At 38.0% G+C, this 135,564-nt stretch overlaps 1 protein-coding gene across 1 annotated transcript; it reads left to right on the forward strand.

The window, feature by feature from the left end:
• Window positions 1-265: 265 nt before the first annotated feature.
• SCAF8 (SR-related CTD associated factor 8) lies at window positions 266-84,824 on the forward strand. Its single transcript, XM_038393724.2, is given in 21 exon segments — window positions 266-370; window positions 373-849; window positions 25,261-25,344; window positions 27,756-27,800; window positions 38,120-38,281; window positions 40,141-40,297; window positions 44,571-44,701; window positions 48,231-48,407; window positions 55,169-55,248; window positions 56,965-57,082; window positions 60,288-60,419; window positions 60,558-60,670; window positions 62,890-63,083; window positions 66,297-66,397; window positions 70,177-70,290; window positions 71,551-71,707; window positions 73,144-73,274; window positions 79,049-79,193; window positions 79,653-79,730; window positions 81,479-81,700; window positions 82,390-84,824. Coding segments are annotated over 21 exon segments (4,656 nt in total). The 5' UTR covers window positions 266-280; the 3' UTR covers window positions 84,138-84,824.
• Window positions 84,825-135,564: the final 50,740 nt, after the last annotated feature.

Raw genomic sequence — 135,564 nt, forward strand, 5'->3', positions numbered from 1 at the left:
TGCTCGGTTGTTCCTGCTCAAAATTCGCCCCTTCTCTCGGGGTTAGGTAGTTTGTTCCCCTCCCCGAGGAGCGTGCAGGGGTGTGGTGCGGAGAATGCAGCCGAGGGATGGGGAGCCTGCCCTAGGAGATGTTAAGGGGTCGGGGGAGAAGTTAAGCTTCTCCTCACACGAAATAATCCGGTCTCTGTCTCCTTCCCTTTACCCCCAGTCCCCCCCCCCCCCGCGCTTTCCCATCACACCCGCGGGGCTGCAGAACGAGTTGCCTGGGCAGCAACATGAGATGACGGACGCTCCTCTTTCTGGCCGCTGCCTGCAGTACTCAGCCTCCCCCGGCAGGAGGCGCACACCCCTCAGAGAGCAGACGCTCTTGCCAGAGCGGATCCAGAGCGACGTTCTGGACGCCACCTCTATGGTCGTTGCTCTGCGAGGGCCTGGCTGGCGCGCGCGCGACCGCCAGGGGCCGCTCTGGCCGCCGCCTCCGCTGCTCTCGGCTCCCCCGAGCTGCGCTGCCTGGAGCCCGTGTGTCCGCCATATTGGTGTCCGCGCTGCCTGCCTCTGCAGCTGCTGCGCCTTGTCCCTCCATCTCGTCCCGGCCAGGCCGAGCCCGGGAAGCCGGCGCCGCAGGGCGGGAAGCGGCGCGAGGCGGCCGAGCGGAGCAGGGAGGAGACGGCAACGAGCGGGCCCCGGGTCCCGCGGCCCCTGCGCCACCCGCCATGGCGAGGAGGCCCGGCGGACCCTGAGAGACACCAGCCCCCTCCCCGGCCCAGCCCAGCCGCCATCAGCGGAGACGAGCCGCCCGGCCCCCGCCTCTGCCTCAACATGGAGGCCGTGAAAGCCTTTAACAGCGAGGTCAGTAGCCGCTGCCGGGGATGGGCGCGGCGGGAGCGAGCGAGCGAGCGAGAGGCGCCCCTGGGCCTGGTCCCCTCCGCTGCGTGCGCGACTCGCCCGGCCGCCACCCCGTGGGGCTGTGCCTGGGGGAGCGCGGGGAGGAATCGTCCCTCCCCGGTTTCGGGTGGGCTAAGAGCTTCCCGCGCGGCGGCGGCGGCGGCGGGGGGGGAAATCTCTCTGCCTCGGGGGAGGAAGGACGGGGCTTCTCTCCCTGTCTGACGGCAGGGGCGTGCCACTGCCAGGGAGAGGGCGCAGCGCGGAAATCCCGTCCTTGCCTACGGGGCTTGGGGAGATGGACAGGGAGGGTCTGTGCGCAGGTGGGATGGGGAGAATGGAAGGGGGATTTCTCTTCTGGGGGTGCGGTGGGTGGCGTCTAACAGCACACCACAACACGAAGTTAAGCGGGTTGTACTAAGAGGGAAGGAAATCCACTGGTTTCTCCAGGCCATGCAGGTCTCTCTCCTCCATTGAAGCTCTCATGTTTCCTACCGCTCTTTCTTTCCGTTGTTACACACACATCCGCACACCTCAACACCTCTTAGATCAGGGGTAGTCAATTATTTTTTGTCCAGGTCCAAATTTCAGGGTCAAGGTCTAATCAAGGTCCAGACTCCAGAGACAATAATAATTAAAAAAACCCCTAACAATAACAATAATAAGTAAATAAAAAGATTTCGTAATCCATTCAAAAGTGTCTGGTGATCTGGATTTGGCCCACAGGCTACCTATCGACTACCCCTGCCTTAGACACTTTAATGGATTCAATTTTTAATCAGGGAATAATCTGAAGATTCAGAGGGTTTTCTTGGTAGCTGAAAGTGGTATTTCTGCTGCACTTAAACCAAGAACATATTTTCCCATCTTCATTTCATAGGTCTTATGTGGGATATCAAGACATCATCTACATTCGAAATGGTAGAAAAGGTCTCTAAATTTGCACCTGCCAGTCAAGATGCTGAAGCAGTATCTCAGTTTTTCTTTGAGGCCAGTAACCAAATGTGCTGTTAAAGTGCAGGATCAGAGTCTGGGTCACCTTATTTTGCTCTTGGCCATTGCAGGAATAGATAGTCAAGTTAAAAAGTTACGTTTGTAATGAGGAAGGAGATTTGATTTCCTGTTGTGATGCCAACAGGAGATTTGATTATTCATATTTGAAAGCTGATATGTGGTAAATGAAAACTAGTAAAGGTAGGTAAACAGCTGTAATTTCCCATACCTGTTTATGTACATGTAAGAAAAAAATGTGTGTATGTAATGGTCTTTTAAATCAGTGGCTCTCAACCTTTCCAGACTATTGTACCTCTTTCAGGAGTCTGATCTCTCTTGCCCCCCAAGTTTCACCTCACTTAAAAACTATTTACAAAATCATATATAAAAATAGTCTCACAGCACACCGTTATTGAAAAATTGTTGACTTCCTAATTTTTACCATATAATTATAAAATAAATAGATTGGAATATAAATATTGTACTTACATTTCTGTGTATAGTATATAGAGCAGTATAAACGAGTCATTGTCTGCATGAAATTTTAGTTTGTACTGACTTTGTTAGTGCTTTTTATGTAGCCTGTTGTAAAAATTAAGCAAATACTTAGGTGAGCTGATGTACTCTGTGGAAGACCTCTGCGTACCCCCAGAGGTACTCATATCCGTGTTCGAGAACCACTGTTTTAAATTGTTCAGAGTGGTGTGATTTGCAAAGAAAACTACATATTAGAGCAGGAATAGTCAATTTTTTGTGAAAGTTCAGACTCCAAATAAAATAAATAAATGAATGAATGATAATAAGTAAATAAAAAGATTTTGGGGTCCATTCAAATGCTCTGGTGGTACAGATTTGGCCAGGATCTGTCTATTGATTACCCTTGTATTAGAGCCTGGAGGCTGTCTTCTTTTTCTGGTGTATGGATAAGGTATGGGTTTACTTAGTGAAGTAATTTGATACTTTTTAAATACAAGTAACAATTAACTTTGGTTTATAGTAGAGTGGAGTGCCCAGCATATTATTGCTACCAACCAAAATTAGAATATAGATATTTTGAAAAGTAGTTATATCAGTAGTTCTCAACCAAGGGTATGTGTACCCTTGGGGGTGCTCAGAGGTCTTCCAGGGGGTACCTCTGCTCATCTAGATATTTGCCTAGTTTTGTAACAGGCTACATAAAAAGCACTAGTGAAGTCAGTACAAACTAAAATTTCGTACAATGACTTGTTTATACTGCTCTATATACTATACACTGAAATGTAAATACAGTATTTATATTCCAATTGATTTATTTTATAATTATATGATAAAAATGTTAAAGTAAGCAATTTTTCAATAATAGTGTGCTTTGACACTTTTGTATTTTCATATCTGGTTTTTAAGCAAGGTGAAACTTGGGGATACGCAAGACAAGTGAGATTCCTGAAAGGGGTACAGTAGTCCGGAAAAGTTGAGACAACTGAGTTAGAGAATATGGGAAAAAATAGTGAGAAACAGTCAAACAAAATACATCTGATCTATGTGTATATTCCCCATTACGTAATTTAATGAACTTTAAGTGGAGGAAATAGTAGTTTGACAATTAGCGTTGGAGAGAAATTTAAATCAGATACTAGAAATTGATTTCCAACTCAATTTTTAGTCAGACTATGTGTGTGTTTTGTAGGATGGGGAAAAGAGCATTGTTGCCATAAGAACAGCATCATGTAAGAACATATTGATTTGGAATCTCTGCTCAAACACCCTTGGGACATATGAGCAAAAGTTTTCAATTTCATATTGAAAAACACAGAAGCTCTACACAGCCAGTCAAATGAATACTCAAATATGGAGACTTCGCTTCACAAAGCTTCTGTCTATACTTATAAAGATTTAAATTGAGAGCTCTTTTAGAAAAGAAAGGCATGAGACTCCTGTGGGCTTTAAATTTAAAACCTTTGATGTAAAACGGAATTTTGGGTGGCCAAGAAATGATCAAGTCACAACATTTTAAATCAGTTGCCTCCCTCTGTTGTGAGCAGATACTGGTATTGGGGGTTGCTCAGTGGTTTTTTCCTGTTACATTTTAAATATGTTTTATTTAACCTGAACCTTGGAATGAACTATAGATGGGTGCAAAGCACTTTGCATGATTGAGGCCTTGAACATAACCAATGCCAAAATCTATGGCAATATCTGTGCCTTTGGCCCCCCTCTCCTCTGCAGAATTTAGCACTGACTTCCTGTGCCTAAAGATCATACACTTTATAACTGGTTTTGAAGACACTTTTGGGAGGACTAATAAGGAATATCTAAAATTGAACTTTGAATCTGTGAGCAGTGCTGCATTACTTTCAACACCTAACTCCTTAATATTTGTGTTAATATGCTAGTTAAATTTATTATACTTCACATTTAAAAAGTGCATTTTACTTATGTTTATATTTTAAGGTCACATTTATTTATTTTCCAGTCATTCTGGTATATATTTCTATTTTGGTTACATTAACTTAAAGTAGAGGCAAATTGGCAGCTGATGCTGTGGGCTAAATTTGTAGAAGGATCTCAGAAATGCTTTCACTTCTGAAGTTTGTATTCAGTTAATAACTTTACATATGTTTATGTAACTTATTGGTTAAATTCAGGTGACAGCTCAGAAATAGCATTTAAACAAATGTAAAATATTAGGTCCACTGATCTAACACTTTTTAGTTGTGTGTTCGTTTTTTTTTCTCACAGAGGAGGGCGTTGTATTTGGGTCTCAAATCAAAACCAAAATGAAAAGCGGCTGTGCAAGCTTATAGTTCCACATGAATACAATACATAAAGTGGACAAGGTCTTATATTGCATGGATCTGGTTTTTCATTCAGCATTGAAGTGGTTAACAATGACATTTGATTTGATTCAAGAGAAATTTTTCTTTGGGTTTCATTTGTTGTCCCTTTTGTTTGTTTTTAAGGGTGAAGGCCTTTTTCTGCAAACATTTCCTAGTGGGAGTAATTCCTACTATTGAGTAGTTGGATTATTGTTAAAGGGGCTACTCATGATAATAAATGCACCATCTAGTAGTAAGTGTTCGCAGGCTCTAAAATCCCAAATCTTCATTAGAATACATGTGTAGATTTAAATGAAGAGTACACTTTTGTATCACAGTTATTTAAAATGACTTTGCAAAATCCTAGAAGTTTACCGATTTACATAAAAAACATGCTCATCTACCCTTGATATGATGAAATAGCTAATGAGATTTTTACTTTCCAAACAAAGTTATTTTTCATAGCTTATGTCAATGGAAAAATAACATTTTGCAAGGTTAGTTTAAAATCAGTTTGCCTCTCTTGCTGAGTTTCATATTTTCAATAATCTGTGTCCTCTACCTCATTTGACATCACTACCGCTTAAAGGATTGTTCTCCTTTGGATGTCAGTTGTGGCACTGATGTTTCTTCTGGGACACACAAGTCTCAGAGCTAGAACTTTTGGAAGAAAAAAAAGCTTTTAGTTTATTTTTAAAGTATTCTCATTTATAATTTAAAGTTTAGGAAAGTATTTTGTTAGTCAAGATTTGAGATATACTCGAGGCAAGCACACATACAAGGTTCCTGCACCAAAAGGGATAATAATCAGAAACTGATTTATACATTTATTTAAAAATATTATTTCAGTTCAACTTTAAAGAGACTCCATCAACTGAAATCCTAGTCACTCTCCGACTATTAGAGGAAAGTAGTTTCAGGTACTATACTTGTTCCTGAGTTCCTCTGCAATTTTTGTGCTTTTACAATAACATACTCCTACTTTTAAAATGTCTTTCTCCTCTATTGTTGAGTAAAAAAATCTATAGGAATGTGGGGGAGCAGATGGGGAACTGACTAAGCAAGCATGTGGTTAATTTTTCCCAAGTTAATAGTCCTAATAAGTCAATAGGACTAACATGAATAAACTTCTGCATGTGTGTCTATATTTGCAAGATTGGGGTCTAACTTACATAGAAAAATGAAAATGGATATTCACAAATTACTGTTAAATGTGAATATAAATAAACTGGAGAAGTATAATTTTTTCTCTATTTTTTTGATAATACCTTAAGTATTACTTGTAAAAATAATTTCAGAGAGAAGTATGATTTTTTTAAGTTGGTTGTGTCCCATTAAATATCAATTAACTTTAAAGTCTATATCCACAAAACCCTAACCCAAAAAAAGAGGGTTCTGCCCCACTCTGTTTTGTTCTACAACCAAGCCTGGAATCTTTGTACTTAACATTTGTAAACATCTCTAACTTAAGGTGCACACAAAGAAGCATGGCTATGACTTTATCTCTTTCTACTCCCTTTTATAAAATCTCATTGTGTGTTTTGTTGGCTTGTTTGTTTTTCTTTATATTAAAAATAATCCCCAAAGCTTGTCTGTTTAATGTGGGAAAATCATTAAAAGTTGCTTACCCTTTCTCAGCACTTTTTTTTTTTAAAAATAGGATAAGTAATTTGAATTTACAAGCTCTCACCCTGCTCCTTTAAGGTGGCTGTAGTACTGAAACTGTGTAAAAGGGTAGCTATAGCAAAACCAAAAACTATTGGTGTTGAATGTTTGATGCTTTGGAAAATTAATTCTAAAAACGTCTTGTCCTTTATGATGATTGGCCTTCCACTTGTTGCACTGGCAATTTGTGGGATGGTTAACTTCTAATCGTAAAGTGTGGTTGATTGTAACACTTGGTCTACTATCGTATTGTACTGCTTATTTGAGGAGCTAATGTGAAAAGTACACTGTTAACTTAAAAACTACACTCGTTTGAATTGTTTTAAGTACTGGCACTACAAGTACACCTAAGATTGCGAAAACTGAAAAATATTAATTTTTTTTCAGAACTGTTTTTTTCATCTGTCAATGCTTTGTGTAGATAGTATCACTGTTTTTCCCTGTTGTTTTTTTCCCCCATACAGCTAAAGGGGAGAAAAATGTACAACAGGAAACCATAAATATTGTCAATGACTCAGTGGTAGGAATGAGACCTGAAGATAGTTCTAATTCATTTATCTTAAACTGTTTCAAGCTAATGGTGCATTTAAAGCAAAGTATAATGAGATTAAGGAATCATAACCTATCGTTTGGTTGCATCATGGCATGGACTCTGTTCTGTCTTTTTGATGATCTTTACCTAAAAATATATTTTCAATAACAATTGATCCTACACTCCCAAGTATAGAAGTGTGTTTGACCCACACATGCTTTGGATAATTTAGATGCTGTGCATCGAAATCCCTTCATATGTACCTCCTGGTCTCTAATAGAGCTTTTGGAAAAAAATCATGATTATGATCATGTAAAAGACCTCAATTTTGAGGGTCCAGTACTTATTAACAATAAAAATGATAGTCCTTATGTAGTTCATCATCTTAAGATGAAGTCTTGACCAGCCTTTGGTTTGGCCAAAGGGAGCACTAAGTAAGATGCTGGGGGATGGTGAAGGAAATGCAGTTATCACACCATAATGATTATTTTTCAAATTCATCAACAAAATGCACACAGTAAATTAATTGTTAATTACTGGCTAATCAGTTGCCTGTATATAGCATTTTTGGTTCAGTAACTGTTGATAAATCTCTGGGCATATTTCTTTAAACAGGTATTTTCTTAGCTTTTTTTGTTTTTTGCGATGCAATGCTTTCTCCATGCTTTAGTTGGAGATGTTAAGAACCCCTGCTTTTGCCATAAATTTTATCACATGATGCAGTCTTTCTTCTGTCATCACCTGCACTGCCCCCTGGACTAGTCACGTGTTTTCTGCAGTGCTATTGTAATTTAAAAAAAAAGAAAATCAGACCCCTCCCCCCCGCCAGAATTTTAGAAAGATAAAAATCACGTCCCAGCTTGACCTATGGAAGTAAGCAGCCGTCAGATTATTTTTGGATGGTCTTTTAACTATAGTACACTAGAAAACTGAATGAATGCACATAAAACTATGGAAACTTAAATCATGAATTGAACTTTTCTGTACATTTAATGCTGAAGTCTAGAAAGCACTGAAGTAGCTTGTTTACAAATGGAAGCCAAGTGATAGTGAAGAAGCTTAACAGTTAGAGCTTGAAAAATGCACTAAGTAGGGAATGATACAATTTATTGGGGAAGGGGAGCCAGTGGTGCCCATGGGCAGAGATAAACCCAGAGCCTTTTGAGAAATGGTTTTATGTGTGGGGAGGGAACAGATTTGCTTCCCACCAAGACATTATCCTTAGACCCTCCTGGAGAGTTTCATCTTTTGACTTGATGTATCAGACACATCTGGAGAATACTTCCTTGGCTGCTGAGAAAGCAGGGAGTTCCACATTTCTCCCCTCAATCTGCCTACTGTGAAAAGATGAATTTACCACTCTTCTACATCCTCTGCTTTCTAGAAAGAGGAACTCTACTTTCTTCTCCAAACTGTGGTGTGTTTTGAGCTTTTTTTGTCTTGTCTTCCTTGCCTCCCTCCTTTTGCTTTCCTCTGCTGCTGCTGCTCAGTTTTTTGTAGCAAAATGAGATTAAAGCTTTTGATCATTTTAGCTACTGCTCCATAATCAGTAGGAAGAGTGAAACCAATTAAATTCTTGTATATTTCATTATTGAAAGATTGTGTGTCTGTTGTTTAGAGTTTCATCAGTCTCAGTCCTCTGCTGGTTGTAGTGGGTGTGGAAAAGGAACATCTTTTATCTCTCTCACCACATTGCAGAGTGCCCTTTCAGTAGACAAGGACAGTCTAGCTCTCTGCTGTTCATAACTTTCATCTGAGGTGAATTGAAATGTAAAGAATCTGATCAGTTTCACTCTTGCTGCTCGGAGTACTAGGGGTAGCAGTAGCTACACAGATCAGATTCTTGGAAATGTCATTTTGCTGCCTCCGCAGCAGCAGCAGAGGTGCATTAGCACTTGACCACTTTCCAGATAAACTTCCCAGGTTGTCACAGGGGGATGAGAGAGGAAAGCTATTTTTTCTTCAAGGTATAGTAAATGTTCAGTTCTTCCACTCTCAGACCTGGTCTTGGTCTGCCGTCTCTTGGTACTACCCATGATTACCTCAGGAGGTCTGATTTGTGTTCAGGACCTGCTGTTTTTCTCTGAGAACAATGGCAGTGGTATCACATCCAGTAATCAAAAAACCCATATAAAGCAAAGTATTATTTATTTAGAACAAACGCATTTCAGAGAAAACAGTTCCAAAAATGCAGTGCATAGTATGCAAGGTCCTGGAAAAAATTTTGAAGGAGAAAATAGTTAAGGACATTGAAGTCAATGGTAAATGGGGCAAAATACAACATGGTTTTTACAAAAGGTAGATCGTGCCAAACCAACCTGATCTTCTTCTTTGAGAAAGTAACAGATTTTTTTAGACAAAGGAAACGCAGTGGATCTAATTTACCTAGATTTCAGTAAGGCATTTGATACCGTGCCACATGGGGAATTATTAGTTAAATTGGAGAAGATGGGGATCAATATCAACATCAAAAGGTGAATAAGGAATTGGTTAAAGGGGAGACTGCAACGGGTCCTACTGAAAGGCGAACTGTCAGGCTGGAGGGAGGTTACTAGTGGAGTTCCTCAGGGATCAGTTTTGGGACCAATCTTATTTAATCTTTTTATTACTGATCTCGGCACAAAAAGTGGGAGTGTGCTAATAAAGTTTGCAGATGATACAAAGCTGGGAGGTATTGCCAATTCAGAGAAGGATCGGGATATCATACAGGAGGATCTGGATGACCTTGTAAACTGGAGTAATAGTAATAGGATGAAATTTATAGTGAGAAGTGTAAGGTTATGCATTTAGGGATTAATAACAAGAATGTTAGTTATAAGCTGGGGACGCATCAATTAGAAGTAACAGAAGAGGAGAAGGACCTTGGAGTATTGGTTGATCATAGGATGACTATGAGCTGCCAATGTGATATGGCTGTGAAAAAAGCTAATGCGGTTTTGGGATGCATCAGGAGAGGCATTTCCAGTAGGGATAAGGAAGTTTTAGTACCCTTATACAAGGCACTAGTGAGACCTCACCTAGAATACTGTGTGCAGTTCTGGTCTCCCATGTTTAAAAAGGATGAATTCAAACTGGAGCAGGTACAGAGAAGGGCTACTAGGATGATCCGAGGAATGGAAAACTTGTCTTATGAAAGGAGACTCAAGGAGCTTGACTTATTTAGTCTAACTAAAAGAAGGTTGAGGGGAGATATGATTGCTCTCTATAATTAGTCAGAGGGATAAATACCGGAGAGGAAGAGGAATTATTTAAGCTCAGTACCAATGTGGACACAAGAACAAATGGGTATAAACTGGCCACCAGGAAGTTTAGACTTGAAATTAGACGAAGATTTCTAACCATCAGAGGAGTGAAGTTTTGGAATAGTCTTCCAAGGGAAGCAGTGGGGGCAAAAGATCTATCTGGCTTTAAGATTCTACTTGATAAGTTTATGGAGGAGATGGTATGATGGGATAATGGGATTTTGGTAATTAATTGATCTTTAAATATTCATGGTAAATAGGCCTAATCTCTTGAGATTGGATATTAGATGGATGGGATCTGAGTTACCCAGGAAAGAATTTTCTGTAGTATCTGGCTGGTGAATCTTGCCCATATGCTCAGGGTTTAGCTGATCGCCATATTTGGGGTCGGGAAGGAATTTTCCTCCAGGGCAGATTGGAAGAGGCCCTGGAGGTTTTTCACCTTCCTCTGTAGCATGGGGCACGGGTCACTTGAGGGAGGATTCTCGGCTCCTTGAAGTCTTCAAACCACGATTTGAGGACTTCAATAGCTCAGACATGGGTGAGGTTTTTCGTGGGAGTGGGTGGGTGAAATTCTGTGACCTGCACTGTGCAGTAGGTCGGACTAGATGATCAGAATGTTCCCTTCTGACCTTAATATCTATGAATCTATGAAGTGCATGTGTGTGCAAAGTCCTGAACTTTGATAGTAATTATATGTGCGTTATCTCCTTTTGCTCTGTGTATTTCTTCCCCATTTCTTTCCCTTACTCCTGAATTGCTTCTGTGCTGTTTTTTTCTGCGTGCAATGCTTCCCCAGTAGCACACGCAGGACAGCAGAGTTAATCTGATATAATTCTACAGTTTTATTTAACAGCTTCTGCTGCACCAGACAAAGTATCCTGTGCATGAACAGTATGGGCCTCAGCTGCTGCTGAATTAGTTCTGATGTTCAGGAGAAGATATGTACTTGGTCCTTGCTAGTGTGGCTGACCAAGGAAGAAAAAGTTCTAATAGAAGAACTTATAAAATGTGGAGGAGATGAAAAGAGGAAAGAATTGCAGTATTCCCATGATACTACATCAGAATTAACACCCTGTAAAATGTTGCCCGTTACCTATCCACCTCATTGTGTTTGGTTTTCATACTCTTTGTTTATTTTTAAATCTTTATGGACATAAATATCAACAAAATATTGGATATATTTGTTTTTTCCTAATTGGATATTTAATACATTCCTAATTTTAATAAAACTTGAGATAGTCACCATATCAAGATCTTAGGAAATCTGAACTTCACTTTTTTTTCCTGTTAAGTATTGTATTTGTGATGTCATTCACTTTAACAAAAACCAAGAAGTATAAAATTCAGATTTCTGGGCCCCCAGGGAGGAGATGTTAAAAATGCATTATTAATTAGTTTTTAAAATAGCATCAATATATTATACCATTTCCTGTCTTGGAAACTAACAGCCATTTTTAACTAGAAGTTCAAAATGTGTAAATCTCTAACTTTGGCTTTTTCTTGGCCTTTTAAAAAAAATCTGTTTGCCATTTACTGGGTCCTTCCATAAAGAGTATGTTTGTGATGCTAAATCAGAAGGAAGCAGTTTTGATGTTTGCTATTGTCAAGTAATTAAAAATAATATATTTAACTGGCTTGGGCAATGTATGTACAGGATATTTCAGTCATTTATGACCATACAGTGATGTAGCTGCACTAGTGAAAACTCTTACTGTAGACTGACAACACCACTATAAATATTGATTAAAATTAGTCTTTTAAATTGTTGATTTAAATTGGGATCCTCCATTTGTAATGCAATGAGGATGTCAAACAGCATCTAGTAGGGATAAACATTTTAAAATCAGCAGGCATGGGTAACTTGCACCCAGGAGCCCTAAAAGAGTTGGGTGGGGAGATATCTGGCCTGCTAATAATTTTTAATAAATCTTGGAATACAAAGTAAATTCCAGAAGATTAGAAGAGTGCTTAATATGCCAGTATTCAAAAGGGCACATGGGATGACCCAGGCAATTATAGGGCAATTAACTAGACATCAATCCCATGCAAAATAATGGAAAAGCCGATATAGGATTCAGTCTATAAAGAATGAAAAGATGAGTACAAAAAATGCTAGCTAACATGATTTTTGGAAAGTAGATTTTGTCAAATAAACCTGACTTCATTTTTTGATGAGATTATCAGTTAGATGTAATATACTTAGACTATTGTAAAGAGTTTGGCTTAGAACCACATAACTTTATGATTAAAAATGAACACTATATAATATTAAAGCACAGGTTCAAAGGATTGAGAACTAGCTAACAGAGACCTCAGAGAGTTATCAATTAATAGGGATTAATAACAGACCAGATGCTACTCAACATTTTTATCAATGGTATTTTTTATTTTAATAAAAAAACTACGGATAATAAATTCTGAATTTGGATGAATCAAAGATAGTGATACAAAATAATGAGGAAAAGGCTGTCGGAGTGATTTGGATCACTTGATAAGCTTGGCTCATTCAAACAATGTTTTTTAACACAGACAAATACAAGAACAACATCTAGGACAGAACTGTCAAACTATTAAAAAAAATTGCAATTGTGAGATTTAAAAAATTGTGATTAATCACAGTTTTAATTGCGTTGTTAAACAATGATAAAATACCAGTTTAAATTTATTGTAAGTATTTTGGATGTTTTTCAACATTTTCAAATATATTGATTTCAGTTACAGCACAGAATACGAAGTGGTATGTTCACTATATTATTTTTAATTACAAATATTTGTACTGTAAAAAGGATAAAAGAAATAGTATTTTTCAGTTCACCACATACACTTAGCGTAGTGGAATCTCTTTATTGTGAAAGTGCAACTTAGAAATGAAGAATTTTTTTTACATAATTGCACTCAAAAACTAAACAATATGAAACTTTAGAGCCTACAAGTCGAAGCATGAAGGGGCATAGGAATGTTTAGCACATTTGGAACATAAATACCTTGCAACGCTGGCTACAACAGTACCCTGCAAGCGCCTGTTCTCACTATCAGGTGATGTAAATAAGATGCAGGCAGCATTATCTCCCATAAATGTGAACAAACTAGTTTGCTTTAATGATTGGTTGAACAAAAAGTAGGACTAAGTGGACTTGTAGCTTCTAGAGTTTACTCCTGGGGGAATTCTGCGCCAAAAAAATTAAAATTCTGCACGCAGTATTTTCAGATTCTGCATATTTTGTCAATATAATCACACCAGTTTCAATTTTTTGATCATTTATTTCAAAATACCTGTCAGCAAGTATGTCTGTAACAATACAGACAACAAAAGAGATTCAGGAAATATTTTTTGACAGATTCCTTACTAGGCGTATTAATACAGAACTCTGAGTAATACATTATTATTATTATTTATTATTATAATACATTATAACTACAAAACTGTATTTCCCGCATCCCTCAGAAGCAGTACAAAGGTTTGGGGGAGTCAGGGGTAACAGAGGAGCTGTGGGAGAGGGAAGTAATTGCTGGGAAGGAGCCGGGGTGTGAACTTGTAGGGTTGGGTAGGAAAAGTATATGGAAAAGGTTTTTTGGCGGCGGAAAGGGATTATTAAGGAGTTTTCCTGGCTGACCCCTAGCCTCTCACATTCAGTCAGGCACATCTGCCCCGTCTCCATGTGTTCTTGCACCCTCATGTGTCCTTGCACCTCCTGTCCACATGTGTCCTGCACCCTTCCCTCTGTCCCCATGTGTGTCTCTGCCCCCACTCAGCCACCCCCTATCCTTATGTAGCCCTGCACCTCCTCCCCTGTTCCAGTGTGACCCTGCACCTCCACTCCCATTCAGACCCTGCCCAAGTCTGTCCTTCCCCACTAGCCCTTATGAAACCTCTGTCTGACACCCCCCCCCCCCAACAGCCCCATGCTATCTCTCTCTTCCCTAGCTGGCCAGGAGCTGCTGCTCTGTTCTATCACCACAGTACCCTCCGGTGGGCAAAAGGCGGAACTGCAGCAACTTTCTGGCAGAATCTTTTTTCCTGTGCAAAAAATTTAAGATATGCACTGCTCATTAATTATGCAGGCACACAATGGCACAGAATTCCCCTGAGAGTAAGAGTTTTACATTGTTTTGTTTTTGAGTGCAGGTATGAAAAAAATAATTCTACATTTGTAAGTTGAACTTTTAAAATAGAGATTGCACTATAGTACTTGTATGACGTGAATTAAAAAATAACATTTATTTTATCTTTTTTCCAGTGCAAATATTTAATAAAAATAATATAAAGTGAGCACCATACACTTTGTATTCTGTGTTGTAATTGAAATCAACATATCTGAAAACGCAAAAAAAAATCCAAAAATATTTATAATAAATGTAAATTGGTATTCTGTTTCACAGCGCAATTAAAACTGCGATTAGTCATGACTATTTTTTAACCAAGTTAATTTGTTTTGCATTAATTGTTTGCGTTAACTGTGTTTAATTGACAGTCCTAATCTAGGAACAAAGACTGTAGACTGTCCCTACAGAATGGGGGGACCGTATCCTAGAAAACAGTAACTCTGAAAAGGATTTAGGAGTCATAGTGAGAAAGCAACTCATTTTGAGCATGAACTGAACATGAGTTCCTGGTGCAATGCTGTAGCAAAAAAGGTTTAATGCGAGCCTTGGATGTATAAACAGCGGAGTAGGGAGATTATTTTCCCGCTATATATGGCATTGGTGAGACTGATGATAGAATACTGTACATAGTTCTCATGTCCACATTTTGAAATTTATGTTGAAAAATTGGAGAGGATGCAGAAATGAGCCACGAAAACTATTTGAGGGCTGGGATAAATGCCTTACAGTAAAAGAGTTGAGCTTAATCTATTTAGTTTATCAAAAAGGGAGATTGAGCGGTGACTTGATTACAGTGTGTACCTTCATGTGGAGAAATTACTAACGTGGTCTGAAATCTAACAGAGAAAGGTATAACAAAAGCCAATGGCTGCAAATTGAAGCCAAGCAAATCCTGTTAGAAATCAGGCATTCATTTTCAAAAGTGAGTTTGATTAACCATTGAACCAAACTACCAAGGAAATAGTGTGTTCTGCTGCCTTTTTGGAAGATATTCTTTAGCCAAACACAAGTTATTGAGCTCAATATAGAAGTAACTGGGTAAAAATCTGTGGCCTGTGAGATATAGGAGGTCAGATTAGATGATCTAATGGTCCTTTCTGGCCTTAAAAATCTATCAATGATTAAAATCGATCATTTAAATTGCCTTGATTTTGATCAGAGCACCCTGAACTGTCCTGGTGCAGTTAATATGAACATGTAATCACTGAGTTGCACATTCAAATAAAAAGTCCACACTCTTTGAAGCTGTGTGAACCAGAGTTCATGCTATTTCTTAAAAAAATATGGCATTAGAAATGCGTGGTCAAAAAGATCCAGCGGGGAACTTGCCAAACCACCTTGATCTCTTTCCATGCTGTCTGAAAGGTTGGAGAGTGGGTTACAAGCTCTACATCAGAGGTTCCCAAACTTTTCTTATTGGGTACTCCTTTGCAGATCTTCAGCTGCCTACGTACCCCTACCCTTCTCATCACTGATACGTTGTGTCTTGTTCTTAACACTACCTGTCTTTAGCCATCTCTCCACATTTCACTGTTTATGTATAGATAAAGTTATAGTGAGACATATACAACTGAAAAAAACCCTTGACTAAATTCTGAGCTCAGTTAGATTGGACAGTTACTGGACAACTGAACCCATGCTATACGGAGATTGGAGGTGAGGGCTCTGTATGTCAATGTCTCTGTTTATCTGTGGTCTTACTGATACATCTTTAAGTAAAATAGCTGCTGTATTTTATATAACAAATTCCCGCAGAGTTCTAAAGCTTTGTCCGAGTAGCCTATTATGAAAATGCAATAAATAAAATAATAAGCAAATCCACTGTTACACAATTTCTACCACGTATCCCTGAGAGATATCTCGCGTACCACTGTTTGGGAACCTCTGCTCTATATCTTATCTGTCCTATTCCACATTCCACACACACTCAGTTAAAATGTGGATTCTGATCTTACATTTAAAAAGAAAAGTATAAAATAAGATAAAAGTAGGGGTGGGCTGAAATGCAAGGAGTATATATGAGACATGTTTCTCAGTTTTTCAATGCATGTATTTTCAGATGGAATTAAACGCACGGCTAAAAAGGAAAATATCTACTTAATATTCAGTATATAGTGTTTGACACGGATTTTATATCAAATTATGAACATAATTTACCATGCTTATGAAAGTATTTTTTCATTGAGGGTTACATATCTGCTGTGTTTGAAGGCAGCTACTGGGAGGATAGAGGGTGTTGGAATGTAGTCCCTGGGTGCTGCTCTCATGCCCTTTTTTTTGTTTTGTGTGGGTTTTTTTGTTTATATCAGGCATTTACTAGCAGGCCTGTGGTACACTTGAAACTTCCCTTCCTTTGCCCCTCTATGGCTGATGGAAAATTGTACCTCTTTCTCTCCATCCCAAACCCAGAACAGAAGAAACATGAGGGGAAGGGGCATCTGCTACATTATTCCCTTTCAGCTCCTAACATGCAGATTTTTGTGGATCTGTACTTTAACATTTGAATGGTGCGTACAGCAATGAGGTCCTGGTCCATGACTGGAATCCTTGGGGCCATCCCCACTGCAAATAAATAATTCCACCAGCCTTTGTGCAGATGGGGAAATAGTTCTCATCTGCAAATGGCTCCAGTTTCTGGGTGTTGCTTATTATATTCTCAAACAGCAGCAGCAGAATGAAATTAACATGACTTAAAATTTCACTGCCGCGCGCACACAAATCCGAACAAAAACAGATAATTGGTGTCTTGTTAATTTCACTCTGCTGCTGATAGTAACAGAGGCACTGGTGCTGTCTGAAGACTTGAGAATACATCACTTCATTGTTTCATATTTGGAAGGTTATCTTTGCAGCCATAATGACTTGGCACTTTTTTTTTAAAAAATGAAAGCTTTAATTCTTCAGGCATTAATGGTCTAATCCCCACCAATCACTAGGGAGTAGATGAGTGGACTTTTCAAGACATGTTTGGCAACTTATTCTTTTCTAGGGGGGGAAAGAATCTCTGCACATATTTGCAGTGTTACACTTAGTAGAAGTTTGCTAGAAAAATATTAAAAAGCACTGACTGACAATGAGGTTTCTTGGCTCCATTCATATTTCTTACCAACTACATGTGTGTTGAAAGACCAGAGAAGAAGTGATTTTTTCATCTGTTCATATAACTGGATGTGATTTTTCCAGGAGTGTTGAAATATGTAAGAAATTAATCCTTTTAGCGGCCTAGTGCCATACAACATATGCCTAACAAGTGCTAATTTGGCCTTCTGCACATAAACTTTTTAAATATGATATGTAATTTAAAATAAGTTGTAGGAATTGCCATAGTGGATCAATGATCAACACCAGATAACTTCAGAGGAATATGTAAGAACCGTGAAGTAGGCAGATGTGGGATAATCTACACCAGACGTGAGGTTTCGTGCTTAAGCCCTGAAGCATATGCCTTCCAAAAATTTTATTCCTGTTAACTATAACTTTGGGTATTCTTGTTTTCCATATAAATGTCTAATCGCTTTTTGAATATTTCTAAATTCTTTGTATTAATGACTTCCTGTGGAGGTGAGTTCTTTAAATACACATTGTGTGTATTCTTTGAATTAGTTTGAATTTGAAACTGTTATTTCTCATCTTCAAGGCTACCACTCAAACTCTGTCCATTGTCATACGTCCCAACAAATGCATAAAAGAGTGTAAGGGCTTGAGTATCCTGGCCTAGGGTTTAGTGTCAGGTGGGGGCTGAGGTTCCAGGAGCCAATTACCAGGAATCCAGCTGGGTTGGTTATATATGGTGGGGGGGTTCCCATTATTCTACTCCTCCTTCATGTTCCATTTTGAGTCCTACGCAGTGAACGTGCTCATTGCTTGCCTGTGCTGCTTTCTCAAGAAACACCTAAACTAAAATTGATCCGATTCTTGTCAGTTTTGTGGAAGCCACAAAAATTGAAAAGATTTTCAGCATGACATCTAAAAAGCTTGAGTCAAAATGGATAAACCAAAATTTTCACACGTAGCCTCTATTTTGTATTCTCTGTTTTGACATGAAAAAGCTATGATTTTAATGACACGTAAATATCATCATATAGAAAAATAAGATTAACTTATTTGCCTATTAAGTAAAATACAACATAGAATAGGTAACAATTTGTCTGTTGTCAGTAAAGTCAAAGGCAGTTGACCAGAGTTATGGGGAGGGTGGATTTGATTTAAATCAAATTGATTTAAATTACTAGTCAGGAAGACTCTATTTAATCATGGATTTCTACATAAAAGTGCATTCTCGTTGGTTGTTATAACCTTAATTCATATTCTTCCAACTCAGAGATAGCGGTAGGTTTCATTTTTAGAAGGTACACACTATACATTTTTGAAGTGATTTATTGTGAAAACTTTTCAGATTAGTTTTACAGCTATATCAGAAAATGAATGATTGTTTGGTTATTTAATTTACCAAAGGTAATTTGAAGCGGATATTTATGAAGTCATTGGCAGGTGAACTATCTCCAATTCAACAGATTAATCATTAATATTTAGAGGATTTTCTTGCCATCCTGTATTAGGAGGAGAACATCACCAGACAGACATTTAAATTGTTTTATTTAACTAAAACAATGTTATGTATTCTGGATTTTTTTCTTCAACAGCAAGCATATAATATTTTAACAAAACAAGCATATGAATTTTTTAATTTAATTAAATATTCAAGTTTTTTAAAATCAGGTTTGTTTTTGTTAATTGTTTTTAACTAAAATAGTTAAATGAAATATTAAAAACAAAAATTAAATCGACTGTGTCAGCCAGGTCAACATGATAAACTTAAAATATTGGCTTCTGAAGCTAACTCAGTCATCTTCACCTTCATTTTCCTGTGTGTTCATAATCTGGAAAAGAAAAACAAGTTTTCCTGCTTTTTCAGGTCCCAAACGATTTCTCAATTTGGAATGAATTGGTCCAAAGGAAGACATTATTCTTTCTAAACCGGCAGAAGAAGCTACTGCTGTTAAAAGTGAGGTTATCACTTCAACAATCTCTGAATCCAAGTGCTTAAGTGACTTCTACCAGTTCACTGGTGTGACTTTCTTTAAATTAAAACATCATCAGCAAACATATTTCTTGAATGGTTCACCCTTAGCTCTGAAGTTTATTATAGTTGGCATTATGGAGGGATGATTGCTGCATGTCCATGTCATTGCCAAATCCTCTTCTTCAGCAGTTAAGGTTTGACCCTGGTACCGAGTATTGAGAATATTTGCAAGAAAATGAGCTGGAGATAGTGCTTGTCCCATTCAGTTTTTTAATGCTTGTAATTTAACACTGTCATTGCATATTTCTCTTTTTAAGATCTCACTCAGTTCCTTCCAAATTTCAACAGAGTCGGCAATAAAACAGTTATTTCCCTGTGTTTTGTTCAAGGCTACAGAAATAGGCTTCAGGGTAATCAGCATGTGTTCAGCATTTCTCTTAAGCCCAATGTTGAGAATGTTGGCTGTGACAGGGTCATCTATTTTTTCACGATTTTGTTCACAAACTCTCATCAGATTAGGCCAGTTTTTGATATAGTGCTCAAAACAGTCCATTTTGAGTTCCATTGCACAACTTGTGGGAGAGTTAGCTTGGTTCCTCCCACTTTTTTCAGAGCAGCTGCTGCAAAGTGGTTGTTACGGAAGTATTTTGCAATTTCAACAACATTAGGCTTTATTTCTGGAACACTGAAGTCTTTGGCTAGGAGGTGCATGAAATGAGCACTGCAACTGTATGTTATTAGCTTGGGAATCTTTTCTAAATTTTCTTCTCATCTTGGATACATTTGCAATATTGTCTGTGACCAAGCTGTGTACTAGAGAATTGAATTTTTTTTTCACAGTTTGTTATAGCTTTTTACCGCTACTTCCTGTAAGTATTCTGCTGTGTGTGCATTTCCTGATGTATCAATTGTTTCTCTAAGGAAGACATTCCCTTCTTCTGTTTTCTCACAAGCGCATACAATAGGATCATTGTGGACATTGCTCCACCCATCAAGACTCAGGTTAACAATTTCACCCTCTAGACCTTCTGCACACTGCTCAATTTCTCTTTCATACACTTTATCCAGTAATTTGCCTGCGACATTTGTTCTGTTGGGTGGACTGTATCCTGGTCTTAATGACTGAACCATGTTAATGAAGTGTGGGTTCTCAATCATATGGAAAGGAGAGTTTGTTGCATAAACAAACCGGGCAGTTTTTTCATCAGTTACCTCTTTTTGTAATTTGCTAGTTCTTATCACAAATGTATCTATGGTTGTTTCTGAATAATAGAGGTTTTTTTTTTTCTTTTTGCAACAGGTGATATACTGTGGCTATGTGACATACATGATGTGACTGAAACACTATCATTGGCAGGTTTCAGAGTGGTAGTCGTGTTAGTGTCTATCAGAAAAAAAAAAGTAATTGTGGCACTTTAGAGACTAACAAATTTATTATGCCCAAATAAATTCGTTAGTCTCTAAGGTTATCATTGGCAGATAATTCTAGAAACTATAGAAAATGATAGTGATCTTGAAGATGGATAGTCTTCAGAATCCTGTGTGTTGAGGATGGATTCTCCTAAACAAAATAAGTCAATGCAGTCATTTTAATTATTATTACCATACTGCTCATTTAGTATTACTCATTGCATTCACTGACACTCTGTACTACTTTAAAGGTGAAATTGTAAAAGGAAGATCTGCCTATTTCAGCTATTTATTTTTTATCAAAACTGCATCTAAAATGATAGTACCATAGAGTAACAACTATATTTTTTGCTCAAACATGAGAATTCAAGAATAGTCTAGAAGGAAGACAGGCAGTCCTTAAGAAAGAAGTATGAAATAAAAAAGTTTACCAACCTGAAGATCCTGCTAGTTCAGACATGTTCCTTTCATCATCTTCAGTGCAGCTTCCTCCTGTGCAGGAACACTTCTCATGATGTTTTTTCATTCAGGCAACCCAGGCCTTGCATTTCTTTGTTGCACTGTTTATGTTTTGCACATATGCCTGTCTTACCCACAGGTAGAGGAACTTCATTAAAATATTCCCAAACTGGGTCTCTCTTACGGCCTGCTACCATTATAGGTTTTCCTTTCTAGTGAGAGAATGGTATGGTAGATCTCAAATAAATGAAGGCTACACTCAGAAAGACCTCAAGACTTCTGGCATATGCCACTCAAACAGTTGCACTATTGTTTCTACTGCCTGTACCTCCCTGCTCATATTTATCTCCAGACTTGTCCAGATCTATTCCACCCCCAACAATCTTCTATTCATCGAACTTTTTTGAAACTTTGCACTTTTAGAGGGAGGTAAGGGATTGACTCTATGTACACAAATTTGCAGAGGGACAATAGGGTAGAGGTCTGTTATTTCTCACTTCTATATGTTATTTATTTATTTATAAACATGTTTGCGGTTAATAAGTATGTTATCTCTGGAGACACAAATCCACAGTTTGAGAACTTCAAAACTAAGCTTCTCTGATGGTATCTTCTAAACTGAGCACTGAGTCCCTTTGGGTAGCTAAAAAGATTAACCTAAATCTATACAGAAGCCACTGGAACCCCATAAGATTGGGTCCTTAATCTGTGAACTGTTGGAACGCATGTACAAAACTTTTCTTAAACATTACTTGAATATATTGTCTCATACTATAGAATTATAATTTATAATCCCTGTTCCATTATGAGATACATTATAGCTCAAAGATATCTTAATTACAACTATTTTTAGATCGGTTTTTCCTCAAAAAAGCATTTTATAAAAAAAACCTGATTTTAAATTTAAAAAAATCCGATTTTTTTTTTAAATCATTGATATTTTTATCCACCCTGGTTATGGGTATGTATTCAAGAGAGAGAAGTTGTAAAATGTATTGTTTCTAAGGAAAAGACTGATTCTCAGAGGTTATCAGAATAGAAGACATCCACAAGACTTGGAAGTAAAGATAACTAATAATTTTTTTCTATTAAGATAAGTATTTTTCCTTCTAATAATACTATAGTTCAGTAGACTATAATTTGTTGGCAGCCAAATATTTGACATCAATGCATTTTAACCTTTTAGCCAAGAACAACTAAACTTTGACCAATGAAGTACCACACTGGAGACTTGCCAAGAGTCTTAGGACTGAACCTACATCCAAGCAGGGCAGTTAGAGCAACATAACAGAGAATTGTGCTGTCTGAGTAGAACAGTTAGAGCAGCATTCCCAGTTGTGTGTTGATGGCATAATATCTCAGCTTGGCATAAATATAACTAAGATCACACATGCTGCCAACAACCATTTAGGAAGGCTGCTATGTAAGTTAAGACACTTCTGTAGTAAAGATTAAAGTGGCGCTGGTTACATTATCCCTCTTTTATTTGAATAATACTGGGCTGCTGACTCTTGTGAAATACTCCTAGTTGAATGGAATATAAAGCTTAGTTTTCAAGTCGTTTATAAAGAATAGAACAGAACATATTAAACAACAAACAATTGCTACCTTAATTAATCTTGGTAAAATTGTATCATGGGGCTGTGTGCGTCCCTTGTGCTGAACTACACAGAGAGGAAAATAATTTTCTTGCTCCAGAAGACTTGCAATCTGTTAGACAGTACATTGGGGACATAATACACCAGTTGTCTAAATTATAGTCTATTATCAAAACAAAGTGTGTTTTAAAGTGCAGACTTAAACTTTATATAAGTATTTAAGGAAAAATAGTTCAAAATCCTTTTTTCCTTATCTGGAAAGAATTGAGTTCAGGATTTGTGGGGGTTTTTTGTGTGGAACAGCTGGTGTTAATAACGGCTAGAACAGCATAACAAATGCAGCTGCAGATGCATTTGTTGACAACGCACCCAACTATCGCAAGAGAGATACAACTTTGAATTTGGCTGTTGGCATGAGAGAAGCACTTTTCAGGGCACCTTTTCATTTCTCTGATGTTACATAATCTAAAACAGAAAATATGAACTGTATCAAACTTTGGGTACAATTGTATGAATTTATGGCTTTAGTGAATTGAGTGGGGGGTTGGAAGGAGCCAAGGGAGAGACACCAGTAGGGTGGGATGGGCAGGAGTTGAGTGAGAACAGAAGGGGACAGGGAGAGGCATGAGGGAGACATGGACACAAGGGTCTAACCACTAGAGAACTCTCTTCCCTTTAGAACCTTGAGTTGAATCCAAGATTCTTGAGTCTCTAAATTCCTTTGCTGTCCAGTAAATAGCTATGAAACCTACCAGCAGTGTGTCTCTATTCTTTTCTAGTGGTAGGGCCACATAGACACTCTTCCTGTTATTACTCCGATTTTTTCTCCAGTAGCTCAAGGAGGAGAGGACTTTTCTTGGGTCTAAAGATTCCAGTCTTTCTGATGACCTCTGTGGGGGGAATCGGTATGATTCCACATGATGGAATTTTTGTTTTTGAATTTTAAAGTTATTAAAGAAACGTAGAAAGTTACATCCAAAAGAAATAAGAAATGATCGTGCAACTGAAGACCACAATGCATATGTACAAAGGGAGCAAATTAAGTTTGCACAGGCAACTTTGATGCAGCCATTTCTTGGCTTTTGAGTGCTAGACTTTGCAACCTTAACATTCTTTAAATTATTTTTTTCATATAAAACATTGAGGCAGGCTGACTAACTGTAAATAGATGTGTAAATTGAAAGAAGAGCTGATATATTGTAGATTGATTCTAGGTCACAGTTTAAGCCAGTTGTAAAGCATTCTGGTTTGGCATTCTATTTCTGGCTTGGCTCCGGATCTGCTAGTACAAGTATAAAAAAATCACAATGTCTGACTAGCTTACATCTGGTAGCACAGAGAGTATGGGAAAAAGAAGAAAAGAAAATGAATGTAGAGACAGTTAACTATGAATAGCTTGAGGCTTTCACAGCAAGTAAATGGCTTTGGAGTGTGGATGTCCAACTTGTTCAGGGGAGAGGGATGAATTATATTTTTAATTATGGTCCGTCAGTCATGACTACAAAATTAGGATTACATACTGACCTCAATCCACAGCAAACCTCTGATGAGCCCTGTTTTGTTGGATCACTACCAACAATGTTCTAATTATTAAAGTTACTATTGAATATAGTATCACTCAGTGAAGCATGATTCACTGTATATGTAGTTACCTGATTAAATTGTGTAACTGCATGCTCAAATGAGGCATACAATTGCATGCCTAAATTATTTGAAATTTAACTCTGATATTTTTTTAAGGGGCTTTAACTGGATGCTTTACTCGATGGCACGTCCTGCTGGGTGGCACGTCCTTCTGGCTGCTCTGGGGATTAGCTCTTTCAGCCTGATGCTCCCTTCTTGTGGTTCCTCTCTTGCTCCTCAGGAGCTGTTTTGCCTCAGCTTCATGGTTTAGCCCTCCAGCCAAGTCACAGTAGTCCTCTCCTTACAGTGTACTATCAGCGTCTTCCTCACCGTCCCAGGTGGTCCTTAAATTGTCTGTCCTGGCTGGGCCACTCCCTCCATGGGTAGAATGCATGGTCCCAGACAGCCTCCAAGTTCTCTGCCCAGATTGTACCAATCATTGAGTGAGTGGCACAAAGTGAACCCAGGCCTGCCCTCTACTCAGGGTTCCGATCCAGGGCTCTGTATTCAGCAGCGAGGATCTGGACAGCCACAAACCTTCCTGCCACTCCCCTGGACTAGTTTCTACCTTGCCTATCCCAGGTTCGTATTATCCATTCTTCTAGCCAAAGCCCTCTTTTTGGTTCCAAATTCCTTCCTCTTCTTCCTCCCAGAGAAAGTGACTTTCTGCTACCAGCTCCCTCGCTTTATAGATGAGCTGTCTGCTCCTGCACAGGTGAGCCTCCCTTGATTAGGTCTTTCCTCTCAGCCTAAATGTCTCCCTCCTCATCCCTTTGCAGCCTAGTAGGCCAATTAACCTATCTGGCCTATGTTATCCCCTTCAGGGTGAGTGTGGAATGCACACAGGCATAAATGTTCAACATTAACTTCCCATTGAGATTGGTGAAATCTTTCCTTTCTTCTTACAAAGCTCTTGCCTTTTTTTCCCCAGTTGTACTCGCTAAATGAATACAAACCACCTATTTCTAAGGCTAAAATGACACAGATCACTAAGGCAGCAATCAAGGCTATAAAGGTAAGGAATTGACTGTTTTTTATTTCCCTTCAGTTACTGCTATTTTTACTTCTTAAATAACCTGATAAAATGCAGAATTTGCTAATAACTTTTTTTCGTTCTGTATGTCTTCTCCAAGTTATGGGCAGGTATGATAAGTAATGGGATTTTACAGGTTTAGCTGTCAGTTTTGGCTTAAAATTTTTTGTTACTGGTGGTGATATGTGAGAAAGAAAGACCTTAGCTTGACTCTTAGGGCAGGTCTACACTACGGGGCTAAGTTGACCTAAGTTATGCAACTCCAGCTATGAGAATAACTTAGCTGGAGTTGACATACCTCAGTTCGACTTACTGCGGTGTCTACACTGTGCTGGGTCGACTTACCTTATGCTTGTCGGTCCGGAGGAGTACCGGAGTTGACGGGAGAATGATCGGTGATGAATTTAGTGGGTCTTCACTGGAGCCGCTAAATTGATCCCTGGTGGATTGATTGCTGCAGTGTCGATCCGCGGTAAGGGGAGACAAGCCCTTAGAGCCTAACATGAGTGTGCAGGTCTAGAAGTTAAAGATTTTTTTTCTACTTTTTAATTGCAAATTTGCTCTGGGATGTGTGAAATACAATAAAGATCAAAACCCACAAAGCCACCTTTATATTTTCAGAATAGAAGCATAGGTGCTGCACCACCTGGCTTGAAGTAGTTTCCATTATATACAAAGTTTACAGTTTGGTTCAATGGATCTCAGCACCTCCACTACATAAATTGTTCCAGCACCCCTGAATAGAAGTGCACTTTAAGGTTGTGTAATAGTCACAATTATACCCTCTTTTTTATGGCTATAGAATTCTAAAATACTTTGTGGTGTGGACACCGCACAGTGTATACACCACAGTAAGTCGAACTAAGGTATGTCAACTCCAGCTAAGTTATTCTCATAGCTGGAGTTGCATAACTTAGGTCGACTTAGCCCTGTAGTGTAGACCTGCCCTAAGAGTCAAGCTAAGGTCTTTCTTTCTCACATATTCAGTATTCAGCATTTGTGGGGTTTTATTTTTCATGTTAATTGAATACAAATTATAGAACTGTTAGTATATGAGTAAGATTTTACATCCCTAAATGAAAAAAAAATTAGATAACAGCGTTGAAAAATGGAGGAAAAGACGCAGGTTATGCAGTTAAGAATGGAAAATGGGAGGAAAAAAAAATGGAGAGTATAAAACCAAGGAAGACATTAAGCCTTGGCACCTAAATTTTTACTCTGGAGTATTCCGAGGTGTTTTGGTGTCAGGGAAAGTACTGGCACCTGAACTAGGGAGTTAGGCAATAAGAGGGAGGTAGTGGCATGACAGCAGGGGAATGGAACGAACAGGTGGAGATTGAGGAAGAAGTAAGAGCGCTATGTAAAGTATGGTTTGCAGTGTACCAGAAATGCTGCAAAATTTGATCAAACAGCAGTTTGTGTGATGCACCACATAATAGCTGCTGAACTAAGTAATAACAATACTTGATAGGTTAGATAGCATCTTTTTTTGGACCAACTTCTATTGGTCAGAGAGACAAGCTTTCCAGCTTACACAGAGCTCTTCTTCAGGTCTTGGAAATGTGACTTTTCGCTGAGTGCGTTTCCTACACCTGAAGAAGAGCACATAATTAATGCCAAATGATATAATAAAAAGTAATGTTATAATTAAAAAACAACACAACAATAGCAACCCACTGTCGGTGTTTGTGTTATACCACATGGAAATCCATATTTTGTAATGGACTTAGAACTCTTTTATAACTCTAAGTATGATCAGAGGGGGAATCTCTGTCACACACTGAGCATTACAGAGTTCTTGGTTGCTCCGGGCTGCAGAGCTGCCTGTGTACAAAAGTCAGGAGGCAGCCATAAATTAGAGAAACTGCCGCCTTTCCCCCCCCCCCCCCCCCCCGCCCCGAGCAGTGCATTCTGGATTGCAACCCCTGGAGGTGTAACACAGAAATTCACCATATGTTTCTGAGTTTGCAATGTGATTTGGATAGAAATGTTCACTGGTATAGGATGTTCTAACAAGTGCAATGAACTACGGCAACTTTTTCTGAATAATTTATTTTGAAGAAAATGGACACTTGATAAGATCCTCGTTTACTCATTTTCTCTCTTAGATTGGGAAATGCAAATTTTAAAGTGTTTATAAAATATAGATCAATGGCATGATATTAGTGCATGAATTATATGCAATAGGTCTAACTTTTCCTTTAGGTCCTTACAACAAAATAACAGTAGCTTTTCAGGAATTTTGCCTTTCTCCTACTTCTGTAGCAATAAACATTTACAGTAGAAATTAAGTCAAGTTGACAGAACTGTATATTCAAATAATATTGGAGGTCAGATATGTATAAGCATTTTTTTCTGATTCCCTACTCTAAAAATATCTCCTTATTTTTTAGTTCTACAAACATGTTGTACAGAGTGTTGAGAAATTCATTCAAAAGGTATGTAACTTGAGCATATTGTATTAACATACAGATATAAGCCAGGACTTAATATTCTACTATTTGAAATATAAATGAGAAGAGATTTTTTTGTGATGTGTGTGTATATAAACAGATAAATATTTTGTGTGCATTATAAAATTCAGTGGAATATCAGTCATGCAAAAATTCTGGATAAATAAGATAGTCCTCTTGACTGGAAAATAAGTTGGTGGTATATGTAAGATGAAATTGTTGCCTGAATGAGTACAGAGATAAGATTATTAAAGTATTACTCTTCTTTTCTAGATCAGTTATCTTCAGAATTTGGATTAATTTTGTTTGTGTGTTTATGTAGAGTTAAAGGGATGCTGTCAACTTGAAAATTAGTCAGTTTAAACAAAGAAGAGTTTCATGTATTACAGCTTCCCATGATTTCCTGCTAATATTTTCCATAGATTATAAAGTTTAGAAGGGGACAGCTGTCATCATCTAGTTTGGCTTGTATAACACAGGCCATAGAACTTCACTCAATGATTCCTGCATTGAACTCAGTAATTTGTGTTTGAACTGGAGCTTTTAGAAAGACATACAATCTTGATTTAAAGGTTCCAAGTGCTGGAGAATTTACTACATCATTTGGTAAACTTTTCCAATGGTTAATTACCCTAGTGTTAAAAATTTTCATCTTAGTCCCAGGTTGAATTTTTCTGTATTCAGGTTTCTGTCGTTGGATCTTGTTATGCCTTTGTCTAAATCATGAGAACTTTGTAGTATAAGATATCTTCTGCCTGATAGATATGCATTGTGATCAAATTACCTCTTAACCTTCTCTAATAAGTATATTAAGCTCCTAAAGTCTTTCATTATAAGGCATGTTTTCCAGAGCACAAGTCATTCTTGTGGACTATACTAAATTTAACAATGGTACTTTAGTGTAGTATTAGAGCAGGGATAGGCAACCTGTGGCACGCTTGCCAAAGGCGTGGGCACGCGAGCTGATTTTCAGTGGCACTCTCACTGCCCAGGTCCTGACCACCGTTCCGGTGGGCTCTGCATTTTAATTTAATTTTAAATGATGCTTCTTAAACATTTTAAAAACCCTATTTACTTTACATACAACAATAGTTTAGTTATATATTAAAGACTTATAGAAAGAGACCTTCTAAAAACGTTAAAATGTATTACTGGCACATGAAACCTTAAATTAAAGTGAATAAATGAAGACTCGGCACATCGCTTCTGAAAGGTTGCCGATCCCTGTATTAGAGCGTCATGTGTGGAGTTAGTGTGGTATAGCTATTGGGCTTTAAATTCAAAGTCCACCTCATAGTGCATTCACGTCCTCATGTAGACAGTCCCTTAGATGTATAAGACCTTACATTGGCTGTGTTAAAATGTTTATTTTTTCATTATGTTCAGTTTACAAAGCAATCCATTTCTCTCCTTGTATCAGTGAACTGTCCTTGTCATTCCTTACAACCCTACCTTATATTTCATTTGCAGACTTTATCAGTGCTGATTTAATATTTTCTTCCAGGTCATTAATAGGTTATTGAATAACATTGCACTGAGAACCACCACTGCCAGTGTTCCAGTTGAAATAACTCCCTTGATGATTCCCCATTAACAATTGCATTTTGAGCTCCATCTCTGTTTTTATTTAATTTCATATGTGCCATATTGATTTTGCATAGTACTAAATTTTAAATCAGAATATTGTGCACTACTAAGTCATACATCTTATAGAAGTTTAAAGTATATCACATCAGCAATTACCAGATGTGTAATCTTATCAACAAATTATGTTAAATTCATTTGAGGAGACTTATTTTGATTAAAGTCGTCAGCCCTTCCATTATTTTGCCTGAAATCCATGTCAGGCTAATTGTCCTATATTTACCCAGGAGATTCAGTTTACCTTTATTTAAACACTGGCACAACTTTGGCTTTCTTCCAGTTCTCTGACTCTTCTCCACTTTTCCAAGATTTAATAAAAATGTATTCAAATGTTCCAAAAGGTGCTCAGCCAACTCTTTTAAAATTCTTGGATGCAAGTTACCCAGACCTGAAAACTTTAAAAAAAAAAAAAAAAAGTGTTTTTTTTTTTTTAAATTGATGCTTTTTAGCATCCTCCTTAGTTACTGTTTAAAAAGAGACTCTTTTGTAATTGTATGACATGAATTAGTAGTAGTAGTAGTAATTTATTTGTGGCAGTAGCCACTATATGCCAGGTACTTTCCAGCTATAAGGGTGGTCTCTACTCCAGGGAACTCAGAGTCTAAGGAACGTAATAGATACACTGTCCAGCTTTATTTCAAATACATAAATATTTATTGAACACTTCTGCCTCTATTGCATCATTATTAAAAATGTTACAGTCTTCATCTAGTAAGGGTCATATACCATTTCTAGGATTCCTTTTGTTCCTGATATATTTAAAAATTCCTTCTTATTGTCCTTAACCCTATTAGTCATAGGTATTTTTTGGATACCTTAGTTTCCTTTACTAATTGCATGCATTTCTTAATTTCTAATTCACTGTTAAAAATGAGTTAAATTTATTTTAGGGGTTTGCAGCAATAATTCCATTCAGTTAAAATGTTTACTTCCTTTTTCATTTATAAAAGAGGTGGAGTTGGTTTTAAACATGGTGATTGTTCAGTGTGGCTGTTAATATACAGATTAGAAACAGGACCAGAAGGCGAGAAGCAACAGAGACTGGGACCAAGTGTGGGCAATAAGAGTTAAGGCTTATTCTACTCAAATCCTGAACAACTGATATACAGCCTCAGACTGGTAAACATAATGCACCAATGTGCACATACGTCAATTTCAAATCTGTAATTCTTATAAAGTAATTAATTTAAAAAAAACTGATGAAAGTTTTCATAAACATTACAGAAAAACCTCTCATAGCCATAGTTAACAGTGTGACACTAAATGTCACTTGATTATATACAGTATTATAAAACCACAAACAGAATTATGCATGGTATAATTTATGAAAGCGATACTAACCTTGTATCAAATGCAGAAACATGTACTTATCGGTAAATGTAGTTGGAAGTTAAGGATACCTGATGTTTGTTCAGGATAAGGATGGAAATATGTGGGATCTAGGTAGTGGAAGAGAGGTAATTGAGGTGAGAAGCGGGAATTAATGGATGTAGTGTACATTGGATGTTTGGATGACTTTTACCTTATTTCCTTGCTTTTTATGATTTGCATTGTTGACAGATACACCTATTTGTTCACCTGAATTTATTCACCTAAATGCTAAGCTAATGATATTTTAATGGGAATATTTTGAAATACGTATGGTACTTCTTCGAATGATAGCACATGTGCATTCTATTTCGGTTGTGCGCACACACCCAGTGAACTGTTGCTGGAGAATTTTACCTCAGCGGTACCCATCAAGGCACCGCATGTGTTCTCTGCTGCCTCATGCTGCTGTTCGATGGTGTGTAGGGCAGAGCCTCCCCTTGGACCCTTTCTCTGTTTCTTCTTACCGCCCACAATGGCTGTTGGAACATTCTTCCTTGTTTCTGCAAGTTATTCCTTGAATAGATGCAGATGTGAATTCCACTTAGGTGTGTGTACACCCAGCACACTAGAGCTGGAAATTTTGCCAAGCAGTAACGTAGAGAGGCGGCACTCCCCCCTCGTGGCTATGGCTCCTCTGCTGGCTATGTGAGGCAGCGCCACTCAAATCCCTCTCAGTTCCATCTTTTTGACCATGGCTGGAGTCAGAGATCTGTGTGGTTGTCACCTCACAAATAGACTTAGTCTAGTTCTTTTTGTATGTAGTTAGTAGTTAATGTTAGTGTTAGTTGTAGGGCTGTCAAGCTATTAAAAAAATTAATCGCGCAATTAATCGCACAGTTAAACAATACCAGAATACCATTTATTTAAATATTTTTGAATGTTTTCTACTTTTTCAAATATATTGATTTCAGTTATAACAGAGTACAAAGTGTACAGAGCTCACTTTATATTTATTTTTGATTACAAATATTTGCACTGTAAAAAAACAGTGAAATAGTATTTTTCAGTTCACTTAATACATACTGTAGTGCAATTCTTTATTATGAAAGTTGAACATACAAATGTAGAATTATGTACCAATAAAACCTGCATTCAAAAATAAAACGATGTAAAACTTTAGAGCCTATAAGTGCACTTAGTCTTACTTCTTGTTCAGACGGTTGCTCAGGCAAACAAGTTTGTTTACATTTGCAGGAGCTGATGCTGCCTGCTTCTTGTTTACAGTGTCACCTGAAAGCGAGAACAGGCATTTGCATGCCATTATTGTAGCTGGGGTTGCAAGATATTTACGTGCGAGATGCGCTAAAGATTCATATGTTCTTTCATGCTTCAACCACCATTCCATAGGACATGTGTCCATGCTGATGACTGATTCTGCTTGATAACAATCCAAAGTAGTGTGGACAGATGCATTTTCATTTTTGTCATCTGAGTCAGATGCCACCAACAGAAGTTGATTTTCTTTTTTAGTGGTTCGGGTTCTGTAGTTTCTGCGTCAGAGTGTTGCTCTTTTAAGACTTCTGAAAGCATTCTCCACGCTCTGTCCCTCTCAGATTTTGGAGGGCACTTCAGATTCTTAAACTTTGGGTCTAGTGTTGCGACTATCTTTAGAAATCTGATATTGGAACCTTCTTTGTGTTTCGTCATATCTGCAGTGAAAGTGTTCTTAAATCAAACAATATATGTGAGGTTGTCATTTGAGACTACCATAACACAAAATATATGGCAGAATGCAGTAAAACCATGGAGCAGGAGACATACAATTCTCCTCCAAGGAGTTCAGTCACAAATTTAATTAACGCAATTTTTTTAATGAACATTATCAGCATGGAAGCATGTCCTCTGGAATGCTGGTCGAAGCATGAAGCGGCATACGAATGTTGAGCATATTTGGCACATAAATACCTTGCAACGCCAGCTACAAAAGTGTCATGAAAATGTCTGTTCTCACTTTCAGGTGACATTGTAAATAAGCAGGCAGCATTATCTCCCATAAATGTAAACAAACTTGTTTCTCTTACTGATTGGCTGCACAAGAAGTAGGACAGAATGGAGTAGTAGGCTCTAAAGTTTTACATGTTGTTTTTGAGTGCAGTTATGTAAAAATAACAAAATCTACATTTGTATGTTGTACTTTTAGATAAAGAGATTACACAACAGTGCTAATAAGTGAATTGAAAAATACTATTTCTTTTGTTATATATACAGTACAAATATTTGGAATCAAAAGTAATATAAGTGAGCACTGTACACTTTGTATTCTGTGTTGTAATTGAAATCAATAAATTTGGTAATGTAGAAAAACATCAAAAATATTTAATACATTTCAATTGGTATTCTGTTTAACAGTGCGATTAAAACGGCGATTCATGTGATTAATTTTTTTTGAATTAATCACATGGGTTAATTGTGATTAATCGACAGCCCTAGTTAGTTGTAGTGGTCTGTTCCCCCAATGGTGCCCACACTGGGGTTTAAACATTGTCTTCTGTGCAGAGAAGCAATCCCTATACACTGTACCTGCTTTGTCGTAACAAGAGCCACCACAAAAAGCATTGTTCGATCTTCAGATTGCTCAAGAAAAGAACACTGGTGGTTCAGGACCTTCGCCTTAAGCAGCACCTGCTTGAACAGGCCATGTGGCCTGGTCTGCTACTGAGGCCCTCATCATGTCGAAGATCACACTTGGGTTCTCTCAGGAGTCATATCACTCCTCCCCTTCTCTTTAGCTGGTTCTATTGATGTATGAGAAGGAAGAACCAGAACCAGTTCTGACAGGAGCTTCCTCATCATCCCCAGACCACCACCAATAGAAGGAGTTGTTGCAGGGGGTTGCTGTTGATTTATAAATCTTGCTAGAGGAGGTCCAGGACCCTTAGCTTCGACTCCTGGCATTTTACAACCACAGGGACTGGTCAGGGTGGCCCTCCCAATCACTTACGCCATATTAGAACCAGTCAGAGCAGTTTGTGTCCCTAAACCAAAAAGAGCCAACAGATGCTATTTTGTGCTGGCCAAGGGTGTGGACCTCTTGTTTTCCCATCCTGCCCCTAATTAGTTAGTGGTACAAGAGGCTATGGAGAGAGCTTGGTCACACTACCAAAAATTTACTGCAGCAGTTAAAGAATCAAGGAGAATGGACCTCCTGGATAGGAAGGTTTTCTCCTCTGCAGACCTCAAATTTCATATTGCTAATTACCAGGCCTTTATTTTAACCATTTTAACATCTGTGCTAGGCTTTTGACATTTAAAGATAAGCTACCTATGGAAGACTCAGTCCAGTTCCAGTCCTCTCTGGATGAGGGGAGTTTGATAGCAAAGGTGGCTCTCCAGGCTGCGATAGATACCGCAGATACAGCATCCAAACCTTTAGCCACAGGACTGGACATGCGAGCAGCTTGTGGCTTCAATCATTGGGCTTCCCTAGAGAGGTCCTCAATACTATCCAAGACCTCCCCTTCGATGAATCCAACCTTTTTAATGAAAAGACAGACAAGTCTCTCTATTCTCTAAAGGACTCAAGATCCACCCTGCATCCCTGGGAATTTACACTCCAGTCCCGTTCCCATTCATGCTTCTTTTCTTAAGACTGAACATGCCAAGTTTTTTTTAAAACTGTTCTTCATAGATCGGGTTTTCTAAACCTTTAATTGTTTTTGTTGCTCTTCTCTGGATATACCCACATATTTCCTGAAGTGTAATGCTAAATTTGGACACAGCACTCCAGCTGATACCTCACTTGTATAGAGTAGAGCAGGACAGTTACCTCTTGACTTGTCTACACTTAAAACGCTGCAGCGGCACTGCTTCAGTGAAGACGCTACCTATGCTGAGGGGAGTGCTTTTTCTGTCAGCATAGGTAATCCTCCCCAGGAGGCAGTAGCTAGGTCAGTAGGAGAATTCTCCTGTTGACTTATCGCTTTCTGTACCAGGAGTTAGATCAGTTTAATTGCATTATTCGGGGTGTGGATTTTTCAGGTCCCCAAGCAACATAGTTATACCAATCTAATTTTCTAGTGTAGACGAGCCCTTGTATACAACACTCCTGTAAATACATCCCCAGAATGATATCATCCTTTTTTGCCACTATATCACATTATTGAACCATTCAATTTGTGATCCTCTATAATCCGCCAGATCCTTTTTAGCAGTGCTGCCACTTAGCTAGTTATCCCTCATGTTGTAGTTATGTGTTTAATTTTTACTTCCTAAGTGTAGTCCTTTGCTTGTCTTTACTAAATTTCATCTTGTTGATTTCAGTCCAATTCTCTTAGTTTATGAAGGTCATTGTGAATTCTAATCCTGTCCTCCGAAGTGCTTGCAACCCCTCCCAGCTTGCTGTCATCCGCAGGCTTTATAATCTTACTCTCCACTCCATTATCCAAGTCATTAATGAAAATATTGAATACTGTTGGACCCAGGACTGACCCCAGCGGGATTCCCCTACATATATCCTCCCAATTTGATAGCAAACCATTGATAACTACTATTTCAGTCCAGTCTTTAACCAGTTGTACACCCATCTTACAGTAATTTCATCTAGATCATGTTTATGAGAATGTTATGTGGGACTATGTCAAAAGCCTTACTAAAACCAAGATATATCACTTCTGCTTCCTCCCCTATCCACTAGGCTAGAAACCCTGTCCGAGAAGGAAATTAGGTTGGTTTGGCATGATTTGTTCTTGACCAATACATGTTGATTATTCATTGTAATCCTGTTATCCTCTAGGTGTTTACAAATTAACTGTTTTTAATGATTTGTTCCAGTATCTTTTCAGGTGTTGAAGTTAGGCTGATTGGTTTATAATTCCCTGGGTCCTCTCTGTTCCCCTTTCAAAAGATAGGTACTGTGAGTGTCCCTTTTCCAATTTTCTGGGACCTCACCAACGCTTCTTGAGTTCTCAAAGATAATTGCTCACCGTTCTGAAATGACTTCAACTAGTCCCATAAGTACCCTCGGATGAATTTCACTCACTTAAATACATCTAATTTACCAATATATTCTTTAACCTGTTCTTCCGATGTTTTGGCTTGTGGTCCTTCCCCCTTGTTAATTAATTTTGTTGAGTATCTGGTTACTATTAATGTTTTTTAGTGAAGATTGAAGAAAAATAGGCATTAAACATCTCAGCCTTCTTGATGTCATCAATTTAGTGCTCTTTCCCCACTAACTATACCAACGCTTTCCTTCTTCATCATACTCCTAACATACTTATAGAACCTGTTCTTATTGCCTTTTATGTCCCTTGCTAAGTGTAACTCATTTCGTGTCTTAGCCTTTCTGATTTTGTCCCTACATGCTTGTGCATGCTGTTCTTTTGTACTCCTTAGCAATTCGTCCATGTTTCTATTTTTCGTAGGATTCCATTTTGTTTTTCAGATCACTAAGAGCTCATGATGAAGTCATGTTGACTTATTACTCTTTCTATCTTTCTGTCGCATTGGGATAATTTGCAGTATTGCCTTTAATATTGTCTCCTTGAGAAACTGCCAGCTCTCCTGAACTCCTTTATCCCTTAGATAATTAGTACAAGTGAGAAACCAGGTAAGAGATAATGCTGAAAGACTTAGCGCTGAGACTGGGCAGCATATTAGACACACATTAGTGCCATAAATATGTTTATGGACTGCATGAGCCAAGAAGGTAACCATACCTATCCATACAGTTTCTGGGCAAACACTCCTGAAATATTGCTTATGGGCATCATGTTGCTGACAGATTAGAGGGATTCCAGAGAAGAACCACAAAAGTGATAGCAGGCTGCAGGAGTTGAGATTTAAGGAAAGATTAGAAAATTTAAATATATAGAACTGGTTTAAGCAATGACTGAAGAACAAAACAAAGATCTTGGTATTCAAGATAAGTATTCAAGGCTGTAAACACCAAGGAGAGGAAGGAATTAATTACATGATGTTATATACTGGGTTATAAATGGGAGAAGACGAATGGAAAAATTAAGGTGAATATCCAGAAAAATGTCTTGGTGATGAGTACTATTAGGTTGTGGAGCACTTTTCCTGGGGAAATAGTGGGATCAGCAATAACTTGGGACTTTTAAAACTGGACTGTCCAAATTGCTAGGAAATGTAGAGATACAGACTAGAAGATGCTTTCTGTCTCTTATTTCTGTGACTCTAATGATAGGAAAGTTGCACTACTGTGTTTAAGATTCTAATTGCAACCAATACAAAATATAATTGAGAATATTTTATGAACTATCTTAGGTTTCATTTATTTTTTAGGCTTGATCTGTGCATATAGTTGCACAAGTTTAAAGTTGTTTATTTAAACTGATTTAGCTAAACAAGCATAAATGCCTGTGAGACTCTCTTAAATCAAGTTAGAATCTGTTTTAGGTTGGATCAGTAAATGTACAGTTGCAAGATGTACTGATATAAGAGTGGCTGCACAAAGGTTTGCACCAGTTTAACTAAATCTGTCTTTAAACTGATTTTAGTTACAGTGGTTCAGCTTTGTGCATTCACAAGACCTTGGGAGTAATTTCTCCTGTGTAAAGTTTCCTTTGTAACTAGGATTGTATTTTATGCATTAGTGATCTTATAGGTACTAGACCATTTGTATATAATATAAATTTCAAATTTTCCCAAAGTTTTAAAATGGATACAATTGGTGTCATCTCAAGTAAATAAGCGTATTAGGGACAGAAATAGTTAATAATCTGCTATTTCGGATGAAGATTTGTCTTATTGCTTACGGGGACTTAAAATGAGCCAATGTTTTGAGTGAGTGATTGTTAAGAAAGAAAAAAAAATATAGAGAAACTTACTAACACTAAGCCCCCAACTCCCTTTGTTGACATTCTTTCTGCCTGATCATTAGCGCAGTGCTTGTTATCTGACCAAGGTACAGGAGCATTACAAGTCCAGTTTTTTGGAATGATGTGAAATTTGATATTCAGCATGCTGCATATAAGTATTATGAGCTGAAAATTTGAACGAGGCTATAATAATTGAGATGGCTTCACATTTATCATGTATGTATACAGTGCAGACTTATTAGATATAAAATGCCTTTTTAAAAAATAGTATATATATTTAAAGTCTAATAGTTATGAGATTGATATCCATAGAACTTTGACTAATTAAAAATTATTGTGCACCTCACAAGCATTTACTTGTACTGGTAAGTCAATTTATAAAATATAAGGAGTGGAAAAATCTAGTCATTTGAGATTTTGTTGATATTTTCTGTCCTTGGGCTCTTAACTATGTGATTTTGTTCTTTTTCAATTATACATTATTTTTAAACTATCTTCTTTGTGTAGTGCAAACCAGAATACAAGGTGCCTGGTCTCTATGTCATTGACTCTATTGTGCGACAGTCCCGGCATCAGTTTGGGCAAGAGAAGGATGTGTTTGCTCCTAGATTCAGCAATAATATCATCAGCACTTTCCAGAATTTATACCGTTGTCCTGGTGATGACAAGGTATGTCCTATTTCTTCTAAAACTAACACAATTATTAGAATTTCATCTTTTTAAAAAAAATTAAAAAGCTTTGACGACATTAGTGTTTTATTTTAGCAGACCTAATTGTAACCCTTATAACTCTTCTTAAGGAAATTTTTAAAAAAATCTGAAAGTATATCTGGTCTGAGGGAGAACGGTCTCCAGTAGATCCAGGGGCACCTCTACCTAAGGTGCTTGTGAAGAGAAACGGTTGAAATGAGGTATCTATATGAGAAGAGAGAGCAAGATCTATGTAGAAGTGTACTGCAAAGGAATGTCCCCTCGCCTATTGTGAGGACAGTAGATGGGAAGTTTCTACAAAGTGCATCGGAGGAGGTGATTGGATATGTATTCTCAGGATGAGCCAACACATTTTGGTTCAGAATTGTAAGAGAGAGCAGCAGCAATGCAGAACACTTTGCAAATTTATCGTATCCAGTATGAAAAAATTGTATTGGTAAAATTAGTGTAGTCTTGAATTGTGAATTATATGAAATACCTTGGAAAGAAAGTACAACTTTTATTTGTGGCGGAATCCTTATGTTGATTTTATGTTTGGCAGAGCTGACGGGGAGATGGTAAAGTTGTTTTAAACTACCTTTCCACTCCTTTGATTGTGAGGATAGCCAGGGACTGAACAGTTCTAACTTTCACTATATGGAACAGTTCTTTTGGGGCCTTTCCAGTGAGCCAAGGTCACTGCCAGAACGTCCCTATGCCAGTGGGAGGTAGGGAAGACTAACAGGAGGCACAGCCAGCTCTACACCAGCCAAGGAATCTTCCACTCTCATGTAGATGTTGATTAAAAATACACTTTTTGTGTATGCTCAATAGAATGTTGACAAATCAAAAGCAGTTTTCCCGGGAACACACAAAAGCATTCAAGGAACGCTATTTCTGTACCATATTAAACTTTCTATCTCCTGAAATTTCTGTGCTAGAGTTGTTCAATAGAAGGCTGTGAGAACATGGTTTTATAACATGGAAAATTAATCTTTTCTCCTCTTTCCTTGCTCCCAACTCCAAGTCACTTTGTTTTTTAAAAATTGCTAAATGTAGTTTTGTTCAAACTTTCAAAAATAAATCACCTTGGGCAGAGTTAAAACACAGAAAATTTCAGTGTGATAATTGAAGGTTTTGGAGAGCTAAGAGCAACTCAAAACAGGTTAGGATGGAAGCACCTTTTGTAAGCTTAAATTGATTTAAAATGAGCTAGTTAAATTGACATCACAATTCTCTTTATGAAATTGCTGAGACTATGGTTTCACAGTTTCTTGCAGAGTGTTAAAGAAAACTGACATCTAAGTCCAAAGTTCATCTATATTACTGCAATACTATATAATTATTATTATTTGGTGTCAAAGCTCTTCCAGATTAATACTTTAAAATACACTACTTCATCAACAAAATTACATTTTAAAAATAGTCTCTAGCAAGACTTACACACAGTTTTGGGCTCCTTCTGCTGTTTCAGCAGCAGTAGGTAACTGTAAGTATTCTGAGTTGTGCACATTTCAGTGGACAAAAATGATGCTCGTGCTCAGAGGTAGATACATTTGAGCCATGTTTAATATGTGCTTGTATTAAAATGCTAGGAGGGGAGGCAAGATTTCTTCTTTTTAAGTGTCAATAACTCTTAAATTATTCCCTTAAGATAATTTTCTAGTGTTATCCCCCAAGAATAAAAATACAGAATTTGGAGAAGCCAAACTAATACTTTTCTAGTATCCTTCTAAATATACAAGACTTTCTACCTTCGTAAATTGACAGTATCAAACAAGATAGTTGTCATATAGTTTTCTAGCTTTAATCCTTTTGTTGTCCTATTTTTTCTTTAGAGTAAAATTGTTAGAGTGCTAAACTTGTGGCAGAAGAATAATGTATTCAAGAGTGAAATTATTCAGCCTCTCCTGGATATGGCAGCAGGAATTCCTCCTCCAGTTGTGACTCCAGTCTTGCCCAGTACAACAGCTGCTATGAGCAACAATACACCAGGTAAACGAAAATGGAATACAAGTCTCTCAGTGAATTAGAAAGCTTGCTTCAACATTTGGAACAGAATTTTCTGTTCGGCTATCAACATTTGCCAACTTGACATGCTTGAAATCGGACCAAAATTGTCACTAACCTTCAGGAAAGTATTAAAACTAAATTGAATGGTTTGAAGGACGAAAGTTGATCTACTAATGTCTAACCAGCATGTAGGTCAGGGAAGTACCATAAATAGAAAGTGGCCATGCCAGTTACATTTACTTCCCAAATACACATGCTTTCTTTAATTGTAATATGCAGTTTATCCAAGGGTGCATTGGTTTAAATCAGAGCAATTTAAATTACTGATTTTAGTCGTGTTTTAAATTATCAATTTAAATCTTGTTTTGCATTTGTACTTTTTAAGTTATTTTCCTAGAGTAGATTCTCATTAAAATGTTGAATTGCAATATAGACCAGGGATCGGCAACCTTTGGCACGTGGCACTCCAGGGACAGTTTGTTTACCTGCATATCCGCAGGTTCAGCCGATTGCAGCTCCCAGTGGCTGCGGTTCACTGTCCCAGGCCAATGGAGGCCGTGCAAAGCGGCGCGGGCCGAGGGATGTTTCTGTTCATAGATTGGAAGAGGAAAGCAAGCTTTCCTGTTTTTTCAACTTCCATTCTGTTTCTTAACTTTGAACAAACTAGTCATTGAACTGAACTAGTTGAATAAACTGAAATGAAGAAAATATTCTCTCTTCACCTGCAAAAGAGGCTTCTGCTGTCAAAATTTGGTTTAGCACTTCTTCAAACTCTAATTGCAGGTACTTAGCCAGTGACTTCCACTTTAGTATTTGACTTTCTTAAAAACTTTGGCAACAAACATGTACTGCTTAGTATTAATTTTGTAATATGATTTAAATTATTGTAATAGATTATTGTAAATTTAGGTTTTATCACGTCATTTCAAATTTAATTTTAAATAAGTTTATTGAAAAAATCTATTAAAATTTAAGAAATCCAATTTAAATTAAAAAAAATACATTTTTTTTCCAACAAACTTCTGTTTTTTTTATCCAGTGTTTCATCCAATAAAAAAGGATGCTTACAAATGCAAATGATGAGTCAGTGAAAAATCGTGGGGGGGGGACATCTTATAAAATATTCGTGTCATAAGAATCTCTTATTGAGGATCATTGTCTTGCATTTACTTCAAGCAAAATTTGTATTTCTCTTTGCTGTATATATGATCATACTTAACTGATAAGCAATGTCAGGACAAGGCCTTAGATTGTTGTCGGGGAGTTTGATTTCTTCTGTTTGTGTAGACTTAATCAGATTAATATACATGAAATAATTTAAACATGCACTATTTATGTAGAAAATCCAAAATATAAACTTGTTTATACACATGAAACGGTTGTATTTTTCATTTGTGTGTGTGTGTGTGTATGTATATAGTTTATCATGTGAACTAGGTAAGCACTTTGCTTGAGCTTCATGTCTCTTGTGTGCATTTTTTTTATATTTGTACTCTTTTTTTACTGTATTAAACTGCTGGTATCATCACTTTTTTACCATACTAACACTTTTGGAAATTTGATGTGGATTATTTTTTAAAACATTATTGCAGTAGTTTGGATTTGGCATTGTTCAGCACTTGCCTTCACTTCTGAGTTACAGGAAGGAGGGGATGTTGCTCTGACATCTGGAGCAGAATTCATCAGACCTACAGCATGGAACTAATCAGCAAAATCCCAGCCTGGGAGCTCTACCTTTTGTGTCAGAAATGTTCATCTCCAAAGGAATTTGGATGGGAGAAAGACAAAACAGAGGAGATTATCACCCCTGAATCTGACAGCTGTGGGTGGAAATTATAAGTAAAGTAGGCAGACCCAGCCTGGAGATGAGCTGGGAGAGTGCAGCAAGGTTGCAGGTTACTGGACATCTTTATTATAGTTACCTGTGGAGCAAGTTTATCTCTTCCCTGAAGTTTTATCTGGCAGCAGGCCAGAAGCTAACATCTCTCCAAAGCTACAGTTGTTCACCTGTTTCCTCTTCTAGCATTTGCTCTACAGTAATTCCTCACTTAAAGTTGTCTCGTTTAACATTGTTACGTTGCTGATCAATTAGAGAACATGCTTGTTTAAAGTTGTGGAATGCTCCCTAATAATGTTGTTTGGCAGCCACCTGCTTTTTTCCACTGCTTGCAGAAAGAGCAGCTGGTGCGGGGGCTTGGAACCAGGGTGGACCGGCAGCCCCACTATCAGCTCCCTTAAGTTTCCTGTGCAGCAGCTGCCCAGCAAGCTATCAATTGATGGGCAGTTCAGCTGTCCCTCCCCCCACTGCCGTGTGCTGCTCCTGCCCTCTGCCTTGGAGCTGATCCCGGGAGCCTCCTGCTTGCTGTGTGTGGGGAGAGGGAGAAGGGTGTTAATGTCAGAGTGTCCCCCTCCCCTCGCTCCTGCTCCTTTACGCCATCTCCATAGAGCTGTGGGGGCGGGGGAACATGACAGAGCTCAGGATGGAGGGAGCTTGCTGGCAGCAGCTGCTGTCTCAACTTGCTGATTAACTTAAAAAGGCAGTGTACTTAGAGTGGAGTCAGGGTACTTAAAGGGGCAATGCACGTCTCTTTCACACACATGATGTGTGACTCTGTCTCTCTCTCTGCCATGCTGTCTCTCCTCCCTCCATTCCTGCTACCTTGTAGAGTGTGAGACTGCATTAACAACAATCTGTTAACCCTTGAGGGCTCAGCGGAGTGCTAGTTCATCATTTAGCATTAAGGCATTCCCTGGGAAATATCCCACCCTCTTCCATCCTCTGACTTCACCATCTCAACCAAGCTTCACAATCATCATTGCTGTGTACAGTATTAAATTGTTAGTTTAAAACTTCTACTGTGTGTGTGCGTGTGTGTGTGTGTGTGCGTGTGCGTGTGTGTGTGTAGTCTTTTGTCTGGCGAAAAAAATTTCCCTAGAACTTAATCCCCCCATTTACATTAATTCTTATGGGGAAATTGGATTCGCTTAACATCGTTTCGCTTAAAGTAGCATTTTTTTCAGGACCATAACTACAACATTAAGCGAGGAGTTACTGTATTTTTATGAATATTTTAAATATTTTTAAACTTATCTACAATGAAGACTACTGAGTCTTTTGGGTAGCTGAATACTTGCCCAAGTGTGAAACCTACCTCTTTTGTGATGTCACAGATCACTATCTTATGATATTGGTTTGGCCAATAGTGACATGTGATTTCTACTTTTCTGGTTAACTCTTTTATTTTATTGCTGCTTTATCCCCTCAACCCACCCTTACCACATTTGTCTATTTTTGTTCACTTGCTATGTCTTGTCTGAAATGTTGATTGTGAGCTCTCTTTCTTAGGTTGGGATTTTCTCTTTTGTTATGTGTCTGCTCAGCACCTAGAAAAATGGGGCTTTTAATCTTTGATAATACAAATAAGAGCATTTCTATAGAAAAAACATTTAAAACTACCGTTCTATAATTTATACTACGTCTTTAAAATGACTTAGCCCAAGGCAATTTGTAACTTCAAAATTGACTGTGTTCCTCATCTTACCTGATTACATCCATTTTGTAATGCTGCTAAGCTTAAAATAATATTAAGGATTGTTCATTGGTTCAATAGTATTTTGGGGCATGATAGTGGTTGAGCATTTTCATCTGTATTTTCAAACATGGCCATCTCAATAGTTACCAGAAGTCATTACCATCTGATGATTAAAAATGAATTTGAAACCAGTTCAGATCTCCCTCATTTCCCCTTAAAACTCAAGAGAAGTGATCCGTAATAGGGGAGACTCCCTCCAAATTTCAGCTCACAATGAACACTACTACATTTTGCATTCAGAAGCAGACAGGCCAAGAGTAGAATTTGTCATGAGACTCACTTACAAGTAGTTCCACCAATTGAGGCACATTGGTAGGGAAATTTGCATTACTACTGCCGTGCTGTGCTGTTCTGTGTATAAAGGAATTGATGGTTTCTGTGGATGTCAATGTGGCACTTATCCAGACCATTACATTTAGTAGAAAAACATTTTTTTTTTAAATTACAAACCCATCTTTCATTTCAGACATTTAAAAATTGCTATGTAGGTGTGTAACCTTTGTGCCTTCTTACAGTTCAAAAAGTGTTTTTATGCAATTAGTCCATAATGTAAAATAAACTGCCATATTCAGTGTGACTCTGAATTTCAGTTTTAATTTTTACTGCTGTACTTTATGTGTATGGAAAATGGTATGTTAACAACGTTGCTTTCCCTCTTTCAGGAACTCCTGTGACACCTGTTACTCCAGCCAATGTGGTACAAAGTTTACCTGATCCTTGGGTGTCTCAAATTGCTAATACAGACACACTTGCTGCTGTTGCACAAATCTTACAGAGTCCCCAAGGCCAACAGGTAAACACTTTTTGTAGGTAATTAGACTTTTGTACTGTATGTAGTCTATAGTGTTTGTGTATGACAGATACACATGAAAGTATTTATCAGTGGTGTTAATTTATTTTTAAAAATTTGTCCTCAGTGTAACCAGTTCAGAGAGATTGTTCTCCAGAGATAAGTTTGAAACAACATTTAACAATTCTTTTTATCCTTTTGAAATTCTCTTGGTTCACTGAATGTATCCAAGAAGGTGACATCAAAACCAGAAAAAGATTCATTGCAGCCTATACAATGCATGGTATTTACAATGTTACAGAGGGAGCCTTCTAAGATATCTTCAGTGAATCAGGAAGTAACAAAATATTTTCAATGTGAAGGGTGCTTTAAATGATAGTTAAAACTTATTTCTATGCTGAATACATCCTGTATGTTAAAACGCGTCTCTGGGTGTAGTGGGGGATATCAACATAGAAGTCTGTGATTAACTCAATTCTGATTTTTCTTTTGAAGTTCACCTTTAAATATTCCACTTATTTTCATTCTATTCAGGATATTCAGGAAGTTATCAGTATCCTTAATATGACTCTTGGCTTACATTTTCAAAAGTGACTGAATTTGGGTACCTCAGTGTATGAATGCCCAGCTTGATACATCTTAGATACCTGATGCTGAGAAAATGCTGAGCATCTGTTCTCTGAAAATCAGGCCATGTCAACATTCCATAAGTTGGACACTGAAAATCAGTAGCCCTTTTGAAAATGTAGACCCTCATCTTCAAGTAATAATGGCATATACTGCTATTCTGGCAGTCCCTACTATCCCAATTTGAGTGGGCTGCAGTGGTGGCCCTGGATGTAGGAGATGTTCAATGGCTGCTGTGTTGGAGCACTGAAAATATGCCACCCAAATTAGTGAGTAGGGACTACCACAGTATCAAGCACCAGTCCTGATGCTGCCATCTCAAGAGCTAAAAGTACAACAGTTTTGCTGTGTTCTGATAAGCAGTGCCATCTGTAACTGGCCAAAAGCCTGAGGCAGGAAGATTTTTAGTCTGGTCATGACTCAGGGAAATTGACAATGGGAACTTGAGTGAGAGGGTACCAGAGTGAGGTGGAGAGCCTGTCAGGAGAGGTGGGGTAAAAAGGTAACATGGAATAGAGGATGGTAGGATTTGGTAGGGGTGGTGTCTTAGAGAAGGAGAGATGTAAAATGAGAATGGGGAGATGTGGGGTAGGAATTGTATGAGAGCGTGAAGATTGCTGGCCAGAGGATATTTTTAAAAAAGAAGAAGAAGAAGAAACAACAAAGGAGAAAAGCTAAAGACTGTGTGGACCGGAAGGGAGTTACAGAGTCTTTAAAAGATGGCAGAAGGTACAGAAATAGCTTGTGGATCAAAAGATAAGAGAAGGGAAAGATGGGACGCAGTAGGAGTATGGCAATATATATTGAAGATAACATTAATATATAAAGGAAGAGAAAATGAGGTCTTTGGTAGTTAGATGATTCCCTCCTTCACATTTTAGGACTATATTTTGTGGGTAAGAGAGAAGAATCTGTGACTCAGTTTGTGGTGGTACATATGGGTAAGATGAGAGTGTAGAGATAAGTAAAAGGAGAGAGAGATGGGACCCAGCAGGAGTATAGAGAAGGGCAGGATGGTGACCAATCATCCAAGATTTTCCCATTCTAGGGCTTTCTCCTCAGCTTCTTCAGTTTGATTCCTGCCTCACTCAGAACAACATACAAGAAGGTGACTTCTAATGGTGGCTAGACATGACCATAATCTCTTAAGAACACACATGCAGAAAAGAGAATTCCTCAGGAGTAAGATCTTTGACAAAAACCTTTTGAAAGAAGTCTAAGATAGTTGGAATTCCAGTTCATCCAGCTGGGAAAAAAAAAAAACTAACTGTCCTGCATTATGTAGAAAAAAATTCCTGCATCAGAATTAAGGTGAGAGAAATTGAAAAGGGGTACTCTGGCCTCCTGAGGGCAGCATGGGCTGGACCACCTAAACAGAGATGCCCAACCCCATCAACAGTGCAGAACAAGGTCCAGAGACTTAGGGTAGTGGGGTCTTCTCTCATGAAAGTATTGAAGCACCTACTCCTCCTAGTCCGAGGTTACCTTGGGGAGAGCCTCTTTCCATATGGGTGAGCTTCTTTCCCCTTTGCACTAGCAAGGTTGGTAGGTACTATCTGAGGGGAGCTTCTTCACTTGGTAGATTTGTAGTTCTATGCCCTGAAGGCACTTTTCAGGTAGTAATAATTTTATTTCAGAAGACTCTTCACATTTTCCTGTAGTCGTCCATATTTATAATTCCATAGTGGTACATCTATCATAGATTTTTTTCAAAAGTCACAGCTTCTTTTCACCTAAATAGGACACCTCCCTTTAGAGTTTGTCCCAATCTTAAACCAGGAACAGAAATTTTTGACACACCTTGGATCCCAGGAAGGGCCTCATAGTGTACTTAGCCTAGACACTTTCAGAGAAACAGAACCCCACGTATCATTCTTTTTTACAGCTCAAGGTATCTTGTTATGTTATGGCCAAATGATTCAAGTCCAGTTTCAAAGAGATTTATAAAACTGTAATAGTTCCTTGTACATTGAGATTTGTACCCATCCCAGCAGTTGTGTACATCTGGGAAGGCATCAATAGAAAAGATTTGCAAATTTTCCTGTACTACTTGTTTTTTAAACTGCTCATTCTCTGCTTAATGTGCAGATGCCACCCTTAGCTGCTGAGTGCTTGGACCACTCCATTCAAGAGAGTTGATGGAGGCCTTTGGGGTTCTTGTTCCTCTTATTACCCATCTTGTGCCTTCAGGCTCCCTCTTCTGATTCAACCATGAATCTCCTGTTCTCCCTTCCTAGAGTGTTTTCTCATAAAATACTGCTGTACAGTATCTGTTCTGTCACAAGATGAGTCACAAAAAGGCAAATTATATTCCCATTTATTGGCTAATTTGCTTTTTCTGGCTTGGTTGAGACAGTGCAAATTCCCACTGTTAGACTTGCAAAGCCCAAGCTTCAACATGAGACTTGCCTTGTAGGCAGTATAGATACACAAGTGCAAAGCCTTGATGTAGACATGCTGCACCAGCATAAAATGGAGCTTGTACCAATGTAATTTACTCTGCATCAGTGTAACTACACTGGTACAACTTTTCCTAATCTAGATGGGTTCTTAAGAGGGTAGAGCAGGCTAACAGATTATTTTACAGATCAGAAGGAATCAAACTGGAGAAGCAGAAGAGGGAACCCTAGAAAGCAGAACAATCCTGGATTGTGATTGGTCGTCATCTACCTGTCAGCGAATTAGGAGGTGGAACCTCATGTCTACAGTATCTTGTCTGAGCTGCAGAAAGCAAATTAGCCAGTAAGTGGGAATATAATTTGCTGTAACTACCAACAGACTAAACTGAAATTATAACCCTGAGATAGATATACTGCACTGGTGAGATCTTTATTCATGAGAAGGGCAAAAAGCTAGGTGAGTTTTATTTTTTTTGTTAATGTAGTTACTGCTCTCTTTCTTCCAGCTTCAGCAGTTAATACAGACACTTCAAATACAACAACAGAAGCCACAGCCTTCACTACTTCAAGCACTGGATGCTGGTCTTGTCGTTCAGTTACAGGCCCTCACAGCACAACTTACAGCTGCAGCTGCTGCTGCCAACACACTTAATCCACTGGAACAGAATGTCTCTTTTAACAAGGTAGAAGTTGGAGGACCAAGTTTGAAGAAATGCATTTACTATTTATATTTAAAGTCTTCACATGGGTTGTCTCTCTATCTTTAGTGACTTGTTAAGAAGTGCATGACTAAGCTACAGAAAAGGTTTTTGCACACAGGCTTTTCCAAATACAAAAATTATTTTCTTTAAGAGAGTTATACAAATACACAAATGATGTATTTTATATAATTTAAGGGTAAAAGATGTTTTTCAGAAGGCTAGAGTTAATTTCCATTAGTAAAGCAAAGTCATATTTCCTTCTATAATTGTGTAGAAGGAGGATCTGAATTAACGAGTTTGAAGATTATCTGCACAAGAAGAAAGGTTGGGCTTGTATCTTTTTGCCTTCTCACCTCACCCTTCCTTTATGGCATACAAAGAAAATCTGAAAGGTTTTCTCAGGGTAAAAATTCTCTAGAAATTCAGGTCTTATGTACCCTAGTTTTCCAGTAAGACTATAGATGACTGGTGAATCGGTAGGTTTGTTACATCATAAATACCCAAGGAAATAACTGTAATTGAACTTCAAAGTAATAGTGACCACAAATATAATCAAGTTTACATTCTTAGCAGGAGGATCATATGAAAGCTAGTACTGTAACACGTAAACTTTAGAGAGGGATTTTATTTTTTAAGGGACAAACCTAATCAAAAAGACCCCAAAAGTGAGGAAATTAAAATCCTTAGACATAGTATGAAGGTTATGTAAGTATGCTTAATAAAGCACAGAAAGCATGCATACCTTTTTTATTTTTTTTTTTAAGGGAAGAGAGAAGCCAAGAAGAAAACAAATAGAGTTGAATGGCAAGGTAGATGAGCGTACCGTAAACTATGGCAATGGTAAAATATAATGTTGGAAAGGTTTGGAGGAAATTTGAAGATGAAATAACCAAAGCCATAAAAACAAGTTATTTCAGTATATAAAAAGCAGGAAGTCTGTGAAAGAGTAGTCTCTACTCAATTATTAGGGAGGATAAGGATGTTGTAGAGAAGCTAAATTATCTTTTCATCGGTCTTCACTACCGAGGATGTTGGGAGCTACCTATCCCAGACCATTTCTTTTCAAATAATTAGCAGAAGGAATCCCCAGACAAGTGTGAAGCGTTGGTAATATCTTACAAGTCTGTGTTAGTGTGGAGTAGGGTAAGTGTTTGACTGTAGGCAGCTATGACCTAAACCAGACTTGACTATGGCTGACCTAAACCAGAGTTTTGCCTTAGCAAAGAGGTGTTAGGCTTTGTCAGTCATTGCTCTAGTGCTCTGTTCCTAGAGTATCTACAGCATCTGTAAGAATAGAATGGTAGTAGGTGTGGTGTTGGGACTTTGGAGTTTAGTTTGCATTGCAGAGATGGTGTATACCGTAACTCTGTAATTCCTGTTTTCTGAAGTGGGTTGTGTTACCTTAACTCTTCATTTCCTAATTTTCAGAGGTTTGAGTCTAGCTGAAATACATTCAGGACAGGCATGAGACACCACTGGGCAACCTTAAATTTGTGTATCATTTAAACCCTTGAACAAATGACCAAAATGGTTGAGTATGAGTCATGCCCTAACTGCTTACTAGAGTCTTTTAATCTTCCCTCTAATTACCGTTAATTTCCTTGACAATACTTTAAAAGTGAAATCAGTCTGACTCTTAAATTCTTTTTGTTCTGTGTTGGTAAAGTACCTAGCACAGTGTGGACCTGGTCCATGACTGGGGTTCTTAGGTGCTACAATAATGCACAATACAATAATACAATAATTAATTAGTAAATCCCAAGTGGCTGAGATTAGTTTGGAAAGGATCGCACCAAAATGTCATAAGAAAGGGTGATTTTTGTAAACAGATTATTTGTGTATGGGGAGGGACCTGTATCTCTGGAACAGCTTGCTCAAGTGACCCAAATTTAGACCACCCTCCCTGCATCCCCATGAGGTGCATCAAATTTCAAGACAAAACTGAATTGTGCATTTTAAAGCACTCCTAGAATAATGATCTTTTAATAGTGATTTTCAACCTGAACCAAGATGAGGCACTGTCAGAAATCTTTGTGTCAAAAAAGTAGGTACTGGAACAAAAACATTAAATTAAACAGTGACAAATCATCATCACCAGATGGTATTCTTCCAAAAGTTGTTAATAAAATATTCAATCTCTTAGTCTCTGCAGAGGATTGGAGGGTAACATATTGTTATAGCTATCTTTAAAAATAAAAAAGTTGCCTAATGGTAATTATAGCAATTATAGACCCATAATCTTTAGTTTAACAAGAAAAATAAAAAATGAAGGTGAATGTAAGATAGGCTCAAACTACACAGCTTCTGTGTAGTAAACTGTGCTGGTAGAATTTTTTTGAGGGTCAACAAAACAGTAATGAATGAGAACTACATGAAATATTTATCTGGACTTTCAGAAAACCTACTGCTATTACTTTGAGTAACATCCCTGTGGGTACTCCACTTTAGGTGTGCATGCGCCTTTGATCAGAGAATTTTGGTGGTAGTACCAGTTAATCCTGCACATGTGCCTATCCATCCTTGTGCCCTATAAGAGCTATATATAGGGCTGCATGGGTGAACCGCCCTCAATTCCTTCTCAACCGCCTTCAGTCTCAGATGCCTGTTTGCTCCATATTTGTTTGCCTCTTTTATTAATGTTTAGCTGTATAGTTAGCTAGTAGAGTACAATTTAGTGCCTTATATTTAGAATGTTTGTTCCTTTTTTTCCTTTTCCGGGTGAAAATTTGTTTTTTCTTCTTTTTCTTTTTCCTTTTCCTTTCCCTTTTCCTTTCCCTTTTCCCTTTTCCCTTTTCTTTCAGGATTTGAATAATGTTTTTCTTCTGTCAGAGATGCAGGGCTCCCTGAGTTTTTAAAGGTGCCTCTTGTGTCGAAGAGCAGTCCCAGTTTGTACAGATATTCCCACTGCATTCGTTGTTTGGGAGACTCTCACATTCCTAACAAGTATAAAATCTGCTCATCTTTGAAGGAAGAGCCTATAAAATCAGGGAAATGAAGTATAGACTTTTAATGATGGAGCAAGTCTTTAGACCGACTTCAGATCCCTGTTAAGGGAAACCCCCTGTACAGGGACCTTCTGTGTCTGTCAGTGCCCTGTCATCATTGAGACCTTGGTCACCAAAAGCTTCCAAGGGGTACGATGACACTGGCACCCAGGTCTCCAACATTCTCCATGATTGAGATACTGATAACTGTTCCACTTGTGTGGAGAGCTTACCACTCTTAAGTATAAGGAAGGGGATAAGAGGAGCAAAACATCAGAGTAGTGTTCTTCAAAGAAAATACGCTCACTGGAGACATCAGTCCCTGAAAGGAATGCTAGTGAGGCTCTGGGTACTTCGAGTACTGTGAAGCACACTAACACTTCATCTGAGCCCCATACCTCAGAGATAAAGAGTTCGGTACTGAAGATTACTATTTCCTAGAGATCAGCTTCAGTGCAGCCCTTGACATCCTCAGTACCAGCGTCAGTGCCTCATATGACCTCTGCAATGTCATCGGCACTAGTAGTGAGTTCTCTTGTATTTCCAGTACTGCAGGAATTCTGGTACCCAAGGAAGCTAGCGGTACCAAATGAGCCTGAGTCTCCGCTCCTTGCAATGTCTGGATGCCTCTGAGTACCAGGGTCTGCTGGGTCACCAACTGCTCATGTTTCTGGGAGACCTTCTTCTTCTTCTTCTTCTTCTTCTTCAACTATCCACTGGGTTGGGGGAAGGGGATCATCTCCTTTACCATATATGAGGATCATTCCAACTCAGACTCTGAACTTTTGATTCAAGGATCTCCAGTTTATTCTAGCAGAAGTTGTTAGGCCAGTTAGGGATTCTGAGTTTTTATTCTTTCACCCAGCACCAAACTCTCTGGTCATGGACACAGCGAAAGGGGCAGGCAGCATATCCAAAAGACCACCCATTGTAATAAAGACCAGAAACATCTGGTCATAAGAGAGAGAATCAGTTGTAGAAGATTTACTTTTCAACAGTCAGAAGCCTTTCGCAGATTCCAGAGACGTTTCACACCCTAAAAGACTCTAGGGCAACACTTAAGTCTTTAGGGTTATATACACCTGCGAATAAGAGAGAATTTAGCGAGTCTCAGTTGGCAGAAAGATCCCACCCTTCTCAATTTTCCACCTTTCATAGAACACCAGAGGTCAAGATTTTCAAAGAAAAAGCCTGCATCAACCTTGGTTTTGTCATCTCAACTTTCAATGTCGTTCAAATGCCAATTTTGATGTTCAGACTACCCATTGACCAGGTTCTCTCAGCTGCATGACACAACGCCCCTTTTTCAATTTTGATGCCGCTTCTCTCTCTTTTATGAAGCATGGGCAGCTATAACATTAGACAGATGGGTATTGGAGGCCATTTTGGTTATGCTGTCCATTTTACCTCCATCCAACCCCCTTTCCCTGTCTCCTCAGAAACGCCTCTCATGATCTATTGCTTACACAGAAGATCTCATCCCTTCTAAGTCTAGGAGCCATAGATACCTGAGATTTGCCACTTGGACTAGTACCAATATCTATGACATCTCATTCCCTCTGTTGGCAGGTATTCTTGACTACATGTCTGATTTAGAGGAGGATGACTGTCTATAGGCGGCAATCCTCTCTTGACTAGCAAGAGGAATTGCATCTTTCTCAGCTTCTCTTGAGGATTTGATCATCTCACTTGTTTCACCATCTGATGATTTCATATTGTTCCAAAAGTTGCTCGGACATATGGAGGCAACTCTGCAAATGAAAATGAAAACTGTCCAAGAAAAGATTCACTTGCAGTTACAACACCCAGGAATCCAAGAATACAGTGACATTCCTTATTTTGTTAATGATGGGCTACTGGAGTTTACCAAACATTATCCTTGCCCAGGGTAAGCTAGATTCCATATCTTAGATGTTAAGAAGGCATGACGTTTTATTTGGTAGAAACGATGGCCTGATCCTCATTACAATAAGTCTCTTTTACGCTGCATTGACACCCAAGCAAACTTAGTGCAAATGAGAACACTAGATGGGGAGGGCTCTGAGTTACTACAGAGAGTATCTGCCTAGGAGGTCTTGCCCACATGGTCAGGGTCTAACTGATCGCCATATTTGGGGTTGGGAAGGAATTTTCCACCATGTCAAGATGGGCAGAGACCCGGGTTTTTTTTCCTTCCTCAGCAGCATGGGGCCCGGGGTCACTTTCAGGTTTAAACGAGTGTAAATGGTGAATTCTCTGTAACTTGAAGTCTTTAAACCGTGATTTGAGGACTTCGGTAACTCAGCTAGAGTGGGTTTTCGCGAGTGTGCAGGAGGTCAGACTATGTTCCTTCTGATCTTAAAGCCTATGAGTCTAAGAGAATCAGGACCGTAGGCATTTAGGAAATGAGCAAGACTACTTGTAGCCTTTGGAGATCAATATAAAGGGAATGCCATTTAAATTAAGTGCCTGCCTTAAGTGGATTAGGCTGTGCACCAAGACAGATATGTTATACCTTACCTAGGATGTCAGTTGCTCAGGGTCTTAGGCCTGGTCTACACTTGGGGGAGGCAGAATAACATAGCTGAAGTCGACATACTTAGATCTACTTACCGCGGTGTCTTCACTGCGGTAGATTGACTGCTGACGCTCCCCTATCGACTCCGCCTATGCTTCTCACTCCGGTGGAGTAGTACCGGAATTGTCGGGAGAGCGCGCGATGGTTGATTTATTGTGTCTTCACTAGACGCAATAAATTGACCCCCACTGGATCGATCACTCCGGAGGTAAGTGTAAACATGTCCTTAGAGTGCACTCTACCATGGCTAAGGTGTCATCAGTGGCCTTCCTCAATAATGTTTTCTTCATTGAAATCTACAGAGTTGCTTCCTGGAGTTCTGTACACACATTTGCACAGCACTACTCTTTTTATTTCTAGATCTGATGCTCACTTTGGGAAAGTAGTTCAGCAGAATCCTTGCTTAATACAAGCCCCGTAGCCAGCCTTTTTTGAGGTTTGTATTGTTTGCTAGACTCCCATAATTTAGAATAAGCAGAGGCCACCCTGAAGAAGGAAAAAAGCTATTTATTCATGTTAACTAGTTATTTAAGATTACATTCTCTGTGTACCTCCTTACCTTCTCCCCTCTCTCTAAATTCTGCTTTCATAAGACTGGTGTTTAGCAGAAGGAATTGAGGTGGTTGGTGGTATTAACTTTTGCTGAATGTTCAGTGCTGAGAGAGGGCACTTGTGAGGCACTGCAAGTGTAGAGACAGCGCTCTTGAAGAACTACCACAGTTTCCATGGCAAATAACTTGTGTTTCTTAATCTATATATTTTGTTTGTATCTTTGACTTTTTTTCCCTTAAAATTAAACCATTGAAAGAAAACAATGCCCTAATTCCTTGGACATCCACAAGCAGTATCTAACAGGTAATTCTTCTTCAATGCCATGTTTGATGTTGGCGTTGGCCATAGTAATTGGCCGACTGCTGAAGGAAAACACACACACACACACTCTCTCTCTCTCTCTAATGCTTTACCCCAGGAGAGTAGTCATTTCTTTACTATTGGGCAACACATGTTCTTCTTGGATTAACAAGCAGAAGTCAAGAATGATGCAGCTAAGGGTTTTCTATTTAAAAGAATGGCCAGCTTTCCTACATTAAGTCATTGCAGAAACAGAAACTTCCTGTTTTTAGATTACTACGTATTTTATATGGCTTGGTAGGAAATGTTATAAAAATGCTCTTTCTAATGCTTGATTTGTTTTCTCCTAGAAGCTGATGGACAGGTTTGATTTTGGGGAAGAACCTGAACTCAGTGAAGAGCCTAAAAAGGAAACTCCCACTTCCCAACTGTAAGATCAGGTTACATTCCTTTTAAATTAGATTAATTTGATCATTTTTCCTGTTAAACATGATGATGATTGAACATTCAGTGTGAAAAGTAGACCAGCTGTCTGGTCCTTCAGTATACGTCAACTACTATACTGGAGCAGTGGTAACAGAACAATTTACATGAATTTGAATGATAGACATGTATTTGTTTTAAATGTTTAATACAACATCTCTACCATTGCATGAGAATCCTTCAGCTGGATGCCTGCCATTTTAGAACAGAGAGAATGAGAGTTTGGTCTGAAGATAGCGCTCAACTTAGATACTCCTGGGGGACTCTGTGCCAAAAAATTCAAAATTCTGCAAATTTTATTTGTCAAAATAATGCAATATAATCACGCCAGTTTCAATTGTTTTGGTAAGTTATTTAAACTACAATACAAAAAAAAGTCATTAACTATTCAGCATTTCCTAGACACATGAAAGTTAAGTTACAAATACTTGGTAACTAATACCCTGCATTTCAGTTATAATCCTGGATTTTCATTTAAATTCCATTACAGAACACCAAAGTGTGTGGGGGGGGGGGAGCAGAATGTCATTTTAAACAGCTCAGACTTTCACACATGAAAGTCATACAGTTTTGCTAATCATTGTTCTGGACCTAGTTGGGTACTTTGAGAAGTGCTTGGTTCTGATTGTCCTGACATTTTATTGAATGCTTGGTAAATGTTTTATTTGCCTTCAGAAGTCTCTTTATTTTTTTTAAATGGGTAAGTAAAAATCTAACCCCATTGTGCCACTTTGGCACAGGAAAAAAATGAGTGCATAGATCTTCCTAGCCGATTACCTTACTGGCATTTATAAGGCTTTACGTCACTTTTGCGAGGTAGGGGCCTTAAAACTTTTACAGGTTTTTATGCTTCCAGGGGAATTGACAGAGAATGGGAACAGTTAACTAACAATCGTAATTAACAATGTTACTAAGCAGACAGGTTGCTACATTTCTGCCTCAGAGAATGAGATCAATTAACGATCAAAAGCAACATTAACAAAATGTGGTAGTTTTTTTTACAAAAGCTATTTTCTTTAACTTAAAAACAAACTTTTCAGTAACATGATTTTAATTTAATTAAGTATTTTTTCAATTCTCAAGAAGTTACATTTTACTAGGCAGGCAGGCTGCTACACTTGTGCCTCAGGCATAGAGCCTTCCTCCTGCATAACAAAAAGACCTACTCTCTTCCACGCCCCTTGAGCTGCAGTATCAAGAGAGAGGGACAGAGTCTCTCTTGCTTGTTGGCCAGCCCCGCCCCTAATTATGAGCAACATCGCCCCCAGCAGGCACGCACACTGAGCCCCCTCCCCACGCAATGATTTGTGTCTCTGAAGCTGCTCCAGGCACTCTGGAACAGATGCGCTGCCGGGAAAGAGACGTGTGCCCCCCTGCAGATTTCTTTTGTGTTTTTCTTCATGGGGGGCAAAGAAATATGCAGGCCATATGAACTCTGTGCCCCCACATGGGTGCAGAATTCTGTCAGGAGTAACTTAGAGTAACAATCTTATATTTCACTCGGAGGGATAATAACTGCAACTAAGGAGTATGTTACTAAGTTCATTTGTTTGAAAATGTATGTGTAGCTTGCTACTATTTAAACGATGAAATTTTGTTTATTAGATTATTTAGTCTCGAGAAAAACTTCGATGTTAAGGGTTTTTCAATTATTTTATTTTAGGCCTCTGGTATCAGAGTCTGTGAACAACTCACTTTTTCATCAGCTAGCTGAACAACTGCAACAACAAAATTTGGAACATCTCCGACAGCAGCTCCTGGAGCAACAGCAGCCTCAAAAGGTAACTACTCCACTCTGAAACCTGTACTCCATCTTGTGGTTATCATAGTAAATGATTTTAGTGTCTTCTTCCTAATACTTTTACTCATAATAATGAAACCCTGTCACTAGCTAATCACCTGGGCTAGGCTTGCAAAGTGATGACTTGGAGCAAGTGAAGGCAAAAAGCATAACAAAAAAACCCACAAAACAAATGTGAGCTATACATTTTGTACTTTGTACTTACATTAGGAGAGACTAGTCTTCAGCTGAGCTGGAGACACGCTTGACTTTCAATTATCCTGTTCGCTTCTTAACTTAGATTTTTTTTTAAATGGTTTCCCTTCTTTCATGGAGGGCTGAAAGATGGCATGCTGCTCTGACTTGTGAGAAGAAAAGGGATAATTAAGTACATTTCATTTGCGATCTGTATCCCACTTAGTCATGCACAAATCCAGCAAATTTCCAATTCAGAGAAGGACCTAAACTTTGAGCGGATGAGCTTTTCTCTGATTGGGAAGAGGATCGAGTAGGTTGTATGCTGCTGCAGCAGGTGGAAGGGGGTTCTTTCAACTCCTCCCCAAGATCATTCTGTGCCCTAGTGTCTGAGTGATTTTGATCTCTTATCAGCCTATGTGCGCAAATCAGCAGGCACCCTCTATTGCCCCACTGAGAACTCATGTTCTAGACAGCCAATGCTCATTTTCTAGCTGATGCTGTACATTGACTCTCTCTCTGCAATGTAGTAAAGTTCTGATTCAGTCTTCTACAAAACAATGAAAACTTGCACTACTTAGCAAATACTACTACAGCAGCATATCCCTATGAAGGAGTAATAGAGTTTTTGGTAGTTGTTAATTATCTAAAAATAACCATTAAAATTCCAGAATAAATGTATTGAATAGGTTAGGTACCTTCCAGTGAAATGTGGTGGTCTTGAGTGAGTGAAATTGGTTGAGTTTAGGAATGAACTAATTTTGGGGGCTGTGAATTTAGCATTTCTAATTCATTCAAGAGTAGGGTGACATGTCTCACCACAGGGGATTACCATCTGACTCCCCCATTCCTGATGTGCTCCTGTGTGTGCTTCCAGCAGGTGCCTCTCAGCTGATCAGCATGGGAGAGGGAGTTACATCTAGTCCTGATTGCAGCTGAGAGGCTCAAGCTTCAGCTGGAATACACAGCAGTTACTCTTAGCATACAGCACGCTATGAAGAGGACCTTTGGTCTTGTGTCCAGGCCCTGGTGAGAGAGACAAAGTGAGAAAGAAAGCAAGAATACAATACAAAGGTTCAGGAGGAGTAGGAGGGCAAAAAAACAGACAGAAGGAGCAAGAAATAAAGTAGAAATTGGAAGCAGGGAGCACAGGAGATATTCAAAGGACAGTTGTGTTTTCTTGATCTTGTTTTCCTTAAAACCAAAATGGTGGGTTCAGGAAAAATAATGCTGGTGTTGAGAGGCAAATACATGAAGCAGGAAGGAAATGGGACAATGACATGCTTCAGAAAAACAGGAAGGTAATGTAGAAGAATCTGGGTACTGTTCAACATTCTGCCACTTGATGTCACTAAATAGTGTAAGGTACAGAGTTTTTAAGCAGAGTGGACGTATAATGAGAAACAGCTGTATATTTAAAAGAATGCTTAAATACCAGAATTCAGTATCCTTTACTTCTGTTTTATCTCTTTGGGTATTTAAGACGCATACATCTTCCTAAAGGATACATTTGGTTAGCAGTCTAGAAATTGACTTCTAATAATTGACGTGATGTTTTAAAATAGTCATTACAAGAATCCTAAATTAAGAATCCACATTTTCCCAGTTTAAGTGTGTTTTATTTGGAGCTATCCTTTGGTCAATTTTTAGTTTAGTTTTCATTCATTTTATGAATAGCCAGTACCGTTAGTAGTGGCAGACTCCATCATGATGTCCTGGCAGTTTTTTGGATGCAGTGCACTACTGTTATTAAATGATGTTAATAATAATAGCTTCTTCCCAGTCTGTCAAGGTGAGAAGTAATATTCTATTGCACATGCCCTGTGCGAAAAAATTATTATAAAAACAGTTTTTTAGAAAATTGTCTTTCTCTGAATTGAATTTAAAACTATTAAGGTCATATTTATTCTTCATGTAGAAAGCCATCTGCCTTCTTCAGTAAAACTCACATAATCTCGCTTCTGTTGTAGTTAAATTGGAGAGTTGTTTCCTTCATTTTTCTAAAATGTGTTAATTCAGTAAAAGGATGTTTTGGGAGAGAATTTTTTTTTCCAAACAATATCTGCATTTCAGATAGGAAGCTTGTTATCCAAACCATCCAGCTTGTACATTCAATGTATACGTTGTTTATTGTAAGCATTCACTTTAACAAGCCTAAGCTCTAAAGCTAAAATGCAGTAAGTGTTAACGTTAATTTTTTGTTAATAATTAACTATTTTATAGTTTACATTCTAAAATTAGTGTGATTTGTGATATTTTTCAGATGTAGTTGCACTGATAGATTTCTTTCTTGTAACTAACATCCTGGCGTAAAATACTACGGTTTCATGATTTGTTTTGTCTTACTTGTTTTATCTTAAATCTCATACTGGTCCAAAAGGTTGGAATTAAATGAAGATTTTTAAATTAAATTTAAATTGGTATTGCATTTACATCACAACAAAATAATTAGTCATGAAAATGTGTGGTTCTCGATGGAACTGATTACAATAAGTTCTCAATGACTTATGCACCAACAATATTTATAAATTTAAAATAATATGACTATTTTGTTATATGCTTCTTAATATTGTACAAGATTACTATAGTCCTTCAGGGTATGTATTTGTTTTTTTGTTTGAGTTTTACTTCTAATTAACCAGAATTGTGAAAAGATAGTCATCCTCGATGAACATTATCTGACTCATTAATTTGATAATGGTATTTTGGGTGGGAACTGAAAACGCACTGGCTTTGTCAAACTCTGTTTGTTTGTGTATTGGAGTACAGAGTGGAATGGAGGGAAATTAAGTTCAACTCAACCTGCTAAGAGAACTTTATTACTGCATATTAACTTGATGTGCATTTACAAAAAACAAAGTGGTAAAAAAAAATTCCAGACACTTGCAAATAAACTCTTTTCAAAAATGTTCTAATAGTCATGTTTGTATGTCCTGTGTTGTATCGCTCAGTGACATAAAATACAATTTGGCTTCCAACCTTTTAAAATGTAATATTAATTTCCTGTGCAGGCAAGCCCTGAGGAAAATCAAGAGGGAAATTTTGGATCAGAGCACTCTGCATCACCATCACAAGGGAGTAGCCAACAGCAGTTTTTAGAAGTGGAAACAAACCTAGATGATTCAATGGATATTCAACAACAGGTGAAATGTACTATTTCTGATTAAATTACTGAGATTTGAAGAAAAAAATTAAACTTAAGAAATTATGTTGTATCTCTTTGTATGCCAATGTATGTTTTGTATATTTTTGCTTATATTTCTCATTGTTTCCATACTTAGGACATGGATATAGATGAAGGGCAAGATGTAGTTGAGGAAGAGATCTTTGAACAAGAAGAAAAGAAATCAGCTGTTCGTTCAAGATCAAGAACACACTCGAGATCTCGTTCAAGGTTTCATAATAAACTTATTACTCAAGTATAAGCAACTTTATCTTATTCTAAAATACAGAGGCAGTGTTGTTATATTTGTTGTAGCTCTATCATCGTTCTGGATTTTTTGGCTTCCAGCATGGTTATGTGTTGCATTGGAATAGAACAAATAGTTTACATAGTTAAACATAGGATTAAGTTATATAGTAACTTAAGACTTTTTTTTGATGTGGCAACTTATTTTGTTTAGAATTGGATTCCTTAAATTTTCAAGTACCTTCCAAGTAATACAAATAAGTAGCTAAAAAAATTGTTGACTTTGGGATGGACTTTTCCTCTGTAATCTTATTTTTCTGCTGTAAACTTCGAAATTCTTTTTTCATGAGGTCAGACTAATGCCTTTTTTCTCCTCCACCACACTAATGGTGGTACATTTATTTTCTCTATACAATAGTAAAATAAAATGTGATTAATTTTTCTAAACTTTTAAACAACCACTAAGGAAAGTCCATATTACCATACTGAGTTGTGATTTTTATCATGATTAATCACGCTGTTAAACAATAAGAGAATACCATTTATATAAATATTTTTGGATGTTTTCCACATTTTCAAATGTATTGATTTCAGTTACAACACAGAATACAAAGTGTACAGTGCTCACTTTATATTTATTTTTATTATAAATATTTGCACTGCAAGAATAAGGTAGTATTTTTCAATTCACTTAATACAAGTACTGAAATGCAACATTGTTATTGAAAGTTGAACTTACAAATGTAGATAGAGTTATGTATAAAAAATAACTAAATTCAAAAATAGTGTAAAATTTTAGAGCTTACAAGTCCACTCATTCCTACTTCTTTTCAGCCAATCGCTCAGACAAACAAGTTTGTTTACATTTGCTGGAGATAATGCTGCCTGCTTCTTGTTTACAATTCACCTGAAAGTGAGAACGGGTGTTCATATGGCACTATTGTAGCCAGCATTGCAAGGTATTTGCATGCCAGATACGCTAAAGATTGATATGTCCCTTCATGCTTCATCCACCCTTTCAGAGGACATGCGTCCATGCTGATGCTGGGTTCTGCTAGATAATGATGCAAAGCAATGTAGACCAATGCATGTTCATTTTCATCATCTGAGTCACATGTCATCAGCAGAAGGTTGATTTTCTTTTTTGGTCATTGGGGATCTGTAGTTTCTGTATTGGAATGTTGCTCTTTTTAAGATGTCTGAAAGCATGCTCCACACTCTGTCCCTCTCAGATTTTGAAAGGCACTTCAAGATTCTTAAATCTTGGGTTAAGTGTTGTAGCTATCTCTAGAAATCTGATATTGGAACCGTCTTTGTGTTTTGTCAAATCTGCAGTGACAGTGTTAAATCAAACAATATATGCTGTGTTGTCATCTGAAACTACCACAACACAAAATATATGGCCGAATGTGGGTAAAACCATGGAGCAGGAGACGTATAATTATCCTCCAGGGAGTTCAGTCACAAATTTAATTAACACACATTTTTTTAAACAAGCATAATAAGCATGTCCTCTGGAATGGTGGCCAAAGCATGAAGGGGCGTACAAATGTTTAGCACATCTGGCACGTAAATACCTTGCAATGCCGGCTACAAAAGTGCCATGCGAACGTCTGTGCTCACTTTCAGGTGACACTGCACAAGAGAATCAGGCAGCATTATCTCCCATAAATGTAAACAAACTTGTTTCTCTTAGTGATTGGCTGGACAAGAAGTAGGACTGAGTGGAGTTGTAGGCGCTAAAGTTTTACATTGTTTTGTTTTTGAGTGCAGTTATGTAAAAAACAAACAAAATCTAGATTTGTAGATTGCACTTTCACAATAAAGAGATTGCACTACAGTACTTGTATGGGGTGAACTGAAAAAAACTTTTTTTGTCATTTTTACAGTGAAAATATTGGTAATCAAAAGTAATATAAAGTGAGAACTGTACACATTGTATTCTGTTTTGCAATTGAAATCAATATATTTGAAAATGTAAAAAAAAATCCAAAACATTTAATAGATTTCAATTCGTATTCTGTTGTTTAACAGTGCGATTAATCGCAATTAATTTTTTAAATCGCGATTATTATTTTTTGAGTTAATCATGTGAATTAACTGTGATTAATCGACAGCCCTAATTTTTAGTAAAACAAAAATAAAAGTGGAGTATGTCTATCTCCTGACACCTGTTCAAGGTATTAAAAATAAATGTTTTGTAGGTCACCAAGAAAACGGAGGTCCAGGTCACGGTCTGGTTCCCGAAAACGTAAACACAGGAAACGTTCACGCTCAAGATCAAGAGAAAGGAAGAGAAAGTCATCTCGGTCATACTCCAGTGAAAGAAGAGCTAGGGAAAGGGAAAAAGAACGCCAAAAAAAGGGATTGCCTCCTATTCGGTCTAAAACACTAAGTGGTAGGTAATGCTTATTTTACGTTTTAATATCTTGGTATTCAAGAGAGAGGGAAAAAAAGTAGCCCTTTACATTTCTCTGGCAAGGAAACAAAATTTATATTAAGTACTATTATGACTAATTTTAGTCTAGTAACCGAAATCTCAAAAGTTAGATTGTTATAAGTAATTTTATAATTAATCTATAAATATGTCAGTCATTTAATCATGAACAAAGTGGGATTCTGTTCCTTTTATTCTTGTAAAAATGATGAGCGGTGGTACCTGCCCCATAGACAAAACTACAACGTAGATTCTGTTTCATGTTGAATTTTGCATTCCTTCTAACATATACATAGATTGACTTGAAAATTGATCTTTCAGTTCAGGGGACTGGATAGAGTTTGTGATGCAGATTTGAGGTCATTTGATCAATGGGTTCCTGAGAACTGTTCCCCCTTCCACCCTATTCTGAAATTACCTGTTTCTAAAATGTCAGCATTCCTATCATACTTTTTTTTGTTGTATATAGGGACTAAATTGGGGTGTGTTGGGATGGATCCACAAGAATCGTACATCACTGGGATGTCCCTGTTAAATTTGTGTGTACAACACCAAGAGCAGTATCCAAATCCCAGTTAATTCAAAGTTGTTCATCTTTAGTTCTGGTTCTTTGGAGTGCTGCTCGAGACAGCTGTGATCCCTTCAGGGAACACTAGCGTCCTGAAGATGGAGGAAAAAAGGGAGGCGGGGAGAAAGAACCTCCCCCACAAAATATCCTTTAGCCTAGAAGAATGTGTACTGGGGTGGATGCCAGAAGCCATGAATTCAAGTGTCTTTGTCCACTGATAGTCTGGATCACTTTACAACCATTGTTGTTAGCGTTGTGCATATTCTGCTGCTGCATAATTTACAACAGATTTCTAGTAATAGGCGGTGTATGTTCCGGAGTCTCAGCTTTTTTTCATAAATTGTCTCTAGATCCTAATGTTTGCAAAGATGATCTTGAAAACATTGGTTTAGTGTAAACCAATGCAGAGTCACCTGTCTCAGCCTTCAGACAATTTGAAACATACCCCTAAGAGGTGTAAACTTCCTTATCCATTTCAGTCAGGGGCCACTGCACTTACGTTTTCCCAGGATGCTTTGGAATTCAGCATTTTGCTGCAGCCTGACGCCTTACAGTTTGTTTTTGTATTCCTGACCTACTTGTAGGTGTCTCTTGTTTTATGGCTTCTCCACAAAGAAGAGTTAATTAGATTCATAGTGTACATTTCCTGCACTGTTGAGCTAGGCAGCAGGGAGCTAGAGCTGGTGTTCTAGCTCCTGCTAAAGCTTTGCCGGCTGAAAGCTGTAGTGTAGGCTGGTGAGCTGAGTAGCCTGGAGTTCAGTGCAGAAATTGAAGCCTGGGGAGGTGCCGACAAAAGAACTGTAACTGGGCAGGTTATTGGAAAGATGTGGGAGGCCTGGAACTTTCTCAAGTGGGGAAAATGTGCAAGGAACCTGAGCTTTTATGGGGGTTCAGGAATGGTGGGAGTATTGGAGCTCTGCCAGCAGTAGGGGTAAGTGTGGATGAGGGCCGGGGATCTCTTCTTTGTTTACTGGGGAGATAAGATGGACAGGAATCAAAGGACACAAGGAGCTATGGAAAAATTGGCTGAGAAGGCACAGGCCAAGTCTCCTCTTCTCTGCTATATGTAGAAATACCTTTTGGTAAACATCAGGAGGAAAGAGGGGTTGTCCACATCTATAACTTCCATTTACTTGGCTACGTTGCTCATATTCACATTCCTGAGTGACATAATTAAGTCAATCTAAGCCCCAGTGTAGATAGCACTAGGTTGATGGAAGAAATCAACCTAGCTAGTGCCTCTCAGAGAGGTAGATTTACTACAGCAATGGAAAAAACCCTTTTGTCGCTGTGGTAAGTGTTTACACTACAGGAGCACAGCTGCAACTGTGCCACTGTAGTGTTTGTTTCTAGTGTGTAGACATACCCACAGGAGACAAAGGGTTTTGGGGGAGGGGGGAAAAGGGGGAGAGAGAATGCACCCATTTTAGCACTTCATTGTGCTAAGATATTAAACAATACTTCCTATACAAAGAATAGAAAATACTGCTAAATTCCATGGCCCGGTTAAAGTACCACAGCACAGTAAGCATTAAATGTTTTTAAATTAACACTAACGTAATTCATCAGGGCTCAAAGTAAAGTAAAATTTCAATCCTTAATCTCACTCTGTTTAAGGATGAGAAGTTTTTGTAAAAAAAAAAAATAATTAAAAAAAATCCATTTTTCAAATTTTAGAATAGCCACTCTCTTTTCAGGCTGATTTCCCCTGGGTTTCTTGGTTTCAATCTGAGAATGTTATTTTCTTTAAACCACATTTTAGAAGTTTGAAGTTTGTTTGTTGGCAAATAATTTTTGATAGTCTTCAGTTTAATACCTGCAACTTGATATGCCATTAATGCTCAGTGAGGGCAAACAGCCTTGCCTACTTAGCAGAAAAGATATATTTTTAAAGTGAAGAAGGTACTCATCAAAACGTTATCCAAATATAACATTCACAAGAAGGTTAATATCAAAATGGATATCAAACATGAGTTAGCTTTCAGGTGAATGACTTTTTATATGAAATATCTTTCTTTGCAGTTTTACATTCAGGAGAGGAAGGAAACTGACCCAATGATTACTACTTTAAATACCAGTTCCAATAATGCTCCTTAACTTTCATTTTTTCATGTATTCATCTGTTGTATAAATTGTTCTGTAAGTCTTCAGATTTACATGTGAGATTGCATGCTCAGTAGAAATGTTGCTTGTTAAAAATACTTTAATGGTTACATTAGCTGATGATCTACAGTATGCTTTCATTTCCCTATCTCTGTGAAGTGTTTGTGTTGAGTTAAGAAAGATCAAGAACCTTTTACCAAGGGTAGTTTATCTGAATGGAATGTTGTGTTTTTTATTTGTTAGAGCTGTGGGCAGGGAGTCAAGACTTCTAGATTCGGTTCTCAGCTTCATCACTAATTAATCTTGTGAACTTGGGCAAATCACTTAATTTCTGTGCCTCAGTTTACTTAACCTCTGTTACCTGGGTAAAATATTATAATTCCTGCCTGAGATTGGTGGTTTATACTTAATTGTTTGTAAAGCACTTTCAAATTATTGGATGCAGACTGCAATGTCTTGCAAGGTATTGTCATTTTAAATTTATGTAATATCTCTCTTGACAGTCTGCAGTACTACTCTTTGGGTTGGTCAAGTAGACAAGAAGGCCACACAGCAAGATTTAACTAATTTGTTTGAAGAATTTGGACAAATAGAATCTATTAACGTAAGTGAGCACAGTGTCCTAAACTTTAAAACTCTGTTTGTATATTACCAATTTTGGAAAGTTTATGCTGTATGATATATTTGCCAAATCCACAATGTGTACATAATATGTAGGAAAACATGACAGATGTGATGCATGTTGCATTTAAGAAAATAAGATGTGTGAGCTGAATTGTCTGTTAGAAAAAGAAGTTTTCTTGTAGTTTATTATTATAGGCCAAATTTTTCAAAAATGAGTGCCTCTGGTTAGATTCATAAGTTTTATTTAACCATCTAAATATAGAGTTAGAAATTTACCTTTAGGGATCCATTTTTACAAACCTTGGCAATAATCCTTACCTCTTTGTTTCTATTGTATTAAAGTTGGCATTTGAACAACTAAGGAAGAGGCACTCTACATAGTCAAATGGGTGTGCTTCTTCCCTCAGATTATTCATGGGAACTGTTGTTTTGATTGTTACACTGAAATATGCTATAAGAGAGGATTTTTTTTTAAATCACAAATATTAGTTACAATACACACATTATAGTACAATATTAGGAAAAATTAATGACGAACACACCTGGACTGCTACTCCAGTAACTGCTTCAAACCATTAAATTTTCAGTTGCCTGTCAGACGCATGCTATTTCTTAACGTAACAAAATAATTTATCTCATAAAAAATAAAATGTTCCATTTTGTTACTCACTTTAAAATGTAGTTCTTTTTCGAGTCATTGTTTACAGAGATTCCACTCTTGATGTGCATACTCCCCAGGCCCATGAGATTGAACTATTTGAATAGCGGTGTGCATTGGTGCTGTGCCTGTGCGCACCTTCAGGTGAATGGGCAACTGCTTGTTTGTCACTGAGAGTGGAATCTGTGGATAAGTACTCAAAGAAGAAAGGATGCTTACTTCCCCACAGTAACTGTGGTTCTTTGAGATGTGTTGTCCACACATATTCCATGTCCTGTCCTCCTTCCCTCCCAATCAGTCCTATTCTCATGTGGTTCTTACTGGCAAGTGAACTGAGTTTGGGTTAGAGTTGCCCTGCTCCAATACCTTCAGCTATGGGAAGAGGGAGGTGGCCAGAATGGTGGAACTGCCTCAGTACACACAGCTATACTCCAGTCTTGTGCAGGTGGGGCACATACACACCAAGATTGGCTTTTGAAGATATGGTGTTCACACAGATTCCAGAGTTAATGTAGGGTATGTAACCATATTTTGTACTCTGAAAAGTCACTGTAAAATCAACATCTTATTTAACACATCTGCTTCCTGTGAGTATTCAGTCAGATCAGGTTACTTTAGTGCTGACAGTAAGTTGGATTTTTAGTTCTGCCAGTCTTGCAGAACCAACACCATTCCAGGAGAGCAAACTGGGTTCTTTCTGGCTTCAAGAAAAGAATTGTTTAAAAAGCTCCAGTTTCAGGACCATGTATACTATCCCATTCTTTACAGATAATTTCCTTATTTGCACCTGAATGCAGTAGAGTGTCACAGGAGTAGCTGAGGGTAGCATTTGCCCTACAGAATCTTAAATACAGGTGCAGAAACAAAAGGAGCACTGTTTGTATTCCAGATCCCAGGTTTAGTTAGCAGTTAAGAAAAATATCTTCTAAGCTGAGTGAATTTGAGATGGAAATAATGACAGCAATAACCATGGAATCCCACAGTCATTTTTATAAAGTCATCTTTCAGAGTAGAATTACACTTGAAGTAGTTCTTGCAAAGCAATTTCAGCCATTTCCCCACCCCCTTCTTCCAAATTGGAGCACCGACTCTCTTACATCTTACAAAAATTAATCTTTTAAAACAGCAGAATTCAAGTCAGCCATTTAAAAAATATTTTGTTGCTCTGTGTAGTACAATTTAGTTGTTAAACAACATCCAAAACCTTTTTATATTTATAACTTATGACCAAAACTTTTGGCCACAACTATATAATATATTATCACTGAGATGCCATCCCTCCAGCATCATAGTGAAAGCTATAATTAATATGGCAAAACGGATTATTTTGCAACTCCCTAATTTTGGATGCTCAGAAGTCTAAAATGTTTTTCTTTTTGACTATAAACTTCTGTGTTTAGCCTGTATGGGGAAGAATAATTGTATGGGAATCTTAAGAAAATTTAATTCAGTTGTTTGAATTTGGTGAGTATAAACAGTACTTTTGCCATTTAAAAAGAAAAATTAACCACACTTTTGAAACGTTGATTATAGCACAAAATTAAATTTACAAATTTCCATGTTTGTATTGTAAGTAATGGTGAATGAATAGTGCTTTTCATTGGATTAGGGTAAATAATAAAAAAAAATTGCTTTTGAACATGCTCAGTGAGCATATAAGTATGAGTGAGAGAACTGTTCAGACTTTGTCTCCCATCTTGAGAAATGCAGGAAGACTGTTTTTCAGGCAACGCTGCTGGGACATTTTCCAAGATGGATAATAGTTATTTTACCAGTGTGTTTGCATGCGTGTGCACACAAAAACCCTAGTCATTTAATTTTGATGTGAACTACAAAACCTAATTGAGACCGTATAAATACTAACATGAAGCAGAGGTTGGTTGGTTTGTTTAGAAAACTAAACACAATGTATTATTAAGGCTTTACAGTTAAAACGGAAGTCAAGAAATGGAAAATTACAGTTACTACAGTCTTAACATGTCCACGCGCCTAAGCCACTCTGTATTTTGTACTGTACATTTAATATGAGGAACTAAGAATAGAAAATATACCACTGAATTTCATCAAGTTAATACTCTAGGAACGTTGAGCTAGATCCTGGCTGCTGCTAAGAACCCTTTGTCATACTTTTGGATTGCAGTGGACTATATAGCTGGTTTAACAAGCCATGTGAAGATTCCTTGGCATAGAGGAATCCCTGGCTGGCTGACCCAGAAGCTTCAGAGCTCAGATGAGTGGGTGTGTTTTGCTACTGTGATCCTCAGTTAACGCAGTGGTCCTTTGGAAGTCATTATCTTAGGGTTCTCAAATTCTTTTTGCTGGGACCCCTTTGAAAATATTTCACACTGTAAACCCAACTCCCCCTCCCCCAGTATACCATGCCACCCTTACTTTTGTGCTGCTGCTGGTGGCAGTGCTTCCTTCAGGCCTGGCCACCTGACCACCACGCCTGGCCAGCGGCCTCTCTTCTTGCAACCCCCCTACAATAGTCTTGTGACCCTCTTTTGGGCCCTTGTGACCCCCAGTTTAAGAAATGCTGCATTATCGGGTCTTCTCTCACTTGCATTTGGCAGAACTGGCCCCCAGCCATCACCAGGTTAGGAACAATTCACTCCTTTATTCCTCACCACCAGAGCTGTGCCAAGTGAATTTCAGCCAGAACAAAGGAGTTGGGCCCATTAACATTTGCATTTTTTCACTCTTTTGCCACCTTAACATTGCGTTTAAGTAGTTTTTATATTTATCCATCTTTCTGCAATTGAATAAATGTGAAGAGGGCTGTTATCAATACTAATAAAAGTTGTTGCCTATTATGTCATTTTAAATTGTAAATATGATGTCTTGCATCTATTTGCATTTCTCAGAAATGCTGTAAATTTCCACTTTCTTGATGAGAAGTAACTTGGAATTGTGCTACAAATACGTCTTCATGAAAGTTCTTCTGCTCCTGTACCTCTTAAAGTACAGAGCTATCACCCATTACATTAGTTTTAAGAAATGTTAACTTGAGTGTTTTACAAAAAATTAGAATTCACTGACACATGAAGACATTGTCTAAACAAGTGTTAGTTGCTATAATAAGATATATTTCTTTTTCATAGATGATTCCTCCACGAGGTTGTGCATACGTCTGCATGGTTCATAGACAAGATGCTTATCGTGCTCTTCAGAAACTTAGTTCTGGATCCTACAAAATTGGATCTAAAATTATTAAGGTAAGCCATATTTTGTTCAGTAACATAGCCCAACTTAAAGTACAGCAGAATTTTTATTATGATGGTTTAACTGTGTACTTTGAAAAATAATGTCAAGTATCGGGGTAGCCGTGTTAGTCTGTATCCACAAAAACAACAAGGAGTCCTGTGGCACCTTAAAGACTAACAGATTTATTTGAGCATAAGCATTTGTGGGTAAAAACCGCACTTCTCCATGCATCTGAAGGAGAGGGGTTTTTACCTACGAACGCTTATGCTCAAATAAATCTGTTAATCTTTAAGGTGCCACCGGACTCCTTGAAAAATAATGAATTTTCTATACTATGAGTCTGATCAAGGTGTACAATATAGAGCAACAGAAGGAGGCAAAATAATTTCTGTTTGTAAGAGGTAGAGTGGGAAATTTTCTTATAAAATGTATAATGGCCTGTGATGGGATATTAGATGGGTGGTATCTGAGTTACCTAGGAAAGAATTTTCTGGAGTATCTGGCTGGTGAATCTTGCCCATATGCCCAGGGTTTAGCTGATCGCCATATTTGGGGTCGGGAAGGAATTTTCCTCCAGGGCAGATTGGAAGAGGCCCTGGAGGTTTTTCACCTTTCTCTATAGCATGGGGCACGGGTCACTTGATGGAGGATTCTCTGCTCCTTGAAGTCTTTAAACCACGATTTGAGGACTTCAATAGCTCAGACATAGGTGAGGTTTTTCGCAGAAGTGGGTGAGTGAGAGTCTGTGGCCTGCGTTGTGCAGGAGGTCAGACTAGATGATCAGAATGTCCCCTTCTGACCTTAGTATCTATGAATCTATTTGGGCAGGAAGTGAGGAAGACCTTAAAAATAACATGATAAACCTGCTTTTTGAGTACTTAAACACAAACATAATTTCAATCTTGTATGTAGTCCCATTGACTTCAGTGAGTTGTGTGCTGAAAGTTAAGCTTGTGCTTAAGTGTTTGGCTTGTTTGAGGTGTCTGTAACTAGTTTACTCCGAGACCCTTGGGTAAGTCTTTTCAGCTCTGTAGTGCTATTTCCCTATTTGTAAATTAGAAATAATATTTAACACACTTCTTAAAGTTCACTGTAACCAAAGAGCTAAAAGAGCTTCCAAGTGGCTGCTGCTATTAGATACTGAGTACATACCCTAGTGCTTGGTACATAAAATAAATGTACAGTGGAGATCAATCCTGCACTGACGAGGTGAAATGGATAACTGAAGTGTTTTAATTCAGCTACATCATCTGATTGGATTTTATTTTCAGATTGCTTGGGCTTTAAATAAAGGTGTGAAAACAGAGTACAAGCAATTTTGGGATGTGGATCTTGGAGTTTCATATATACCTTGGGAAAAAGTAAAATTGGATGATTTGGATGGCTTTGCTGAAGGAGGCATGATTGACCAGGAGACTGTAAATACAGGTATGGATACTTACGTGTAACTTTTATTAATTAAAAATTATGTTTATTTTCTTTATTCCTTAAATAATTTTCAAAAGTTGCGTATTTATGGTATACATGTTCTTTTTTGCATTTTTTAGTATTAGTTTCCTGTGTACAGTTCAGATGGCACTGAGATCAGAAATCCAGAAATTTGGAGTGCCTCTATAGTATGTTTGAGTCAACATCTGATGATAACACTGCAAGTCAACATAACACTATGTCAACATTCAGATCAATGGAGTTAAGCGAGACAATAAATACTAATATTTTTAAAAGTGGCTTCTGATTTTCTACGTTCAGTCACTAAGTACATGTGCAAATATTAGTGCATGCAAAATCTGAGATCTGGTTGTGCTCCTTTTGAAAAATCAAGTCTTTAGATTGTCGTATGTAAAAGTAAAATGTTGGAAGAGACTGATCTGGATATTCCTTTATTGTTTAAAACTTTCTGTTGAGACTGTCAGTATTATTGAGCTTCCTCTTTCCAACCTCCATAGATTGGTTTATAATCGGTTTTGTATCACAGAGCTTGTCTACACAGTCCCACAATTCAGACTGTGGGAGTGTGAATTGCACACTTCTCCCCTGTGTGCACGCTGCAGGAGCTAACTAAAAGGCATCTAGATCATGTAATGTGAACTAGGTATCTTTTAATTCACACCAGCACCATCCACACAGGGGAGTTGCAATTCACACCCCATAGTCCAAATTGTGGAGCTGTGTAGACATAGCCTTAGATATTGACAAGGGATGTTTAAGTATATAAATGCCAGTCTTTTTAACTCTGGCAGCAAAATGTAAATCAATATTGAAAATTAAATCCAACACCTTTCGTTTAGAATGCCAACTTCATTTTCTCTTCAGCTGGTGGAGGTGGGATTTTTTTTGTTAAGTACCCTATGTGACCATGTGTCAGACTAGTCACTCAGTAATATAGACATATTGTAAATATAAATGACGATACATAAGGGGCTGCTATATTCTTTACAGGTCATGAATGATATATAAAGTGACAGTCAACCTAAATTTTTTAAATCAACATTTAAAAAATTCAGTTTCTGATATAGCAACATTCAAATTGCATACCTAGTATTTTTGTTTTTCCTTTTCCATTCACTCTAAAAAAAAAAAAAAAAAAAAAAAGTTATGGGATTTCTGTGTTCTCTTGCTGATGTTTGACGGTCTTTCTGCCAAGAGAAGAACTCTGTGTGCCTGTATCTGTATAATTTTATTTATTTTATTTTTCACCCTTCAGCTTCTTTCAGTTACAGTAAGCTTGGCTGTTGTTTGTAACTTTCTGACCAAAATGTGATTTTTCAAGTTGATGATGGTTTTTGTAAATGTGGAAATGGAAATAGAACATTTAAATTCATTTTCTACCAAATAAATATATATATATATTTTTATTTATTTAGAATGGGAAACTGTGAGGAGCTCAGAGGCTGTTAAAGAAAATATCCAAACTACTCAGAGTACAACTGTTGATAAGAATACAGCTGTTACAACACAGACAGAAGCTTATACTCAATCTGTAACTATGCTACAGGTTGGTATTGAGTGTGGTTTCTGGAGAGAGAGATTTAATTTTTGGTTAATATGGATACATTCAAATGCTAAGTTAGAATAAATAGCAGAGATAAATATAGAACAAGGAGGATTGATATTTTATCTTTAAAATAAGAAAACTATTTTATTCAGCAAAGCTCTTAAACTTCTGCTTGACTCTAAGATCGTGCCTGAATCCAGGATTAAATATTGGTGATAGAATAAATGTTTTAAAACTGAAATGGCAATCAATTGTTTAAAAGAAGAAGATTGAAATGTGGGAGCTACTAAAACATCCTTTTTTAAGAGCACCAGCACAATGACCCCTTTTTGCCTGGAACCACTTCTGCTTGGCTTTAGTTACTTTTTACATTTGTTTCTCCTTTCTTTTATATTAATCTGAGAATAAATGAAAGTTATTTTTTCCTGGACTTTTGTTCAGCCTTAATATTGATTTTGGGCCTTATTTTACGTTTTTGTTAAATGGAGTTTGGTAGAGACAATCTAAGCCTTAATATAGTTTGAATTATTCTACCTCTAAAAAAGGATTTCCTCTGCTTTAATAAACAGATAAATAAGGTTTTTCTTTTTTGAAAGATAGAGGTATTGTACTGTAACTTTTTAGTCTTTCAGGTGTGTGCAATACCAAAGATGTTGGTCAAGAATTTATTGAAATGCTCATAGTCAAAATTATTTAGTGATTAGATTATTTTTACTAAGTTTTGCTTATAATGACACCACAGAAAAGTAAATTTTAAACCTGTTGCTGATTTTTTCTTTCTTTCTTGCATTGATGCAAGATTGCTAATTTACATGACTGCTCCTGAGGATTGAGCTTTTGGCATTAATAATTTTTTTAATGTTAAACTAGTTTATTGGAGCCTCAGAATGAAGATTAACTTTTTTAGTCTATTTCTAGGACTAATGTCCCTTTAACATAATTTGTGTATTGTTTTCCATTTTCTGTCACAAGAGTTATGCTTAGTTTCTTATTTCAACCATCTTGCGCTATATTGTATTCTGTTGTATTTCTAATATATTTCTGCCTTCCTTACTATTGTTTTACATTTCCCATTGAATCAAGAAGGCAGACATACTGTTAATACTTGAGCACACTCTTCCTGTTTTGAGGTAATTATATTCTCAGCTAATAAATTCAGGCCTGAGAGCCAAGTTTTTCTTTGAGTAGTGTTCCTATGGGTGCTCCATTCTAGGTGCACTTACACCCCATGTGCCTTAGATCAGATATTTTAGGTAGCTGTGTCTTTTCAGCCTGCACATGCACCCCCCCGGAGCCTCATGTGGTGCACCGAGGCTGTATAGCCTTAGTTTGTTCTCAGCCACCTCAGCCTGCAATGGAGCCTCAGCAGCATCCAGATAGATCTTACCTCAACTGTATTTTTCTCTTGTTCTTATTAGTTCGTTTTAGTTCTTAGTTTCCTTTGTGTGAGGTAGCTGTAATAATTTTATAGATTTCAGACAAATAATCTTTAAAAAAAACAAAACAGAACTTGACTTTATACTTTTAGGATAAGGACTGTTGTCCTTTACCTATTTTTCTTTGTTTCTCCCCCTCAGGGGAACTTATGCCCAATTCTCCCGGGTCTCTCTGGATGCTCGTTTTCAGGTTTTCAGAGGGAAGTTCAAAATACAGTTGAGGACCTTTGTTTTGATGGATCATAGTTGTTTGTGATGAATGATGAAAAAATGATGAATCTCTGCATCCCTTAAAAGACGCTAGAGCCACCTTGCACACTCTGGGAATTTGTGCCCCTGCACAAAAAAGAAAGTTCAGTAAGTCCCAGACAGCACAGAGATCTCTTCCTACCTAGTTTCCCACCTCCCAGAGATATTATAAACCCCAGCATAAGAGACAACAGTTTCAGAAGAAGAGACCAGCTACTTCTCAAGCATTGACCTCCCAACCCACAACTTCAAAATATCAGTTTTGATGGGCTGGTCAAGGTGATGAGTTGCCATCTCCACTCTTACTGCTTCAACAATCTGCATGCCTCCCTCACTTCAGCGATCGCCTTTCTCGTTTCCATCAGAACTGGGAACGTACCACTATGGATAAGTGGATGTTGGAGATCATGTCTCCATCCACTTTACCTCCCTCCCCCCACCTTACATCCCACCTTCAGGAATCCCTTTCAGGAGCACCTTTTGCCACAGGAAATTGACTCTCTTCTGAATCTGGGTGCTGTTGAACCCATTCCTGTGCAACACAGGATTATTCCAGGCATCTCCTGATTCCAAAAAAAAGAACAGCAGTTGGAGACCTATTCTAGATCTAAGTTTATTGAATATATTCATAAAGATTCAGAAGTTCAAAATAGTAACTCTTGCAGCAATAATTCCATCATTGGACCAAGGGGATTGGTTCTTGGTCCTCGACTTTCAAATTTACTTCCCTGTAGTGATCCACTCCTCCCACGGAAGGTTCTTTTGCCTCACTCTGTGTCAAGAGACTTTCAATACACAATGCTTTTGTTCAGTCTCTTCTCTGCGCCCAGAGTGTTCTCAGAAGTTTTTTATCGTAGCAGCTCATCTTGGCAGACAAGGAACTCTGATTTTTCCCATACCTCAGCAATTCTGACACTACACATGCGCTGCCTCCTGGGGTGGCTCAGAACTGTTTGTTTGACAAGCAAACACAATTAAAGAAAATTATTCTCCATGCCTCCGGTAGTTTTTTAAAAAAACAGCAAATCTGAGATGCCGCTCTCCTTTGGTGGAGTCCAGACCTTCTGTATGCATTTATCCCAACTCCCTTGATATACAAGGTGCTATGCAAGATAAGGAAAACCAAAACAAAGTTATTCTTGTAGTTCTGAGGTGGCTGAGACAAACATGATTTCCTTACCTCACGCAGCTGGCTCTTTGTCAACCGATTGCTCTCCGGACCATCTGTTCTCTCAGGATGCCAGTCAAATCCATCACCCCAAACTCAGGGTTCTTTGGCTTAAGGCATGGCTGATAGATAGTTTGCAGGGTTAGAAACAGCGTATTCTGAGGACGTAAAGAGAGTGCTGTTACCCAGCAGGAAACAATGTACTTGTGGCAAACATGTCAAAAAGTGGATGAGATTCAAAGACTGGTGTGACCTAAAACATCTTTCATCTAAGTCGTCTCAGTTATCATTTGTACTAGATTACGTTTTAGAGCTAAAAACGATAAGGTTATTTTTAAGCTCCATAAAAGTGTATTTGGTAGTTATTACGGCCTTCCATCATATGGTAGAAGGTTTTTTCATCTTTGCTTATCCTACAACAAGAGGTTTCTCAAAGGACTGGACAACCTCTTCCCACAAATCAGATGCCCTACGCTATCATGGAACCTCAACTTGGTACTCGGATGTCAAATGAGACCTCCCTTTGAAACTGTGGCCATCTGCTCCTTTCAATACCTGTGTATGAAAACTACATTTGTAGTAGCCATTGTGTCTGCTCGAACAGTGAGTGAGATAAGGGCATACTTCACAGTCTTCTTTAAGACTAGGGCCACACTTCAACTGCATTCCTACCAAAGGTATCTTTGGACTTTTACATAAATCAGCCTATACATCTTTCAGTTTTGTTCCCTAAACCACACCAGGATAAAGGATATGTGACACTACATACATGCAAAGTCTGGAGGACATTAGCCTTTTACTGCCCTTTAGGAAATCTCCCAGATTATTTCTCTCCATTGCGGACAGAACTAAGGAATCTCCAGTTTCCAAGTAAAGATTCTCTAGATGGATATTTGGTTGCATTACCTACTGCTATCAGTCCCATGATGTTCAGTCTCCCTGTAGAGTACTAATTCACTCCCATGAGATGCCTCTCTACTTCAGTTAGGCTTTAAGAATGTTCCTGTCGTGGAAATATGTAGAACCGTGATTTGAGAGCCCATTCGTATATTTTGTGAACGCTATGCAGTCACTCATACTTCAGCGTCTGATGCCATATTTGAGTCTACTGTTTTATCTTCAATCTTAGACTTTTCTCCTAAACCCCAACCCTCCGTAGAGGTTACTACTCGATAGTCACCTAGAGTGGAGCACCTATAGGGATACTACTTGCAGAAGAAGAGATTACTCACCCTGTGCATTAACTGTGTGGTTCTTCGACATGTGTTTCCCCTATGGATGGTCCACTATCCACCCTCTTCCCCTCTGTTTCAGAGTTCTTTATGACAATCTCTGCGGTAGAGAAGGAACTGAGGGCGGTTCGCCCATGCAGCTCTATATAGCCTCAGTGCAGGGCACAAGGCTGTGGGGGACCCATGAGCGGGCCAAATGGACACTGCTACCTAAAATCTCTGATCTGAGGCACATTGGGTGCAAGCGAGTCTAGAGTAGAGCACCCATAGGGGCACATCTTAAAGAACCACAGTACCTGCACAGGATTATTAGCCCACTAAATCATTTTCTTTTTTGAAGAACTGTCAAGTTATCGCAAAAAGAAAGGGAATACTTGTGGCACCTTATCATTATCAAGTTATCATTATTCTACTGAAATATTTAAATACTTTAATTTTTAAATGAAAGGTGATGGGGCTATAAAACAAAAACCAAAATAGGCTCTCAATTGCTGAAAGACACAGCATTAGAAAAAAATACTGAAGCTCCTTTTAAATCCTTCCTTCTCCACACAACCTATCACCTGTTCTTTCTTTTCTTCCTTCCCTCTCTGTCCTTTCCCTACCATCTTCCTTTCCTACAAGTTATCAAAGCTCTAGTTCCTAAATTAAGTACAATATATAAATATGTATTTTTATACCATTTCTTTAAAGCAAAATAAGAAGGGATACGATGGCATTCTCCCAGTGTGCATTCAAATGTCTCAGATATTCTTGCTGACCTGTAGTGAGGCCTGGGGCTTAAGTGTTAATTTTAGGGCTAAATTCTACATTTAGCTATGTTTGCAGGGTTCTATCTATGTAATCTGGACAGAATTTAGCTATACAGAATCTTCTGCAGATAATAGATCAGGGATCCTACACTCAAATCACCATGAAGACTAGCACATTGGCCCGAGGGCCACATCCCTGACACCTTTTTATATAAAGGTACAAAAGTGCTTCCCCCCCCCCCCCCCAACAAAGTGCTAAGTGCTGGCAGCGGGAAGTGCCTGGAGGTAGGCAGAGGAGAGGGGGCGGCGGGTGAGGGGAGCTTGGCGGGCTGCAGCAAATAACTCTGGCTGCGTGTTTGAGACCCCTGTGTTAGATGAAACCAGTTAGTGTGACTTTCAGTTACTGAGCTGATTTTGCAGGGATAGCAATTAGAAAAACAACTTTATTTGTAAATGGGACAAATTCGATATGAAAATCAAAACATAATAAACTTTAGTGCTATTATGCTATTTTTAGTCACCTTTCAGAGAAAAACTGCCTTCATCCCAGCTTTATCTGGCAACTTCTATAATACAGTTTAGTTTTTGATATAAAATTCTATAGGATATTGGAGAAATTAGGTGTAATATAAAATTTAAATTTAAGATTTTAGTTAAAACACAAATAATGCCTTACTGTGAATACATTGTTTTCCGTATTAAATTTATAAAACCCTTAATTATTTATTTACCTGCAGCTGCTGTAGAAATTCCAATGTACTACCCCAAATTTCCATGTAATTCATCATGCTTGCGACAGCATAAGTAGAACCTTGATTATAATTACTGCTTTCAGTTAACAAGAATTGCAATCAAATCATTTTATTCCTTTTTCAAAGTCATTGAATAATGTAAAAGTTGAAGTTTTTGTTTTGTTTTTCCTTCCCACCAAAAAAAGATTCCAGTAGCTCCAGCTGTGCCTGCTGTTAGTTTAGTTCCACCAGCATTTCCTGTCACAATGTCTGTCCCACCTCCTGGCTATAGTTCAATTCCACCACCTCCCTTCTTGCGGGCAAGTTTCAACCCTTCACAACCACCTCCTGGTAAGTTACCATTTTAATTGATTTTATAATAAGTATATCCATGCTAACTGAGTATCTTAAACATGTTATGTGCTAGGACTATTTCTGACTCAGAGATTCAGGGCAGAAGACTTCACATTTTCAGTTTAGTTTTAAAAATCAAACCCTTTATTTTGTTGTTTCATTTTACCATTTTTCTTCAACTGGAAAATTTGATTGTTAGGTGAAACTTTAATTGTTCCTTTGAGTATTGCTGGTATAAATGACAACTTAAAGAGGTACATCCTCTGTGTTAAAGTTGGAGCCCTCTGGAAAGCAATAACCATTGCTGATTATCTTCCTACACGGCTAATACTTGCCGGTTTGCAGTGGGACATTCTTCTCCTGATTAGTGCAGATTAGTGAGGTTTTACTGTTTTTATTACTGAGGTTTTATTAGAGTTGGCCATATTATTCAATTATTTCTGATTATTCATACAGGTTTTATGCCTCCCCCGGTTCCACCAGTCCCACCACCTGTTGTTCCACCACCTGTTGTTCCACAAGTAGTCCCAACATGTGAGTTGGCTTGTCTTTTTTTTTCTAATGGGAATACTAATTTTGTGTTAATGAAAGTCTAGCTATTTGATGTACTAAATCTTACTCCAGGTAGATTGATATAAATCAGCAAGCAGGAAACTTTGATTTAAATAATCAATTTTAATCTTGTTTTGCATTTGTACTTTTTAGTTTCTTTCTTAACTGATTCTCATTGGTTGATAATCATTAAACATGTTGATTTGCAACTAAATCTAGCCGTTAAATTGTTGGTTCTTTTTGTTAACCAGGAAGATACACTAGATCAGTACACATTTATTGAAGCAATTACATATCTTAATTTGCATTTATTTAAATTCTTAATCTTTACATTTTTTATTATGTTAGAAAATGGTGACTGATGCATTTCTTACTTACTAAATTAATTTTTTACTTGTGATTTGTGTCATGCTCTATTTGGAAATGCGAATTCAATTAAAAATGTACAAAAACAACATTTTAAAATTTTTTTATTAAATAGAGTCACCTAAAATATGCTGGGTACATAAGAAAAAAAGTTTATCACAAAATATATCAGAACATGTTTTAAATTTAAAACAAGCTGATTTATTAAACCAAGTATTATCTCTAGTTAGTGAATTGAACTGATTGTTTCTGGTCACCATTGTACTTCAGAATTATAGAACAAGTAGATCTCATCCTCTCACACCTAGTTTTTATTTATAGATTGGAAGAAGAAAACAAGCTTTCCTGCATTTTCAACTCCCAGGTGGTTTCTTAAGTTTGAATGAACTAGTCATTGAATTGAACTAGTGGAATAAACTGAAATGAAGAAAATATTCTCTCTGCATCTGCAGAGGAGGATACTGCCATGAAAAACTGGTGTAGCACTTCAGCAAACTGTGGTTCCAGATGCATACCCAGTAGTGACTTCCCATAAATTCAGTGATTCAACTTTCTTTAACTTTCCACAGCAAACATGTACTGTTCAGCATTATTGTTTTAATTTACTTTAATGATTTTAATAGAGTATGGTAAGTTTAGGCCTCATCATAGATTGTCATGATTTCAAATGCAGTTTTAAATAGGTTTATTTTTAAAAACCCTGTATTTAAGTCAAAAAATCTAATTTTTAAATTTAAAAATAAGTCATTGATTTTTATCTACTCTGTTCTTAATTAAGTAATAGTATGCAAATTATGGTAGATACCGCGTTCTAGGGGGTATTTATATGCTGTTTTCATCAATATATTGAGAACAAGTTTATAGTGCACTTTATAGTTTCTAGTGCATAGTTTAGTTGGTCTAATAATATTCACAAACAGTATATTTAATATTTTCCCAGGAATCATTGAAAAAATTATTTGCAAATTGATGTTTAATCAGGAGTTGTATAGGTGATCAAATAATATTCATTAAGCAGTTTATTTTGTATTTTTCTTTCAATCATTGAATTTGTTATTTATTATTTATTATTTTCATTATTCAGTCTTTTCAAGTTGGCTACATTCAATTGTTCAAACATTAAAGCCCGTTGAAACCAGTGTTGTTTGCTTCTGTATTTATTCATAATCCATTACTTAAGAGTGAAGCGTTGGGAAGCCTATATTTAAGGATTACAAATGTTTTTTGAAAAACAATTTATTCCAAAGTGAATAATATTGTTGTTTTTGATTACCATATTTGATTATATGCTCTAACAATAAAGCATCTGCCAAACTAAATTGGCAAGAAATACTGAGATGTGTTTTGTGTTTTTTCCCGTACAGCTCTGGTTCAGCCTCCTCTTTCCATTACACAAGAGACAATGAAAGATGTTCCTTTTGGTAGTCTTGTTTTACCAGTTGGCACTGTTTCTAGCAGTCTAGCCACTCCAACATTATCAGCGGGAAGTGTTTTTAACCCTCTTCCAAGCAACAAACCAGAGTCGGAAGAAAAAGGATCACATCTTGCAGATGTTCAGATTTCTTCCAGTGAAAACAACAGATCTGGTAAGAAATGTCTGTACCCTACATATTTTGCCACATATAAATTGACTTTATAAATACAAGTTTTTAAGTTAACCCATGTGTATTGTGTTAACTCATCCTGATGTAGGACGTTTTAGGTTAAATATGGATTTGGGATTTAATCTGTGACAAAGTGTGCTGATAATGAGCTCTTTTAGCATCTCTTGATCACTGTTTTCCAGTAGGTCATGTCTTCAGTGGACAAGAAATTTCTCTCACACATCTGTGTGCATATAGGTTAGCGAAGTAAAGCTGGGCCAGGGGATGTAGTTAAGAGTATTTAAAATAAATCCTTTAAATTTTACTGAAAGTGGAATGGGACAGGAACTTGTAGTTAAGTTTAGTACATGGTTTTAAGCATTCACTCAAACATGTTCATGTTTTTCTTGTGTATGCTTGGTGAACATGTAGTTTTCCCTGCCCCTTAAAAGCTTCTGCTCAATCTTTACTATGTAAAGACATCGGTTTCAGTGACTTAATGCCCAGTCATCACCATTGTGACTAAAAAAATCTGTGTTCATAACTCAAAACTATTACAAATATTTAAATAAGTAAATATTCCAACTATGTATATATTAACTGAAATAACGGATTAAAATATTATTTGTATTGTAAACTGTTTAGTGTTATGTTGACTTTCCAGACTACTAAATATTTTTATTGTGTTTCAGTTCAAAATGATGTCTCAAGCAGCTCCGGGCTTGGAGGAGGAGTGCAACCACCTGGTGTCTCAAGCAGCTCTGGACGTGCAGGAGGAGTGCAGCCACCCGGTGTCTCAAGCAGTTCCGGACGTGCAGGAGTGCAGCCACCTGGTGTCTCAAGCAGCTCCGCACTTGCAGGAGGAGTGCAGCCACCCAGTGTCTCAAGCAGCTCCGCACTTGCGGGAGGAGTGCACCCACCTGGAGTCTCAAGCAGCTCCGCACTTGCGGGAGGAGTGCACCCACCTGGTGTCTCAAGCAGCTGTGGACTTTTGGCGGGTGTGCCGCCACCGAATGTCTCAAGCAGCTGTGGACTTTTGGCGGGAGTGCCGCCACCGAATGTCTCAAGTAGCTCTGGACTTATGGCAGGAGTGCCGCCACCGAACGTCTCAAGTAGCTCTGGACTTATGGCGGGAGTGCCGCCACCAAATGTCTCAAGTAGCTCTGGACTTTTGGCGGGAATGCCACCACCGAACGTCTCAAGCAGCTCTGGACTTTTGGCGGGTGTGCCGCCACCCAATGTCTCAAGCAGCTCTGGGCTTCTAATAGTGCCACCACCCAATGTCTCAAGTAGTTCTGGACTTCTGGGGATGCAGCATCCAGTGGGGGTTCAAAACATACCCCATTTAAATATTAATAGTCAAAGGATGCCTGGAATGCCTCTCTTAGATCTCCGTCCAGGACTAATACCCCAGGCACCTGGACCAAGATTTCCATTAATACAGCCTGGAATGCCACCACAGCGTAATATCCCTCCTCCAACAATCCTTGACCCATCCCTTCATCCACCACCTAGAGGTCCTTTTCCTCCTCCAGGAGATCTTTTTAACCAAACAGAGAGACATTTTGGAATACCTGGAAGACAAAATGTTGATAGCATTTCTAATCCAGAAAAAAGGTTATCACTTGGAGGTGATAGCATTCAACAGGAAGGAGACCGAGACTATCGCTTTCCACCAGTGGAAAACAGAGAGACTCTTAATAGGCCACCCCCAGTCGATGTCAGGGATTCTATTGGACGGCCACCAGTAGATCCAAGAGAGGGTCTAGGAAGACCTCCAATAGATGGAAGAGAACATTTTGCAAGGCCACATATAGATATGAGAGAGAATTTTGGAAGACCAGGTGTGGATAATATTAGTCGAAGAGAGCATTTTGGTTTCAATTCAGAAAAGCATTGGGGACAGAGAGGAGATTATGATGAAAGAGAACACAATGTTTTTCCTATCTATGGTGGTCCTAAAAACTTCCATGAAGATAGAGAGAGGTTTCGGCATGTAAATTATAGATTTGATACTAGAAGTGGTCCCAGCTGGAACAGGGGATTTGAACAAGATGCTCACAGAGATTTTGATGACCGTAGAAGACCCTGGGAAAGACAGAGGGATAGGGATGACAGAGATTTTAATTTTTGCAGAGAAATAAATGGAAACAGATTTGGAAGAGACAGAATGCAGAACAACTGGATCCCTCCTCCACATCCAAGGGTTTTTGAATATTTTGAAGGGGCCACTTCACAGTGCAAAGCTGAAAATATACCCCAGGTAAATGGTGAAAATACAGAGACAGAAAGTCAGCCACCAAATGTGCAAGTGCAGAATGATCCAGAACTTTATGAAAAACTAGCATCTTCAAGTGAGATAAACAAAGAGAAGAGTGACACAGAAGCTGATATAGAAAGTGAACCAGTGGTAGAAAGCACAGAAACTGAGGGGACATAATCATCACTCAGTAGGTAAAAGATACCTTTTGTAAAGTTGTCATCTCTCTGTAATAGATAAATGGCTGACTGGACCTTAGCAGTTCACTTTTGTCTGCCAGAATTAAGTTAATCTGATGTTCATGTTCATCTTTCACTTAAATAACTGTACAACTGACTTGTATAGAACACTGTTCTTAATTTGAACATGGTAGGTAAACATTTTTTATTTCTCTGATAAAACACAGACTTGCCCCCAGTTGCTTTTAATGTCAGAATGATAAATAACAGCTTGTCAAACAAAGACTTCCTATGGAAGAAAATGGAATTTTTTTAGATACTACCATTAGTTTGGCTGTGGAAATTGTTATACTTGAAAGCAGGTGCTGGTGTATCTTGTCCATGTTTTTAGGCTGCTGCAGAATTTTAAACATAGACAAAGCTGTGATATTTTATGTTCCTGAAATTTGGCAAAAAAAAAAAAAAAAAAAGAGAAAGAAAGAAAAAGAAATAGCCCTGGTCATTTAAGGAGCATAATACAGAGATTAAAAGTGATTTTGTAAAATCCGCACTATAGTCTCTGTTTTCTCTAAAGTAAGTGTCTGTGATTTGTTCCTCATACTGCAGTGGGTTTAAAAAAAAAAAAAGTACATTTTAATGTTGGGTGCATTTTGTTTTTAGATGCCAATAAAGCATATTTGTTTGATAACAGTGTTCTAGGTATTGTATTTTTTTTTTTAAAAAAAACCTACAAGCTATGGAAACCTGGATCAGCTATGGTATATGCTTTAGCTAGTTGTTGCAAAAGGTTTATATTACTCTTGTAAGACCAATGCAACAATTTTATGTGCTAGAAAGAAGCATATGCTTTTATATTGAAAATCATGCAGTCACATTAGTTTATGTATATAACATGTATGTAAATATTTGTGTAAACTGTAAGTAGATATCACTATTTCTGTGCGTGCCTGTGTGTGCGCACAGAACAATGAAGACAGGTTAATAAAACTGAAATTAAATTAGGTTATAAAAATAAGTCTTTCACCTTCTTGAGGTAGCAAGATATTTAGAGGTGTTAATTTGATTAAATAAATCAAATTTACATTTATTTACTCATAGTTAGATACTGTTCTTACTACTTTTAGAATGTGGAATGGACATGATATACTGTAAAGATATACAGTAGGATTTTAGCTTACTTTTTAAAAAATGTAGATATGCATGAAGCCAAAATTGAAGCAAATGTTTACCTTGTCTTATTTTGTAATATATTTGGTGTTCTGGATAGATAGTGGTAGTATTAATGTACTTCGTGGTTATTTGTTTGCAGTGAATCTCTGAAGTCCAGAATTGTTGCATGAAAAGTATAAAGCTGTTGTTTTTTCTTTTAAAAAAGAAAAAAAAATCTACATGTAGAAATGAAGTGGGCTTTGTGCTTTGGAGGCTTAATACTGAAATAGAACTTCTGAGTAAAATGTTGAGATGAATTGGCCTCCTAAGTAATACAGTAGCACTACTCTCTTCTGTTTCACCTGTTTTGCTTCTTCGGTTTTTGTTTTTGTTTTTTTTGTTGTTTTTTTAACTAAAGGTGGAATATTTGGTGATATAGTAATGGAAGATTTTCAGCTTGTCCCACTTGCAGTACAATTATTCCTCTCCCCTTCCAAAAAATCTGTTAAAATTCACTGAGTCCAAAAGCATCCTCTGATTAAGTTTTGAGAGAGAATTTTCTCTCTCAGTAAGTTCTGAGAGTCGATAACGATACTTCTGTGGAATGGAAAATATTTAATTCAGGGAAATCTGAGTTGAACTTTACTATTAAAGAATAATAATTTATCAGTAGTTTGTATTGTGTTAAAAACATTTCCCAAAAGATATGAAGTGAAGATGTCACTTGGGAGTTCGGCTGTAGTGCATAAGGATACATCTGGACTTACAGAGAAGTTATATGTGATCCTTTTTTGTGGTGACCTGGTTCTGTTTCTTAATTATTAGGATTTTTATTTTAAAAGCCCCCAAAATTGTTTTCATAAATGAAAATATTGCTTTTAAAAGCTTGGATATGAATGATTTTGCACCTACAGTGCAAGTAGTAATAATATTTAGTACTAGGAAGCAGTGCGATTCAGGTGCATTAAATAAGCAATAGCATGTAAGAGGAGCATGCTGAAATACTGGATTCCAGACAGGTTTTACAACGTTTTTTAGGGCAAAAATACTTTCAAATGCAGATTGTGCAAGTCAAGGAACTTGATCAGCGTTGTGCCTATCAGCCTGCCAATAATTTGCTAATCAGGCATGCATGACTGAGAATGACTGAACATAAAATAGCTGTATAGTTTTTTTTAAGTTACTCCTTTCCTTTCTTTCAGTTTTGTAGCGTTTTGACATTTTTAAGTTAATAGTTGTACATGAAAAAGCTTATTCTCAATGATTTTCCAAATGTTCATAACAAAATGCAAATATTTCCAATAGCTTTGTTTTCACTATTGTGTTTTACACAATGAAACAAAAAACAAGATAGAAAAGTTAATCTTCCTTGTTTTTTCTTAAATTGAGATTTGCAGTATGTTTATTGTTTGCAATAGGATGGTGCAGGAAAATCATCACATGGTGAGAGAGATTAAATAATTCAGTTGGCAATGCTGTAAACCAGATCACATTGCCTTTCCTTGTGCATGTTTGTTGGGTCAGGCAAAACATTTTGACTCTCTGCAATGTATATTCATTAGATGAAGAGCATAACTGTTAATATTTTAATCTGTTCTGTAAATGTCTTTTAAATTTTAATAAATTGGCTACTGTATTTAGTGTAGTTGTACACTGTACTATTACAGTTTCCAACAGCTATTCGATTCTTGTGTAGAATAAAATTTTATTGTACAGAAAAGTAGTCTTTAGCTGCATCATGTTTCCAGCTAGAACTTTTTTTTCAGACCTGCTAATTTTAGTAGTCCCTAAGCATAGAAAAATAGCCCCAGGAAGAAAGCATTCAGAAACAGGGAAAGGGTCTGAATCACATATTTATTAGTAATTAAAGATAGCGAGTTGTAGCTGTTTAATCTTGTCACTGAAAAATTATGTCTTTGAACGTTCTCAAGAAAAAGGTTATCCTCTTACAAGAAGAGAACATTTTACCCTTTTGAGCTGTTTTTGACAGTGAAGATATTTGCCACGTTCCAACCATTAAAGAACCTGACGCATGAGTCTGTTTACATTTTTATTTGCATAAATAACACAGAAATATGCATGTTTTATAGTTTGAAAAAAGCCAGACAGTTTTAATGAAAAGGAAAGATTGAAATTTACATATACACATTTAGTTGAAAACCTTACTCCTGTCAGTTCAGACATGCAAAATGTTACCTTTTTGGACATTCTGAGTCACTCCATTCTGCATTGTGATCTGTGTGAGCAGACTACTGTGACCATGTCATTCACAGTGTAGGATCATGGCCTTTATTTGTTACGATGAGGTCATGTCTGTATTGAGACTATTTTCTGCAAGCTTTAACATGCAGTTATATTAAGCTTTTATCTGTGCTGTGAGACATTATTAGACAAATTAAATGTATAAGACCAGATTCTGATATTCTTCAGTAAATCTGCAAAAAAAACCTATTCATTCAAATGGTTCTGTTCTTGAAGTCAGGTACTATTTGGTATGGGTATTGGTCCCATAGTTTAGTCTATAATGCATAGGGAGGGCATCACATGTAAGTATCTTTAAAAGATTTTGAGATAGCCTGTAGAGGAAATTCACAACATAATGCTTCTGATAGACTTTGCAGTAAGTTGATCTATCCCCTTAAATGATCGTATTTGAAAGTATACGGAGGTTCCAAATGTCTCTAAAGATTTTAATTCATTTTCTGGATTCTAATTCCACTGGGCCTCATATATTTCACTCCATCTTTAGAGCTGCAAAAATTAGATGCTAAATTTCATACATTCACATTTCGATTAACTTATTAGAAATAATAAATAGTGATAATAACCTTTTTTCCTTGCTATAATAATTAAAGCTAGAAATGAATGTATTTCATTTAGTAAACCTGATCAGTTTTTAAAATGAGGCAATGCGCATCTTTCAATTTTTTTTAATATAGATAACAATGGGCAAGGATTTTTGCTTTCCTGGTTAGAATTGTCATAGTTGATTCTTTTAGTTGTACATCAATTGCTTTTTTCAAACACATACAAGGAGTTCTCTGGACTTAAGCAAATAGGAATATACCAAAATGTAATCTATTTCTTACATGCTGATTATTTTCAGTTTTGTGTTAAGCAAACCATTATTGAAGAGTCACACACCTTGCCTTTATGACCTTTCTGTTTTTAAATCTGTCTCTTGATGATTCAATACCTATGACATATCCTGTTTTAAATTTTTTGCTTTGCTTTAAAATATGAAAATGTTTAACCAAACAGGAGTGTCAACAGCATCTTTCTGTTTAGTATTCTATAACTACATTCTGTTCAATCTCCAGTAGAATAATAGAAGCCTTTTACTGGGAACTGAATGGTGGCTGAGAAAATACCTGATTGACAGAATTGTCTTAATCATAACCATTTGCTCCTCTATCTAAAGGGAAAAAGGAAGTTTGATCCAGAAGGTGTGCATTTTTTATGGGTTTAGCTATATGCTGTACAAATTATGCAGTGCTTTTGACACTTGATAACAAATTGTTTTGTTACTCATTTTAAAGTTTAGCCATGAAGTTTTACAGTGAAGAAAATGTCCAGTAGAGCTTCTAAAAAGTTGAAGAAAACTCATAACATCTTTTTAAACGACTGACCTCCAATAAAAGAGAATCTGCTTTGAATTGGGTTTTTAGGTGATGACGGGCTGGCTTGTTGAGGTTTTTTAAAGTAGTTATTTTGAGGTCAGTAGACTATAAAATTTGATTTGCCTTAAAATTGTACCCTTTTGTACTCTACATGCATAAGATGGCATGGTGAAGGAAAGTTACTAAGCTGAAAAATCGCACTCTTACAGTCTTTTAGAGGTAATAGTGTCAAAGATTAGAAGGGGGAGGTTTGATATATGCACTAATTAAACAGATATTAATTTGTTACGCAACTTAAGGTTTCTTCAGTTTGCTTTAAAGTAGTTAAAATACATACTTAACTGATATAATTGACATTATAAAAATCTTCATTGGTTTGCTAACTTTCAAGATTTACAGAATAAATTTTAAAAATTGGGGGATTAATTTAACTTTCCAACTTTTTTTCTCATTATACTATCAGATAAAATCATATTTGTGTACTTAGTTATATAGGAAGAAATTTATAGATAATCTCAGTTAAACACTTCTTTTGTACTTGTTTTGTCAATATTGTTTTTTTCTTCTATACTTATTTTTTCCTATACCTCTGTCTGCAGCATAACACATATAATGAGGGTTAACACTACTGTGTATCTGATGTTTTACCAGATTTTCCACATGCTGCTATTCAGAGGAATTTAACCTCTTTATGAAAATAGAGCAAGTCATACAGGTGCAAGACTGCCTAATCTGGATGCAGCACATCTGTGCATTGGGGTTGCAACAGTGTAGTTATATTGATATAGCTACATCAATGCAAAAATTTCTAATGTGGACAAGTCCTTAACTGGTGAAAGAGTGACAGCGAAAACAGATTTATTAATTCAGGCTTGGATTAGTAAAACTTGAAAGCATGGAAGCAGCAGACTTTGTGTCTGAGTATAGTTTCCCAGTTGAAAGTGAGATTCTGGTTTATAATATGATCTAGAAAATTGAGAATTGAGCCCAGCTATCATATTGAACACAATGTTAAAAATACATATAAGCTAAGTAAATGATTCCAAAATACTTACCGGTAATCGTTTTTTTCCACTCCTCCCCTTCCTTCCAATCAAAGTAACCCTACCATGACTCTCTAAATTGACCAGAGTACTGTTTTTATCACACATGTTCTAGTTATGCTATTATTGAGGTAATTAGGGCTTTAGTGCTTTGCTGAATGAGTGCCTTAGTTACCTTCCTTTAAAGGCATATAAAGTATATAGTTTAAGTTAGCAGTATGGTCAAATGAACACATTACTAGCTCTGGGATTTGGGAAGGAGGAATCTTGCGGCCTTCATAGTACTTTAAAAAAAATGGTTAGCTGTTGCGCATTGGTCTAGTGATTGAATTTTTCTCTTGGAATATACAAAGGGCTTTATTATAACTATTCCATTACTACAAAAATGTATTAAAAGTTAGGGATACCGACTCTTTTATTGCTTGTTAATGTTTCGAGTAGGTGGAAATATAAGGCTACCCATAAACCCTACCCTGAAACTCATGGGATTACCCCTTTCTCATGGGATTACTGTTGTAAGAATTGCAGTATTGGGCCCTTTATTGATAGCTATAAAAAGGATCAGTTCCCACAAATTACTGAGCACATCTTGGAATGTGCAGATTGTCCTCATATAATCCTGTTATATCTGCTGCCATAATTTATTCCTTTCAAGTATTGCAGAAATGCTAGTTTTCATCATTTACATTATAAATTTCCATTATCGGGGCTTATAACTTAAACTAAGCATTAATTTTCAGGGTCTCAGCAAAGAATTTTCATGCTCATTGAGATACTGTTTTTCCATTTTATAATACGTAAATTAGTTTAAGATTTTATATTCATATATTTAAAAAAAAAGTTTTTACTTGAAAACTTAAGGTTGTAAGGTTTCTAACAGTGGACATTAAACTAACTCAAAATACTATTGAAAGTTAGTGAGTCGTAGGCTCCTAAAGGCCTGCCACTTTTGAAACTGAGATTAGGCTCCTAAATCACTTACGGTTTTGGGAAATTTTACCACATGCTGTGTTCCACATACTAACTTGACTTTTTTTTTTTTTTGTTGCATGTTAAGTAGATTTCTACTTTTGCTTCTGATTTTTAGTATTTATTAAAGGACCAGGAAGATGGTGTATTCTCAGATGTCTTTATTGATAAATTTTGACACATTTTAAAAATGATTATTTGACCACATCAGCTGGTGGGTTCTCATTTGACCCTCTAGTAGCTGTTCCTGAACAGTCACTGATCAATTTGGTTACTTTGTTTTTATTAAATATATGCTCAGTAAATTCAAAACAGCCCCATATTAGTTTATTGTTAGGGTGAGATTTCAATTGCACAAAATTTTATGAAATTCAGAGTTAAGTTTCTGATGCATCCTGAATTCTGCTATTATAATTTGCAATTCCGCTCCATTACTTTGTTTGCATAACAACTGAGATCTTTATTACATATTACAAAATATTACAATATTACAAAATATTTTATGAAGTAATAAAAAGAGATACAGATTACATATGGGGCTTTCTTCAGATAAAATATTTTTTAAAATGCACTATTCAGTTTATTTATATGGTCATTTATATATGAACAGTGGGACAGAGTTAAAGATGTGGAATCTAACTTCTGAGGCAAATAAAATCTTGACCTATTACTTTAATGTATTTATTGTATTTTTTGTGTTTAAAGAAAAATTAAAACAGCTGTTTTGACAAAATACTTACTGAAATACATTTTTTCAGTGTCCAAGTTTCAAATGTCTGAACAGATTTGTCTGAAACATTTTTTGAAAACAAATTGCTATGCTGAAAACAAATTTCAGATCAAAATTTGGTTAAGTTATAAATTTCTGATAATAAATATTTAAGATACAATTCCATCTCTATTTCTGCAACAAAAATTGAAATAATACACTCATTTTGGCAAGAATAAATAACTTTTAATGCCTGATACATGGATACACTGCACAATTCAGAAAAGGTTCCAAGTAAGGAAGTGAAGAGGAAAACGTTGTTTGTGATAAATCTGTTGAACTGAAGAATGTGTGCAGAAATTTTTTTTTCTCTCTTAGTTACTCAGTCCCCAGATCAGTCTAATCCAAGTACTGACCAGAGGATAGTCTGATCTGTTACCTTTATTCATTTATTATATCAGTAGCTTCAAATGTATATAAGCCACTGTCCAGATGACAAGTTGAAAAGTTGGGAGTGTTTTTACTCAGAGAGAAAAATTTCTTAAGAGGTTGACAATCATTTTTTATTATATCACATAAACTACCAATCTGAATTTTAATGCTGCGTTAAGTACACCTAATACAGGGACAACTCCACTGAATTTTTGGTGCCTTAGCATTTAAATTGTATGATACTTTACACGTAGCTTCTAAGTTTAGCAAGCTCTAGCAATAGTATAGCTTACTGTTTTCTGCTCTGCAGAAATTTAACTGCCTTCACAAAATTTAACTTCTTTTCATTGGCCTTACACTTCTAGAGAATTACGGTGCTGTTTTATTGGCTTTAATTTAAGAACAATGTGTGAAATCCTTTTAAGTCAATGGGAGTTTTGCCCTTGACTTTAATGCGGCCGGAGTTTCACCCAATTTGTTTTGTGACTCAGTTTCTTCTCCAAAACTTGCAGAAATACTATTGTTGGAGAATTAATTCTACTTTCATTGAGTGACTTCTGCCTCTTTGTATGCAAAGGAGTCAATACAAAAAAAAAATTCCCCCAGATCCTTTCATGATGTTACGTGCAGCCAACCCTGCCTTTTAGGGACTATATCAAGATTGATATAAAACAGTCCAGTTTTACCAAGAATGTCTGGAAGAATTACCAGTATAAGATAAGACAGAGTTACACAGAAAGATCCCATAGCTGGACTTCTACTTCTCCTGAAATTTTGGAAGGTCATGCTCAAGCCCTACCATACCTACTGAGCACATTTCTGCAAGAGCAACCTTGAAACTTCCAGTTCTCAGTTCTTTCTTCTTTACTAGATGTAAATCCTATTTTCTCCTGTGGCTTGCTGATATACTGGTTAATCTCTATCTCCAAAACAGTTGTTGTGTACTTAAACGGTTTTTTTTCTCATGTGGCTCACCACTGAGATTAGTGAATGACCCCTCCCCATACAGGATTTTAGAATGCTTGCCCAATGCTTGCCCTTGTCCCCCCTCCCTATGAAAAGTTAGCAACAACCTTGAATCAACTAAAAAAAAGATGCAAATTTGTGATCTATAAAGTTTTCCTTGTCCAAAAATAATCTTTCATCTTCATAGTTCGATTCCAATTCTGGACAGCATTTTTAAGAGTATAACTACACTGGCACTTTTCCAATCCCCTAGCATGTTGGGCATCCTATGCTCCTGGCTGTTCTTTGCTTCTCAGTCTCCTCTGCAGCCATGCAAAGCCAAGGATAAATTACAGCTTCCTGTAGATGCCCAACTTCCAGTTGAGGCTGGTCACAGAATGTGGGGAAGGCACAGGTGCCATGTTTTCCTCCCCCATCCTCACATTCCTTTCCTTGGTAACCGATAACCAGCCCTTTTTATTCCAAGCCAGAAACATATATTAAAGATCTTTTCGGGCTGTCAAAGTTGACTTCAAGTTTGAAGTGCTCAGCACCTCTGAAAATCAGACCATCTATTTAAAAGTCTAAGTATAGGTTAGGCTGTCTTTAGGTTTGGCACTCAGGGCTTAAAGTTTTGTCCTAGATCTTTATTTTTTGTGATTGAAATACTTAGCACTGATACACACATTTTAAAACTGAAGTTTAAAATATCAGCTTCTAATTGTTTTAGGAATAAACAAATGTTGAAGACTATTTCAAGAAAGTAGTTAAAAAGGTGAAATAAGCCAAATATTGCTCTTAGTCTGATGTAAATCTGCAGTAACTACTGAAGTCAGTGGAATTGCTGCAGATTACACCACTATAACTGAGAAGAATTTGGCCAAAAACTTTTACTGCTTACTTTAATAAGTACAGTTTGTACTAGGAATAGGTTTCTCTACCAGGAATGTAATAGGTTGTTGATATGCACAAAATTTTCTATTTTTTGGTGGCTGGGCCATTGGCTTTTTATGCAGCTAAGCAAAATTGGCAAGTGGTCTAAGTCCAGTCTGTTCCCTCCTCTCCCTTTTTCCCCTTCCAACAAGTACAAGTCTACTCTGCCACCACTAGAAGCTGGGGACTTTTCCCACACAGCATGTCTAATACCAGAGGAGACTTCAAAGAACTGCTCCTGAGTAAATATCATCTATCACCTTATTATAATAGTCTGCCCCTTCACTTTTTATCCATTTTCTTAAATAATCCTCTTATTTTATGAACATTTCCCTATGACTCATTCTATCAAGTTCTGAGATTCTAAATTTGAGGCAATATGCCTCTGGAGTAATTCGAAACCTTTTTAACGTAGATGTCTTAAATTGAACATGTGACATAATCTCTCTTACATCCGTTTCATTAAACACTGCAAAGCTTTACCAGTCAGTTTGGGGAGTAAGACGATCATTCTGTATTTTTAAGGGATTCTGCGTACATGGCAAATCCTTTGAAAGGTGTTCAAATATTCTTCAATGCAGTCGGTCTCTCTATTTCAGGCACAGCTTGTCTCAGCTGTGTGATCCCTAGTAAGTATTACCTGTGGCCGCAGGGATCAGTTTTTGTAAGTCCAGTATTCTCGGGCGTGGTGCCTCTCCTCTTTTTCTTGCCTCTTCTTCTCGGGCTTCTGTTTCTTGGTCTTTGTTCTTTTTGTTCTCTGGCCCCACTGCTCTTTGGGCCACTCCTAGTGTTGCTTTTCTGCCTCCAGTTTTTGCTCTGCCTGTTTGCAAGTCACTTTCCTAGGCCTCCTGCTTCTTTTCACTATTTCCTGTCTATTGGCCTTCTGTACTAGCTCCAGCTTCTGGATCCCTAACATGACCAGTTCAAGCTTTATGGCTGCCTCACTGGGATTGGTGCCCAGCTGGCTTCCTAAGTCTGGACCTCCCTCCGTCTCAGGCCCTGTGGCTGGATCATTTTTGATCTCCCTGCTGTTTCTCAAGATCCGTAACTAGAGATCTCTTCCAATCCACATTTCTCCTTCCAGCATTCAAGCCACAATCTGAACACAATCTTTCCAAATGCTGCCTGTCAAGTTTAGCATATGTCTCAGGTTTACTCGTGCTGGCCTACTTTTGTTCTGATTCCCTTACCAAAATAAACAAATGGAAAACAACAAACTGTAAACCTTTTCTTTTATTTCCATCTCTTCGTATCTCTATTATCTGGTATGGATGTGCCTGGAACGTGATCCTTAACTAACCAGAAAACTGGGTGAAGATGCTGTTTCCTATGCCACAGTGATGCTTCCCTGGGTAGCCAGGGTTATTAGCCATCTTACTACCACCAGCTCTTAGCACAAGGGAGCCTTGTCTGTGCCTGCCAGGCATCATCTCTCGGACAACCCCAGCCACAGGCAGCACAAGTACTCTCCTCTCAGCCTATGCAGGCTCTGTTGTGATTTATGCAAGTTAGCTATAGGCAAACTCCAGCCCCCAAGCCTTCTGAGCATCTCCTTGGAGGGTCCACCTTCATTTCGCTGGACACTCACAGTATTCAGACATTTGCTAATCCTAAAGGAACATTCCAGTCTATCAATTTCACCTCAGGACACAGCTCAAACACACAGTGTTGGCAAGTACAATTAATGGAAACAAAGGGTTACATATTTTAAAAAATAATGCATTCTAGAGCTTACACATACTATCAAGATGCCCTCTTGTCTAATACAGTACTGCTTACCTAAAGTCCTTCTCACCGCACTTTTCAATCAGGATGACTGAGACCTTCCTTTCCTGAGAACATGCCTGCTGGCAACTTGTCTCTCTAGATAAAGTGCCAGTGTCTCTTTCTGCACCTCTAGATATCTTGGACCAGTCCTTTGTTTTTTACCTGTAAACACGGTTCCTTCCCCTGCTTTCAGCTGTTCCTGTTAATTTCTTCTGTTGAAGTTCCAGCAAACTCTTCATTAGCATTTGACTCAGAAAGCAAATACACTTCCATTGTTTCAGAGTAGCAGCCGTGTTAGTCTGTATTCACAAAAAGAAAAGGAGTGCTTGTGGCACCTTAGAGACTAACAAATTTATTTGAGCATAAGCTTTCGTGAGCTACATTCGATGAAGTGAGCTGTAGCTCATGAAAGGTTATGCTCAAATAAATTTGTTAGTCTCTAAGATAATACACAAAGTGGGTGAGGTAATGTCTTTTATTGGACCAACTTCTGTTGGTGAAAAAGACAAGCTTTTGAGCTATGCAGGACCTGAAGAAGAGCTCTGTGTAGCTCTAAAGCTCTCTCACCAACAGAATTTGGTCCAATAAAAGATATTACCTCACCTACCTTGTCTTTCTAATATCCTGGGACCAACATGGCTATGATAACACTGCAAACAATACATAATAGTCAGCTAGGGAGATGTCTCCCACATTCTCTCTGGTAGAACCTGTTTTATGGCATGCTACCTCAGGGGACCTGCTATTAACTATTAGTTCCTAAGAACATAATTTCTAATATATGTGTACACTGATCTCCTTACATTTTATCTGCACTTACATGTTGCAAAGATGATGTTGACCAGTGTGACACAGGTTTTCACTAGAAACCTAACATGACATTTTTTGGTAAACTAGTATGTAAATACTAGACTCAAGGTTTTCTTGTAACCCTAATGCATCCTTGTGTCCTTTGCCAGTTGGCATCAAGAGGTCCTTGGATGTCACAATTTCACAAAAGTGAAATTCATCTTTTACTCCCACAGAATTGTACTCTAACTTTTGAGCTTATGTTTAAAAAAAAAAAAATTCTTTCTAGCTTTCATGATTGCAAAGACAACCTCAAAAACATGGGCCTAGTGTAACCAATATAGTGCTGTCCACCAGAGTTTGAAGGCCACCTGAAACAATAGCTATGCAAGGTGTGAACTGCCGCATTTATCTCATTGGCATGCTAAGGTTGGAACATAAAGACAAGAGTTTATATGTCCACATTAGCTGATGTTTATCCTTCAGTCTCGCATTGTTTCCCCACATGCCAAAATTTCAATCATCCCCTAACAAGAGGCCAACCCCATTGGCTTTCCTTACACAGATAATTTCTATGATATAAATAGGTCTATGATGCACCAGTCTGGGATGCATTATCAAGTGTATTGTCAGCAAGATGCAAGAAATAATTATTCCACCTTATTCAGCACTGATTAAATGCCTCACCTGGAGTACTGTGACCAGTTCTAGACGCCACACTTTGGGAAAGATGTGACTAAATTGGAGAAAGTCCAGAGGAGAGCAACAAAAATTATTAAAGATGTAGAAACATGACCTATGAGGAAAGATTGAAAGAAACTGGGCTTGTTTAGTCTGGAGAAGACTGAGGGGAAAACATGGTAACAGTCTTCAAGTACGTAAAAGGTTGTTATAAAGAAGAAAGGATAAATTGTTTTCCTTACACACTGAGGACAGGACAAGAAACAATGGGCTTAAATTGCAGCAAAGGAGATTTAGGTTGGACATTAGGAAAAATGTAAACTGTAGGGGTGGTTAAGTGCTGGAACAATTACCAAGGAAGCTGTGGAATCTCTGTCATTGGAGATTTTTTAAAGAACAGGTTAGACAAATACCTGTCAGGGATGTTTTAGATAATACTTAGTCCTGCCTTAGTACAGGGGACTGGACTATATGACCTGTTAAGGTCCCTTACAGCCCTACATTTCTATGATTATTCATGCCAAAGTCTGTAGCACACTGAAAACTAAAAATGTGGGGATAGCATAAAAACTGAATTCAATATCAAAATAAATCATACAAGAGTTAATATGCTAATTAATATTTACTTTACTGTTTAATTAAAAACCTCAATTTACATTTTTTCTGGAGCTGCCACAGATTTTCCATTAGCGTGCTGCAAAAGCTGGAGACTTTGCCACACAATTTAGGACTAGGTTGCCACAGAGTACACAGCACAGTGTGAAAGTACTGCTTAAAATATATTTGAAGTCACTGTTTGGGCATTCTGGGCTGAAGTTACTTATCCAGTAGAGCAGCATATAGAATACTACATGACCTGGATGTAATACTTCATTGTTGTCCTGTGTTCAGCTTGTTAATTATAAATGCAAATAATATGTACTAAAAATAGGAAAAAAGACTTGAGGTTCCAATTTCATCACAGTTTAGCATTTAAAAAAAGAAGTTCGATACACCATTCGTAATAGTGCAGGAGTCCCTGATTTTATAACCAGCTTCATTGTGCTTTTTTTTTTTTAGTCTTCCCCCGGCCCTCCAGAATATTTAAATCAGACCAAGAGTAGACATTAGACTATCATCCCACAATGTGTACTAGTATGACCTGAAGATCTTAAGAGCAGATTTTAGAATCCAAACTGTCCATAGAAATAGAAACGTGCTATATAATGCACTATTATATTTTGCCTTTTATATTTTCATGAAATATTCTTTCCTATTAATGGAAATTGTATTTGTATTTTATATCACAATTGCAAGTGAAGAACAGAACAAAATTAAGTGGAAAATCATGGAACAAAGTTGAGGAGCCAAGAGGTATTAAAGATAAACATAATCATTGTAAAATTTTTAAATTGAGATGTCTGCTGTTCTGACCCTTAATTAGTTTCCTTTGTACAGAAACACTGTGCTTCATAAAAGATGAGTTTCTTCTTACGCTAGCTATAAGCCCCTTTCCCCTGGCAAGGTAATAGACCTTCATAGATGAGAACTTTTTTTTTTTTAAATTCCTCAGACCTCTAACTTAGTTTTAGTGTTGGCATAGCTTTAAAATATCTGAGGTCTTCAAAACCTAGAGATTGTAAGTGGACTCTTTTGGCCTTTTATTTTCAATATAGGAAATCAAAATGAGGAATAAATGAAAAAAACTTAATGCAGCATGACTGAAAGAGACTCCATTATTGTCCAGTCTGTGAAGAGATTGTTAGATCTGGGAAGATGTCAAGAATTTTTTTTTTATCCTTAAGTCTACACTTATTTGAAATTCTTGGCAACAAAAAATATACAATTTATTATTTCACTGAAAGTGGAACTTCAGCTCTGGTAGGAGTAACTGCCTCAAATAATTTAATTGCTGGGGGTTTAAAGAATCCGTCTTCTGGTTAAAGCTTAGAACTGGAGTCAGACATGAGTACTGTTACTGGCAATGCCATAGAATTCCCGTGTGCTCTGATGCATGTCACTTAGGGGCCAAACTTTCAAATGTGATCTCTAATTTTGGTACTCTCCATTTTTGGGTGCCCAAATTTAGACACATATGGCCTTATCAGCATAGGAGTTGTAGGTGGTCAGTGCTCTAAAAGTCAGGCCTGGGTATTCCAAAGTTGGGCACCCAAAAATAGAAGCATTCAGTTGGAGATCACTTTTGAAAATTGGGTCCAAACCTCTCAAGCTCAGTTTCCCTATCTGTGAAAGAGGGATTACCTTCTTCACAGGGGTCTTGCTAGACATTAGTGTTTGTGTTTTGAGATCCTTGGATGGAAAGAGCTATAGAAATGCGAAGAATTACCACACACATTTGTATCAGTTTGTTTATTTAATTGGTCTTTAATATGCATTTATAAATGTTGCTCAAAAATTACATTAAGGGGTTCCATGTTTGTTGAGCCTTACTGAGCCTTTAGTTTACATGTAAAACAATGGGGAGCAGTGTTTTCAAGCATGTCCTGCATATACTCATTCTAGTATCTCAAAGTCTAGCTGTGTCCTTGCTCAGACATCACCACCAACAAAGATTCTTCAATTGGTGATTAGTTTAACAATACCATAAGGTTTCATAATCTGAAGTAGAAAGCATCTCATTTTTCCAAAGCTATGCTACTTCTGCAGCACGAACTAGAAGGAAAAAGTAGTAACATTTTATTTTGTGTGTCTAATAAATAAACGACATGGAATTCACAAGGTGCAGTTCTTCAAGTGCTTGCTCATATCCATTCCATGCTAGGTGTGTGTACACCACGTGCACAGTTGCAGGAGATTTTTCCCTTGGTGGTATCCATAGGGCCAGCTCTAGCATCCTCTAGAGTCGTGCACATATGTATTGGTATAAGGGGTGCCGCCGGCCTGTGGCCTCTCAGTTTGTTCATACCATCCATGACAGCTGCTGGAATGATCCTTCTTGTTGTGGCAAGTCTTCTTTCCCAGTGGTTTGGACTCTGTTCATATTTTGTGCAGTTATTGTAGTTAGGGTATATATTTCTTAGTGGTAGTGTATATAGCAGTGTAAATAATTGTCCTTGTCTACAATGGACTTTTCACCCTAAGGACTGGGCATATCCTGGTCCCCGTGCTTCAAGCTGTGTGCCTCCTGTGGCAAGCTGATGCCACTGAGTTACCTGCACTATAGCTGTCTAAATTGTCTGGGGGAAACTCATATTAAAGATAAGTACCAGACTCTGCAGAGTCTTCAGACCTCACACTAAGAAGAATGGACATTCAGCTGAAGGCCATTCTCATGGAGGAGCCATCAGACCAGTCTCAGAGCTGAGCCACTCCAAATTGGCGTTGAGCACTTTGACATTCATGCAGAGTGCTCCCCTGGCACTGTGCTCTTCCCAGCACCGTTCTCCATCGCTGGTGCCAAGGAAGAAGCATAAGAAACAGCTCACCAAGAAAGGGCACTCTCAGGTGCAGAAGAGGGACAAGGGGGGAATGACCAGCACAGTGAGACCTGTGTTGGGTCATTCATCCTCCCCCCAGCCACCAATGGTGCTGCTGACTGCACCTAGAGTGCCAAGTCCAGTTCGGAACCCACTGCCGACTCCCGGAAGCGGTTGAGGTGCCAGCATCTGCTGGTTCCTTCGACCCCACAGGCCTTTCAAGCAGCAAAGGACCTGCTGTCCCGATCCTGCCGGCCCAGTCAACTACAGTAATCAGAGAAAGGAGAGAGCAGGGAGCATCAAGCTCCTTCCCTTCAGTGGTCCTCTTGGTACCTTTCTGGCATTCTTGTTCCTGGGTAGTTTCTAATAAGATGGAAATGTTAACTTTTTTTTACACTGCCTCTAGGAGAAAGATAAAGGACTTTTTTTTTTTTTTTGGACCCAGCTGCCATTGGTATTGGCTGTCCCGCACTTCAGTCAAAGATCAGGGCACTAAAGTGTTTCATACAACTGATCACTAGAAGGTGGTTCCTATGTTTTCAGCCTAAATGTACGTGCATTTTGTTTTTCAGAAGACATATAAAACTGAAAAACTGCCTTAAAGTATTTGCATCATTCTACTCCTTTATCTTCAGGCTATATCATTTTGAGAGAGTGTGGGCAATGCTCAGTCATCCATTCTGAAATCTGTCAGGTTTCCTCAGGTTTAGTTGACCAATACCACTGCAATACTCCTTTGTCTAAAGACCCAGGCTTAGAACCATTCTCAACCACAGATTCAACATTTGGAATCATCATGCAACATTAGATCTGTTTGCAACATAGAATGAAAAAATACTTCAAATGCTAAAGCAACTTTTTCCAGCTTGTCTTAAAAAAAAAAAACAACAAAAAAAAACGTATTTAAAATACTGTCTGTCACACTAACCACCTTTCCCCATAGTCCCAAATCGAAAATAGAACCAGTTTGGGAGGCGGGGGGGAAACGAACTCATTATGTTGAGTATAGGTTGTTGAAATTTAGCATGACAAGAATCCTTTCTGAATGCAAATTCTATAAAATTTGTCATTTATTTCAGTTGGTAGTTGAGTCCACTGCTAGTAGTAGCGATTTTCCTAAACATACATTTGTGATATTGGCTGTAGAGAAGTTTTCCTTCTTTTTAATAATATCTGTCATAACATTTAATTTTTAAACAAACATTATAATTAATACTGATTTAATCAAAAAGGTAGCTGACTAATAATCTGAACTAGATGCCAAATGTCCATCCAATGATTTACAAATGTTATTTTTCAACGAGATGGCTGCTGTGTATAGGAGACTCATTTTTAAATAAAATCCTTGAGCTCAGTTCTACTTCAAACTTACATTGGTGTTAATACAGAGTAATAATTTTGAAGTAAATGGAGTCATTTTGAATTTACACTGATAAATGTAACTGATAGCATAATTTGTCTCTTTACTTTCAGGTATTTTGTGGGAAGAAATATTTCCCACATTGTGAACTTTCACATTTGTTGCTCAGAGCAAAATATGCTCATTGTTTAAAATTGAATTATCTAACTTAATTTTTCCTTTTGCAACGTTACACTGCAAATGTCAAAATTAAGAATACTATCTTTTGTGTTGATGGTCAGAGTCTAAAAATGTTCAAGGTCTAAACTGTATCTGAAATGTGATGCATAAATTTAATGTAGCATCATCATATATACTATAATATACAAATATTAGTATTCATAGAATGTTAGAATCTATCAGAAAGATAGACTGGTCTTGGCTTAAGTCACTGGACTGGGACTCAGGAAACTCTGATTCAGTTCCTCACTCTGTACCACTAACTTACTGTGTGAAGTTGGGCACATCATTTAATCTCTGTGTACTTCCACTCCCCATCTGTAAAATAGAGATCTATTATTTTATTTCTCCTGCCCTATATCTTGTATGTTTAGACTATGAGCCCTTCAGGGTAAGTATTGTCTCTTACTACATGTTTGAACAGTATCTAGCACAAGCGGGCGCCATTCTTGGTTGGGACTTCTAGCCGCTATTGTATTACAAATAGTAAATAACAACAATATTGGAGTCTTTAGCAATTCAGTCATTTAATAGTTAAAACAAATATTATTTTAATCTCTAAGTTTTAACAATAGTGTGTAAGTTTATATAGAGACATTAAACATTCAAAACAAAATCCCATTATATTGTGGTTCTGTTCTCAAAAGTGACTGTAAAAATGGCATTGTGAGCTTTCCTGTATGTTGTTTATCAGTGACCTACATGTAAAGTGTGTTCAGATTACCAATAAAAAGATACTTTTTTAAACTGTCAGCCTTACAAATTCAACCACAGATACGTACATTGAGCTGGGTTCTTTTTTTCTTCATGAATCACCATCAGTGATAAAGGTTCTGCAGGCCAAATTAGGCCCTCTCTGACACCTCAAGGGTTACTAGTTACACCTAGTTACACCAGTTAAACAAATCTGCTGACGTACAGAAAAGAATAGACTCCAGAGCACATCCCCATATCTGTTTACTATCAGTCCTAACATGAATATAGAGCAGTAATAAAACAAAACAAAAGCCCTCTTTTATTGTCACGTCAGGAGATATTACTCTGAATACACACAGTGAGCAGATCTGTTAAGAACGTGCCATTTTTATTGTCACTTTTCAGCGTAAAACCACATTTTAATCACCTAGCAAGAGGGCTGGGGGACAGTATATAAAGGAAAGGTGAAGCATGGCATGTTCCTCCTGATATTACATAGCCTTCAACAGTCCATTGCCTCCAGGACCGGCTCTAAGTTTTTTGCCGCCCCAAACAAAAAAATCCCCTCCCCCCTTTTTGGGGATCTTTTACACATGTTTGCACTTTGCAATGTTTTTGTTTTGTTTTGACTGTTTAAAATTTTTTTAAAAATGAAAACAGAGAATTTGTAGTTAGTGAAATAAAACAATTTCCTACTAGTATACTCATTTAATTTTAACAAAATCACAATTACAAACCATTTGGGTTCAACTATACACTGTAATGAAAAATGTTAGCGTCTTCCGGTGTGCCCAGTTTCTCATAAATTAAAAGAACTATAATTGAGTAATATTTGACATGTTTCAAATCCGATAAAATTTCATTACGCACTCCATTAGAAATTAATTATATTCTCATTTTGTGTATTTTTACCCAAATAATGGGTGTGAATCTCTCCATCTTTCATTCTTCGTACATGCTCAGCCATAACACTATCAAATTTTGCCAATAACTCAACCAATTTCAAGAAATTTCCATTGTTGTTCTCATATAAAATATCCGAGGATCCACGGAATGCGAGGCACTGTTCAGCTAGGAAATTAATGATTTCCAGTAAACATTCCAACACAGCTTGCCCATGTAGAATTTCTGAATTTAGTAGACGTTGCTGTACCACATCGATTGTTGTATCGGAATGTAATCTGTTTGACAGCGCAATCCAATTTGTCAGTGAGCATAAATGATTTTTTGATGTTTCATGTTCTTTCAAATGCTGATGCAAATTTTGCCAGTCATTAAAACCTGCAGTTGCCAGAAGAATGTCCGAGTTACAGAACAGTTTGTAGTAAAAACAAAAAACTACATCTTTGGTCTGTGAATACACTAACCACGATCTATTAATTTATTCCCCATTTTTCATTTTTTTTCTTCATACTGGATGGCATAAATCGACAATTCGACTCATTAAATGGATATTCAAATGTAGGATCTAGTTTTGAAGGACCTTTTTTCACAATCATTAGCACTGCATCAGTAATTATTGTTGGCCAGGTACTTGGATCCGATCCTATGTCAGTCTCTCCACCTTCCAATAATTGTTCTTCAGTTTTAGATTTGAATAACAGTTCTCCCTTCCTGGACTCTTCAGCTGAAGAAGTAAATCTTTGGATGGATTGTGATTGTTCATCTTTATCAGTTAGCGAAGATAATCTTTGGTTGGATTGTTTGTTCATCTTTATCAGTTGATAAAGATAATCTTTGGTTCGATTGGTCTTCATCAGTTGATGAATAATCACTTTCAATGCATTGCTTAGAGCTTTCTCCTTGATTGTCAACTTTTGAAAATACTTATTTGAAGTACAAAATAGTTTATCTAATTCTTTTTGCCGTTTCTCTCTTTGTTGCCGGTAGGCAGCACTGGAAAATCGTTTTCATTTTTGTCCTAGCATTTTAGCCCTATAACTGCTGACACCGACGCGACATGGAAATTGGCGCGAATGGCACCAATAGGGCAGCACAGTACACACAATCGTGATTTCTGATTTAATTAATCAATAACGGTTAACGTTTATGTATTTACACTCGTTCACATTATGAGTGACTGTCACGACATGACACAATATTTTTTACGTCACGCTCCTATCGCACTACTGGAGATTTTTTTGATCTTCATGTATTTTTTTTCTTACATTGGTAGATTTAAAAAAAAAAAAAAAAAAGGATGGCCGGAATGCCGCCTCTGGAAATGTGCCGCCCCAAACACATGCTTGCTTTACTGGTTCCTAGAGCCAGTCCTGACTGCCTCCATGGCACAATTAAAGCTTCATGTGAAATTGGGGTGAGGCCTAGCCAAATGAAGGTGGAGTCGAGTTGTATCTACTATTATACTCAACATGCCTCCAGAAGAAAGGACCTTAATGTATGCTGTATATTGCTCCTAAGTTAATGCAAAAGTATTTTATGCATTTTCTGCTCTCTGTGACTTCTAAAAACTGATGGAGTGAGATGAGTAAACCATCGGTAAGAATCCAACCAATAGCAGCACAACAAGGAAAATTAGGAAAACCACTGGATTTCCATTAAGGAAAGCCAGTCTGCTAGAACTAGGGATTGAGATATTCATGGGAAGTGTAAGAGATCTCTGGGTCTCAGCCATGTTGCCTGCAAATTACTAAATTTTATTTATAGCATTAACTGTGAGCAGATAGGAGTGGAGGAGCTTTGTCACTGCCCTAAATGCTAGAGGCGTAATAGGAACATGATGATGATAGCATTTTCACCATTAAAATATGTTGACTAGTATCAAACTATCTTTTAGTGAAGCTGCATGTGATTGTTCTATTGAGAGATCAATTTTATGGCCCAAACAGATGTTTAGTGTCCTTTTAATCTGTTAGCAGAACCTTCTCTCCCACATATCCAAAAGGGTTTATGTATGTTAAACTTTTCTTAAGAAAACTAGCTCCCTTCTTGGTTAGAAAATCGTATCATCATGAATTTGAGACCTAACTTTATAGTCTCCCTTTATTTGTATTATCATTTTAGAACTTATGACCATTTCAGAGTAGAATACACAGTTTAAACAGAATAGGTGTTTAGCTAATGAAGCAATAGGCCACTACAGCACTACAAATTTTTGGAGCATACTTTTGCAATTTATTAACTGTGAAATTAAAGGATTTATGAAGGACAAAAGAGTGAAGTCATGTTGTGTTTCAGTACTGTTTTATCGAGTTATGGTGCAAAATTTTAGTTGGTAAAAGGCTATTGGTACTTCACAATACCACTGAGGGCTAGTATAAGTGCACTTAAGCATTGTCAGATTTACTTTAATGTTTGGTAGTTTTGAAGACTGATAAAGTTTTGGACGTATTGCTGTTATGTAGCACAGGTTTATAATTTGTACACCTTGAATCATTAGTGTTTCAGAGGAAGAACTATTGTGAGATGGGAACAAAGGTAAATGCAAATTAAATTTGTCAGTTGCAAAAAATATTCAAAAGTAGAAAAGTTCTTGGAGAAAGTAGTAAGGGCTCAATCATGATTGTTTTCATTTTTTATTGCAGTGTCTATTACAAATTGTAGAAACATTCTACTCACATCAGTAAGGCAGTTTTCAGATTAGTGCAAGGCTTTGCAAGAATCAGCTGGTAGTTCCTCTTTTCTCCCCTGTTAGTAACAGAGGTATTCACTGAGTTGGTTTCTTTGATAATCAAGTTGTTCATTAAGATGAGTTGAGTTGATTAAAAAATAACAAAATGGTAAAATCCAAATTTAACAAGATATACATTTTAACACAAATATTCATTGGCTATACGGCCAAAAAATTGTATTGTATGGAATGCGACCTCCAGGAGTTACCTTTTAAAAAAGAAACCGCGGCCTTATTTTTTTTAACCAGCAAATGTTTATTATATTCCTTTAGAAACTTGAAAATTAAGTGTTTCTCCAAACATTTACTCCTTTCACTTATGGCAGTATTTTTTATTTGCATTCTCAGTAGAGCTTGCAATTAACGTGGCTTTAATTTCCTAGTTTTTGCATCGGCTTTATTAACATTGTTCCACATATAAGGGAAACTTGGTTACTTGCTGCTGTGGAACCAGCAGAGGGAGCACAAACTATTTTTAGCCTAGAGACCACATCAGTAGTGGTGTTTGCCTGCTGTTTGCTCACAGTCCAGTGGCTATACTTTATTTGATACACAGAATTCAGATAACATCTGCTATATTAAAATTAGTTCAAACTGTAGACCGAATAGTACTTGAATGTGATCTTACATAATTGCATTACTGGACTCCCCTTTATTTCTATATGCTGTTTTAAGCCCAGTTGTGCTGGTACCTGCTCTACAAAGTAATAGTAATTTTCTTTTCTCCTGTTTACTATATATAGGATAATGTGTAAAGCTGCAGTCACATAAAGACTCACTGAAGTCAGTAGTGACTTCTCATGCATAAGTCTTGCAGGATCAGGGCTTAGTTTCTTTAAAGAATAAAATTTTAATAAAGTTTGTCACTTTAGACATTTGATTGGGATGTAGTGTTAAGGGCACTTGTTAAATGTTTAGTTATTTCCATATAGTGATTCTGATCGGATTAAACAATCTAACTCCATTGATAATACTTTCAATCTCTCCCCCTCCCTGCATTTTTTTAAAATTTTCATCACAAAGCAAGCAAGAATTTCTTCCTGTGGAAACCTGGTCATAATACTTACACTTCTTCTGCTCTTCAAACACTGCTTGTTTTATAAATTAGAACGAGTGTGATTAAAAATGATCAAATTAAATACAATCAAGTAAGGAATTCTGTTTTTCAGTATCTTTGGAGGGTTTGTTTTACAATCTAAGAACTCTGAATTTAACTATTGTTTAGCACAATTGTGCTAAGCTTCTTTTGAGAACATATTCTATAATGTATGTGAAACATGTCTGAAGGGGCAGTGGGTGTTTCATCTCTGAAGAAAATTGAAAAGAAACTTTAATTAAAATGTATCAAATACTTCAATTTCTAGGAGGTATACATTTGCTACACTTTTTAACAGCATGGGCGTCTCCACATGAGCATTTCCCTGGGCCTGTTCAATCCAACAATTTCAATGGGGCTCCAGTCAGGTTCAGGAACACATGACTTATTGCAGGATCAGGTCCATGGTCTTTACATAATTAGATTAATATTTAGAATAGATAATAATTAGAATTAATTCTTTCAGAATACTCAGGTTAAGGCATTGAGTCTAATCCCACATGAGCGCAAAGTTAGCATTATCTTGACACAGGAGTCCAAGTATATTCTGATTTCCTTTTAAAGGTTTAATCATGCTCCATTCTGAATAGCTGCATCTAGTAAAACTGTACTTACCATTCCATAGCCAATAATAACAATTCAGAAACTAGAAAGTAAATATCTTTTTAAACTAGTGCTGTCGATTAATCACAGTTAACTCACGCAATTAACTCAAATTAATCACAGGTTTTATCTCACTGTTAAACAGTAGAATACCAATTGAACTGTATTAAATGTTTTGGATATTTTTCTACATATTCAAATATATTGTAGTCTATGTTGTAATTGAAATCAAAGTGTATATTTTATTACAAATATTTGTACTGTAAAAATGATAAAAGAAATAGTATTTTTCAGTTCACCTCAGACAAGTACTGTAGTGCAATCTCTTCATCGTAAAAGTGCAATTTTCAAATGTAGATTTTTGTTTGTTGTATAACTGCCCTCAAAAACAAAACATGTAAAACTTCAGTCTACAAGTCCACTCAGTCCTACTTCTTGTTCAGCCAATTGCTAAGACAAACAACTTTGTTTACATTAACAGGAGATAATTCTTATTTACAATGTCACTAGAAAGTGAGAACAGGCATTTGCATGGCACTTTTGTAGCTGGCATTGCAAGGTATTTACATGCCAGATATGCTAAACATTCTTATGCCCCTTCATGCTTCATCCACCATTCCAGAGGACATGCATCCATGCTGATGACACTTGTTAAAAAAATAATGCATTAATTAAATTTGTGACTGAACTCCTTGGGGGAGAAGTGTATGTTCCCTGCTCTGTTTTATCTGCATTTTGCCATATATTTCATGTTATAGCAGTCTCAGATGATGACCCAACACATATTGTTCATTTTAAGAACACTTTCACTGCAGATTTGACAAAATGCAAAGAAGGTACCATTGTGAGATTTCTAAAGACAGCTATAGCACTCAACCCAAGGTTTAAGAATCTGAGGTGCCTTCCAAAATCTGAGAGGGATGAGGTGTGGACCAGAGAATCAAAGATTATTAGGGTTGGAAGAGACCTCAGGAGGTCATCTAGTTCAACCCCCTGCTCAAAGCAGGACCAACATCAACTAAATCATCCCAGCCAGGGCTTTGTCAAGCTGGGCCTTAAAAACCTCTAAGGATAGAGATTCCACCACCTCCCTAGGTAACCCCTTCCAGTGCTTCACCCACTCCAAGTGAAATAGTGTTTCCTAATATCCAACCTAAACCTCCCCCACTTCAACTTGAGACCATTCCTTTTTTGTTCTGTCATCTGCCACCATTGAGAACAGCCTAGCTCCATCCTCTTTGGAACCCCCCTTCAGGTAGTTGAAGGCAGCTATCAAATCCCCCCTCACTCTTCTCTTCTGCAGATTAAATAACCCCAGTTCCCTCAGCCTTTTCTTATAAATCATGTGCCCCAGCCCCCTAATCATTTTCGTTGCCCTCCACTAGACTCCCTCCAATTTGTCCACATCCCTTCTGTAGTGAGGGGAACCAAAACTGGACACAATACTCCAGGTGTGGACTTACCAGTGCCAAATAAAGGGGAATAATCACTTCCCTCGATCTGCTAGCTAATACAGCCCAATATGCCTGCCATTGGCCTTCTTGGCAACAAGGGAACACTGCTGACTCATATCCAGTTTCTTATCCCCTGTAATCCGCAGGTCCTTTTCTGCAGAACTGCTTAGCAAGTCAGTCCCCAGCCTGTAACGGTGCATGGGGTTCTTCCGTCCTACGTACAGGACTCTGCACTTGTCCTTGTTGAACCTCATCAGATTTCTTTTGGCCCAATCCTCCAATTTGTCTAGATCACTCTGGACCCTATCGATACCCTCCAGGGTATCTACCTCTCCTCCCAGCTTAGTGTCATCTGCAAATTTGCTGAGGGTGCAATTCATCCCATCATCCAGATCATTAATAAAGATGTTGAACAAAACCAGCCCCAGGACCTACCCCTGGGGCACTCCGCTTGAAACCTGTTTTGATGCATGTTTTTATCATTCATGTTGGTGCATGTTTTCAGAAGTCTTAAAAGAGCAACACTGTGATGCAGAAACTACAGAACCCAAACCACTAAAAAAGAAAATCAACCTTCTGCTGGTAGCATCCGACTCAGATAATGAAAATTAACATGCATCGGTCCACACTGCTTTGGATTGTTATCGAGCAGAACTCGTCATCAGCATGGACACACGTCCCCTGGAATGGTGGTTGAAGCATGAAGGGACATATGAATCTTTAGCACATCTGGCTTGTAAATATCTTTCGATGCCGGCTACAGCAGTGCCATCAGAACACCTGTTCTCACTTTCAGGTGACATTGTAAACAAGAAGCAGGCAGCGTTATCTCCTGAAAATACGAACAAGTTTGTTTATCTGAGCGACTAGCTGAACAAGAAGTAGGACTAAGTGGACTTGCAGGCTCTAAAATTTTACATTGTTTTAATTTTGAATGCAGTTTTTTGTACATAATTCTACATTTGTAAGTTCAACTTTCATGATAAAGAGAGTGCACTACAATACTTGTATTATGTTAACTGAAAAATACTATTTCTTTTGTTTTTTTACAGTGCAAAATATTTGTAATCAAAAATAAATATAAAGTGAGCATGGTACACTTTGTATTCTGTGTTGTAATTGAAATCAATATATTTGAAAATGTAGAAAACATCCAAAAATATTTAAATAAATGGTATTCTCTTATTGTTTAACAGTGCGATTAATCCAGATTAATTTTTTTTAATTGCTTGACAACCCTATTTTAAACACATCTTACATTTCCAACAGGAATTAACTTCTCCCACGTTAAACCTCCATGAAAGAACATTTGTAAAACTTTAATTATTGGCTAATATGTGATGGTCAAACAAATGATTTAGTTTAAGGAATAAAGGGTACTCTTTTGGCTTCAGAAACGTGAGTGTGATCAAGAACGTATGGCACTGTCAGTTTAAGCGTTATGCTGTGCACATCACCTTTGTATACTGAAATTAACTTCCCCCTTTTCTTGAAGTTATTGCCTTTGTGCTCTAATTCAATAATGGCACCAAATGTTCAGATTTCTACTTTGTTTTCCCTGCTTAAATTGGCAAATGTTCTGCATTTTAATTTCTTCATACTGTCATGACTTCTTATTTTCATAGATAAACCATGTTGCTCTATTTTTAATCTTCTGAACTATAGTTTTGAGATGCAGAGAAACTTGGTTTGCACTATAACATTTTTTCAAACAGGATTAGAGAAAACTTGGGGGTTGGATTCCTGTAGCTATTTTAACAACCATGATGGCAATTCTGTGTCCAACTGCTTTGAATCAAATAAGAAAAAAAATAAATGTGGGACCACTTTTTGTAGATCTATTTTTTACATTATTTATTTCTTTAAAAGTTGTTTATACAAGATTTGGGCTTTAATGGTAAGACAGCACTCAGGAAATTCTAGGACTATCATAAAAAGAAAAGGAGTACTTGTGGCACCTTAGAGGCTAACAAATTTATTAGATAATAAGCTTTCGTGAGCTACAGCTCACTTCATCGAATGCATTTGGTGGAAAAAACAGAGGGCTCTGTTTTTTCACCATATGCATCCGAGGAAGTGAGCTGTAGCTCACGAAAGCTTATGCTCTAATAAATTTGTTAGTCTCTAAGGTGCCACAAGTACTCCTTTTCTTTTTGCGAATACAGACTAACACGGCTGCTACTCTGAAACTAGGGCTATCATACGAGTTGGGCATAGGGTGACCAGATGTCCTGATTTTATAGGCACAGTCCCAATATTTGGGGCTTTGTTTTATATAGGCACCTATTACCCCTCACCTATTGTCCTGATTTTTCACATTTGCTGTCTGGTCACCATAGTTGGGCATAGTTAGGTGTATATAGGTCAATCATAATGAATATAAAGTTTAGACAAGGCATTCTTTCTCAGAAATAAACTGCACACAGATGGAGTTAAGGTTGAGACTAATTGTTAGTAATTTAGTGTAAAATACATTACCAGATGGTGTAAAAACAAGCATTTATAAATCCAGAAAATTCAGAATTAATGTTAAAATAAATTTAAATAAGTTTAAGGTATGGAAATACACAGAGTACCCAAGCAATCTTAGCTTAACTCCTATAATAAGGACACCATGAGGAAAGGAATAAAGTATTTGAAAATCAGTTTAATCTAATCTGAGACTGAACACTAAAATGCCTAAATCATAATTATATAGTTAACTCTACCCTGTAGTGATACTATTAAGTTAAGGTGTGTGCTCTCGCTGTTCATTTTCATGCCTTAATATGTTTGGATTTCTTCTGTAATCTTAACTCTGAATTTCCTGGGGTTATAATGCTTGTGTTTGGAATAATTATACCATCACTGGAATGTACTTTCTTCTTAGAGTGCTTGCTCATGTCTATTCCGCTCTAGGTGCGCACCCAAAGATTTTTGCCTTAGCAGTATCCATAGGGTTGGCTGTAGCGCCCCTCTCCCACATCCTCCACTCTCCCCTGCATATCCCCACATTCCCCTGTACACATACCCCAGTTCTAACTTCTCCCCACTACCCCACATTTCCTTGCTCTCTCTCACTGCAGGTTTCCCCTTCTTGTTCTCCATCTTCATGAACACACAGACATATTCTCCTTGTTTCACCTTCTCCCTTGACTTCCCTGTTGAGTAGATCTGGTGCAGCAGGTAGTTTTTTAAATGAAATATTTGGGATTAATGACCTTTTTTCCATTATTCTTTATAACTGAAAAATTCTCGTTTAGAAGAGACAGAAGAAAGATGTTCAACTTCAGTGAATTACTTGAAGAACTGCCCTGTTTCAAACTGGCCTGTTCCAAAATGGCCTGGTAGCAGTTGGACGGAGGCCTCAAGTTCCCTTAGGGCTTGTACCTACACTGGAACTTTACAGTTCTGAAACTTTCTCGCTCAGGTGTATGAAAAAACACCCCCCTCCCCCCCCGAGCGCAGCAAGTTTCAGCGCTGTAAAGCACCAGTATAGACAGTGCACCAGTGTTGGAAGCCATGCTTCCAGCACTAGTAGCTACGCCCCTCGGAGGTAGGGTTGTTTTTTTTTTTTTTTAGAGCGTTGGGAGAGCTCTCTCCCAGCGCTCTGCCGTGACTACACAAGCCACGTTGCCATTGTAGACTAGCCCTTAGTTAAGATGCCTTCTTTCAAAGTTGGTGTGACCTCTCATTGTTTCCAACAGGAGTAAATCCAAGCTATGTTCAAAGAATATGATAGCTACTATGCTGTCAGATGAGGAGCAGCTTAATTGATGCAGTGGCCATCTTTGCTATGGGCAGCGAATTACCAGTGTCCAGTTGACAATAAGAGATGGTGGCCATTTTGAGAAGGACATCTTAACTGAGGGCATCCCATGGCATTAGTCCCACTGAGGCTAGTAAATAACTTGCCTTCTTTCAAAATGGCAGTTTTCATGGAATTCTTTGTAGCAAAATCTGATGAGTCAACCCCTGCTGAAGGAGAGATGTTCAGTTATGAAGATTAATGGCAAAAAAAAAAAACAAAAAACCTTTTCCTAAAAATTTTTTTTTGAAAGATTTAAATGATTTTTGGGAAGTTTTACAGGAAGTTTTAAGAGTCTGTGTTAAGATATTTCAGACCAAAAGTGTCTGAAACCAGGTTCCAACTCATTTTTTTTAAACTATTTTTAACTCTCAGTGGATTTACTTGTAAATCTTTAGAAAATGTATCTGCATCATAAAGTAAATGCCATAACTTTAGAGAGGATGTGCTATATATTTAATATTCAGAGTCTTTGAATCCCTGCTTTATGTACAAATTTCAGCTTATGATAACTGTGGAGTTACAACTGGTACCTCTATTACATTTACATTTTCCTTCTGCCTTTGAACTGAATTTGGCAAAGGTGGCTTTTCTGGTGATGTCATTAGTAGTCTTGTAGGTACGCACTTGAAGGTGTAAACACCGTGGCCAGTTAGATGGCTCTTCTCACTTTCAGAATCCTCTTCTAAGGGAAGACTTTACTTCCCATTTCACAACTTTATCTGTACTCAAAAGGTCAAAGTCACCCGTGACAACAGGATTATCTTGCTTATTTAAGAGGGCTAGACGGTTTCGTATCTTTGAAGTGCTGACAGTGTTGTAATACTTTTCAAAGAGATATGAAGACAAACTTCTTACTGCCAAGACTTTTTTGATTTCTACAGGGTAATTATGCATGTAACCTTTCTGTCTTATTAGAGGGCAAGTCTAATGAAGGTAAGTCTTCCTACAGAATTACATGGATTCTGCAATGAGGTGCAATAACTAGTTTAATGTGTTATATTTCTGGAGCCAGAAACAAATGAGAGAGACATGTAACCAGCAGAGGGAGCTGATGGACACACAACTGTCTGCTGTGCTGGCTTTCTTGTTCTGGCTGCAAAACTGAAACTGACATGGAAATTGAGGCTTTACATTGAGGAGGGGGGGAGTGCACAGAGCCTCCTCCTCATTTAAAGGGACAGAACATCACATTTCTCCACCTTACTTTAAAAAACTTTCCAAACACATTTTGATAAAGATCCTGCTCTACCTTGGTGGGTCTTGCGCTTGGCGGATTTGCTCGTTGTGGAGCTTCATGGCAGCCCTCAGCTTGGCCGTTTTTCTGAACTCACAGTCCAGGTCGACTCCTCCTGTGTCTGACCAGGAGTTGGGAGGTTTGGGGGGAACCCAGGCCCTCCCTCTACTCCGGGTTCCAGCCCAGGGCCCTGTCGAATGCAGCTGTCTAGAGTGCCTCCTGGAACAGCTGTGCGACAGCTACAACTCCCTGGGCTACTTCTCCATGGCCTCCTCCCAACACCTTCTTTATCCTCACCATAGGACCTTCCTCCTGGTGTCTGATAATGCTTGTACACCTCAGTCCTCCAACAGTCCGCGTTCTCACTCTCAGCTCCTAGTGCCTCTTGCTCCCAGCTCCTTACACATACACCACAAACTGAAGTGAGCTCCTTTTTAAAACCCAGGTGTCCTGATTAGCCTGCCTTAATTGATTCTAGCAGCTTCTTGATTGGCTGCAGGTGTTCTAATCAGCCTGTCTGTCTTAATTGTCTCCAGAAGGTTCCTGATTGTTCTGGAACCTTCTCTGTTACCTTACCCAGGGAAAAGGGACCTACTGAGCCCGGAGCTAATATATCTGCCTTCTATTACTCTCCTATAGCCATCTGGCTTGACCCTGTCACAATATATATATTCTCATTTACATGGCTAACATAAAATACTATATAACCTAACTAAAAGTTGCGGGTGGACTAGCGTAGACTCTTAAATTGCAAGGGATCATTCTGCCCTGGAATAGCAACTCACTAGCTAAACAGCTTATAAATTCAGGGGTACAACTGGTCTTTGCACTCTCTCTGGGATAATGTGATGATGGTGCCACAGTGTCCTGAACAACAGGAACAGTCTCGTAAGGAATCAGCTGGATCTGGTATGGAAGCAGCTGGATCTTGTACAAAAGATTCTTCCACCAAGTTGTCAAAATTAGGAGTTGAAATGAAAGAAGGATTGGAGGGACAGGAAGTCCTACTGGAATAGTCCCAGACTCTCTCCTAGTTGAGGCTGCCACTGGTCCATATATCATTTCCATAAAATACAATCAGTTTTACCACAAACGAAGTGGGTCCTTTTACAAGATCTCCAGGTACCCATTTCACTCCACAACCATAGTTACAAATCCACGCTAAGTCTCCAACTTGAAAAGAATGATGACACGTCTCACATCAATTTGCATAGCTTGGGATTTGGCTACACCTGAGGCAATATCAGGATGTAGCAGGTCCCAATTAGTACTGAAAGACTGCTTCAAGGAAAGAGTTGCAAGTGACTCCTGGGTAGTAGCATGTGGTGCATTCCTACAGACAAGTAAGAAATGGTCCAGTTTTTGCTTATGATTCAATAGACTTGTTAGGTTCTAAGGCATGCTTATGTGTTTGTACAAAGCATGGCGCTAGTCCATTTGTAGCAGGATGGTGAGCTGAGGGTATGTGCTGAATTCCATATGAAGCTGGGAACCTCTGAAATTCTTCAGAACGGATTTGAGATCCATTGTCACTCACCAACTATAATGGTAAACCAAACTGGCTAAACAAGGTACAAGGATGTCCAATGGTCTTGGTAACTGTCCAGCAAAATCCACATGAATACATGTTCAGGGAGTCTGAGGCCCTGACCAAGGATGTCGACGAGCTGAGACAGAATCATGCTGAATTTGCTGACATGTAGTACAGCATTTTGCCTTCTTCTCAATGTCTCTCGATCCTGGCCACCAGACATGACTCCAGGCTATGGCCTTCATCCATACAGTGCCAAAATTACCTTTGTGAAGAGTTTTCAAAACCTGAGATTGATATTATTTCAGAATGATCACTTGTATTCCCCATAAGATGTCACCATGCTTCACAGACAATTCACGTTGATGTTCATGAATTGGTTAAACTGGGGATTTTTTTGATCCAACACTGTACCTTGTAGTACCACCCCGTCACAAGAAAAGGCACATCCTTAGCTGTTTCTTTGTTGATGTCTGTATTAGTGATGGGTAACTTATCCATCAGATTTAGATATAACACTTTGAAGTTTCTTTGGGTTGATGAGAACTTGGGCCTGGCAGGTGCAACAGCCTATCAACATTGCCTTGCTGAGTCCTTTTACAGAATTAAATAGTATAAGAATGAACTGAAACTCATCATTAGCTGCTGCTAATATGCAATGGAATGCCATGTTTCAGTCCAAAACTTGAAAGTAATGGGCAATCATCTGTCAACAAGGTAAAATTTCTACCATACTGATGGGTATGGAACTTCCAGATTCCAAAGATAATGCTGAAAACTTCTTGCTTTATTTGCATGTAGTTCTTCTCAGGGGTAGTGAGTGTCTGTGGTCAAGACAGTTGGTTTCTCCATTCCATTAGGAAAAACATGGGAAAGAACTGCATCCATTCCACAAGGTGAAGTATCACAAGCCAATTTGCAATGGTAGCAAAGCATCAAAACGTGTAAGAACTTTGGGTGTATTTCTTTGCTTCCTTAAATGCACACTCAGTCTTTAGTCCATTTCCATTTTTTTCTTTGCTTGTATGAGGTCATGAAAAGGTGCAATACTGTTGCCATATTAAGCAGAAATTTACCATAGTAGTTAAGGAGTCCTAAGAATTAATGTAATTAACTGACATGTTCTCTGGCAGTGGCACTTGAAGAACTGCCTTCTCTTTCTCTGGCGATTTCCTTTAGTTGGTGGCATCAATTATATGTCCAAAGTATTCAACATTTGTCTCAAAAATCTCTGTCTATGGTCTTCCAAATGTTGCAAGACAACATCCAAGTTTTGAAGATGATCCTCTTGATCCTTTTCTGTAACAGAGATGTTATCCAAATATCATTGAACTCCAATCAGTCCCTTCAGAATCTCATACATAGCTTTCTAGGACAGGGCAGGTGCCAGTGTGATACTGAAAGGCAGCCTCTTGAAATAAAATAAGCCTTTTTGTGTGTTGACTGATATAGCATCTTGCAAATATATTAGTCTCCATTTGTAGGTATGCATTGAGCAAATCTAATTTACTGAAACACTGTTCACCACTAAGAGTAGCAAATACATCTTCAACATGACGTGGTGTATGCTGGTCTGCAGATAAAATTGGATTCAGTGTCACTTCGAAATCTCCACAGATTTGGACTGAGCCATCCTTCTTGATCACTGTTATGGTAGGTGTAGCCCCTCACTGTGTGAAACAGGTGTCAAGACTCCAGTGTTCAATCAGCTTCAATCACTAGAAGCTTCAGAGCATAAGGCACAATTTTGGGCTTGCAGTATTGTGGTTGGCTGTCAGACTTAACAGTGAGCTTCACTAATATTGCTCATCTGTCCAAGTTCTTTTTTAAAAACCTTGGAGAGTCTGTCCAGTATTTCTTGAAGATTTTGATGTGCTTTCATGATCGCCTTGATCTCAGTCGGTTTACTTTGAGCTTCTCAAGCCAAGAACTGCCAAATAATGGTGGACACTTTCCTTCATTCACATACAAGAGTAAAATGATTGTCCATCTAGTTCATTGATACTCAGACTGAGGCTCACGAGCTGCAAGTGGCTGTCTAATATGTCTCCTGTGGCTCTTTGCAGCACATGATATTAAAACACCGATTTAATTATTAACTAATCAAGATGCTTTTACTATGTTATTAACCAATTGTAGTTGATCAAATAATATTTGGTCAGTCATTTTGCTGTTAGAATTATATAAACTAAATATTTCCCATCATACTGTTTAAATATGAATATATAGTACTACAGTAAATGAAACACTGAATTCACACTACTGTGGCTTTTTTGGGTCATGATCACTAATTGGGCCCCTTAACCATTGTGGTCTGAGTATCACTGATATAGTTGAACTTTCACCTGGAGTATCCCTTTTGAGACTAAGTTTTTTCCAGTATAAGTCTTCAAAACCATGGAGGTTTCTTTCAGTGGAACTTGTGACAAAGTCTGGTTACTGGTAGATGCAGAAATCAGTGAAACAGCAGCTCCATTCTTGTAGGAACTCCTTTAATCAAGAGTGTAACCCAGATGTCATCTTTGACTCCAGCTTCTGATAACCTGTAGTGCTAGGTCTTGGTCAGTGTCACTAGAGCTCTTGTATTTTTGCCACATTATGAATTCCTGACTTCCTTTCTTAGGTGTCTTCTTGGATGTACAGTTACTCTGTTGTTGGTCGTTGAACTGTGCAACAGGTCATGACAAGTGTCCTTTTCTTCTGGCACTTTCTGCAAATAACCTGATGTGCCCAGCAGTCCTTCTTAGCATGCATAGTCTGCATACATGGCAATTGTTTCCATTCCGTGGTTGCCTGTCTCTCCGATGCAGATGAACTTCTTGGTTCCCACTAGATTCCAGATAGTCCTTCTCTGTGGTCTCTTTTGCAACTGCCACTTCAACAGCCTTCTTGAATGTAAGTGCTGTTACAGTCAATAACTTCCTCTGGACCTGGTCATTGCATTTTTCAAGAGACTAACTGGTCACTGGATGATGCTAGGATGATTTAACTGGGACTTGGTCCTGCTTTGAGCAGGGGGTTGGACTAGATGACCTTCTGGGGTCCCTTCCAACCCTGATATTCTATGATTCTATGATTCTATGACTGAGGGCATCACTTAATGTCTGTCCAAATTGACAATGCTCTGACAATTTCCTTAAAGCAGCAAGAAACTATGCTTCTGACTCTCCTGTTCCCTGATGTCACTGATCAAACATCATTCTGCTACCATTGATGGAGTAGGAGAAAAATGTTCCTGAATTGCTGCAGTAATTTCAACATCTGTGGCAGTTCCAAGTTCAGTTAGAGACAATAAGTCACACAACAGTCTGTATGCTTTCGTACCCATCAGTTCAACACCTTGGAACTTTCAACAAGGCTGAAACTCGTCCATTTGGAATGGTGTTGCAAGCTACACATTGCTGAAAAACATTCAAGGTGCATCACTCATGATTTAAACTCTCCAACATTGTCCACAAAAGGTGCCATTTCTCTGTTCCGCTGTTAGACTTCATGCCTCCTGGACTCCTTTTTCACAGGGAATTCCCACCACCTCTCCCACCGCCCCTTTTCTTTTTCTTTTACTGTGTACTGTACTATCTGTGTCTGCAAAAAGAAAGGAGTACTTGTGTCACCTTAGAGACTAACAAATTTATTTGAGCATAAGCTTTCGTGAGCTACAGCTCACTTCATCTGTGTCTGCGCTCTGCTGGCTGTGTGCTACACACTTCTTTAGTTGTACTTGGGCTCCCTCTGCTGGCAACAGACCTTCATTTCAGGCTAAGGCTGTTTATCTGCTGGCTGGCACGAGGTCATTCAACATGGCTGCTTGCTTGCACTTCACTGCTCCTTTGTTTGCACTAGCTCAGGCAGTAATTGCAGAACTTTTATCCAGGTTCTATCGTTATTTGCCTACTTCCCCACCCTAGCTCGCTTCTGTGCTTCTAAATGGACTTATCCCCCTTTTTTCATTGTACCATTTGCTTATTATTTCTTCTTTGTCAGGCATAGGCAGCACTGGACAGGAGTGGCATAGAAATTCCTTGTTATCAATGTTATATTTCTGGAGCTAGCAGAGAAGGAGATAGACACAGATGCAGACAGAGCTGATGGACACCCAATTGTCTGCTGTGCTGGCTTTATTGTTCTAGCTTCACCATTAAAAACTAACACAAAAGTGAGGCTTTGCACTGGGAGGGGGTGGGGGCACACAGCCCCCTGACCATTTAAAGGAACAGGACATCACAATATGGTATGGTCCAAGGCCAAAATTATCTGTGCCTGTTCATGGGGAAGCTAATTTTTATCATCTTGAAATGTCTGCAGATTTCTCAAGGCAAGGAAAAGGATGAGTGCTTCTCAAAAAAGAAAAGGAGTACTTGTGGCACTTTAGAGACTAACAAATTTATTTGAGCATAAGCTTTTGTGAGCTACAGCTCACTTCATCGGATGCATTCGGTGTAAAATACAGTGGGGAGATTTATATACAGAGTGCTTCTGTGAGTTTGCTATATAAGGGGCTTGATCCTGTCCCTATTGACATCAGTGGGAACAAGATCAGACCTATACTGCTGCTATTCATGACAATATGCCCGTTACAAAGCTGTCCTTAGTCCTATGTTATCAACACCTTGGAACTTGCAATTTAATTTTAATAATACAAAATCAAAATTTCAAAGTCATTATTCCTTCTAGATGCACCACATACTTCACACAACTACTAGCTTTTAATACTCTAAAAGTAAGGTCAGAAAATTACTAGGACTTTCATGCTAATGCTTACCTTAATTTTATTGTAATACCCAATTTCTCACTGATTACAATTTAAAAAAGAAAAGAAAGAAACAAAAAATACAACCAGCACCATATAGATTATTAAAAGTAAATTGCAGGTCTTTGTGTTCTTTTCAAAACCTGAACTAGGAACCCAAATCATGTATAAAGAGTGTAATTTAAAAATTACAAATATGTTTTACAATTTGAAACAATCCAGTTGAAAAGCAGGGCTCTCTCTTACTTAACAAATTCTCTGTTCAGGGCCCTATGTCTATCCACCCAACAAATGATATTCTTTCTCTCTCTGCAAGAAGTGCCAATAAAGCGGTTGTCATATTTTCAGCTGTTGGATGGCAACGAAACAAATCTCAAACTCTGGTCATGGGAGATGAAGAAAAATATTTTAAGATTTAGGGCTTTTTTAAATGTAAATATATTTTCATTTTAATTGTACATACACACTCCTGATTATTTTGAATCATGGTCAACTAATTTTTAAAGCTTTACAGTTCACCTGTAAAAGTCAGAATTGTAGTAGAAAGTCTTGCCTGTTTAGTCTACTAGACACTGAAGGACTAAGATCTACAATGAACTTCTACAGTACTTCAAAATTGGAATCCAGCCACTCTGAATGTGTAGTAAAACTAATATGTTTCAAGTCCCAAAAATAAGAGATAAAATACTTGAGATAAACCAGTAAGGCATACATTAAACTTGTGACAGTCACAACTAAAGAAGAGCTCTGCATAAGATCAAAAGCTTCTCTCTCTCCTCAACAGAAGTTTGTCCAATAAAAATTACCTCACCCACCTTGCGTCTCTAATATCCTGGGACTGACATGGCTACAGCAACACTGCATACAACAAACTGTTTAGTTGGAAGTTGAGCTTTTAACATGGTGAAATGTCCAAAGTAAATCTTTAATTGTGGCTAACAAATAGAATTATAAGGTACTCTCTAGCTCAGACAAAAGACACTGGAATGGTATGATCTATAGAGGGAAGAGTGACTACTATTGACAATCTTTATAAAGCATTTTGAGGTTGTCTAAGTAACATTACTGTAAAAATACAAAATATTTATTATCTGAATTATTCTAAGTATTCCCAGATACAGCTAATAATATTATTTGTATTACTTGAAGCTCCAACTAAGATCAGGGCCCCGTTGTGCTAGGTGCTATGGGTAGACATAGTAAAAGCTCACAATCTAAATGAGAGACACAGAATGTGGTAGGGGAAAAAATGATTTGCCCAGGCTCACACAGCAGAGTTGGAATTAGCATGTAGGTATCCTGGGTCTCAGTCCTTTGCCCTACCCACTAGATCATACTGCCTCTCAGTGTTGAATACTGGTCTTAAGATGCCACAAGGAAAATTTTACTTACCGTTTTTCTGATTATTAAAGTAATTAGTATAAAATCTGTTATGTAGTAGAATACCCTGCCAAGTGGATTTATATTTGTGTTCACATGAGATATTAAAGATTAGACAAGACACCCTTCTATTGAACATGGTTTGAAAATTATTAATTCAGTCCTTGCTACAATACAGGAGGATGAACTAGATGACGCATGAGAAGTCCCTTCCAGACAAAATTATTCTATAATTATGTAGTAATGATGGAATATTGCTCTCCCCCCCCCTTTTTTTTTTGCCAGCTGCTGGTGGGTTTGGGGTCATCTCCATTGTGTAGCTCTATAAACATTTAAGAATATCTGTTTGCAAAGGAAACCACTAAAGGTAAAGAAGGAATTACAACTATCCAGCAAGTATAAAAAGACTAGAAAACAACTGTCTTTGCATTCTTTCCAGTGAGAGGTATGGCCCAGTGCTGGTGCAAATATAGTAAAGTGTGGCAGAATTTCCTGAGTTTTAATCTGGACTCTGATGCTGATTTTTTCCCTAGCAAATCAGTGAAAATCCCCGTCTTAATTTCCTATCTATAAAACGGGGATAATAATCTGTAGTTACCAACTTCACAGATGCTCTGTGAGGATTAATTCAATACAAAACATCTGAAAAGCACTAAGACAACAAAGAGCTCTAAATATTTGCCAAGTGTCTGGTTTAATGTTTAAGGTCTTTCTTCCATTCCCTCTATTATCTTCTCAACCCAGTGGTCTTCCTGCTATCTGTCTGATTTTTTTTTTTTTGTCCAACAAGAGGATTTAGCCTACTTCCCTTAAACCCAGGTTAAAATCCACTTCAATTTTTATATCAACTCATATTTGACTATCAACACTTAAATTGTCACACCTGTTCTTAATTTCCTCAATGCTTTCATTTTATATTAACTTTGAAACTGTATTGAACTCTGTAAAAAAAAAAATTGATACATTTGTATGAAAGATGATATACAAAATAAAGTTGTATTGTAGTTGCATCCACAAATCTGTCATCACAATAAAAAAAGACTACTCAAGCTGTTATCGATAATTGTTTTTGCAGTATATAAAGATGCCATCTTATCCTTTGCACTTGAGAAATTCTGGTTTCAGTATAGGACACAAATATTTTGCCTGTTTTTGGTTTCAAATAGGTTTATTAGTTTATAATTTAGAGAATATAAACAGTTACAAAACAGACCTCTGGCATTCCAATACATTTGTACTGAAAATAAAGCTATAGATTTCAATTTTTCATCATACACATATTCTTTCTTCCCACTCCTTTGCTTTAATCTCTTCACCCTCAGTTTGGATAAGGAGTGGAAGGGCTAAGCATGGGTTTTTAAAGGGCCAAATTCTGCTCCTTGACTACATGAGTGCAAACCCAATTGAAGATGCACCTATCCCACTGAAAGGCACTGTTGTTCAGAATCAAAGTATATTTATGTAGTTATTTTCTCTATCATGCTCTTCCATGTTGTTTTCCCTCAGAGAGTACATAGGGGGCTACTATGTCTCTCATGTGTATTCAATTCAATCTGTCCTTGAAACTCCTTATTCCTGCCAATCTCATATAGTTACACTCTATGGTCCTTGCTTATCAAAGCATTTAAATCCCAAATTAGGTATGGGCTTAAGCATGTGCTTAAATGCTTACTGAATACTTCCCCCTCACACACACACACTACATTTAGTAGCTGTTGTTAGAATATTCTAGGAAAATTTAGTCAAAGTAAATTCCAACCTCTACTTTTCCTCTTCCTCCCTCAAGTTAAGGCAACAGCAATTTTTTTACAAAATATAAAATGTTGCATGTGTTAGGAGTTTTGCTGGAAATAGCAGAAGAAACTGTGTCCTTTGGAAGAAATTCCTGTTAAATTTCTGCAAATTTGTACCATCCCATCTGTGTTTTGTAGGAGCTGGTCAGAGGGAAGTACCATTTTAACTCCCAGAAACAATTTCTCTTTGGAACTTGTTTTCATCCCTCTTGCTGTTTCTAAGTAACTCGGTGTTTTGATCAGTATACCTTCATGTCTATGCATTTCCTACCTTAGATGAGAAGCTTCCAGTTTTATTTCTTTCTGAAATGGGGTTTCTCTCTCACATTCAAGCAAGTCATCAATAAGTCAGTTGGATCCACCATTTCTATTCCTGATGGCACACTTTGTGTATTAGTATTGCTAGATCTAGAACCATATCATCCCCTACATGGGCTACTCTTGTCTAGAAGTCAGAATGGATGGTCTAATGATTGAGGCAGGGGTTAGAGGAGATTTAGGTTCAAGCCTTGTCTCTGCCATAGGCTTTCACTGTGACCTTCAGCAACTGAATCTCTCCGTGTCTCAGTTCTCCCATCTGCAAATTAGGGATAATACTTCCTTTCTTCCACTTTCGTCTATTTAGAATGTAAGCTGTTCAGGCAGGGGCTGTCTTGGACTATGTGTTTGTACAGTACTCAGCACAGCAATGCCCCAAACTCATTTGGCATCTATAGGCACTAATGCAACACAAATAATAGGAAACTCTGAAGTTTTCCTTTTAGAGTAGCAGCCGTGTTAGTCTGTATTCGCAAAAGAAAAGAGTACTTGTGGCACCTTAGAGACTAACAAATTTATATGAGCATAAGCTTTCGTGAGCTACAGCTCACTTCATCGGATGCATTTGGTGGAAGTTTTCCTCAGTCTCGTACACATTCTTTGAGAATTTTCATCCCTGAGCCTCCTACAGAAACAGGGATGTGGCCCCAAAACCAGCAGCAGCAGCCTAGGTCTGGGAAGATACAGGCCATTCTTACAGAGACTCTACCTAATCTTATCGGCTTTTGGTTCCTTTCTGCCTCCCTGGGGCCCCCCATCAGCAGAGCTCCTCAAGGGCCAACAGAAGCTCCTGCAACAGCTGCTGGGCCTGTAACCCCTAAAGAGGGCATTTCACAGCACAATGGGAACATTTAACACGTTCAGAGTAACTAGTTGAGAGTCAAATGTTTAGTGGAGAGCCTCACGTAGTAGATTTTAACTAGAAACCTTACAAGGCTAGGGAAAGCCTGAGTCTGGCATGTAATGAGTTGATACAAGGAATGTGGTAGTGGTGGTGACTGAAATTTTTTAAGAATGCTCAGTTTAAAAAAAGCTTGTTTTGTAAACTTAAATTATGGTTTCTTTCTACTTTTAGACACAGTCTTAACAGATCTAAAGGGAGTTAATGTAGAAGAAAAGGAACCAGCACCATTCATGCATGAGTGCTCCTGCTGTGGCAATGTCTAAATTATGCAAGTGTGCCCCTCAAAATAGCTTACCATGTAAGGACTTTTTTCATTTGTAAAATTAAAAGATATTTTAAAGAACATTAGGCAACTAATTACTTATCACCGCTCACTGCATTTGAAGAAAAAATATGAAAGTTAGTGACGTTTTACATGTGAAACATAGTCACTCAGTACTAGATTAGCTACAAGAAGGTTTACTCTACCTGCTTAGTGCATACAGCATGCAAACATACAGAGAAACCAAACTCAGACATCCTAAATTTTACATTTTCCCAGGTAAATACTTAACGTCCCAATTGCCTGTTTATCATACGTAAGTGCTGAGTCGGACATCACTACATAGGCTTTTCACATCCTAGTTAGTGGCCTATATTTTTATATTGGGTATAACATAGTTACATGTCAAAGTAACCAAATCCAATGGAAATTCTAATGGAAAATTGTTTTATTCTCATTTCATAAAGAAACTTATTACATTAACAAACAAATATAAACTATCATAGTGGTCAGATCATACTAAAGTTCTAGGTCCGTATATTCTACTCGCCAACCACTTGCACAATAGTCTAGCAGGTGTACCCACAACTATAGACTATGAAGGAAAGTAGGGGATTTGCCACCTGTTGCAGTCTTCAAGTGAAGACTCGATGCTTTTCTGAAAGATATATTTTAGTCACACAAGTTATTGGGCACAATACAGTGGTCACTGGGTGAAGTTCTATAGCCTGTAATATACAGGATGTCAGATAAGATTATCTAATGTTCTCTTCTGGCTTTAAAATCTGTGAATCACTATGCACTAATTGCCAGCTGAAACATACAGATAAACATTAATTTTGAAAAACAAAAATGTACGTCAGTTGAATTCTGCATGTTTAAACAAAAAGACCAGAGGCTATGGGAAAACCCTTCAGTCTACAGGTAAAACCATTCTAATTGGCTGACCTCTATGTTCCACTCATCTCCTTGGGAAAATGCAGCCAGACAGAGCTTTCTGCATGTGCTGTATCAAGATAAAGCAGCTAGTTAGTTTTGACTTCCTGATCCCTCAACGTGTGTAGATGCACCAGACAAACACATATCATATCCACCAAAGAGCTAGCCCTGGAAACAGCTGAGAATTCCTGGTCACAGAGCAGCCCCATTTCAGCCTTAACTGGGGCCAACTGTGGGAGGAAGGTGCCTCAATCAAGCATGGGGCAAGTAGCTCCCATCCTTATTTGCCTCCATCCAATCTGGGCTTTAGTTTGAGGCAGGAGTATCAGAAGAACCAGGTACAGGGAGGAAAGTCCAGATCCTTGTACCCATGCCTTCCTCTATTTGAGAGCAGTCCCTGAGGCCCCAGGCTCCTACTTCTGACCAAGGACCACTATTCCTCCCCCTCCCAGCCCTATTTCCCCTACTCTAACCCCTCAAAGGCTCATTCACATAACCAGACCCCAGTTCCCCTTTCCCAACTCCCCAAAGGGCCTGGATAACCACACTTCTACTCACAGAGCTCTATGCTACTAGGGCCAGCTCTCCTCAGCCCCTGTTTCCTCCTGGTCAGAAAAACCCTTCACTACCACCACATACCCAACACCCTTTATTCCCCACGCCATAGGCTGTGGCTTACCCTCCCACAACACTCAGCTCCATGACCCTTGGCCAATGCCTCCAACACTCAAATTCCTGGATACACACACCGTTCTAATTCCTCCACGTGCCCTTGTTTTCCTCTGGCTTAATTTTCAAACCAGGTCCCTGTCTTCCTGCCCACCGACTCCTATTTTTACATCTGGTTATCTCCTGTTCTTCTCTTCAAGGTTATTGGTTATCCTCTCCCAAGTTCCTGAGTAGCCTTATCAGCTACCCTAGTTCATGGCTCACCCAACCCCAGTGAACCAATGTCGGGGAGTGAAGTTGTTGTGACTGGATTTGGGTGTGTGGGAGAGAGAGGGTGAGTGTTGAGTGAATATGTGAACGAACGGACAGTATAGTTGGAATGACTTCCTGGAGTATGAGAGAGGATGTAGGGGAAGACAGAGTGTGGATTTTTGTCCATTGTGCTAGACTCGAGGTCTTCATAAATCTAATCACCCCTAGCTCCTTTAGTCTTAGTTTACTCCTCTCTCTCTCTGCATTCCCTGTGTTCTCTGATTTCCTGGAGATATTAAGTGCCCTTCAGAGGGAACCGTTTTCCCATGGAAAGTTGTAGCCTGAGTTCCAAATGTGGGAGAAAGCTACAGTGTTTGATAAAGAAACACAGTTTCCCTTGAAAACTGGTAGGTACCATAAGACACCTACACCTTACCTTGCACTAATTAGTCTCAAGTATAATTAATTTCCATCAGTTTAAACAGGAATTAGTTTCATGGTCATGAATTTAGGTTGATACAACTGTAAGTGGTACCAGATACAGACCCCTCCCCCCACTCTAGCTGTATCTGTTACTATGCTCTAATCCAGGGGTTCTCAAACTGGGGGTCAGGACCCCTCAAGGGATTGCGAGGTTATACATGGAGGGTCGTGAGCTGTCAGCCTCCACTGCAAGCCCCACTTTGCCTCCAGCATTTATAATGGTGATAAATATATTTTAAAAGTGTTTTTAATTCATGGGGTCGGGGGGTGACAGTCAGGCTTGCTATGTGAAAGGGGTCACTGGTAAAAAAGCATGAGAACCACTGCTCTAATCACAGCTGGGATATATTTTGTACTCGCAGGTAATAGTCCAAAATAGTCTAAAAAGCAGAGAACAACAGTGTAATATCCATCCTCACTTCAAAATATTCAATATAATTTCATTAATGCAATAGTATCCTAAAGGTCTTGTGCTGTATTTGAGTTTTAACAACCACTGTATATTCACTTGACTTTCATTCTAATTTGTGTACTTCTCCTTTTGTGTACTTCCTGCTGCTTCCTAATTCACTTGTTTAGACTCAGACTCATAGATGTGAGATATTCTTCAGTTTTACTACGCTGACTGACTATGGTTAGAGAGAACGGTTCTTCTTCTATCAAAAATGTAAGGGATCATTAACAGGATAAGAGGAGAGATTTGACAAGTGCACATTGGGCCATCTTGTCATTCTTAAAAACTGTTTTTTGTAATATTTTAACTCCTCTCTCTCCCCACTTTCATGGCAGAATTCCTCTGGCCAGAATGGGCAGATTGAAAGCACTCTCTGAGGGTGATATCAGTTGTATGCCATGGGGTGAGTAGGGGCTTTGTAAGAGCTGTTAAACTAGATCCCTTCCAGAGAGCATCCAGAAAACCATGTCTCCATTGGTTCTGTGAGTGGCAATCCTGAAGTTATTTAAAACTAGGCCTGTGCCTTTTCAAAACATCTTTTAAGAAACTTGTATGAGTTCCATGTCTCACTCAATATAATAGTAATGCCACAACATGAGCGGAGAATATATATGACCAGAACACGAAAAAAGATTTATTGCCCAGCCCTTTACCTTTCTGCCAACTTGTTGTTACAATAAAGCCTTCTCAGACCTAAGAATGAAGCAGAGCAACACAGACAGCAGTATTACTCCAGGGTTTCTGAATGTCAAAATGTAAAGAGATGAATGAGACCAAAGAGTAATATAATAAGTACATATTTAACCAGAGAACACAAGTATAAAATACTACACACGTGCAGGGTCGTTGAGTTGACATTGCTTTGGACCTTTGATTCTGCATTTCCTGATTTTGTGTTCTTTAACTATGAAATCTTAAAATGTACTTTGGCACCACAAAAGTGACTCAGTAAAAATTATATTGTGAGCTCTGTATTCATTGTATCTCAATAATTTCCATATCAAAGGTGTTCAGTTTGCAACTAATAAAGAACATTTTTTTCTAACTGATATCTTTGCATCCTGGACTCAGAGAGACAAGCTAGGTCCTTTCCCTAGCATCATAAGTGATAGAGGTTCACTTATACCCCATTGTCTTTTCATCATGGTACTTTGACAACAGTGCAGTTGCATTGTTTTCCATGGGTCAGTTCATTCAATCTTAGTTGTGTTGGCTGTGCAGTTCTAATGGAAGTAAGAAGCATTAAAACTTACTTTTGAAATTAAGAGATATATTTCTGAATACACCAGAGCGTCTGTGTGGTGAGGGGGCTAGACGTAGAACCAAATTTCATAGTAAATCCTTCTCTCTATAATGGGCCAAACCAAAGAAACCCTGTTTCTACATTCTCTATGACTTTAGAAAAGGATGGATCTCGTTCTGAACTTCACTATCAAGGATCATCTCTACTTTTTTTAAAACTTTGTTTAAAATAATCCCATAATGATTGAGATCTCTCTCAATGGATGTCAACTATACACATTTTCTTTAAACTTAGAAAAATTTTGCGGAGGAGAGACTTTTGTTCTGCTGTTGGTGGAAATTGCCAATGCCTCTCTTTAAGAGGCATCTCTCAAGCAAATGGTTGTTAGAACTCATGCTCAGAAAGTCATTTTTTCTTCTTGATAATCTCACAAATGATCATCCTTTCTTTAATCTCTCTTTGTTTAGGATGATTATATTTGACGTGCAGAAGACTTTTCATAGTTAAGGTTTCAGCCAACTTCTATTATAAAACCCTATTTCAGTACCTCTTGGCCTGGAATACTGCAAGTTACCAGATTCACTCTGAAGGCAAATGACAGTATTTCCTTTATGTGTGAGGCAAAATCTTCAGACTGTTTCTGAGTTGTGTGTTACTGACATGTAAATCTGATTTGAAACGTTGACTATTGTCTACTATTTCTTCAACTCCCTCTAGCTCAAATGATACTGGTTACTATCTATTCCAACTTTCCCTAATGTTAAATCTCTTTGAAAACTCCTGTGCCAGCTATTTTTGAAGAAGATAGATTGTAATTAAGCAAAGTTGTTAAAGATTTTTGTGCTGGATAGTTTGAAGCCAAATCTTGTTCCCACTGATGTCAATGGGAGTCCTTTGAAGTATTGGCTCCGCCGTGTCAAGTGTTGCAAGTGCCTAATGTTTCTTTTTATCACTCTGTCTGCCTAACAAAAAATCAAATTACATCACATAATTTAAAATTTCAGTAGATTTTGACACTGTCTTATTCAAGGGCAGCTATCTTTAAAAAATTAAGAACTTGCCATTACTGAAAACTAGATCCAGTTCTCTGTTGGTGTAGCCAATGGAGAAAAAAATGCTGGAGGAGATTACATTTATGTTGACCTCCTAACTGACCTTTTCTATATTTCAAAAGAGAAATATAAGTCAAGAATATGTTTAAAAACTGGCTACTCTTGTCTTCCCCACCAAAATGTTTCCTTGGTCATGGAGTGATGTTCCAGAGTTTATTTTTTAGAAGGAGTAACTGATTAATTGAATTTAAGTAACCTACCAAAAGTTACATAGAAAATTTGTGGCAGAATGGAAACAGAAACCTTTGTCATATTTTTTTATTAATACAGAACCTATTATTAGGAGGGATAAGAGATTATTCTTCCCTCTTAAAACATGCCTTTTAGGAATGAATTTAAACCAATGACTTTCAGTGGTTATTGTAGTTATCACTATAAGTCTAACAGACAGTCACTATGGGACCCTATGCTAGAACATCTGTTGACCTTGTCTTCAACAGGTGTAAAAGCATAGCAAAAACACTGCTTGGAACACCTTGTCTTCCCATAAGAACCATCCCAGGCAATTTTTCATGCGTTAATTGAACCTTTGCATTTTGCAGCAAATGAGATGAGGCCTTTAGCTCAGGTCTAGCTGAATCAACAGAGGCTACAACAGTTTCTTCACACTGTGGAGAAGTCAACAGGTTGTCTGGAAAAATGAAGCTCAGGATCCAAAGATAATCTGCATAGAGATTATCCTCTGTTTATTAAACTCTGGACAGGTTTACTGTAGAAACAAAAATCTCTAAAGGTTCAAGAATGGGAGTCAGGCACTTCCCACATCAAAATCATAAACTTGAAATAAAGTACTATGTAAACCTGCAATGAACAGCGGAAAGATGCCAAAATATTTTTCATTGCCAGGCCTGAAAGACTAAATCAGAAGTTAAACAATTGGTTTCCTTAAAGGTCACAGACAAATCAAAACTCATGACAGATCTTAAAATATATCTAAAATAAGCCAATTAAAGACTTTAATCAAAGCTGTTTCTGTTGAATAATCAGATCTCAATCCAGACTCTCATCTGTGAAGAATTTAAATTATTTTAAGGAAAATATGTAGGGTGTAAAGTTCAATTTTCTTGACTATTTCTGCAAAGCTAGGCCACCAGAGAGGCAATTTCTGCACTGCAGCCACAGGAAATGGATTTCCACTGTTGAATGGTGTAACAGAGTGCATGCTACTCACCACTCAGCAGCGCCTCCTTGTGGCTCAGCTGGGGAATCCATGCCTCATTCAGCAGATACTCAGCCCATTGCAAGAAAAGGAGTACTTGTGGCACCTTAGAGACTAACAAATTTATTAGAGCATAAGCTTTCGTGAGCTACAGCTCACTTCATCGGATGCATTTGGTGGAAAAAACAGAGGAGAGATTTATATATACACACACACAGAGAACATGAAACAATGGGTTTATCATACACACTGTAAGGAGAGTGATCACTTAAGATAAGCCATCACCAGCAGCAGGGGGGGGAAAGGAGGAAAACCTTTCATGGTGACAAGCAAGGTAGGCTAATTCCAGCAGTTAACAAGAATATCAGAGGAACAGTGGGGGGTGGGGTGGGAGGGAGAGAGAAATACCATGGGGAAATAGTTTTACTTTGTGTAATGACTCATCCATTCCCAGTCTCTATTCAAGCCTAAGTTAATTGTATCCAGTTTGCAAATTAATTCCAATTCAGCAGTCTCTCGTTGGAGTCTATTTTTGAAGCTTTTTTGTTGAAGTATAGCCACTCTTAGGTCTGTGATCAAGTGACCAGAGAGATTGAAGTGTTCTCCAACTGGTTTTTAAATGTTATAATTCTTGACGTCTGATTTGTGTCCATTCATTCTTTTATGTAGAGACTGTCCAGTTTGGCCAATGTACATGGCAGAGGGGCATTGCTGGCACATGATGGCATATATCACATTGGTAGATGCGCAGGTGAAGGAGCCTCTGATAGTGTGGCTGATGTGATTAGGCCCTATGATGGTATCCCCTGAATAGATATGTGGACAGAGTTGGCAACGGGCTTTGTTGCAAAGATAGGTTCCTGGGTTAGTGGTTCTGTTGTGTGGTGTGTGGTTGCTGGTGAGTATTTGCTTCAGATTGGGGGGCTGTCTGTAAGCAAGGACTGGTCTGTCTCCCAAGATCTGTGAGAGTGATGGGTTGTCCTTCAGGATAGGTTGTAGATCCTTGATGATGCATTGGAGAGGTTTTAGTTGGGGGCTGAAGGTGATGGCTAGTGGCGTTCTGTTGTTTTCTTTGTTGGGCCTGTCCTGTAGTAGGTGACTTCTGGGTACTCTTCTGGCTCTGTCAATCTGTTTCTTCACTTCAGCAGGTGGGTATTGTTGTAGGAATGCATGATAGAGATCTTGTAGGTGTTTGTCTCTGTCTGAGGGGTTGGAGCAAATGCGGTTATATCGTAGCGCTTGGCTGTAGACAATGGATCGAGTGGTCTGATCTGGATGAAAGCTAGAGGCATGTAGGTAGGAATAGCGGTCAGTAGGTTTCCGATATAGGGTGGTGTTTATGTGACCATCGCTTATTAGCACCGTAGTGTCCAGGAAGTGGATCTCTTGTGTGGACTGGTCCAGGCTGAGGTTGATGGTGGGATGGAAATTGTTGAAATCATGGTGGAATTCCTCAAGAGCTTCTTTTCCATGGGTTCAGGTGATGAAGATGTCATCAATGTAGCGCAAGTAGAGTAGGGGCATTAGGGGACGAGAGCTGAGGAAGCGTTGTTCTAAGTCAGCCATAAAAATGTTGGCATACTGTGGGGCCATGCGGGTACCCATCGCAGTGCCGCTGATTTGAAGGTATACATTGTCACCAAATGTGAAATAGTTATGGGTCAGGACAAAGTCACAAAGTTCAGCCACCAGGTTAGCCGTGACAGTATCGGGGATACTGTTCCTGACGGCTTGTAGTCCATCTTTGTGTGGAATGTTGGTGTAGAGGGCTTCTACATCCATAGTGGCTAGGATGGTGTTTTTAGGAAGATCACCAATGGACTGTAGTTTCCTCAGGAAGTCAGTGGTGTCTCGAAGATAGCTGGAAGTGCTGGTAACGAAGGGCCTGAGGAGGGAGTCTACATAGCCAGACAATCCTGCTGTCAGGGTGCCAATGCCTGAGATGATGGGGCGTCCAGGATTTCCAGGTTTATGGATCTTGGGTAGCAGATAGAATACCCCAGGTCGGGGGTCCAGGGGTGTGTCTGTGCGGATTTGTTCTTGTGCTTTTTCAGGGAGTTTCTTGAGCAAATGCTGTAGTTTCTTTTGGTAACTCTCAGTGGGATCAGAGGGTAATGGCTTGTAGAAAGTGGTGTTGGAGAGCTGCCTAGTAGCCTCTTGTTCATACTCTGACCTATTCATGATGACGACAGCACCTCCTTTGTCATCCTTTTTGATTATGATGTCAGAGTTGTTTCTGAGGCTGTGGATGGCACTGTGTTCTGCATGGCTGAGGTTATGGGGTAAGCGATGCTGTTTTTCCACAATTTCAGCTCGTGCACGTCGGCGGAAGCAGGCTATGTAGAAATCCAGGCTGCTGTTTCGACCTTCAGGAGGAGTCCACCCAGAATCCTTCTTTTTGTAGTGTTGGCAGGAAGGTCTCTGTGGGTTAATATGTTGGTCAGAGGTGTGTTGCCCATTGCAGTGCCGAAAAAAGCTAGAAAATATGACTTGAGTGCACCCTAAAGACTCAACAATGGACGGAAAATTAAACAAACTCTAAAAGTATTATTTTAAAAAAACATCTCATGATTTTTAAGTCAGTCTCCTGATTTTGGGGGCCAAGATGATTGATCATTCGGGGTTGGAAACACTAGAAACACCCAATGAAGTCAATAAGACTTGCATACTGAAGCAGTGATAGTGCTGAGCACTGCTATGAGGCAGACAAGAGTTCATCTGTTAGCCTTGTTCTCTTGCTACCTGGACTAAGAGGGATATAAAAGCAGTACACTTAATCACCAGGAGAAAGAGTACTCTGTGTCACTTTACAGAAATTCTTCCAACTTTCCCATTTGTGATGGGGCGTTCACCCCACACCAGCAAGAGAGGCCAATTAGCCTTATGCTGCAGCTGCTAGGGAGCTAAGGGGCAGTAATACTGATTGAGAATGATGCTCATCTGGGCAGGAACACTTGGAGCTTCTAAAAGCCTAGGAGTTGAGGCTAGGAGATGAGTCTGTACTCACACTCCCTGCTACAAGGGGGAAGAGTAGGTGCCTCAGAAAGGCAGGGTGGGAAGTTGTCTGGAAGGGAGTAGTAAGGTCTGAAATGGAAAGACCTGAACTGCTGGTTTGAGGGTCCCTGGATTGGAACCTGGAGTAGAAGGTGGGCCCAAGCTCCCTTACTAGCCACTGTGGGAGTGGTGCAGTCAGCATAGTGGATATGGAGACTGCCTGAGACTTTGTGGGATGAGACCCTGGAAGAGGAGGGTGATCATGTCTGGAGAAGAGAAGACTGAGCAGGGACATGATAACAGTTTTCAAGTACATAAAAGGTTGTTACAAGAAGGAGGGAGAAAAATTGTTCTAGTTAACCCCTGAGGATAGGACAAGAAGCAACTGGCTTCAGTTGCAGCAAGGGAGGTTTAGACTGGACATTAGGACAAACTTTGCCTTAGTCACTTGCTCTGTAGCCCCTCTCTTGCTGGTCAGGACCCACAGTGCCTCTCGTTCATGGCTTACCCCTCCAGCCAAGTCACCATAGAATCGTAGGACTGGAATGGACCTCAAGAGGTCTTCTAGTCCAGTGCCCTGTACGCAAATCAGGACTAAGTATTATCTATACCATTCCTGACAGGTGTTTATCATTGGAGGCTTTTAAGA

This window comes from Dermochelys coriacea, chromosome 3 (genome assembly GCF_009764565.3).
Source record: "Dermochelys coriacea isolate rDerCor1 chromosome 3, rDerCor1.pri.v4, whole genome shotgun sequence".
Lineage (NCBI taxonomy): Eukaryota > Metazoa > Chordata > Testudines > Dermochelyidae > Dermochelys > Dermochelys coriacea.